At 41.9% G+C, this 144,179-nt stretch overlaps 4 protein-coding genes across 4 annotated transcripts; 2 read left to right on the forward strand and 2 right to left on the reverse strand.

The window, feature by feature from the left end:
* Positions 1–10,202: 10,202 nt before the first annotated feature.
* stk32c (serine/threonine kinase 32C) lies at positions 10,203–108,913 on the forward strand (the record flags this gene model as incomplete). Its single annotated transcript, XM_080507807.1, has 12 exons — positions 10,203–10,284; positions 40,364–40,419; positions 68,983–69,134; positions 81,066–81,239; positions 88,210–88,247; positions 88,710–88,799; positions 89,952–90,055; positions 90,180–90,296; positions 94,725–94,850; positions 96,471–96,599; positions 100,376–100,443; positions 104,127–108,913. The coding sequence occupies 12 exons, from the start codon at positions 10,203–10,205 to the stop codon at positions 104,332–104,334; spliced, it is 1,344 nt and encodes a 447-aa protein (XP_080363933.1). The 3' UTR covers positions 104,335–108,913.
* Positions 108,914–109,273: 360 nt separating this feature from the next.
* LOC308138149 (placenta-specific protein 9-like) lies at positions 109,274–117,757 on the reverse strand. Its single transcript, XM_080507136.1, has 3 exons — positions 117,485–117,757; positions 109,910–110,001; positions 109,274–109,524 (listed from the first exon to the last, which is right to left on the reverse strand). Exons 1-3 carry the CDS (start codon positions 117,552–117,554, stop codon positions 109,378–109,380), a joined length of 309 nt encoding a protein of 102 aa, XP_080363262.1. The 5' UTR covers positions 117,555–117,757; the 3' UTR covers positions 109,274–109,377.
* Positions 117,758–126,078: 8,321 nt separating this feature from the next.
* Positions 126,079–134,679, forward strand: LOC308138813 (L-threonine ammonia-lyase; the record flags this gene model as incomplete). The annotated part of the gene is made up of 11 exons (XM_080508070.1): positions 126,079–126,194; positions 129,045–129,372; positions 129,700–129,816; positions 129,950–130,191; positions 131,226–131,391; positions 131,965–132,064; positions 132,177–132,252; positions 132,909–133,034; positions 133,131–133,298; positions 133,407–133,464; positions 134,516–134,679. 11 exons carry the CDS (start codon positions 126,079–126,081, stop codon positions 134,612–134,614), a joined length of 1,596 nt encoding a protein of 531 aa, XP_080364196.1. The 3' UTR covers positions 134,615–134,679.
* An 882-nt stretch (positions 134,680–135,561) lies between these two features.
* tmem254 (transmembrane protein 254) lies at positions 135,562–140,310 on the reverse strand. The gene is made up of 4 exons (XM_080507785.1): positions 140,198–140,310; positions 138,754–138,857; positions 136,550–136,609; positions 135,562–136,450 (listed from the first exon to the last, which is right to left on the reverse strand). The coding sequence occupies exons 1-4, from the start codon at positions 140,282–140,284 to the stop codon at positions 136,330–136,332; spliced, it is 372 nt and encodes a 123-aa protein (XP_080363911.1). The 5' UTR covers positions 140,285–140,310; the 3' UTR covers positions 135,562–136,329.
* Between the last annotated feature and the right edge of the window lie 3,869 nt (positions 140,311–144,179).

Consider the following 144,179-nt stretch of genomic DNA (forward strand, 5'->3'; position numbering starts at 1 on the left):
AAAATCACCATTATTACAATATCAAATGATTAAAAGTCCCCCTGGAGATTTTCATTGACCCCCTGAGAAGAGCCCAAGAACCTCAAAGAGTCAACGCAACATCGTTTTACTGGTTTTATCTACTTTTTACAAACAGGCAATTTAGCACCACTGTGAGCCTTTCCAACCTGAAGGGAAAGAGCAACAACACACAAAAAAAGACCACATTAGGCATGAGAAGACAAAAAGTGTACAGTAAGAGGAAGAACTACATGTGACGATCAAAAGAGAAAGTTAAATGCCCAGTGTGGGAAAGACTCGTGGCCTTATGGGTGAAGATCAAATTGCAGAGAGTACAATGAAGAGATTGTACTTGTTGCATCAGGAGCAAACGTTTGATGAGGACAACAATGTTCAGACCAACTTCCCGATTTGTTAATTTGTTCAAAGGTAGCTGACATTTTCTTTTTAAACCCCTTTCACATTTTTCTATTAGATATTGAGAAAAATGTTTAGTGTAGTTCAGAAGTCTGCAACCTTGATGACCTCAAAGAGTCGTTTTCCACCAAATCAAATTTAACTGGAGAAAACTCAATTTAAAGGTTAAAATGAGGCATCACTTTTAAAGTTTCATGTAAATAGTTTTCATATATGTATAAAAACTGTATCTTATGTTGCATTTATTTCATTTATGTCGATTTTTTTGTGGCCATTTTTAGCCAAAAGTCCTTTGTAAAATAATTTCCAGAATATCTATTTGATGTATAGTCTTGAGAAAGCTTCAGGGAGGTGAAACAGAAGGGCTGATGAACCACAGGTTGCAGACGCCCGGTGGAGCACAAACTTTGACCAGGCCACGCGAAGCCAACAACAGAACACTGCTGTTTCCGTCTTGTCATCAAAGACAACTTGTCTTTATATAGAGCATAAAGTGTGACTGTCTCTAGGCAAAGCCCAGCGACAGTAAAGACTGCAGGAAGTCACTCTTCCCAGCCAAGAGATAATACAGAATAAATAAGCAAGGCAGAATTAATTAGTTAGCTTTAGACATTTCACGCCCCCCCCCCCCCCCCCCCTCCCCCCTCCTCCCTATTTCCTGTCTTATTGCACAGTTAATCTGTCTCTTGGCTGCTCACATTTGAGATTAATTTCCTCCCGTAGCTCCTTAGAAAAATCGGACTCAATCGGAAGCCTTTCAACGTCTCACCTTGTGCACACAGAAAGTGTTTGTGGCCTAGATTTGCCATTGCCTTGTGTGGCCGAGCCCGGCTCAGTTCCCTCCAGCAGGATCAGCCTCTCCTTCAGCTCCCTGAACTTCCGCAGGTCGTCCTCGTCCGCCGAGTCCTCCTTCTCGTCCCCGCCGGGCCCCGTCAGCTCAGACAGCTGGAGCTTCTCCAACGCTGGAAACTCTGCAACAGTGATCAGGGCAATACCCACATCTGTATGTGGCGCACGGAGGCCCGGTGATTCCTGGATGACTGGTGGGAATCACTGATAAGAGTAAAGACCTGTTTTGAAAGCACGGCCCAGATTTATCGTGACTTTGAAGGTAGTTTTAGTGCTCACATTTGATAAGATTCTTATTTTAATGATTTATGTGGACTGCAGAGAAGAATATGTGATCAGCGAGATTTTATTGAATTAGGAGAATTAATGTCTTGGTAGAACTTTTACCCACTGTGGGATAATTAGACTCGCACAGGCCAAATATTCCATTTTTATCAGCGGCTGGAAAAGGTTGATGACAGTGCGTTATGTAAATGAACGCCACATATTCTATCCGATCTCCTCGACTTCCACTCCAATTAAATGAAAGGAGATTTCCCTTCTGAGGACCGGAGCCCTGTCTTTGTTAATAACCTTGTAGGCAGGCAGATAAATGGCTTGATTGAGGGGGTCTGGCTGTGCTCGCCCTGCCGTGGCGGCCTCGCCTCTCTTTGGCTCCCCCAGACAATGTTTAGCAACAGACAGCTCCTGTTTAGAGCTCACAGGTTATCGATCATCTCCGTCAACCGGCTAAAAAATATTACAGAGCTGGAGGTGGGCAGGAGTGAGGAGAGGGTTTTAAAAGAAAGTCATCCGCGTGGCACGCCCCGCCTCCGAGGGAACAGCAGTCACACCAGTGAAGCGATCGCGGGGCCGGGAGCTATTTTTGTGTCCGGCCGTCCTATCTCTGACAAAAGGAGCAGATGGCTGCGATGCACGTGCTCATACTGCACTTGGCTGATGTGTGTGGGTTTTTTTTTTTTTTTTTTTCCTTCTTCATTTTCAAAGTTAAGGTGCCTTTCACTCACCTGGAGAGGTTTTGCTGGTGACGACTGGTCGCTGAGCCAGAGCAGTCCTCAGGTACTGGAGCATGACCTGCAGGCCCTGCTGCAGGATGTGTTGTGGGGGGAAACAGATGGGGCAATCCCTCAGGTTCAGCCCACTCAGGGAAATCACATTTCCTGAAAAAAAACAACCCAAAAAACAAAGTATGGTTGTTTATTACAGCTGAGCCTGTTATCCCGATTAAATTAAAGTGAAAAGAAAAGGCTCGGCTTTTGGGAGCACTGATACCAAATGGTGGGAGTATTTGTTTCATAGTGTTCTCTGTGATGTTGATGTGGATACATGAAGTCTGCTGGGCGAAATGGTAAATGGGTTTCTGTTGAAGTGTTTTTCCACTTCAAAAGCATTTTACACTGTTAATCACGTTCACACGTCGCCATGCAAGATGCTCAAGCCATCCGTTGGGAGTGATTTGGGGTTCAGTGTCTTGATCAATGACACTTCGACACGTGGACAGATACAGACTCAAACCTGCAACTTTCCGATCGAGAGATGACTTGCTCTACCGACCGAGTCACAGCCGCTACGTGAAGTGATGTTGGTTTATTTTCGCTCCCTGACACCTCAAGGCCTGGACTCCACAGGACCTGTGTGGGTGTGGATGAGCACAAACACTCACTTGCTTCCTCCACTTTTCACTGAGCGTGTCCTCATGCAAGCCAGTCAGAGATTTTCCCTTTGTGATGTCATGCGGGGAAATAACCACTCCCTCTGGTAGTGGATGAACTCTGACCTCTAAAATTACCAACGGGTGTCAATATTTTCTCCTTGCAATCGCAAACAGCTCGTAAGTATTTAAAGGTACAGCGACAGAAGCAGCTGGTTCTCAGTAGCGCTCACTAGAGGGACTTTTACGGCACGTTCACATTTCCCTCCTTGATCTGGACCAGAGATCTCTTCAGTGAGTTTCTGGGAAAAAAACGTTTCATTTGGTTTTCTTTGAACACTCCCCTAAACTCTGAACTGAATCTAAAGCGTGAACACTTGAAAACATGAGCTTAGGATTTGGGGATATGAGCAACAATGATGCTCACAAAACAGAATGGGCCCAGGTCAGGCCAGAGAGTCACGTGAAATCATGGGAAACTGTGTGGTTTTAAGTGGAAATAAATGTATGGCTTTGAGTCAAAACAATAGCAAAAGAAAATAAGAACAACATCTTCTTTACTGCTGCCATTGCTAATTCTGCAACTTCTTTTGTTTGCACTGTGTGGAGGCTCTGTTGAAACACTCCACGGATTTTATTTGGCTTTTTTGTGTTTAAATAGCACAGAGACTCGTGGAGAAGCTGGATTTTGCCTCTGTGGACAGTACGTGTTTAAAATTAAAAATTGCAACAAGTCATAACCGGTGTTATGTGGGAATTCTGCCTTAAAAAAGCCTCAAAATTGGAAACACATGGAAATATTAGTTGAAAAATCGAGACAACAAAACAAATAGAATGTCTTTCTCAAAGATATGAGAAACATTTACATTAAAAGAAATCCGAGATTTACAGATATAAATGTAATTTTCCTTTCATGCAGCTCTACTTTTTCTCATGAATTTCATTTCATCTCATAAGAAACCATTATCTCATTTTATTATATTTTATTAAATTTTCCAGACATGAAAACTAGATACCAGGATTAAGTTTTAAAACCTTCAATAAGAAAACAATTCATAAAATACAATTCATTCATTTGTCTTGGAAGAATAGAAAACGTGCTTTTTAAAAATGTCGAAAACACGCTTCTTTTTTTTAAACAAAGTGTTTTACTCAACGAGAGAAGAATCTAAAGACTGATCGCCACAGAATAGTAGCATTCCTTAGATTGTGTGTTCAGTGAATGGAGAGGAATCTGAGAAACCGACATCTTCACATGCTCTTTATTATTTAAATCTACACGTATAGAAACTGCCCTGACAGTGATGTCTCGTCGTCCGTACACAACTCACCCAGCTCCGGCGGAAGTTCTGAGATCGGGTTCCCTTCCAGAAGAAGTGTTTTCAGACATCTGCAGGAATAAAATCACCGCTGTGAAATCAGAATTTTTGATAATGGCCGAAAGAGCTCAAATAAACACGTGTAAGAGGTCCAAAGGTTTCCTGCATAAAATCCCCAAAACGCCTGACATTAAAGGGAATCTGAAAGGAAGCCTACGGTTCTTTTGACAGGCGCCAACACAGCAAGTGTTTGCAACTTGCACTGGAGACGAGTTTTTCTTCCATTCTGTCAGATGACCTTCTGGCCACAATTGGGATTTTAAACCCAGATTACATACAACTGAAGGTCAAGACTTAAACCGAAGCGCCACCCGAGGGGACATCACAGAGTCTGGACAACTGGACGTAACCACGCATCTGCTGTGTGAAAGACACCTGAGCTTCCAAGGAAATGCTTCAATCTAGTCTATTAAGTCAATTTAAGCCAGGCTGCCACTTCACTGGAACCTCTGATAGAAACTCTGCTGTACATCAACCACTGGACAATGCACCACATGCAAGTTTACTTTGTCTTTTGGGCAAGCGTGTGGTCCATGGGCCAACAATGGCCGACGAGATGATCAAATTTAAGCAATGGGATAACATTACAAAGCGTAACGACTCTAATCAAAGCATCGCCTTATACTTTTCAATTATAGCATGTGAAACTAAACAGTCGGAGGAAACGAGACGAAAGCGAAGCGACATTAGCATCTGTAAGAGAGAGACTGGAAATCAAGGGAGTCAAACACATTTTAATTCAGGGGCCAAATACAGTCCAATTTCACGACACTGGAATAGGAAGCAGCTGAATAGAAACATAGATTTTCTTTTTTCCAAATGTTCAAGAGAATATTTAGAAAATGGCTGATTCTTGCACTGAAAGAAGTCTCAACCTTAAGCTCCCAAAAACAGTTTGGAAATGGTGGATATTTCCTTTACGTACCTGTGTGAACCGATTTCAGCCGGGAGCGATGTGATCTGGTTTTGTCTCAGGTCCAGCCACAGCAGGTTGGGCAGGCTGCTGAACATGGACGGCGGGACGCTGGATATGTGGTTCCCTTCAAGACACAAATACTGACGACAAAACAACACGCTGGTAAGAATTGAATGCAATACAAGAGAAGGATTTATGTCTTTAATTACTATTCCAGAGGCCTGCAACCTCCAACTCTAAAGCCAGTTGAAGAGGATCATTGTGACATTTCGATTAAAGAATATTTAAATAGTACGCAAACTGAATAACGCGCCACATCCCAAATTAATCTCAGGAAAAAATAGGTTTACTGGTACCTTTGATTATGTGGGCGAAAACAACGGAATATTAGTATGGAAGCCGGAAAACAGCTAAAATGGCTCAAATGTGTAAAAACACATCATTGCTATTAAAGAAAGGGCGGGGCTCAAGTGAGCCTTAAAATGAAGACTAACCAATAATTAAAAAGTACTTCAAATAAACAGCTAAGATATTTGTAAATGGCTTAAAAACAATCACTTAAAAACATCCATTTAAATATATTAAAAGATATTTAAATATTTTAAAAGATTTAAAGAGCTTTTACAAATAGAAATGGCCAATTGTGACTGATTTTGATCACTTTAATGCTGGACAACAGAATATAGCCTGTATATCAGAATCAGAATCACTTTATTATTCCCTGGGGGGAAATTCTTTATATGTGCATATAGTTACACTATCCTGGCGATCTGAGATTGGAATTACATCCAAGTACAGAGTATTTTGGCAGGTGCCCTGTGAAGTGTTCATATCTTATTGTAGCAGTTGAATGCATTCCTGCATATTGCATGTTCACCTGATACTGTACAACAGTATCTCTTCTTTATTTGTCCTATGGCGGCCTGGAGCTCTGTCCAGGCGGTACATGGATGGATTAATGGATGTGTTGCAGCTCTGGCTCAATTTCATCCAGTGGGACGTGACACAAAAAGGTATTTTTGTTCCATAAACGTTGTAGCCTCTGAATTCGTTTGCTGCATCGGGACGATCTGCAGCTGATTGAAGAGAAGAGAAAAGTGAAACTGACCGTCAGTGACGAGTTCCTGAAAACACTGTCCGGGATCCGTTTGAGCCGAGCTCTCCTGAGACTGACGGTCTCTGCTGAGTGGAGCTGTGGCGGTGGGAGGGGGGCCTGCCGGGTGACAGCACTGGCCCCAAACACGCAGCTCCCCGCGGGGAGCCCCTCCTCGCTGTCCCGGGAGCTCATGGCAGCGGTGGCAACGGCAAACGGAAAAGTTTGTTTGGTGGTTACACGAGCCGCAGCAACTTTGAATCACCGCGTCACCGCCTGCTTAGCGGCTTTTTCACCAAACGCGCGCACAAAAACCTCTGAAGGAGACAAAACGCGAGAGGCAAAAACGTGTCACGCTGCGCTCCAACGCCGGACATTGTTACCATGGCGACGTGAGCCAAACGGACTACGTCACAGTCCACGTGTCAGCAAGAAATGTATGTTTACTATCACACACATTTTGTATTATCAATAAACATACTATATATATATAAATAAAACAAATGTATACTCGAAATTTAAAACAAATGAACCTTTTCTGACAGTGAAAAGGAATTAGTCATTTTTTTACTGTTCTTATTCAACTACTCTATCGACTACAATTGAGAATTATATACTGTGTAAAACTAAAAATCATGTTCAAATTGATTGTAAGAGTGTAACTGCATATAATTATTTTACAAAAATGTTTTACAAAAATAAAGACATCGAATTTATCGTTAATTTGGTAATTCGAATTGGAAGATTTCACATTCACAAATGCAAATGAGCAAAGGTAAACACAAATTTGGTTAAGTTTGATATTGAATTTAAAGAACACATGAAAAAGGTAACATAAACACAAACAAACCCAATAAAACTGTCGAGATGTTTAAAGAACTATTCCAAAAAAGACTCCCAACTTTTCAATTCAACTTTATTTATAGAGCACCAAATACAACACAGTCATTTCTAAGTGCTTATAACAGAGAGGAATCAAAATCCACATGTGACTGTGGAAAGGAACAACCCCCTCAAACAAGAACAAACCTTTGCAGAAACTAGACTCAGAGGTTGTTGCTTTCTGTATTGTCAACCAAGGTCATAGTGATCGATTCCTAAACTTTCTGCACGTCCCGATGTGCTTATACTCTCTGTGCCGCACAAGAATAAAATGAAATGGGATAGCAATCTTTGCGCCTTGCCACTAAAGCAGGCACAAAAATATAAGTCAGTTTTTTCATGATCTGACTTACTATGCCATTTTAACTTTGACTTACCTACTTGAACTTTATTCTTTATGAAAACTATTTATTTATTTATTTTACTTCTTTTCATCCTGATGTGTATCTGATTCTGTAAATTTAACCAAAACCACCAACTCCAACACCGTGAAACCTGCCGCTTGATTCCGTTCAGAGCAGCACAGGAAGCTAAATGTGCATATTGTGGACAAAGTGTTAATCCCTCAGTGATCCGGCTCCACCCAGCCATCATCTGATGAGATTAGGGAATAATTCAAGGTTCATTTGGGCTCAGATGAAGGTGTGTGTGTGTGTGTGTGTGTGTGTGTGTGTGTGTGTGTGTGTGTGTGTGTGTGTGTGTGTGTGTGTGTGTGTGTGTGTGTGTGTGTGTGTGTTACTGGAGAGGAACTGTCACACTCCTCTCACACACACCTGTCCAGCCTCTCATGACACTGCAAGAGAACTTCCTGTTTCTCCTTTCAAAATAAAATCCTTGTTTTCAAACATGAAAGTAAAAGTGAAGATATTTTAAATGATTATTTTTCCCCCCAATAATTTTTTTTTTTCAAACTCATCAGGCTATTATAGGCGAAGCATCAGTGGTACATTCAGTGCCAAGAAAGAAAATATATTTATGAAATTGTAATTCTGTGTGGAGTCTGTATGTTTTCACTGTGTATGTGTGTGTGTGTGTGTGTGTGTGTGTGTGTGTGTGTGTGTGTGTGTGTGTGTGTGTGTGTGTGTGTGTGTGAGTGTGTGTGTGTGTTTTCTCCAGGCAGACCGCTTTTCTTCTATAGTCCAAAACCATGAATGTGAGATGACTCTGAATGTGTGTGTTATGTTATCTGTCTCTGTGTTTGTCTTATGATGAACTGGTGGGGAAAAAAGTAGGATTAGTTAGTTAGTGTATCTTGCCTTCACCCATATATTAACTTGGGTTTGCTCCAGTGAAGTGGATAAAGCAATATTGTTGGCTGGCATGATTAGTTAAAAGTGGAAATGTTGTGCTTCAGACCATTTTGGCAAGTCATTACATTGATGTCGATAGTTTAATAAATTGTTTATATTTAGTGTTTTGCAAAAATATATTTTATTAAATATTTATACAATGACAATCTGGCCTGGCTTTTCATTGTGGAGCTTGCATGTTGTCCCTATTCATGGAAGGGTTTTCTGTGGCAACGTCAGTGTCCTCCCTCAGTCCAAAAGCACCCGTGTGACATGAATACAAGTCTCTGAATTGTCTGTTGGTAGGAATGTGTGTGTGATTGTCCTGTGATGGACTGGAGATCTGTCCAGATAGAGTGATACAGAAGATAGGTGGCTGGTTGAACGGATGGAAAGCAGGGTATCTGAAGAGTGAAACACAATGGGCTGCTGAAATATGATAAGAATGAAGATTACAACTGATGCCTCCTTTTAATATTTTCCCAACAAAGTCGAAGTATGAGTTTATGTTTATATCATATTGGGGGGAGGGGGAAAGTCTGCCGACCTATTACCATTTCAACGTATGGAGTTGGACAGGTGCAGGGGAGCGAGGACAGGATACGCCCTGGACAGATCGCCAGTCCATCACAGGAAAAACACAGAAATAGACAACAGCACACACTGACAGTCACACCTAAGGCCATTTCAGGGTAATCAATTAACCTCACATACATGTTTTTGGACTGTGAGAGGAAACTAGAGTACCTGGAGGACATCCATGCACACAAGGGGAGAACATGCAAACTCCACACAGAAAGGCCTGCACAGTGTTTGAACCCATGACCTTCTTGCTAACCACCCAAACAGTTGAAATATTGCAAGAGAAGATCTATTTCACTGTTATTACACAGCGACAGTGTGAAAAACACTCACAAATATCCTCCAAATACGACCATTCTCCATTATCGTCAGTAGTTTTACACTACCAAGAGGCAACTTTACAGAATGACTGATATAGCTAACAACCAATGACAATAGAGGCGTGGCATGGCTTGGCCAATTAGATCACACCCGTTGCATGTCGACCCCGCCCCTTTTTGTGTTTCTGTATTCACACTTAAAAAAAAAAATTAACTGCTTTAAATGTGTTTGTAATATTTACAATACTTGATGGAAAAACTTACAAAACAAGCTTTTGCAGTTAATCTCTCGCTCTGATTCGTTAGATGATTTTTTTTTTCCAAGATAAATCGCGAGCTCCTTGCCGCCGCTCTTATTTCTCTGCGGCCGCCTTCTCTGACGTCCCGTTTGGTTTCATCCGAGCGCGTCCGGCTTGACGCAGCTCTGACTCGCAGCCCCGGACTAAACATAAGTCTGTCGGCGTGGCTGCGGAAGACGACTTGATAGAGGAAGACGCCGACCGATCGGATCGTTAACTTCACCGAGCCGCGTCTCGCGTGCACGGCCAGCCGCCGTGCGTCCGTCCCTCACGCGCACCCGACGCGCTCCCCGTCCGCAACACACTTCCAAGACGCGCCGCTTGCATTCACGGTGATCGGTCCAGTTTTGGAAAAAAGAAAAAAGAAATAACCGGGCTCGGGTTTTTTTTTTTTTTTTTTTTTTTTTTGTCGGGAAGAGAAAGGAACGGTGTTTTTTTTATTATTATTTTTTTTTTATTGAGGATGGTGCCAAACGCAGAGCTGTAGTTTCTCTTCCAGAGGCGAGGAATGCGAGCTGAGCATCAATGTTTCACTGGGGCAAGTGGAAGAAGAGGATGGGAGCCAATAGTTCATCAAAGAGACCAGTTTTCGACGAAAAAGAAGATGGTAAGTTGTGAACAACAACAACAACAAAAATTAACTTTGGAAGTCCCCCCCCCCCCCCCCACGGTTTGACAGCTTGTCAAAGTTTCTGTGACAAATGTCATGAGCAGCTGAGAAGATGGAGCATGCTGCCAACGTTGTTGTGGGGATATTGCCCGCTACACTATCACCCAGAGGCCACAATGAAAGAAGCAGGGCAACATTGCATCTTAACTTTGCCCACATCTGAATGCATTGCTTCCGGCACAGAAAGTTTCCACACAGATTGAGTGAATATCTTTCTCACCAGAGTAAAGCAGTCAGGCACAGTGGGGGATTTGTATATATATATACTGTATATATACATATCTGTGCTCATGCTGTGAGAATATACTCCAATGAACTCCTTTTGAAATGTGGATTGGAGCCTGTTAATTGTGTGCTTGGGATCAGGTTATTTGTAAGGGATGGTAATTCACAGAAGCCGTGTAAAGTAGGGGATGGCAAATTCAACTGTCTTTGCAGAGTTTTCATGAAAAATGCCCTGGCCAAGTTGCAGGGAAAAAGAAATTGACTAAATTAGGTCATTTCACTGCAGGGACTTGGTCATATGAGCTCTGCTTATGTGTGTGTGTGTGTGTGTGTGTTTAGTACACCTTTCTCCATACAGGGGTAACCCAATTAAGTCTCCTGCTTTTTGCCCTCAGGGAAAGTGTTCAGCTTGAGTTTAAAAAAACAACAACCAGAGAGCAATAAGAAGAAATTTGGAGCAAAACCATCATGGTCATCAGTGTTTACACAGTGTCACTACAATGTAATGCACACAGATATGTGACTTTCTAAATTTTTGTGCATCAATTTAGTTCTTATGTGATAAAAACGTTCTTATCATAACAAAATAATAAAACAAACTGTGTATAAAGGTAAAATCTAGTCAAATTTCAATGTTCTTTTGGAAAGCCTTTGTTTGCTCTAGTGGCCAATTGGCCGAGAAATCCTACCTCCTGTTTCTTGTTTCTTTTTTTCTTATATTATACTTAGAAATATTTGATGCTTCCCCACTAGAGCTGAGTATTGTCAGAGAACTCACGATACGATGCGTATCTCGATACACAAGAACTTATCGTCCCATAAAAAGCCTCCAAAATTGAACTAACAATCAGCAGGTAAATCTCATGATATTGGTAGAAGAGTTGAATGTACATTTGATTCATTCGGATGTTCCAGTTTCTAGGAAAGAAACTGTCAATGTAATTTGTATGTTAGTGTTCATATACATACAAGGTTAATGTCAAAACATGACGCAGACGAACACGCAAGTTAGCCTTGTTTCCTGAGTACCATATGTATTCATGACTCCCCTTTTTTGGTTTGAAACCATGCGACCACCCATTTCACTTCCTGCTTGAAAATTAAAACTCACACGACACAGACGTCTACAGACGCATGGACATTTACTGCCAGAGTAGTATCGATATTCGGGGCAGGACCATTGATATTGTATATATTGTTTAGTGTTTAAAAGTATCGATGCTTAAGTAGTCAGCCCTATTCTCCATCAATTCTCACACAGGAAGTTTATCCAGGTCAATTTTCCATCCTTTACCAAAGACATAGCTTCTTTGTAGAAAATCATTAAAACAGTCACTATAGTGCAAAAAAAAAAAGTCTTCATGGTTACATTTCACATTGAGCTCTGTTAAAAATCTCTACTCAGAACCCTGCAGCCTTTCCCAGTTTAAACATCCGACTTAAAAAAACAAAAAACTTTTAAAAGTTATAGCCATGTTATAGATTTCTGCCCTGAAACATCCATCGACTCATCCGTTGTCAAGTTCCAGGATGACGTACCTTCCACTTAAACATTTTCTTCCTCCCACAGTCCATGAACATGTATGTGAGTCTAATCGGTGACACTAAGGGCCCGTTTACACGGCAACGATTTCAATGGAAAATCGCCAGACTTTTGTTGCGGTTTTGTGTCTCTGTTTACATGACAACGGTGCCCAGAGCCACTGAAGACAGAGGTATTGACAACAGGCTGCAGTAAAGAGGTCTTCATGGACAATAACAACAATGACGGCCTCCATGGTGTCATGACTCCCAGGCTGTCGTCTCCTTCGACTGTTGATCTTTGTTCGCTTCTTTCGGCTCCACAAACCTCGTTTTGGAAAAAGCGGTATAGAAGATGGAGGAAATATTGACACTGTTTCCTGTTCAGTCGGATTGTTGAAAGTTACTCCACCAGAATCTACACGGGGAAAAATGAAAGATTTAGGAGCCAGTTTTAGTTTGTTATGTTCAATTTCGTCATTCCACTCATATAAACAGGTATCTCACAGCATTTAAATTTCGCGGAGTGTCTCCGGGTACCTTGAAATCTTGCGGTCACAGAAATGCCCGAAAGATTCCCCGAGGCATTTTGTCACAAGATTTGTACAATCGATATCGCGAGATCGCTATTTGAACTGGAAAAACAATCAACTATCTACTTCAAAACATTTAAGACAAATTCTTGGAAATTCGTGGAAATGTGTGGTAATGGTGTTGTTTTCCTGTATTGGTTAGTTCTCCGTGCAGAAATGATTCGTTTTATGGGAAGTATGTTCTGAAGATTATTTCTGGTAGCGTAATGTTGAATCTGTGTTAAAATTGCTGTATATGCACTGTGATTACTCGAGCTTCCCAATAGAATACAGAGACTTTGCTGGCCCCCCATTGTCTAATTACTTTCTGCACAAGCATCTTTACAGGTTCAGTCACTGCAAATGATCAGTGCCTTGAAATTTGAATCGATATTTTTGCTCTGATAATCCTGTGGAAACAGGGTTAGTTGATGGAAAGGACTGGAGCGGGTTCTCTCCGAGCTTTATGAGCGGTCTGCTTTCCTCCTTTAATCAAAACCTCGTCACGAGTCTTTGTGCTCCGGCTTTCCAGCGACGTCCTCGGCCAGGCCACGCAGATTTCAGCTGCTTTTGCTGCTCTTCGCGATTGAAGGAGGAACCTTGAGGCTCAGGGCTGAACCTTTCAAGGTTGAGGTCCTGTACTTCTCGTTTTGTCCGCGGTCAATGTGGAAAGCATTACAGAGGGAGAGAGAGAGAGAGAGAGAGAGAAAGAGAGCGATCACAGTTTTCATTATAAGAAAGAATCCTGCTGCCTGTATCTTCTGATCACTGCTGGCCCTGCGCCACTTACATTTGACCCACGAAACTCTCATAACATCTGCTTTAATTTCAATTTCCGCTGTGGCAGGAGCCGGCGCGGTTGCATCATCAGCATCATCGCCGCCCTGATCGCCACCTTTGTCATAACTGTCATTGTGTGCATGGATGCATAGATTGAGGTTGTTCTCTGGGGCAACAGAGGGGAAAAAAAAAAAAAAAAAGGTGCATTTGATGTGATTACACAGGGGTGTTGCTGCACTGAAAGCTTTGGAAAAAAAACCAACCCTCCTCTGCTTAACACAACAGTTTGCTTGGAGCAACGTGGGCACAGTACAAGACAGCTGTTAATGTAAAGACTGATCACCTTGAACACTTGTGAAGCGCTTCAGTTGTGTGTCTGAGTCCCACTTCCTCTCTTCTTGCTGTGTTCGTGGTGTGACAGTCCTTTGGTAACCGTGGGCTGGAGGTACTCGGTGTTGTGGACACTGACTCGGGCTCTGGACGTCTCCTCCCGCTGGCTGTCATGTCTCTTGGAAACCATTACCCCCCCCCCCCCCTCCCCGGCTTCTTGGAAAACGGCATACGGCCGACATTAGGCAGTAATGTTAGAGTTGCTTGGCTGGAGGGACAGCAAGCATAATCAGGCGGTCAGGTTGATGTCCAAGCGTGGTTGCCAGGGTAGAGGGGCTTTTCTTTTCTTTTTTTCTTTTTTTTTTCTTTGTTGGCAGATAGTTTGATGAGCAGAGGAAGGCTGTGGAATTGATCGAGGCGCACATCCTGCTGTTTCACCGACTCTTTGACGACAGCATTCAAGGTGGGGAAGAGGTAAAGTCGATGGTTAGAGAGATCGTGATTTAACTTGTCTGGTCCGTCACTCGCTTAATAAAGTGTTTTATCACTGTGGGAGCGATGTCTTTTTCTCAGTCATCACTGGAGATAACTTGTTAGATTTCAAAAGCTGCCACATCCTGGATCGCTGATCCACAGCCTGCCTGTGAAGTTTGTGGATTCCTAATCGTACAGCTTGTGAAGCCCAAACTCTTCGTTTTCTGTTTCCATTTGTACCGATTACGTGTTGTTGAGGCTTTCGTCATGACATAAAGTGTTCAATCTTGCATCAGATGAATTAATCTTAACAATTCCATGTTGAAGGATTTATAATTTATAATAATGGTAGTTAATCTCCAGCTGAAGTTGGATTGGGTTGGTTTTTATTTTACTTACTGACAAAAAGTCTTTTTTTTTTTTTAAAGGACTTTTAACTCTTGGTGAGAAAGGGCTTATAAAATAGACAACTATAATGTCTAAAATTGAGAAACATTGCTAAAAATACAAGAAATGGGGAGAAAAAAAACAACATAAAATGGTGAATGCCAAAATGGTTAAAGCAAAATATATAGGAATGTATGTTTTGATAAATTAATCAACATTTTTAACTCCATTTGTTTCTTTTTTTAGGGTAATTCCCTCTAAAACCATTAAACCTGAACACCCCCATGTAGGCCTGCAGAAAAATCCTTTACTTAATGGTGATTTTTTTCTTCTTTAACTGAACATTAAAGTAGATCAAATAAAAATAGAAAATACAGAAAACGAACTATTTGGCAGCAAATAATATTGAAAAGAGGAAAAACGGAGCGAGGCAGTAAAGCACCTTGCAATAAACCCTTCTGAGTGAATTAAAGCAGTTGGTATTAATTTCTCGTTCCAGTTTTAAGAGACTCGCGGTCAGAATTCAGTTAAATTAAAAACAAATTAAACTAGGTTTTGAACAATTTGCCTCACGGATATAAAAATGTTCAAAGCTGGATGAAAAGGTGAAGAGTGGAGTACAATCTGAAGTGTGGCCTTTCATAATAAGCATATTTTTTTTCTAAAATGCTTGAAGCCTTGCATCCCAGCTCTTTCCAAATAGAACACACGCACCACAGTCTTGCCAAGCAAGATGGGTGACTCCACCGACAACAGTCGCCCCAAAGAACATTGCTTATCGATTTCAGCAAATCTTCCAGTCTGAATAGAGGTGCGATGGATGGTATGTGATGTTATTAGGTGGAATTCTTTTAATTGTGACTCCACGGACATTCATCTGGACCAGGGGTCTGCAACCTGTGGTTCCAAAGCCACATGTGGCTCATCAGGCCCCCTGTAGCGGCTCGCTGAAGCTCTCATGTAATTATACATCCAACATTTGATAATATTTTTTATTTTATTTACACAACTGAGCCATTTTTTCTATTACATCAGGGCTAAAAAGGCTAAATGACTACAAAAATGACATGCAAAAATGCTTAAAAGGAGCCAAAAATGTTAAAATAGCTAAGTCTCAAAAATGCAAAAACAAAAAAAAATAGGGTCAGAACTTTAAAATTGACTGATTGTGTCTCATCTTAAATCCTGACAGTGGAAATAGAACCATCCTCTTGGTTCTGAACCCGGCTGGTAAAATCTGTTCCACTGAAGCTCTGAAGTGTAAAAGTGACAATTTGTGGTTTGGTGCTGGACTCGAACATGTAACCTCTCGTGTCATTTTTTTTTTTTTTTTTTACACTCTTGTTTTGGTTGGGATGAAACAAACATGAGTAAATGGGCCAATTAGTCAGAATCCAACAGCTACGATTATAATTAGTCACAGAGCAGACATGTAAAGCGACTGCTCCAACGTCTTCAATGGAAGACTGTCTGTTCACTATCAGTGAGCACGAGACAATATCACAATCTACACAAACCTCTGGCAGGTATTATCTTTTTCTTTTTTTACATTTTATGAGCCAAATCATTAAGAATGTCGCTGGCAGAAAGAATGAATGAATTAGTGGAAAACATTGACTGATTGCCTCAATGGGTTATTGACACAGCCGGTGCAGAGTTGAACTGTTCGCTGTGCTTCAGACAAAGAGAGCACTTTGCTCTCTCCCAGTCCTCGTGTGAACTTTAGATCAGCACGAGCGTGTGGGTTTCCTTTTTTTTTTTTGTTTTGTTGGGAACGTTGTGACAAATGCCTCCTTCATCAAAGCATGGGCACAGATTTTAATGAACCCATTAGCTTGTCTCCTCCAAAAGTCCTGCAAAAGTATATATATATATAAAAAGAGCAGGCAATCGTGAAGATGGTGTTAATTGCGTTGTCTGTTTACAGCGTTAGTTTATTCGCTCTCTTTGATCATCCTTGTCCAGCCAAAGGCGGATTTCGACTTCTGTGGACAATCCACTTCTGTTTCTCCGTGTGTGTGTGTGTGTGTGTGTGTGTGTGTGTGTGTGTGTGTGTGTGTGTGTGTGTGTGTGTGTGTGTGTGTGTGTGTGTGTGTGTGTGTGTGTGAGAGAGAATGTCTGTGTGTGCGCATGCCTGCTCTTCCCATCAAGGATAAATGTACGAGGCAGGGAAAGCAGATTTGGTGGAGGATAAAGATAGATGCAGCGCGAGCGAGATGGCTGATTACTCGCGCTGAATACCGAGCCACTCGCCTTCTTTCATCTCCGTTACAGACTCTCGATTTCTCTCACTCGCGTTATTCAAACTCAACTTCACGGCTGCCTGCAGCGACTGGCCTCTCGTCATAGTGGCAGTCGGACTGTAATTGGCCTTAGCGGTGACTCGAGAGGTGGGAAGGCTGCCCTGCCTGTATCTCCATGTGGCCTCGTCTCAGTGTAGCACTTCAGCATGATCCTTCTGATTGGCCATAATCACAGATTTACCAAGAGTTGGGGAAAAAAAAAAAAAATGACACGTGCCGTTTTTAATTTGTGCTAATTTTCTTCCATTCACTTATACAAGATCACATGGAATTAGGAAAATACTTGATTTGATGTGCTTACAAGTTGAGCTGAAAGTAGTATTTAGAATCCAATTACTGAAAGATGTTGAATTGGCAGCTGAGGTGTAAGTACTGAACTGAGAGAAGAACGTCACTAAAACGACTCTTTAGCCCTCTTAGTATGGAAAAGAGCTGAGGCCGATGTCTCAGTCTGGAGATTATCATTGACTTCTTAGCAGGACAGTATGTTGATTTTAAAATGTATTGGGTTGGAAGTCGTGGTACTCAATGAGTGTAGGCTAGGGGTGTCAAACATAAGGCCCGGGGACCAAAACAGGCCCACAACAGGCTTCAATCCGGCGAAATTGGAAAAAGATTCAAAGAAAAAATGGACTTTTTAAACACATTTCTTAAACACGGCTGACACGAGTCTAGCATCAGCCTTGAAGCTATTTTGTAAGCGTGAGTTGGTATAAACACCCAAAATGCTCCAGCGAGAAGAAGTTATTTAGGAGAATTTCACAAGTAATTATTTGGTTTTGCAAAAATAATAGACTTTTTCCATCACATATGCTCTGTGCTACAACAAATAAAAACATAACAATGTATATCTAAATAGTATTATGGCACTTTTCAACTGGTCCAACCCATTCAAGGTGAGATTGATCCATATATGGTCCCTGAACTAAAATGTGTTTGACACCCCTGGTGGAGAACTTTCTGGGTTTTCAAGTATCAAAGTTTCCTCCCAATTTGATTTTGAGTCGGCGGTGCCAGTAAAATGACAGGATAAGAAGCTAAGAACAACCAAAAGTCGTTTTGACTCAAAATAAGAACAAATGCATGAACATTTTATTAAATTTTTTTTTTAAACTTAAAAAAGTAAAAAGAAACAATGGTAAGAAAAATAAGTCCAATTTCAACATAATACCGATTTTAATGATGCCTCCTAGTTCAAAATACTGAAAACAGTCCAAAAACTGTGTTGTAGATTCGTGGCATGTATCTTCTCAAGTTTTGTTGTAACAAAAATGTTTTAATATTTTGTCCTTTTTGAGATGTACAGATCTGCAAAAAAATTTCTGTCACTCTCTTTGCATAATTTTTGTGCAAATCTTTACAGATTCACCCTCACTGTTCTAATGCAACTTAAAAGAAGGATTAACCCTGTTATTGCTCTTCAACTTTTAAAAATGACATTTCCTCAAACATCATTCCACAGTAACTAAACCAGAAATAGCAGTTACTTATATCAACATTTTAAGATAAGTTTTCCTTGTAATCTTCATACTTTGCGAGGCCATTGGGCCGTATTGAACACTCTGGCCTGGTTATGTATATGTATATGTGAGGCTTTTCATTAAGCTCTATGAAGAACACACACAGAAGACGTTAACCGAAGTTGACAAGTTAACAGCCTCGCCTTGTGTAATACCACTCTTACCACAAGATGGTGTATTGAGTTTGTTCTCGGTTCATTCACAGGAACAAACTCTCCCGGCTGCTGGCATCTTGCAATGTAATGACCGCCCGGAGATAAAACTGCACAGTGATATACGGTGACCACCTCCACCTTCTCGTGGGAAGAAATCATTTAAATAACAGAAATAAAACAAGATGGAGCAGCTGCGGCTCAAATGGAACCTCTTTACTTTTTTATGAACTTGGTCTCCGAGGAAAAAGACATAACTTAAGCTGCTTAATGTGAAGCGAAAATACTTGAGGTTTACTACCTCTGGTGGGTGTAATTGGACTGTAGTGTGCTGTGAAAGTCATCTCATTTATCTTTTATGTAATGAGAAACACTTAAGTTTGTGGAGAGGTGTTCAATTCACTAATTGGTGCATACATTAAAAACCCTACTATGTGGACTCAACACTGCCACCCAACGCACCAAGTGGCATCGCAAGATGGGACCCGATTGCGAAAAAATCTCAAGAGAAGGCAGTAAAAGTTTCAATTAGGGCAATAGTTGGAGCTCAGGCTGATGCTTTTACCCCCAGCACGACTTCCGTATATTTTTTTGAGGAGAAATTATTATAAAATTTTCATCCCAGCTTGACTTGGAAACTCCCAATTACCAGGCGACGAGCTGGGACGGCTCACAGCCTCGATGACGGATTGCATGGAAGTCTCATTTAACCACGTTTTTACATCTGGCTGACTGTCGCTGCTGCTGCTCTTGACAGTGACGCATCAGCCGGCCGTCACAGCCGACAGTTTGACTCGTCTTTGTGGGGAAATCACAGGTGTTACTACTTGCATCAACAAATGGCTCTGTTCTATTTAGATGCGTAAGTGAGCCGTGACAGCGTGCGCAGCGAGCCGGCATGAACAATACCAGCAGCTAAATGGAATTCTGCCGTCACTCATTGTATTATTTACACCTCGTGCTCCTCCTGCCGTCGGAACTTCGCCCGCGATCATTCATATTGTAAAGGGCAGATATCACTTTTTCCCAGTTGGCCGCTTTTTCATTATGGATTAAACCTCGAGCTCCACGGTGGATGTAGTGTCTCATAAAAAATCCCCCATGTGTACATTTTGTCCATCTCAGCGGTCTTGTGTAATCTTGTTTGCCGCAGGTGATGTGTAGGTGATGACAGTTGCCGCAGATCTGGAGCCGTCAAAGAGATGAGCTCAGCTTGGCGTTGAGGTGACAACAGAGGGAAGAAAGGTCGCGCTCGCTCGCCGAGGTGTGTGCGTCTGAGTCTGTGTCGGAGCAGGGAGGAAGCACCGGGACAAGGGGGGGGAATGGATATGATGTCGGCTTTGTGGGGTGGAGGACTTGTCGGCATGGTTCTTCTTGCTCCTGGCAATTATTTCGTCTTCCCTTCCTTGACCGTCACAGAGGGGAAAGTGTCCACGGGGCTTAAGCGTTGGCCAAACTGTACATCCACTTGTCTTTGGCACTGAACCAACGCACATTGATGATGCCCGCTACACACTGTGTGACTTTAACAATCTCATAAGTTCACAGCTGGCCACACTGTACGACATGAATCTAATACGTTTTGGGCACGACGTGAAGTTTTCCATGTGCAGATTGTACGGTGAAAAAACGCAAGCTGAATCGCAGCCTACGATGTACGAGAGTTGACGTGATTGCGCAAGAATAAATCGTCATAAGCCTGCTCCATCCATTTACGAAAAAGAAACTAGCGAAACATGAACCGAGCCTTCGCCCCTGTAGCATTTATGTGATTGAAGAGAAATCCCCCAAAAAGCTTTTGTTTACATCCCGCACACTTTTATATACTGTCAATGGCCATCTTTGAACCCGTCTCACAGTGTGACGTAGAACCACCGATTCAGACCCAAGACCAAAAATATCGCTACGATTCTCCCCCGATTATTATCTCTCATTTGGGATGGTTCAAAATCACAGCATGTTGCGGGTATAAGAGCCACGTCTAATAAAGTCAAACACGAGCGTTACCTCTGGGCACCCTTGCAGTGTCGTCTTGTAGTGTTGCTCAATACTTGGCTTTGTTCGCACTCGCCTTTCATGGAGAAATGTAGTTCTGTCTGCATTCAGCTCCGTTCCCTCCGTTTCAATTGCTGAACTAGATTCATGGCTCAGAGTAGAGAAGCAGCTCCCGTCTCGCAAACTCCTGCGGGAAACCTGAATTAAACTGTAAGTACATCTTCGCTGGGTTCGTGCTCGGGCAGCCTGGCAGCAAATGAGAAGGATCGGAGACGATAGAGACGTGAATCACAAATCGGAAAGTCAACAGGAGTTGGTTGACAGGCCGCATGATGCGAACCCTCAGCAGTTTGTAATCCCATTCATTACCGAGGCGGCGCATGTCAGTGCATCCACGTGCACTATCTGAGCTGTGTGCACCGTCGTGAGACCAACTCCAGGCTCCAGTGTTTCATTTAGCAGCAGGCTCAGACATTGTTGCCCAAGGAAACCAATTAAATCCAGTTTTCAGATGATCTCGGTATGATTGCATAGTTTCGTCAGATACTGTATATGGTCACTTTTTTTTTTTTTTTTTGGTATCCTGACTCTTCAAGCACCAAACTGTCTTGTCTTCTCCTTATTGGTTTGGCACGTGACGTTGCTTTGTATTAAAGCACACAATCTGAATACAATAATATCTATCCATCGTATTTTTGAAGAATACATTTGTGATTTCTTCAGATAGATACTCTTCCTTTTTTAATCCTCGTTTAATCTAATTCTGTCTAAGAGAAGATGAATTATGACAATGTTATGAATTAAAATATGTGGTCTTGTGTTGTACAGTGAGACAGTTTGGCAAAGTAGAAGTAGACTAGTAGATGCTCACAGGTTGCACTCTGGAGGCAAAGATCGTTGTCATTGTCCATCTACTCGTTCATGTGCAGAATAGTTCTTTACAATGGCCGTCATGCGCAGTTGCTTCATTTCAGAAAAGTTGTGTTTTCTCTCGTGTACACAGGAATGGAGTTGGAGCTTTTTTGAAAAGTTGAGGTTTTAGTGGCTCCGGGCACCGTTATCCTGTAAACAGGCAGGCAAAACATGACAGAAGTTCTCTGTTTTCACTTGAAAATGTTGTGTAAGTGGGGCTTACACTTTGCCAGGTCATTTGAAAGGACAAAATATTCATCAAATACAAAATATTGCAAATACATTACATGGAAGGCTATCACAGTCTATGTAATTAATGGGAAACGCCACACTGAGAGCTAGTTTATTTATTTTTCCCAGATACTTAAGTGACCATTTTGTCTCTCTGCTGTTACGAGGTTTCAAAGCTTATTTTGTTCCTGCGGTTTAGTTGTACACAAACATAACTTCCTGGAGACGGGGGTTGGTATTTCGGCCCCGCTGCGATTGGATTTTGTTTTTCAGGAGGCTGTTTGTAACCGAGAGAATGAGGTCAGAGGAAGGTGACTCTGTTCTCCGTACCTTCGCATCGGGACAGGACGGCACGACCGACCTTCCTTCCAGCCTCTGATGTCAGAAAACCACACCGCCCACCTTCTCTGTACTTCCTTGTTTGGCACTTTGAGCTCACTCATTGCCAGAGGGGTTTGTCACCCTTGCTGTGTTTACACACACACACACGCACACGCACACGCACACGCACACAAGAAATGCAGCGAACAGGAGAAAGACAGGAAACCAGAGGACATGTTTGAGTGTGTAAACGCTAAGGTTTACATGGAGTTCAGCAGTAATCAGATTCCCACTCCTGCTCGCAAGCCTTGTTTTTAACCAAGGGCTTTGGATTTAATTATTTTGGACACTTGGATGCTCCACTACACATAATAATCTTCACTTTCATCCAGCTGCACAAAGCAATGCTTCCCCTGTCTTAAGTCCGTCACGCTAAGTGCTCCGGTGAAAGCTTGTGCCAAGAAACCCAGTTATTTACATGATGTTTAAGAAAGCCGATTACACTGGGGTTATCGTATGCACATGCACTGACCTACTCGCGAGACACACACACACACACACACACACACACACACACACACACACACACACACACACACACACACACACACACACACACACACACACACACACACACACACACACACACACACACACACACACACACACACACACACACCTACCTATCTATATTCTCATTCTTGAAATACTCTGAATGGGCACTGAGATGTGACACTATTAAATGTGACAGGCTCCTCCCTTCCAGCTGCCCGTGAGCATCCCCCCCCCCCCACCCCAAGGGGAGTATGTAAGCAAACAAACCTGCTTCGCTCCCTAAATCACGGCTCTATAAAAACAGAACAGGCTTGCTGCTGCTTACAGGTGTTCAAAGAAACGCGCCTCGGTCAGGATAAGAGGCTTAACGCTGTTAGGGGTTTTGGAAATTGGGTTTAGGTTGTTGCATTGCGAGTGCACACCTGACTGAACTGAACACAAAGCTCTGTCCCACATACCTGTGGGCACTGAGAAGTCAGGCGTATCTGGGGCAGGACACGATGCGTCCTGCCCCCACCTCAAATCAGAGAGGTGAAAGGGTAAAAAGAAGTAGGGCACATTGTTCGTCTACTCTCACCTTAAGTGAAGCATCTTGTTGTGAATGTTCAGCATTTTCTATAGTATTTGGCATGTAACTGAGGTGGTCCAGAAGAATAAGCAAAACAAAGAAAGTCATGATGAAAATATAAAATCAACAACAGGAATGTAAACGCCATCAGACCGATGACAGCAGCAAAATTGATGCAAAAGCCACAGCACCGATTCAAAATCTGCAGCACCAACGCAAAAGCTGCAGCACTGATGGAAAAGCTGCAACACTGATACGAAAGCCGTAAGTACGATGAGAAAGCTGCAACGCTGATGGAAAAGATGCAACACTGATGACACAGCAACAACAATAATGCAAACACCGATGGAACACCAAATATTGATGTAAAGGCAAAATGTGGCAACATCAATGCTGAAACCACTACATTCATTACACTACTGTTTTTTTTTTCGCATTGTGGTGACCCATCATATGTATGATCTTTAATTCATAATTATACTTCAAGAATTAAGACACTTTTTTTAAATGCCATTTTTGACTGATGCACATTTATATTTAGTGTTAATCGAGCTGCGTATGAAACAGCTCCTGTAATCAACACCCTCCCACAGAAGCACATGTGTTCATGTGAAGACAGCTGGTATCGGAGCAAAGATACATTATTCAGTCCTGCGTTGTTTTCACCTTTGTGGGGCTGAAATGTTGCTTTGCTTTTTCCTATCTCTCTACCTAAAGAGACACAGGACATTATATGACTATTTCCAATATACCATCACAATTGTTCTGTTCTCTTCGAGGCTCTTTGTGACTGCCGTTCCTCTTCCATCCCTGTGCCGCATTCCCTCCCACCACCTCCCACCACGCTCTAAATAGATCCCTAATGTTTCCGTCTGTGAACAGTTGAAAGGTTCGAATGGCTTTTTAACCCCGGAGCGTGGGCCATTTCTTCACCACAGTGTGTCCCGGCCCAGCGGTGTGCGAAACCGGTTGCTTTTCAAAAAGGCACAAGGACATTGGACAGCGGTTGTGTGGCTGTTGGTAGCCGGCGGTGGCTGTTTGCATGCAGCTCCTAATTGGAAGAACGGGTTTTGAAATATACAGGAAGCATGAAGCAGGGACTCACTGAGCAGCTGTCAACAAAGCTGATTATGGAGGAGGTGGCATCTGTGTGCACTACTGAGAATATAAGGATACTGTGGCCGCTCTCTGAAAGTGTTGTCAAACATGACCATTATCCTGTTGCATTGTGTGACAAAGTTTCAGAAGCTGTAAAGCTGCTATGTCCAATCCATTTGAAACTGATCATGCAGCAGGTCAATAAGACATTATTCTTGGTCTACTGGATCAATAAAACACTTACTTACCAGTTGTGTTTGTGGATCAGTGGAGTCAATTGGGTGCAGCTCCGTTCTAAATTTGGCCGTTAGTTTCTAATTTGGTGGACTAACGACCCATATATCCCAGCATCTGACCGGCTGGTTCAGCTGGAAACTCCTACATGAGATCGAGCAAGTCGACGCGTTCTGTGTTCAAAAGCGGTTTTTTTTTTTTTTATTCATGCCACGGTGCATTCAGGCCTAACCTCTCCTGACTAACCTCTCCTTGTATAGATACAGACTGCTAGGCTTGCTAAATTATACCTACACCATTATAGAAACTGCTCATTCAGCTTAGGTGCGTTTCTTTCTTGGCCTGGAGAATGTGCAGTAATTAGTAGGTTCCTGGTGTTAGATGCTGAAGTCTACTTATATTGAGTCACAGGTAGCCTTAATAATACAGATTATGTCCGTATCATCACGCCTGTCAGCAGGCCTGAGAACATATTGTCCCTGAAGTGTTTCAACCAGTGGAAAACTGGAGGCTATGTCGCCATACCTTATGGCCGTGAAACCAATTTCTAAACCCGAATGAATAAAGTAACTTAATTCATTGTTGGTTTCACCAGTAGTGGTAGGATGTTGGTCATTTGAGGCACATGTCAACCAGAAACCATTTGAAATTATTTTAAGTCACTCTATTACTGAACTTAAAATATCAACTGCATTCATGATGATTTGAAATGGAGACAAATCTAGTTCTATTAACCATTGTGGTGGATCTGCTCAGTGGCAATTTGTAATGAGGAATGTAACTTTTGTCGCCAACTGAATGATCAAGGAAGCCCATTCCTCTGGTGAAAGTGAAAATGAGTATCAGAGAATCTTCAAAACTGCAGCTCTGGTGTGATGTTTCCGGTGTGGAGTGGTCAAAGTCTATTGAAAGTCGTGTAAAGAGGATAAAACTCAGACGAATGATTGGTTGATTGGCAGCCAGGGCTTATTGATGCAGGTTGGGGGTTGATGGTGGGCTCATTTACTCTGATCCTAGAGGAGAGATCCTTGACTGCCATAATATGAAAGCTCAGACTGATACATTGATGCCAATGCTAAGCTAAGTGGCCTTAACTCATCCACGTAAAATCTGGCACAACTTCGGAACAATATATTTTAGGTGAAAAGCTTGTAGTCGACTTCCAAAAGCCGATTTCTGAAAAAACTGTGGTTTAGCAAACCCTTTATTAAACATATGTAGGCATCTAAGCAAGCAAAACTGAGGCCAGTTAGCAGTGTCAATATTATAGTGAGGATTTTCCTGATTGATTTATCTTTTTGTCTGTTTAGTAGTTCAAAAAGCACAGAAGTGATTTAAGATCTTACAGAAAATATGACACGTACAGGGATTTAATGAGATGCTCTGATGTTTGCGTGTCACTCAATGAATTGCCTTTGTTGTCTCTGACAGTCGTCTAATTGTTTCAGCTTTGTAAGAGCAGTAATGGCGGAGCAGCTCCCTCGGTCCATTCACTTTTGCCAATGGCTTGTGGAGCAAGGCGGCGTGGGCCAATAAATCCATTGCTTTTTCACAGCAGAAACCTGAAACCACACTGCAGGAGAACCCTACACCAACGCTGACTGTTTGTAGACGATCTATACCTTCTGTCTCACCCCTAATATGGCTGCGGGTCGGACCCCGTCGGCCCGCTGCAGCGACTTCAACATGTTTTACTGGCAAAATTGTGATGGCAGGACGTGTTGAACGTGGCCCAGGACTCGTGAACCACAGGGAATTAATTATCCCAATGAGGGGACTGGGTGATGTGGCGGCGCTGTGGCGTAACGCACAAAGAGAAGCACACGCCAAACACTGTTGCACACACAGACAGAGGGATGCATCGCCATGGCAACCTCCGAAGTTTTCACGCGGTCCAGATGATGTTTCTTTGTGACAGTGCTGTGTATGCGAGAGTCCCCGTGCTGCAGAGCAGAATTATCCTCTGAAGTGCTCTCGTCTTGCTCCCTGTTGGTCTTGACGGGCTTTAGATGTACGACGCAGCCTCAAGTAGTGATTTCTCAGCGCAGGGGCCCAGTTTCACATCTCGTGTCTTCACTCTCCACTTGTTTGTCGGGGTCTGCTTGGCGTCTGTACAGCTGTTATATATCTCATTCAACTTTATCTGCAGTATGAGTAACAGGCAGTATTCTGAGCTGGGAAGTTTACAGCTGGAGAGTTGGAATTAACTCAACTATTGGCTTGCCACTGTGGATGTTTGACCAGGAATGCACGGAACAAGCTGGCCAAAGAGTAACACGTCCTCCTTTTCACTAATAGGTATTGGATTAGTGCTTTATCTACATACAAGATGACGCTATACTGTTGTGCACCCGCCCGCTACTAATGGGTCTTAGTGTGCCGTCAGACAGCAAGAGATTGCAATGATAATCATTCCACTGGAGACATGCAGAATCACATCAACCCAAGTATTTGCATAATAATCTGCCCCGAATGATGGCTGCTGCTGCTGCCGCTACCACTGCTAGCTACACTCATTTTGAAATCCTTATCCTGCCAGATCTGAGATGATATCTCCACTAATCATGACGATCAGCTCACTGAGTACATTTCTACTTGACGTAGATCCTGTTTACCACAATGTTTCACGTAAAAATGCATTGTTGTCGCGTTTTCATTTCAGAAGACTTGCGTTCACCTAGATACATCGGAAATGCTGAAAAAGATGTTTTTTTTTCCCCATGTTGAGCCACTGTTAGGTGCTGTTGTTTTCAGTAATAAAACTACACATACATGCATGCAGAGAGCAATACTCTCCAAACATTAACAATGGTGACGACGCGGACATTTGTGGACAGTTGATGAAGTTGGATTGTTATTACAGGTGACCCTCAACTGTATAAAACTACCAAGTCCCAGGAGAACATGGACTGGGAGTCATGACACGCTGGAGGCCTCCATTGTTGTTATTGTCCATCTACTCATGCATGTGCAGAAGAAGTATTTACTATGGCAATGGTGTTCTTCGCAGTGCCAACTCATGGCCTGGCATGCTAAATACAGAGTTTTCCATGTTTCTACAATTGAAATGTTGTGTAAACTGGCCCTAAAAGCCCAAGCCAAAAGCACATTTTTTTTACAGTTGAAGTTTGATTTTTACATGCTAATGAGTGGGTACTGGGCTCACATGACCTTCGCTCATAACTGTACCTGGACACCTGTTTTCTGCGTATTTAACTAAGCAATGCAGTTAGACAACAAATTGTGCTTTAATTTAACAGGTGAGTTCTGCTTGAATTTTAGGTTTCACTCCAGCCAGTGAGATTGTCTCCGGTTCGGATTATTAACCCTTGTGATCCTAATTGAGTAAAATGTGTATAAAAGATGGATGTACAATATGAATGAATGGATTGATGCAAATTGGTCTAAAAAGCTTCAGGATCTGAACATGTTGATTTATTTACGTGTTTGTTTAATAGTCTTGAGCTTAGATTTGTCACCCTGTGTTTGGTAAGACCCCAAAGCATTGGGGATATTAGATTATCAAAGGGAATTCAGAAAGCATTAACGTTAACACAAACAATGCAGCCGACAAACCAGTGGACAAAAAAAAGATATAGATAAATAAATAAAAATCTACTGTTCAGTCATCGCTGGTGTAAATTGGGGCAAGAGAAAGAGCACCATTATTTGCAAAATCTCAATGAATAAAGACATCGGTATCATCTGCGAACTGTTTTTTTAAAATACATTTTCTTTTAATCACAAATCACATCATTGTCAAAATACTCAACCACATGTGCTTATTGTATGTTCACCTGATGCTGTACAGCAGTACTCCGGGGTCCATATCAACGAGGGGCAGAGGTGTGAGTGGTGGATGCATGGAGAAGGAGAAAAACATCCTGCGTCGGTTTCCCCGATCAAACTTTGGCAGTTGATGCAAGCGTTTCCAATCAGTGTCCTCTATTGATTTTTTTCTTTTTTTCCCCTTCAGTCATCAGCCTGCCGATCAGGCTCATTTTAATTTGATGAGTAACCTTAGCAACAAGGTACAGTGTATAAATCTCACGCCCCGCTGCTTGTTTTTCGAAAGGAGCCTCATCACATTAGCGAGGCTCACAAACGCGGCCGGAGGGGCGGGTGGGGTGTGGTGCGGTGGGGTGGGCGGCTTAATGGCTGTTTTCATTTTCCAGCAGTATGAGTCTTTTGTGTTGTTGTAAAAGCTGTCCAGCAGATGATTAAAGGAAAAAAGAAAGAGTAAAAGTCTTCAGGAAATGAATGCACATTGTGAGGAGACTCATGGATCGCACGGCGTTCCACCCGCAGGGGAGTTTCGACCTTCCGCTGGAATTCATCCTGGCGTTGCACCGGCACACCCTCTGTATGAAGCCCCCTCTCCTCGTCCAATTACCAGACGAGATCCAGAGCTGGAATTGTCACGGATGCAAAGACAATGATCTCTGTAGTGCTGGTGAATATTTATGAGGTGCTCTGTTTCGAGAGCCTCCAATTAGACTGTATTAGCATTCAAGTGTACAAGGAGAAAATGATGATGATGGCTGCTCGGTGATGATAGTGATTTAGGTAAACAGATTCATGAAACGTGGCCTTTGGCGTGCCAGAAAGGAACTCTCCTACCGTGACAGAGAGAGATTTCGCACCACAATTTTAATTTGTGAACTTGCGACACCACAAAAGATGCATTCAGTTGTAATTTTATCCATTGCTTCCCTGAAGTCCCTTGAAGTTTTTCTTTTTGACGGATTCCCACTTTTCAGCCTGACACGTCTCTATTTCTTCCCCCTCAATATGCCCATGCCCTTGCTGATAAAGGTGTTTTGATGAACATTGAAACATGCTTGTTTGTTTCACTCCGCTGTTTTGAATAAACCCTTCTAGGAACTGTTTGAGTGTAACTTGGCTTCACCCAAATGAATAAAGATGGATCCCCATTAGTTGAAACAAGCGTTTCTACTATTCTCCTCGGGCTCCAGTAAGACCATATGTCCAAAACACAAACTATATTGATGCAATGTTGAATAAAATCAAGACATGCACATTAAGAATAAAAGATGACATTGCCTGTGAAAAAAGCCCCTAATACAATAAACAGGTATTAATCCATGAACTACAAGTCACTACAGAAATGTCACTCTCCAGTCTGTTTAAAAAATGTGTTTGATGTATTGACTAATTCAATAGTTGGTAACACATTGTTGAAAATAGTCATTTTCTTACTGTTTGGAGAAAAGACAAAGTGATGAAGCAGAAGATCTGAGGGTCTGTGCAGGCTCATAAAATATAAAGAACTCAGTGGCCTTGCCATGAATACAGAAACTAACAGGTAGCGGGTGTAAAAAAGAAAAGAAAAAAAAAAGACTTGTGATTCACGCTGACGGCAGCTGATAAATTGTGAATGTCGTGTGTGTGTGTGTGTAGAATGTTATCGTAGTTATTCCAGCAGCCAGGTTTCTTCCTGTACTGCCACATGCAGCCGCCCCTGTGCTGCATGATCAAAAGAACATGAGCCTCTTCAGCCCGCTGTCATAATGAGAGCGCCGTCAATACAGATCAAAGAAGATCAGCGCAAGGTCAAGATCAGGATGGCCTGTAACCAGAAGATACCAGCCAAATGGGCTGAATTGTACAGCGTCTCTTCCTGCCGCTGCCTCTCGACGCATTCAATTGGATGTTCGCTATCAAAGACTTCAGCGTGTCCCAGTAGCATCTCGACTACTACAGCCCATGAAATATGGCTTACTACTGCCATAAAATATTCAGCAATCACGTGGGAGGAGATGCAGCTGTAAAGCAAACACTCTTTTTTTTTTTTCTTTCCCCGAGCAGGTCTCGCTGTAAAGCGAGTTGCACTCTGTAGTGACGCACACACCGCCACTCTGATCCTCCTGCCAGCGTCTGCGCCGAGATGCTAAACTGCCGCCGTGAGAACTTGAGCGAAGCACACGGCTGTAAAGCACAACTCTGCAAAGCCGCGCGACGCCGGCGCAGTCGCACGCGCCGCAATATCCAAATCGAAGCTTGTCAGCAAAAATAAGAGGGGTGATCTCAGAGGTGCGCCAATAACACGGCGTGGAGGGAGCCAGCATGGGATTGGATTAGAAGCAGAGGCGTATTTTCCAAAGACAGAACAGGAAAGGATCGATGCTAGGAGGTTTTTTGATCCCGGTCCAATGGCCTCAAACATTCACTCAGTGCGATTTGATGGCTGGGGTGGATTGTAAATGTGCTCTGCATTAACATTTCAGAGTTCACTCTCTGTGCTCAGTGTCAAACTACTTTACATTTTAAAGGGATGAAGCCTCACGGTAATATTTGTTCATTACACTTGACTGGTATTCTGATGGTCATTCTGCCATCATTAGGCTGAATGATGAGTGTAGCGTTAGCCGTATGGTTCGGATGATTACTGGAAGCGGTTTCTATTAGTGAATCGTGCACATTGCTGATGCAGCGATACATGAAGGTCAGAATTTACGGACCTCCGGTTTGAGAATCCAAATTTAAATACGTAATATCATCAATATCTTTACATTTTTACTCTACAGAACATTTTCCTGCTCGTGGACCACAACTTTGGAAATGCTTTTTATCAAGGATACACGGAGTAAGAGTCCATGTAGTGTTAAGCCTGATACCCGATACTGGTGTTGATGCATCCCTGCTTTTTGTTGAAAGTTTAATGTTTATTGATGTGTTTGAGGAGGTACTGAGGAGAAAGTCTGGACACTGTCATCAACCTGTGTGACATCACCTACACTGGCATTCCAGGTTTCAGTCGAGACTTGTGCTCAGTACTGCTCCTGCATGGGCTGCCCGACATCTATTCTTGATTTGGTTGAAACATATCCGAGAGTAGAGGAAAGATGGGATCAATCACCATTCATACCATGTCAATAACTCTTAGTGATTTTTCCCTTTATTCACATTTTTTCGAGGTGTGAAGCTTCCATGCTTCCACGTTTAAGGCAGTTTTGTCAAACTTTGAGCTACGGCTGACTGAGCCTCCACTGACAAAGTGGTACAGAAAATGAATGGATGCTATGTTTGTGAAATCTTGTAAAACAGGGAAAACATGCAAACTCTCAACATATTTGTATTTCACTGCCATCACATTCAAAATTATCTAATGTTTGTCATGAAAATGTAAAATTTTAATTTTGAATAGGGAGGCATCGATCCCAGTATTGGGTCTGATAGAACACAGACTCATACTTGGATAAAGACCCCCAGTACAGCCCGGCGAGTGTTATGTGACGCAGAAGAGTGTGAGGGATACATAGAGTAGTGTGTAGATAGATGCTATGCACGGCTCTGTGTGTACGTAGGTTGTAAGGTTGTAGGAAGTGGATGTAGCGTCGACGCAGAAGCTGTGCGGTGGTAGTTCACGGCAACGCAGAGTCTTTGGATATTGTTTGCATATGGAGTATAAATAAGACTTTATAGCATTTACAAAGGACTCATGTCAGTACTTGATATCGGCAAGTGGCTAAAGGTTAGTACTTTAAACATCTTTAAGCATCTAATATCACAGTGAATTTCAGGGTTGAAATTAAGAAACCAAATATAGAATAAATGTTTTAAATAACATAATGTCATTTAGGTCAAAAGAGCCTCTCTTGAGGCAGGCTATTGTGCCATGGAAGCAAAACAATGTGATTCGTTCAAGTAATGGTGCTGTAAGTCAGTGCATCTTAGTTTTAATTTACGTATTGATCAAACTTTCTTTGGCATGTGTTTCTAATTACTGTTTAGGAGCAAGACTGTAATCGTCCAAGCAGGCCATCAATAACCCAAACGAGGAGCACCTCTGTGCAGCCGGGGTCGTTCTGCAGCTTCATCACAAGCTTTTTTGATGGAAGCACATTTTGAGCGCGGCAGTAAATAAGAGGAGTCACTGGACAAAGTGGAATCCACTGTCTGTGTGTAATTAAAGAACCGCGGTAAATCAAAGCCTCGATGAGGCCTATTGACATTTGTAGCTATAGCAAAAAATAGAAATCCAGCTTTGGAACAGAGCTTTTCTCAGCAGTGGGTCTAATGGAACATTTCCCATCAGCAGAGATGAGAATGGAGTTCAAGTGTTTACTCTTCGAGAGTTTAAGAATCTGTACTTGACTATTTATAGTTTTAAAGCGTCATGTTGTTGAATGGGCTCCGAGAACAGAAAAACAGCTACAAGAAAGGTCAAAACCTTCATTTTGTTCGAGTAAACTGGAGAGCCTGGAGTTTGAGTTTAATTTGCATCTCTTCATCTAAAGCAAAAATGTTTCCTTTCCTTTCAGAGATGTTTGTGGGTAGCTGTTTTCACAAGGTATTCGCAAAAGTATACTATCGAGAATACCTTGTAAAAATAGCTAAAACTTCTCAGACGAGAAAAACAACCAGACAAAACACAACATGGGATTTTATTTGTATTTGTGAGCTCACCACTGTTGTGGATAAGCTGTCTTAAGGCAATGCCCCTGCTTTGAGCAGTAACCTGTGATGAACCGAATAATTTTATGAAACTCATTGCACAGAAACAATTACAGAAGTTTCAGTGGTCTTGTTGTCTTTGTCACTTATGATGATAAGCATTCATGCCAATATCGTTACCTACGATTTGAGAGCATTGTGCAGTTGGACTTGCTGTGGTGCAGTTTATGAAGTCCAGTGTGGCAGCTAATAAACTCCATACCATCTTCAGCATTTTCAGGAGCGTTGTTACCATTTATGAGGTAAATGCCTCATTTGTCAGCCACCGACGTCATCGTCCTGATTAAAATGAGTAACATTATTCAAACCGAGATTGGATTTTCTTTGTACCTAGGGCGGCACAATATTAGGTTAACATACAATAATGTTGTTAGCAATTGCGAGGACATTATTAATTCCTAATCTGGCCTTTTTTTTTGCTCAATCCCACCAGCAGCATTTGTCATTTTTACTAGATTTTTGTGCTTCGGCTGAAGTATTGTGACCATCATCAATGAATCGATTGAGGGCTGTCAATCCATTAAAATATTTGTTGATGGCTTTTTAAATATGACGTACATATATATTACTTTTTTTTTTTGTTTGTTGCACTTGTCTTACATCTAGTCTGTACATTAGAAGTTTCCCTATTTCTGTTATTATAAAGAATCAGTTTCTTTTAAGAAGCTCCGGCATATAGAGCACCGTCCTCCCAATTACAGGTGTAACTTCATCTGCAGACACTCAAATGGAGGGATTTACTTTCCCAATCGGTTACTTTTCATCTGTAGCAACTATTAATCCTTTCGTGTTTGACAAAGTGACTGTAATCAGTGACTCTGATATTTTACAGGAGGTTGCGTAACGCTGTGGATCACGTTTCTAAAACGACTGATTTTGCTGCTTCCAGCGATAAGCTGTGTGAAAACCAACGCTCTTGCTCTCCCCCCTTGACAGATGACACCACGGTGTGACACCACGTGATGCAGAGCAGCAGAAACTGTCAGTAACGGAAATCAACCAAGTGAGAGATGCCAGCGAACGGCGGCGTGACAGAAAGCCTCTTGCTGAAAGCTTATAGAGGGAAAACCCCCTGAGGGCAAACTTCTGTGTACCAACCCCAGTCTGCTATACCTTTGCGGCGTTAACGTAGCAGCTCATTTTTGGAGACCCTATGTAGTGTAAATCAGTCGGAGAGCGTGGACACCCGACCACAAAGGGATCCCGACCTAGCGTGCGTGTGCGTGAAATTCATTGGACACGCGTGTTGGCAGGACTTCACCCTCGGCACAACACTGTGAGGCTCGAGCAACGCCGATCCACAGAGCCGCCACGTGAAACGGCATTTCATAGATCAATGTGTCGAAGCGCTCCTGACATCAAAGGTATGAGGTTCCCTCCCCATTAGGACGGTGCTCTGCCTCTTCCACTGCCATTGGTTGGTGTTCTTGCTCTGGATCCATTTCAGGCGACAGCATCATCGGTTCGGTTTATTGATCCTGCAGCAGTCACATACACCCTCTTCGGTTGAACCCACAGTGAAATTGGATGCCATCCAGTAGAAAGAGAGGTGTTGTGGATGGTGTTTTGATTCATTGAGGACTGTATCAGTGCTTCATCGTCCTCCCTCTCAGTGGTTTTACATTTAATCCAAATGAAGGTTGGCCGTTTTCCCAAACGGATAATCACTCTTGTTGCACTTGTGGGAAAATGGAAGAATTGTTTGAAAATTGCACTACATAATTCCCGCTCAGGCATTTGCCTCTGGTTTTTCCCCCCATTAAAAATAATAATAAAAAAAAAAAACCCTGAATAAAACTCCACATAAATGAGCCAGCTGGGATTTGCATTTCTGTCGATGACGCTGCGGCCACGATAACGGGCTGACATTTCCGAAGCAGTTGACGTCGCATAAATAACATCAACTCACAGTGTTTACTGCCAAGCATCTGCTTGTAGGGAATCACAGCATAATTCTCCAAGCTGTAGGTATGGATGTACAACTCCAACACATAATTCATGGCTGTTGATCGATTGCCACCCCTCCTCTTTGTGCCGGGAGCAGTGACTGCGAGGTTGAACGTCTCATGAAATATATATTGTGCCAGGATTCATAATTAATGCCAAAATAAGATGATGGACACTCACAATAAATCAATCTTATTATAATAATCTTATTGTTTGTAGACTTGGCGTTAAAAACAGGGCTCATAAAATGTACCCAGTTGAAAATAAACAGCTTTGAAAGGTTGTTCTTTAAGACCCCAGAACTCTTTATCCAGTATTTCCCAGGGTATAATTGGCAAGGTCAATGATCTCGTTGTATAATTTTTTTTGTTTTGTGGTCTTGAAGGTGTCCTCCACATGTTCACCTCATCTGGCCCTCCCTGGATTTCCCTTTAATCTTCCCCTCAATTGATTCTATTACCTGCGATTGTTATTGAAACAAGCTCAGCTTTTGGTGGATCTGTGTGAAGATCAGTTGTAAAGCACCAAGGTTGTTGAACAGAAGTTGTTTCGCACAATGCTGATTTCCATCAGTTCACTAATTATTGTGCTGGGAAGTTCATAAAAACCCTTCAAGAGGAGCATTCACATTTGATTTGCAATAAGACAAACGTCTTTTGTCTTTCTTCTATAACCAATATATGCTCCATTCATACAATAATGTTTTCAGGTGAAAATGGCAAATGGTGCTTGGAGCCACTGGGGGGGAAACTTTTTGAAAATGGCTTCCAAGCTAGAACCTCTCGAAAATGCTCCTCTGACTCCGTCTCCATGCAGACGATTGAAAATGCAACCTTTCTGAAACTACTGTGCATGTGCACCGTGGCCGTAGTTCACAGTTGTTCTGCACATGCTCAAGCAGCTGGACAGTAACAACAATGGCGGCCTCCAGAGTGTCAGGACTCCCGCTTCATATTCTCCTGGGACTTGGTATAGTTGTAGTTGACAGTCACTTGTAATATCAATCCTGTCCATGTGAATGACTGTGTACTGTGTACCGTTAATTTTTGTGTGTGTGTATTGTTCTCTGCTTGCGTGTGTGTGGTTTCATTACATAAACAACAGCACTCTGTCGTGGCCCAACAAGAGAATTATAAACGTATAACAAGTATGAACGTAAAACATTTCTGAAATGAAAATGCAAGGAACCATGAAATTTCATCTGAAACTTTGTGTAAACGGGACCCGAGTAGGAAAAATGTGAATCGTTGCATTTCCCCTGTTTCCATGGAGACGATTAGTCGCAAAGTCCCACTTTGGGTTGCCATTTTTTTAAATGTTGCAAATTCACTGACTCCGAGCATGGCCAAAACGCAACAGAAGTTTTGCGTTTTCTCTTGAAAACATTGTCGCGTAACATGTAATGCCTTAACCTTTCCATTCTGAGGTGACGAGCTGTCCTGAACCATTTTGACCTCTTGGATTAAGATGAAAACGAAGTCATTAGCAACTTTATAAAGAAAAGAAACAGTCATTACGGACAGCTGATGGTACCGTTTGTGCACAATAAAAGCGTATGGGTGAGATACATCCATTAACTGAGGTTAAACGTACATCAGCTGCGGCACGTAGTGGCGGGTGAAAGTTTATGTTGTGAGAACAAAAATTAAAGTGAAATAATCGGCAGCTTGAATCAATTCACTCTGGTATTCTGGGCAAGTGTGGGATGAATTAATTAAATATGACCTTGCGTTATACTCTCAGCTGCAACACAGAAGTATTTACTACATCTGGCTTCCAAAGCAATAGCGAGAACTTTTCAGAAACATAAAATTGATGTAAAAATTGTGTCTGCTTTATGTATCCCAGTCAAATTGTTTAGGAGACATCTGTTTCTCTTCTAAAGCATCACAGTAGATGCCACTGGAAGGAAAATGTCAATGGCAGCACAGGACTGGTCAGACTATTTGTTATTCCCACCTTGCAGACCTGTCTTTTCTAATACTATGTCTTCCAGTGAGATTAGTTTGTTCATGTACCTGAAAAGACAGTAACCCACTCTTGGAATATCTGAAACTTTTCCATGGCCCCTTGACATGGGCTTCCTGCCAAGGCCAGCCGCTCCACAGGAGCCAAACACCCATTGAAGACCCCCCCCCCCCCGTGGAGCAGGCTTGGCATTATTATCCTGGTGTGTCAGCAGCTCGCTGCCCCTACGGAGGAAGACATGTTGTCATTCTCCCACTTCCTTCATTCTCAAGCCAATTCACTCGCTTCGAACTACCGTTGCCTGCAGCATTCGGATGTTGTCATTTGTGCAGCATCCAGTGAAACCTGAGATACCTGCTACCTCCACATAATGTCTATTCTGACATGGTCCTGTTCATCGGACTGGTTGTTTAGGCGCACGAATGGACACAAGAGCAATAAGAAACATACTTTTTGTCATAACAAGTGCAAATTAAGGTAATTGACACCTTTCTTACTGTGCATGGATGTAGCGTGAAGTATTTCCTTTGCTCTGTAAAGAATCGATGCCCTATGTGTCCTTTCATCATCTGGTTCAGCACCTGCTGGAGAGGCCGAATCTAGCACTTGAAGCCAAGATAGGAAAGCTGAAACGTCTGCAGGAAATTATTCTTTGAAACGCGTCTGAGTAGACGGTTGTACGGGATTTGTTAAGTGTTTGTCGCTACCTGTCAAAGACATTAAGCTCAGATGAAGTTTGTCAAGGCCGCAATTGTACAATGGAGCATTTGAACCCGGCTATTGAGTGAAGTGTGAACACTTCACCTCTGGTGTTTGATTCCACCGCTCAGCTGGCACGGAGACAGTCCATGCTTTGTTGGGATTTTAAGTCGGTGTCGAGCCTGTCTGGCATAAAAGACCTGCACTGCCTCCCACATAAATAATTCTCGCTCCTAGCATGTGGATGCCAGTGTGGTGCATGGAGGACTGCTTACAGGAAACCATATGTTTGCACTAATCATCCCCCGAGCACGGAACAAGGCCTGAATCTGTGTTGAGGAGCGGCTCCTTTCACCACTCTGGTTCAAAGAGCTGTATCAAGAGCTGTGATTTTCAAAGTGTGCAGTGGGTCTTCCTTGGGGGCGCCAGAGAGCTACAGAGTGAACAGAGAATTGCGAGAGGGTCAGGGGAATGCCGTTTTCCCACTACAGAAAAAGCACATTGGACAGTGTTTTTTGGGAATGTGATGTCAAATGCGGCATAGCGAGAGCAGCAATTGTCAAGTTGTGCGTCACTGGTTTTTCTCCCGAGAACAATCAATTTAGGCCCCGTTTAGTTTTTAAGTGAAAATGCTAAATGTTTATTCCACCTGTTCGTGCACAGGACAATGATGTTCGGAGCCACTGAAAAGACAAGGTTTTGAATACACTCCTAGTCCGTCTCCATGGAAACTGGGAATAACTAAACATTTTGAAAATACTGCTATGGTGGCCTTCAGAGTGACATGACTTCCAGCCCATATTTTTCTGTGACTTCGTAGTCTTATAGTGACTGTCATCTATAATAGCTGTCCACTTTTGTTGTCCATCTGTACGAATGTCTGTTTATTTGTCATTATTCATGTTTATAGTGTATTGCCGTCTCCCCACGTGTTTTATTTTTGTTTTTGTTTTTTTACAAAATGGCAACTACGAGTGGTTTTACATGAAAACTACACCACTTTCAAATCTTTGTCATGTAAAAGCGAAACATTTCTGAAACAAAAACTTTCACATAAAACCTTATATGTTAATGAGGCCTTTGATTGTCTTTGATTGCATTTTAGCCCCATTAGAATCTGATGCTGGAAACCTGTTTGAAAGGGACTAGAACAACCTGACAACCATCATTCTCATCTATCTTAAAATAGATCACTTGAACTTTAGGAGGCACCACACTGTATTTTTTCCATGGTTTCATTTTATCCCTTCTAATACCACTTGAAAAGTTGTGTTGGTGGCACAGTGCATCAAGACGGCGGTGCAGTCGGAGCCTTGCCATATGAGGGGATTAGCCGTGTACAGAAGCCTGAGACGGGAGAATCCTGGCTGGATTAGGTTACCGTCGTCCAGACCAAACACAGAAAGCGCACCTTTCCTTTGTCTGGGAGCAGATATCATTGTGAGCTTTTTACTTCCTCCTGCCAGTGGGTCGGCTGTCTGCTTTCGTTCTTCTCTCCTGATTGCTCCTTTCGCTTCTACACTGATGAGGGGTGGGGGGGGGGGGTGTTGCGGGTCAGGATGTGAGCTTCAGAAGCTGACTGACTTTTTAAAGGAGGAGCTGCATGAGTTACCATCATGCCTGCTGTGCCCACATCTGCCTGGGGCATTGCTACACACACACACACACACACACACACACACACACACACACACACACACACACACACACACACACACACACACACACACACACACACACACACACACACACACACACACACACACACACACACACACACACCCAGATGACCAGCGTGAGGTCAATCAGAGGAAGTCTTCAACAGCCCACATTTCCCACGTCGTCGTACGTGCCGCACATAGTAATGACATGTTGAAATCAATAAGACCTGTAGGCCCAAAGCTTTCACATCCGTCAGCTGAAAACAATAGTAAACCGACCTGAATGTTTGTATTTTAACCTAATTAAGCAGCTTTGAGCTGGAGCAAGTCAAGGTTACCTGTTGGTTTTACAGGCTGTACAATCTTGTGTAGCTAAAGCTAATTACTGTGATTTATGGAAGTTGCTTTTTGGTTAATAGGCTCTCTGAATAATATACATCATCTCAAGGAGAAACAACCCGTCTAGATGTTATTTGTTTTAAAATATAACATTTAATCAATGTCTTATTCTTGTTTGGGAGACGTCAAGAGTAGCGGCAGTGCCAGTAAACAGATGTAGCTAATTAACTTTATAGTACTATTCATCACATGCAGACGAAGAGCACAGTGGTTAGAATCTCCCATTTTCAACCTTCACGAAGTTTATATTATGCCTCATAACTTTTACTTCAAACTTGCGACGTGTTATTTGTGTTAGCTTCGCCACCTGTTGTTGGCAAACGATTCAGACGTCAACCTATTTGAATAGCCGTTACAATATCAGCTATAGGATTGCTCATATGTTATATAATATTTATATTTCAGAGTTATTATGCAACAATTTTACTGATCTAGCTCTCTTCAGAACAACTGTGGTCCCTGATCTAAAATGACTTGAGGGTAAGAGAAGTGAGGTCTTGAGCCATTTTAGTAGTGTAACTCTCGCTGCCGTCGGTAGCCAAATAAAAGCTCATAGTCAGAATGAATTCTTAAAGACCATTACAGAAGTGTCTGTTGAAACATTTGATTCAGACTAAAACAATGCCTTAATTACATCATGTTCGATTTTCATTGTTTACTCACTCTGTTTTTCTTTTCCTTCACAGTAAACTTTGACCACTTCCAGATATTGCGTGCCATTGGGAAAGGGAGCTTTGGAAAGGTAAGGCGGCTTCCATTTTGATAGTTTGGATATAGTTGCTAAAACATAATGAAAACAGATGACCAATTATGTAAATAGGATCAAAATGTGTGATGGCTACAAGATGGGATCAAAGTATCCGCAAAACTGAAGCTCTTGTGGGCTATTCCTGGTCTCCAGTGGTCAGTGGTCTATCAGAGGTAGTCCTATAAAGTAGAAAGGAGTGAACTGAAGACATAGTCATGGGTGGACAGTGCTCATTGATTCACATGAGGAAGGACGGTCTTTGAATAGGTCTGACTCAAATAGCAACTGAAGCTCAAACCCCTGGAGAACCAAATGCTGTGTCTTTTTGAGCCGTGTCAGAACACATAATTGTTGTGAATGGTGTGGTCAGGATTTCCACACCAAGAGAACTCATAACGAAGACATTGGAAGACCTGGTCTGATGAATCTATTGAAGAACACAACAACCAGTTGGAGGTGTTGCCTTGGCCTCCAAAGTCATCAGATCTGTGGGATGTACTTAATAAACAAGTCCAATCCATGAAGGCCCAACATCAACATTTCCAGCACTTCAAGAAAGGATGTCAAATATTCAAAAGATGGTTCTATCTATATGGTTTTATCAGTGTTAAATGTTCATTACCTGACATACTGTGCATTGTGGATTTCCACAGAGATGATGTCCACATTATTAGAATAATAAATAAAGCTTCCTACAGAGAAAATACTAATAAACTATTTACAGCCTCTTGCACATTAAAATTTAAAGATATAGTATATTTAAAAACATTAGAAATACTATTTCGAATAAAGAATAAAAGTCTTCCCACAGCTATTCAAAAATGTTTTTAATTAAGAGAAAACAACTACAACTTAAGAGGACTGTGTATGTTTGAAAAAGGTGGTGCGAGAACCAACGTGGAATACAGATGTGTTTCTATTCTGGGAGTATGTTTATGGAATGGTCTCAGTGACAACTTAAAACTGTGCAAATCACTGTTCTGCTTCAAAAAAACAGTAAAAAGAAAAATAATTAATGGTTACAATGAACAATAATTTCTGTTACTTCTTTTTGTTTGGTTGGGTTTTTCTCATGTACTACTTCTGTTATGTTCCATATACATTTTTTCTCCCGTATTACAACTGCTATGTTTATTTATTTTTCTTTTTTTTCTTTCTCCAGTTGCTTTTTAAAAAATTGATTATATTTTTTGCATCACTGGTGTCTGGGGTAACCGCACAGGTTTTTAAGGGAGAGGCTAAAATAAGCCTTGGCTTCAGCCTATACCCATTTCGGTTACAAGTATATTGTGGAAACAGTGAAAAATCACAGGTGTGTGAACTTGTACCACGAACTGCACAAAAATTCATCAACTGCACTTATACTGAAACTGTAACCGAAATAAACCATTCATTCATTCATTCATTCACATATTGACTGCATCATTTATCACACCCACAAGACTGAACAGTACACAATATTCAACAGTCTCAGATCTGCCATCATGGATCTACTATCACAAAGTTTCAGGAATGAAAGGAATAAGAGGAGCTGGAGCTGGGTTTTAATTTGTGCATTCATAAGAAAAAAAACACTGCTGGTTGTAGTTAGGGGTTTTCATGTTGAAAGAAAATGTGAAACAACTGCAATGAGACAATGTCAAAATGTGGATGTTGTTTTGATATATTGTTAAAGTTCACATATGTACAAATAAATTATAATATTTTGTGCATTTATTACCACATAAATACACATAGAAATACAGAATATTGGTATCACCGTTGGGTGCTGGTGCCAGGTGTCGGTATCGGTTCAAATCTTAAAGGTACCCATATTGAGTTGGATAACATTTTCAAAATGCCTGAAAGGATCTATTTCTGACATCTTGGAGCCATACTCAAAGTTCATGTGTGGTCACAATGCTGTGGTTTCCAAGGGTATGTGTTCCCCACCCGGGATATAATTTGTGAAAGAATCGCTGAGCGTGAGGTTGTACGGTCCAGGAGAAATTACCATCCGGCATCTCATATGATGTGTTCACGAGCTATTTTCCTCATTTAGTAGCTGTCATAGACACAGGTTATGTAATTCTTTGCATGAAGTCACATCGGGGAGAGCCAATTTACTTCTCGCGGAATGCCAGCTGACCTGTTGGGAGTTTCAGACCCCCACGTCTCCACTTGACAATGCTGCGCCTGCCTTTGTCATCACGCTCACTGGCTCGGACGCAACGGGGAGGGACGGCAAAAGTTGGCATGTTGCACTGCGAGCCTCCATATTGCCAAGCCAAATTACCGCAGTTCTTTTCAGCCATGTCTCAGGTGCCAATATCACCATTGTTGATAAAACAGACATTTTGGATTAACTTGTAGGCTGTTTGTTTCCGAGCGAGTTCCTTTGTGCTCGCGTTGAATGCCTGGATGAGACTTCCAAGTAATGAATTCTGAGCGTTTGTGTGTGTTTTTGTCAACACACACGCAAATGAGACTCGAGAGATCGGAAGAGTTTATCTTCCCTTTGAATCCCAGATATCGCCACTAATATTTGTTCATTACTCTGCACGCCTCTGCAAGTTCTCTCTGCTCTGCTATTCTCAAAACAAGTTTTTTTTTTGTGTTAAAAACATGTCCCTCTGTTACAGGAAAGTCATTGCCCAATGCTGAATACATTACCATGTGAATTTATGTAAATTTTTACTTATTGCTTTGTTCCCTCAAGCTGCTGTCACTTCCCTTATGATACTGACGGGAATCTGCAGAGAGCGAAGACGCAGGGTAACCCGTGCATTCTGAATCGTCTAAATGAGCATCCATTCATGATTTTTGGGTGTGAGTTTCATATACAAACTGGGTTTTTGGCACAGACAGACGCCTGAAGAAGAAAATTACATGGGTCTGACACAAATGGTGTCTCTTCTTTTGGCTGAGGAGTCAGAGAAAAATGAGCCAACTGCTCCATCCAGGAGGCCGGGAACACAAACGGGGGGCCTCGTCTGCGAGCTGGCTTCTGGATGTGTTATATCTCTGCTCAGTCATGTTCACAGCCATTTCCTGTGGACAGACACGCACACATACACACCAAGCAGTCAGACAGATGTTCACACAGAAATCCAGATAAAGTTTGTCCTTGTCTGAGGTCGGCTGATTTATTTACTTATTTATATATTTTGTTTTTTGGCCTCAATCCATTTTCCTGCTGCTTCTGAACACTTAACAGTGCCAGTCTTTAGCCTCCCAGAGAGCATGCTGAAACTACGGGAGATGTAGTTGGGAATAAATGAGGCGTCTGGAGCGTGACAACTACTCAGTATTCATTACAAGACAAAGCCTACTCCAATGTTGAAAATTGTATCCTAAGACTTCCTTCAATTCCTGTATGCAATCACATTGCAAAAACGTGATTTGTAAAAGTCAGTGTCTTAATGTATGAAAGGTACCATTTTTAATATGCTTCGCTTTAAAATAATCAGTATAATTTGAGAAAACCAGGGCGAGAATGAGTTCTCCTTGTTTATCAGCAGGCGTTGGCAAACTGACAAAGTAGCCCTGCTTGTAATACCACGTTCTACCACATGGTGGTACAATGAGTCCTTCTCACGTCCAGGTAAAAGCAGCAGGAGGGCTTTTAGATTCACTACTTTATTCATTCATACATTATCTGCAGTTACTGCTTCTAATCAGCCGGATGTTTAGTGACAAAGTGACACACAAAACAGGAGTTACTGCTGCTGCTCATTCAATGTTTCATGACACCAGAACGGTCAAAAATGTGCACTCATCAGCCACACAGTTGCTGCAGATTTGTCAGCAACACATCTGTGATGCAATTGTCCTCTTTGCTACTGACAAACATGGTCTTCTGCATACCTTGTGTGTAACAAGTGCTTACAGTTGCCTTCCTATAACACGTTATCAGGGCATCGAGTGTGATTGTCTGATTATCGCTGTTTGTCTTCATTGGAGCATGTGTGAAAACACATCAGTACTCGGTTCACTTGGAGATGAACTCTGCTGTGGTTTGTGTACAGTACGAACCGTGTAACGCGTCGCGGTCCCTCGCTCTCAGACGTCTTTTTTGTGACTGCAGCAATACTTTGTTGTACAGGTTAGATGGCTCACAGCCTCACCTGCTGCTTGTGCTGGGAGGCTCTGTTTGAATTCAAAAGTAACAACAGCAACCTCAGACAACATATTTTTCTTTGTTGCTGCCTTGTTTTGTCATTTTGAACGGGATGGTTTTCCATTTTTGAATCCGGGCCGATAGACGAGCTGGGTTTTCTGCCTCCATTTGCATCTGTACTTCCTCGTTGGTGTTTGTTTGGTGGAAAAGCAGCCCAGATGAGCAGCTCCTGTAACTGCTTGATCTTGTTTCAGCAGTTTGGTTCACTTTCAAACGTGCTGTGTGAACATGACCCAAACCAAAGGAAGGTGTGAACATTTTTGCTAGCCTCGGCTCAATCAGACCAAGACATTAGACTATCCTGATGTGAAAACACCCTGATTTCAACTGTTTCAGACTCTGAGCTGCTCAACTGTGTGGCTCACATTCTACTGACGATACCTACATTTCTTCATTCATGTTTCGTGATTTCATCGATGCAGATAATAATAATAATAATAATATCAATAATATTCATTGTTTTTGGATATCGTTTTATCCTTTCATCACTATGGTGTCTATAAAGCCTCCATGAGCGTGTTGTAAAGAACAAAAGTCTAAAGTGTAAATTTATCGGGATTAGTATTGTTATGAAATATGCGTATGTTGCAGCTCGCGTAGGAGAAAGTGAGTTCATTGGCATGCAGTAGTGTCAATGCTGTATGTGTGCGTGTGTGTTGCAGGGCTTGCTGTTGTTCAGCGGGGAGCCATGAGGTGGGCTGGAGCTGGGGGTGAGGGTGGCGGGGGGGGGGGTGTAAGCTTGAGCTGAGGAAAACCACCTCCGAAAGTCATATGCAAATACGACTTGGACTTCGCACTTCATCTCAGTGTTCTTCGTCCTCCCTGGGGTCTGCAATGTGAGGATCCTCCAGCACCATCTCCTCGGTCTCCCGGCTTCAACACAGGAGCTTCTATTTGTCGTTTCTTCCTTCCGCTTTTATGCTTGTGGAGCAAAAAATTTTTTTTAACAATCTCACGTTTTGTAGACTGCTCACAGTACAAACTGTTTTCTGATATTTTGAAAGCTGAGCAACGTGCAAAACCATTTATCACGCTGCGCGAGTTAAGCTGCACCGGATTGACACTCGACAGTTGCATTAGAGACTTGGTGAAACCTTAAGTCGTTCGTTTGAACGACATTTCCAGACATGTCCCCTGGCAGCCAATTAAGAGAATTGGCAGCCAAGGCCTCTGCGTCAAAAACTCTACTAATGTAACTGCAGCTGCACCTGCTGCTTCCTAATGTAGACTGATGCTCCAGCGGCTGCCACAATGACTCTGCAGGCTGGACCTGTGGAAACTGTACACCAGAAGGCTAATTTCTGCCTCCGTCTATCGGGAGTCCAGCTCTTGTGTATCCTAACAAAGAAACACGCGGTGTAAAGTGGGCACTTTGTTTAAAATGCGGTTATCAAGTTCCCCAAAAAGGTTCTAATGTGTTGTGAAATATCTTTTGTTTCGATGCTAATTTGCAGGCTAATCCAAGCACACTCACAGTTTAACCGTCCAACATCCATCGATTTAGAGGCAACGTTGCCTTGGTGTACTCAGAAATTCTTTAAAACTGTGAGCTGGATTAGACTTACTTTCCTTTTCTATTTTTTCCTTCCTTCTTCTTGTTCTCCTTTACAGTTATATAGATTAGAGTAGTTATCCAGCCTTGAGAAAACAATGCAAAATTCTCCTTCTTCTTCTTCTCCCCTGTGTAGTTTAAATCCATTGCTGCACAGGTTCGAAATGAATCACTTCTAAACTCATTAACTCAGAGCTTACATTTCATCCTTAGATATGTATCATCAGTCACTGGGTGTGTGTTAATGATTTAATGAAATCTATCAAAAGAATAGTCGGTTATCTTGGTAGTTCAAGAGCATTTACATGAGTTCAAAAGGAAATTATAAAATGCAGTGAATGCCATTGACAAATTTGCACACTACTTATTTTCATGACTCATTCTTCTTATCTCATTTGTCGGTTTTACTCTATGTTGAGATGTAGTATGATCTATGAGCACTTCAGAATGCAAATGGCCCATAGTCCTGAGCGAGATGAGTGAAAACAATTTCAACACAATTTTTCAATTATTAAAAAAAAACAAAACAACATATTTTTCACCCACAGAGGCTGCCGTAGGGGTCGGGTGCAGTGTGGATTGGGTGGCAGTCGACGGCAGGGGCCTCGACGACCCGATCCCCGGACACAGACTCTGGCTTTTGGGACATGGGGGGGGGTAACTTTCTTTATATTTCATTTACAGGATGATTCATTTCCACCCCCCATTGATACTTTTGATCGGTACATGTACCTTTCTCCCTGCCACTTGCTGACATAATAGGCCTACTTTTTGCCTCAGCCTTTCGTCGCTCTGCTCACAGTTTGATTCAAGAGTGTTTCAGGGGCGTACCAGTGAGGAATCAGTACAGCATTATTAAAGATAAAATATGGCATTAATATTGTGTGAATTCCCACCTCAAACACTGTCTGTCTTCACCTCTGCCTCTGATGTTTTGGAGCATCTGTCCTCCAGCAGATGGGGATGGGAGTGAATGGAGCTGGTGTGATTATTTCCACAGCGGTGGAGGATATAGCTCATTTGTAACATGGCTGCTACAGTGCTTGGAAGGCCACACACAACCTCAGAGTGAGGATAATTGCCTTCTTCCTCGTTTCTTTCCTCTCTTACCTTCCCCTCACCAGCCCATTCTCTTTGTCACTCCGTCTTCTGCAGAGGAAACCGCTGTTTCCACCACAGGGCTCATTAAAGCTTGATCCTGGAGGGAGATGGGGGGGTTACATGACAGCCATTGGCACCGGCAGCACTTTAGTGACAGCTCCCCTACCGCCAGCAGTCACACGGACAGGTAAAACCTCCAAATAAAGAGAGCGGAGGTGGTGAAGAGGGGGACGGGAGGGGTTAAAGGTAGCCGGCGTGCTCAGCTGGTGGTCTCGACATCTTCATTCCCTTACACGCTCCCCCGGGGATAAACTCTCATTAGGACAGGTGAGCGAAGATGAGAGAGAACCCGAGACAGGCACTGGAAATAAAGAGGGTGTGGAGTAGAAATGAGTTGGAAAAGGACACTTGGAGAGTGAGAGCTCATCACATCGAGAGAAAGATTGCGTGGAAGGTCAGGAGAAGATGAAGCCATTGCTGGCTGTTTTCTCTGCAGGTCATCCGGGCAGAACTCACAGTGCTCATCGCACTCAAAAGAAAAGCTTGGAGTCACTTATTAGTGCTTTCTTTGTCTTTCACCGTGGAGCTGCAGGTGGGGAGCTGGTTTTGCCGAGCGCCGCGCTGCAGCCTGAGCCTCGCTGCAGCACAGCCCACGGCAACCTATTAGCCTAGAAATGTGTGCCCTTCCATTACTCCGCACCTCTATAGGTTTCAAGGAACAAAGCGCCACTGCAGAGATGCTAAAAAGCAGCACAAGCCACGTGGTTAAAATAGCTTCAGGATCCTGAAAACCATTACCCGAAAAGCATGTTTTCGCTCTCATCATGTACTTGTTTTAATGTTTTACCTCACATTTCTTTAACGGATAAAATCTCGGGGAACATTTTGAATTCTGCTGTGAAACCTTGGTCATGCAGAGAAGGTAATACGTAACATTCTTGAGCTGGAAAGCGGTCAGATATGTTTTGTGGGTTTTCACAAACATACACGTTAATGAGCTATGCATCCTGGGCATTGTAATGTTCCCATTAATAACAGGGCTAAATTCTTGCTTGTATTCATTACCATTCCAACCGTTCGTCCCCTGAGAGTACCACAAATATCAGCATTCACATGTACGCCATCATTATTCAGCTTTGCCGCCTGCGTGTGCCAGAAACGGGAGGGAAAGTTTTGCTCCACCTCCACATTGTTTGATTTCTGTACAGCTCCATGGAGAATGAATTGCAGAGACTGTGACAGTAGCTGGCATTTTTGTTCGGATAAGGTTACTTTTTCTGATTAAAATCAGATGCGTCTTTGTGATAAATTGACTCTCATTTGGCTTTAAAAGTTCAGATAAGAATTCAATCAACCCACAAGTCGGTGTCCTTTAATCATCAGTAATGTTGCCCGAGGCTGGACTTCAGGATAGATGAAAGACTTTGAGATATATTTATATCTTTATAGCCTTTGAAGATACTATAAATTGACATTATTTTAGGTGCGCGGTCCTGCGATCGGCAGGGACTGAAAGGCATTTTGACAATAGCACAGCGTGTTGGTGGGAAGCAGGGTGTGTGTTGCATATCTGAGGAGTTAATAGTAGAGTTACACAACAGTGTTTTGCAGTAGTCAAATTGGTAGAACTTGTTGTTTTTCAATTGCAATGTTTCCGGTACGATCCTCCATCTTGAAAGTGTCTTTGAGCGAGACGTTGTATGGTAGCCGTCACCAATGGTGTATCTTTAAATGGGTGATTGCCACTAATAATCTTCAAGAAGTTAAAAGTGCTAAAGTGCAATTTGTTGAGCTGAATTATTGATTTGCTGCACCATCTTTTCACAGGTTAAGTGCATGTCCCTTGATACCGTCCATGCAACTTTCCTATGACAAGAAACCGATATCGGCTCCAAAATTCTACAGGTAAATGATCAATTTCATGGTCATTGACAAGAGACATTGATGAAATGGTCATCAGCAACTCCCCAAAAATATTGATACATCGCCATTTTGATTTAATTTGGATTGTATTCAAGAATGGACTGATTAGATCACCGATGTCAAATTTATTTAAGTTCAAGGTCCACAAACAGACCAGTCTTATCCCAACAGGACTGGAGCACAAAGAATAAATCATGTTGACCTATAAATAATGAGATCAATTTGGTTAGATTATATTTAAAGATGTACGAGTAGTTCTTTTTCCCCCAAAATCAGTTTTTCTCCAGACTGTTGGCCGTGTTCAGTTGTGGGTCTCACTGAACACATAAGGAAGAACAATTACTTTTCATGAAAACATTATAGTCAGTAGGTTCTTGGGCATCTGCTGTACGTTGATTAATAAGCAGACTCATGAAATCACAATTTAACGGACAACAATTTCCAGGTGAAATTGCGAAAATTTGTTGTGTTTTGAGGCTTGTTTCCATGACGGTGCTCGGAGCCACTGAAAATGGTCCCCAAAGGCAAATTTGTAATAACATCCCATCGTCTTTGTTTGTCCGTGTACTGGCCAATGATAATGTTTATAGTGTATTGTTCTCTGCAAGCATGCCTCTGTGGTTTCATTATAAAATCAATTGATGGCACCCCCCCGTGGCCCGACATGCCAATTACATCATTTTCAGCATTTCTGTCATTGTAAATGCTAAACCTTTCTGCAATGGAAATGCAAAAACGATGCATTTTGACTTGAAGTGTTGTGTAAATGTAGCATAGAGGCATATTGCAACTTTGAAGCAAAAGCTCAGCACAGGGTACACAATACAACAATCATGTCAGCCTGCATCATGTCATCCGCAAGTACTTGATATAAACACACACAAAACAGTGTTTCAAACACCTGTAAGAACCTGAGGCAGAAAGTCCTTGTGACCTCCTCTTTGTAAACTGCATTTGTACAGAATGGCAGCAGGACTCAAACAAACTATTCGATCAACTGTGTGAAAGCTAAAGTGCTGGCCCATCAGCGCCGTTTCTAGTCCCTCAAGGCCGGTAACGGTGGATTGAGTGACGTTCCCTTTAACAGCGAGCTCTATAAACCAAGGCCTCGAGCTGTGTGCCGCCTGACACGTGCGTTGACAGACGGTGTCACATTGTTGTAGCGAACGAGACGAGGCTCAGGGTAACAAGCGAGGCGTCGATCCGCGCAGCGGCCGGTGCACCTCCTCGCCGACAGACGGGCTTCAATTTGGATAGAGGTGAATCCACATTTGAAGCGTTGAGATCTCATTCAACATCTCTTTCTGTCACGACGCAAGAGCAAATTGCATCGTGTTGCTGAATATGGATGACGTGTTGGATTCTTAACGGAACTCTGTGCGACACCTCAAGTGCCTTCAGTGATCCTAAAGAGAATATACTCCAGATGAGCCTCCGAGGCCGTCGCATGCGTCTCCAGCTTCCTTTGCATTCTTTGATGCATGTAATCCTCATTATGCCGTGCGTATATTTTCCCCCACCTTCACACACGAGTGGCTTCAAAGTCGTTCTGTGTATTAAGTATAAATTGTAGGTAAGTACAGACTCCAGGCAGGCTTGTTTGTACATTTGCGCTTTGAGAGCAATTTTCTGCCATTTGGTGGCTTTTCCCAGGAGGTGTTTTGGGATGTTTCTTTTTTTTCTATTTCATGCGAGTTAAATCATGTTTATTTAAAGTTTTGCTTCAGTTCTACGCATGCAGCACAGGAGGCTTTTGTTTTACCTCTTTACTGTTTTGTTTCTTAGTCCCTCACCATTTCTGATGCCAGATTGGACCACATAAATGGTTTGGGGAAACAACCATGGCTGTTTGTCAGCACTTCTCTTTTTCCAATTCTACCTTTTATCAGTCTCTTCTTTTAAGCTGTAGCAACCCACTGATTTATTTAGACAATTAGTCTGTTTGGAAAACTCATTTGACGGTCTCCCAAGAATCTACACTTGTAAAAGTAAATGTGTTAATATTATTTTCTATTGTGAAAGGTGAAACGATAAACCGAGCAAGACAGAAGCCCATAAAAGTTGGAAAACTAGCTCGTAATAAAATGATAAAAAAACAATGATAAAAAAAAAAAGACGTGCATGTTGTGAGAGAAATGCCGATTTGATTAATTGACTCTTAAATTGCTTTTTAATCGGCCCCAGCAGAGTCCGCAGGTCATAAATCAAGGAGAGTGTTCCACTGTATAAGAGCCACTGTTTTAAAGGCAGGAGTAAACCCTGCTCAGAAATACGTGCTGGGTTTTTTAATCATGAAGTACTTGCAGACTACACTGGAGCTTGTTTTTTGGGGGGTTTTTTTAGAAATGGAAAGTACAACTGAATGATGAAGTGGATGTGAAGTATAACATGTACTCCTGGTCACAGTGGCCTCTCCGGGTATTTTTCTTTGTCGATATCCAAGGTTGACTGTGTGGCCTCTCATGTGTTCTCACAAAAACCAGTAAATATTTCCGCTTTCACTGACTAGGAAAGTGTATCTCCTGCATCATTTCAGCTTTCTGCTGACAAAAAGTTAACTTTGGATAAATTCAAACCAAAAATCTGTGATGCAGCTGTACTCACCGTAGTCTTTGGCGTCATTTGACCATAAACAGCTTTGATGAGATCCACCTTGGAACATTTAGAGATTTTATGTGAGAGGAAACAGAACATTGGAATCAAATCATCGCCGGCAGATGCAGATAGCATCTCAAATATTATGAAGAGAGAAGAGACATTGATTCACCATTTACACACCTTGTTTTTAAAAAGATTTTATTATGAACTAGGAACAACGGCTTAAACTGTTTTAACTTGTCCCCTCATGATGAAAAATCCCAGTAGAACTTCCAGTGAATGCAGTTTGCAGTTGAATGAATGTTTCTCTATGAAGGTGTCCTTTAGGGCCTGACTCCCTCATGCTGCTCGTCTAAACTGAAATAATGTTACTTTATGTGTTTATCTGTAGATGAGATTATGACCTGAAAGCACCAGCTTACTTCCTTTTGCACCACGAGCCCTTCTTTTGCCGAGCTCAGTTTCAGACGTCCAACCCATGACCGTGCTTATTAACGGCCCTGCCTACTGTAATAGTGCATCCTGGAGCTCAGCAAATGGATGGCCCAGCTCAGTAAACACTTTCATTTCCTGCAGGCTGACAGCAGCCGCTGTGGAGCGGGGAGACATCCAGCGGAATGAACCAAATGAAAGTGCAAATTATTCCTCCTTCTCCCTGGATGACATGTTTATCAGACCCTGAAAGTGTGTTTGCCTCCCTCGCCTCTCTCAAAGCGACTCTTTTCTGAAATGAAGAGAGAGCGGTGTGTGTGTGTAGGAGCGTGTCATGTGTTCACGTGTGTTGAGGTTACCCAGCGCCCCTACGACACTTCATCAACTGGGACTCGCTAAGGACGAGTGCTAAGGAAGTTAACCTGAGGGGACTGATGGATGTCATCGCTTAATGTACAGTATATTTCTGGTGAACCTAAGTGGACAGACATAAGGGGCACTCTTTCTCACCCCCCAGGCTGTGGTCTTGTATCCGTGCTTGTTTTCCCTGTATGTGCCTCTGTTAGAGGCTTCTGGGTGAGTTGGCACTTACCTGACCTAGAAAAACAGAAAATGTGCTGCTTCCTGACTGCGTCCACTGAATTTACCAACTAACCTTTTTTCTCCTTGCTGGAAGCCCAGCCGTCCCTGGAGCTTTAGACCTTCTGACAACAACTGATAGGACAACAAACTGTAACACAAACACTGAATTTGAATGAGGAGAAGGGATGTGGGTGGGGTTATATATAGCAGCCGTCCTCTGGAATCACTGAATAAAAGCGGTTAGTTTTTCAAGAAACATTCACATTAAGACCAAGTAGAGGAAGATCTATGTGGTCAGAAAAGAGTTGGAGGTTGAATTTAAACATATAAAAGTTTCAAAGTTACGAAAAGTGAAATAACTTATTTCTCGAGGTTGAGATTCCTGCCTGAAGGTTGGGAAGACAAGGACACAGACAGTAGTTATAGGTCAGTTTGCTCTGAAACCTTATCGGACCACGACTCCCAAAGATAACTTTCTACCTGATACTTTGTGAAGGTTGAACATTGGTAATAGAGTCTGCCCCGAGACTTTGACCTTTTAGCTGCTTAATCAGCATTTAAACCGATTTTCTCTGGGCATTGTGCGTGAGAGAAACTCTTGAGTTGTTCCTAGAACAAGTGACACCCCGTGTTTGATGCCTGTTGATATTTCAATACAGTCGATCGATTCAGAAAAGCATGTAGGTGGGAGTAACGAATTTAGAGAAGCATGTCAAATAAATCTCCAGATACATAAAATCCACAAATCTATATTCACTCATCATCTCGACTATTGAACTGCTGAACCCGAATCAAAGGTTTTGCACTGAATGACCCAAAACAGAATAGCATGGTCAAAGTTCACTTTCATTCATTAGTCAAACAGAAGATTTTGTTTGAGACAAATTCCACCAGTGTTGACAAAGAGAAGTGAAGATGTAATGAAGAAACCTGACTTCCACTGCATCATTTGGACGACAACATCCAATACTGTTCCCTGAACAAAGCACCTCTTGAAAACAGTTGTTGGGACTTCCTCAACTCCATGGTAACCAAAGCTCACCATGTATTTCTATAGAGGATATGTTTCTCAGGTCTATATTTAGTTTGTTTCTCAGCTCAATTCTTTATCCTCCAGCATTGCTCACTGCTGTGGTTTGCATCATTATCCCATTATCCAGTGTGTGAAGTCACACTCAGACTCTTGTTGTGACCTCAGGAAGATGAAAGAAGAAGTTAGTAATATATATCGTCGGAAGAACAGGAGGTAATATTCATGTTGATTGAGAACGAAGCCCCTTATGAGGCATCGTCTATATTGCTCTCTTCTAATCTCAACACTGCCCTCAAGACAACCAGTGGTACTGATCCTTGGACGCCATCTATAAACCTCCTTCAGAATCACATACAACTATATACTAAAAAAGCTTCACCCCAAAGCATTCTGCCAAGTGCAAACAAATCCCTAAACTCAGAAAATTCTCCTGGTTTCACACTTGTGCAATAGAAAGGTCATCGTCATGAGCACTCAATCAGAGAGTGTACTGACATTCTGCCAGATTTATGTAGATGAATCCTTGTTCCAACTGAAGGAAAGTGGCTCTGATGAAGGTTTAGATGAACTGGAGCTGTGGGTTATCGTCATCGTACTGAAGGAGCCAACATGGTAACGTGACGTTGATGACTAGTCAGAGTGGCTCAAACATCTCCACACTGATCAAACTGAGATGAGGTTTGAACCGGTAAAAGCACTTCATGGTGTCTTTGCTGATTTCTATAGATCCAGCAGAGCTTCATCAGATCTGAAATGTACTGGAAGCTCCTTTAGAACACACTTATTCCTGACCTGACAGAGACCATCTAATATAATTCTTAAAGGGTCGAGGTGTTGTTCATTCGAGAACAGTTTTTTCAACTTGTGCGCGTCCTCGTTTCATTAATCGTTTTAGGGTTATTGCAATATTATTTGAACATAGAGACACTGACTCCCCAGGATGATGCAACCGCTTTGAATTCCAGGATTATTTGTTTCATCTTTGCGTCGGGGGAAAATGTACCCTTTAAAAAAATATTATTTTACCATTTTTTACAAGTCAGAAGATATTGTGTGTAATTCAGCTGGTGACGTACGTGGAGTTTTAAGATCACAGGACGGATTCTGAAAAGTTGCCATTGGTCTGTTTTACCTTCGCTGAAACCTTGTACATCAAATTGCAGTACAAATACCAGAGACATCAATGATGCAAACTGTAGTCAATAGCAGCATGACTCAAGTTGCATGGTGGGAAGTGTTGGAGCCAATGCTTCAGAAACTGAAGTTTTGAGTGTGTGCATGTGGTGTCTGGTGGTTTGTACAGTAACTTTACAGCAAGAATGTTCCAGTTTGTAACCTTGAGGCAGAATGGAGGAGTTTTGTTTTGTTTTTTTAATGTTTTTTCTTCCACAATCCAAAGATATGCTGATTACCTGAATTGACAACTGGCGATTTAATGAAGTCCTAGTATCACCTTTTGTTCACTGGCATAAGTGACCGATCTTATAGATGGAGATTCTATGTGCACCTTCTTATAATTTTTCTATAACTAAATATTTTAAGTCTTGTGTGAGTGATTCGCCAAGCTATGTGGACGATAGACCGATGACGTTGATTTGCCTCTTGCCTCACCCAACTTTATGGACGTGCATGACTATAAATGTTCTTTTTTTGGAAACACATCTCTACATTTCTGTGTTGGATAGTTTCTAGCAATAAGTCTTTTTATTGATTGTATTTGCACCCTGAGTATCTCTCAGTTTACTGTACATAGGTTCACACACACACACACACACACACACACACACACACACACACACACACACACACACACACACACACACACACACACACACACACACAGTTATATTATAATGGCAGAGAGCCAGAAAGCAAAAACTAAATCTGCTAAGTGATATTCAGCCATCATTCTGCGTATACAAATACTATTATTTACTTTGTTGCTCGCCTTCCATTCGTTCTGACTACATTTCTCTATATTCTCTCAACACTAATGAGGACACTGTCCTTTGAATTTTCAACTGAGTTTAGTGCAGATTCTTCGCACATTGTTAATTTTTACTTCTCACTGAGGGAGACGACAAAAATAGCATTTTGCTGTGTCATCTATACCATCAGCTTTAAAAAGCGCTGAACAAAATTACTTCTCTACACTTTGTTTTGAAGTCCATGAGTCTGTTATATTTACACAATGTATGTATAGAATGGAGAAAATAATCACCAGTGCTAAGATGATACGGGAAATCTCCGATTACTCACCATGGTGAACCTTGGAGCTGCCGGTCCGGGTGTCACTCTTGTCAGGTAAGAAGAGGAAGCTGAAGCTTTACTTCTCACAAGCTCATCAAAACAGAACAATAGAAGACTGGAAAAACATTGTTTTATCTGACGGGTCTCTATGTCTGCTATCACATTCAGGACCTGATGACACCCCAACGTACCAAGTACAAATGCATCGTTTTTGTTTCAGAAAGGTTTTGCGTCCACACCGTCAGTTTCCATGGAAATGGCAGAAATGCTGAAGTTGATGGTGCTGTTGGTTGTTTTTGTCATGAAATGTAAACTGACAACCAAAACTCAATGAAAGTCTTTTTCCACTTGAAAACCTCAGACTGTAGGGTGAGAATCTGGATGAAACCACAGATCTATGTGGTTGAGATTTTCTTAAAAAACACTGCAGACTAATTAAGTCTTTTGACGGATACTTCCAGCACATGAACACACCGTGTGAGAAAGCTCAATCGTCCCTGACATCTCTTGTATAGCATGGTGAAGAGTTCACTGGACTCAAAAAGCTTCCATAGTCTCTGGATACCAGTCCGGGAGGACACCTGTGGTGTGTTGTAAGAGAAAAGATTCACATCATGGATGATCAACTGAATAATCTACACTAAATGTGCAATGCTGGCATGTCAATATGGACTCTCTGTGGAGAGTTGTTGCTCCATTTCTTTTCTTCCATACTCAGAGTGCTGGATGGAGAAGCGTGATCGGTCACTCGGCTCCAAAGTCCTGTGGCGGCATGTTTCACGCCACTGCGTCCTGCTCCGGGAATTAAGATATTAGCTTTGCATGCAGCTGCTCAGCCATGTGAGCTCACGTCATGAAGCTTGACGTGAAGCTCCCAGCTCAAACTTTAAGTGTTTACATAAACGCAAGAGTAGGTTTCGAACGGCATTTATTGAGTCAGTTGAGCATTGGGAGCTTTTACCTCAGCGCTGGGTGACCTCGCTCGGGCGCTTTGTGTTGCTCTGGCTTCAAAACGCTTTCACTTGTGAACATGTAGGAGGAAAGAAATGATTTTGTGCATCTTGTTGCTGACCTATGGTGGATTTCAATGAGCTCTTCACACTAATGTTTGTGTCGGCAGCCTGCACAGGGAGCAGTTTGACCTCATTCTGATGGAATGAAACACCTGATTTCCATGATTAACAGCTGAAGACCGACAGTTAAGTTGATATAGGGTGTCTCATAGTGACAACCCACAACCGTTACATAGTCTATTGTAATATAATATAATCTTACATAGTCTCGCTGTGTTATTACGTGCCATTAATCAATTGTTAATGCCTTTGAAAACAATCTCCTTCACTCCGGCGGGTGCTGGTGCCAAGGTTTACTAGCACTGCCATTAGATTCAATTGCTACTCTACCTCAGGTGTCCTTCAGAGGGACTCGGCGCTCTGACCCGCTGGTTTCTCACACAAAGCACTGCCTTACTGGTTTCATGAATGTCTGAGGCATATGCTATTAAGGGCCTGACGAAGAGAGTGTTAGTCAGTAGGGCGTGATCTCTCCTCAGTGACGGCTGAAGCACAATGTTAAAGGGTAGTAATGAACTCTCCGTTGCCTATTTTGAGCGTAGTTCCAGGCTCTCGCCTACAGGCCTGTCAGCCTTACCCTGCTCCACTATTTTCTCCCCACAGGTGAATTTAGAACTGTGGATTCAGGTAAAAGGTTCCAACCTCAAAGCGCTGTTCATCTTGAAGTTGCCTCGCATGGAGCTTATTATTGTGTTCTGACCCCTGGGCACCCCGAGTCCGGGTGAAGTTTTAATGAAACTGAAACAGGAAGCGCCCCCTTGGGTTTAATTAAACCGAGCAAAAAGAATTACCTGCATGAAAATACAGACGCTGGACACGTGCTGGTGACATTCAGAAACATTTTCATCTCTCCCCACCTAAATCGAATGCTTTCTGGTTGCGATGCATTTTTTTCTTTTCTTTTATTTCTTTTCAATCTTCTAATTGCGAATTCTCCAGTGCCCCGTGAAATCATTATCCAGTGACCCTCTGAATTAACATCCTTCACTCATGCAGCGATGACTGGGTAGAAAAGGTAGGAGTTAGAGCCGCCTGCATCATCTCAGTGGAATATCTAATTATTCTCTGCAGTGGAGGGGTCGCACAAGCACACGGGTCACGCCGAGTTTCAGGGGATTGTTTTTGTCTTGTTGCTTCATGGTTTCACGAAGGAGTCGGGGCTGTACACTGTTTTCATGTTCCCCCTTGATAGTTCATCACAAAGCAGATGCAGAAAGAGACAGACAAGCACCAATGGAGTGTCAACAATTAACCTCCAAGAACACATTTTTTTATTTACTGTTTTGGGGGAGAAAACATACTCAGGAACCACATTTATCTTAAAATACCGCCCTCGAAACAGCGAGCGCGAACCGCCATCATGTCGGTCAACGACAAGCGAAAATATTCGTCTGCAACCATCCAAAATGTTTACACATTCAGAAATGTGAATTTGTGGGACAAAAGATAAATGTTTGGGATTTATTTTGCAAAGAAGCGAATGGAAAAGAGCTGAAACTCCAGAATGAGTGGATCCAAACATATTAAAGCATGTCCACCATTGTTTTTGTGTAAATATATCAATTACAATCCATATATTAAAATGACTGCTCCTTTACTATGTGCTTCAGTTGGTAAGTCTGTAAGTCTGTGTGTGAATCATCTCTTTATGGATTTTCGAGCGTCCTCTGGTGACTTGATCCACGAATGCAACTTGGAGTCTGGCGCCAATTAAGTGGCATTTAAGCCATAATGTACATTTATGGCAAGCATATAGATAATTGGGTTTACTAGAGGGAATGTAAAGGTTGAAAAATGTTCCTTTATGTTGTATTCTTGAAAGTACCCATACAAAATCTAAAATTCACATGTAATGTGCAGTTTACGGTCATTGGTTTTCCTCATCGGGAAACTAACTTCAAGGGGGGGGGGGCACAATTTATGTTGCATACAGACCGAGATAAGTATTTTTAAAATAATGTTTCAATGAAATATGTTTTGGTAGATGATTTCTTAGTTATTTCAAACTCAATTACAAAAAAGAGAGGTTTTTGTGTGTCTCTCCCACAGCCCACTTTTCGTCCATTCGGGGCCCAACAGTGCGCCGCAGCCCACACTTTGGAAATCACTTCACTACACAAGCCCATAATGAAGAAGAAATTAAATGAACTCTTGAGTGAACAGAACAAATTTGCTTTCATTGTCTCGCATGTCTGTGTGAAATCTGACCAGTTTTCATCGCCTGCGCCTGATGATCCGATGAGTACAAATCATTGAATTATTAATCAGTCGCTGTTGAGTTATTGCTAGTTTTACCGTCCCGATCATTGTCACCATGTAATTGCTGCCTGTATTGTCTCTTCAGGGAGACTTAAAAAAAAGTTTTGAGATGATTTCAGGGAGCAACTGAAGACTGCTTTAGAGTAACGTGTGTGTCAATGTGTTGTTCAATGGTGGATTGTGTCTGTATGGCTGCCCGGCTCCTGGTCGAACTATAGAGGTGGTTCCCTCCAGGAAACAACAAACTCATAAGCTCCTCTCCTTTTTTAACACAGATAAAAGATTTTATTAGATTCATTTTTCATATTAACAATGACTGTGCCACAATCATTTGAGTGCCAATCTGTATCCTAAATGAATGAATATGTCCATTAATCCACTAGTCTGGACTCAGGCTCGTCCCTTTAAAGTATTGGTCTTGTCTTGGTCTAGAATCTCCTTGTCTTGGTCTTGAATCGGCCTTGGCTCCTTAAAGTCTCGCTCTTGCCTATGTCTTGACTCGGTCCCTTAAAGTCTTGGTCTTATCTTGGTTTAGGAATTTCCTCGTCTTGGTATTGATTCAGTCTCTGCCCCTTAACGTCTTGGTATTGATTTGGTCTTGGGATCTCTTTGTCTTGGTCTTGTGATGCTCTCGTCCTGTTAGGTCATCTTGACTAAACACACATTTACCCAACTGTTATAATCTATAATTTTTGTTGATTATACTTTCATGATGTCATAAACAGCCAATGATATTGGCAGGTTACTTTGTCTACAATGGGCAATATTAATTCAACATTGGCCGTTCACGCATAAATAGTTTCCACAGCGAGTTTTCATCAATGAGGTGAGGTGGTCTTTAAGACGCCACTATGTCGACAGGTGCTCTCATCTGTAGCTTCAGGTGCCTTCGTCTTTGCCTTTAAACACATCTGTACTGCTCACACTGCCTCCCCAACTTCATGTTTAATGTGCACGTGTGTCTGACCACCAAAGAAAAGCTCTCTTCTGGAGAGATAAACAGGTGCAGCGCGCAGCTGGTGGCCAGAGATTACAGCCAAACGCCGTGACAGCATCTCGCCCCCGAGCCAAGCGCTGTCGTCCGGAGACGTGCGATCCAGAGCGGAGCGTCAACTCTGGACCCGGCTCTGTCCCCCCCCTCCGATTGTGTTTGCTCATTAACCGCAATGCCATTCAAGTTCTGTGGTGCATGAGAAAAGAGCCGGCCGTTAGCCGCAGCGCTGAATTCATTGCCACCTGGACTGGAACAGCCAGCATCACTCACACACTGTATGTAAATACAGAGGCTGGAAAACACAGCGGCACACTCAGAGCTGTGCTGAAACAAGTTTCTTTAAAGTCCCAGATCTCCGATATGAAAGAAATCTGCGGAAATGAAGGGAAATGCTGGAACATCTACAAATTAAAAGTGATGCTTTCATATAATATCCCACATGAAAAGTATCTTCAGAATATTGCGACTGCCTGGCATTCAAAGTATGGCATAATGAAAATTGTGTTTTCTAACTCATAGTGTCCAGTGCCACCTGAAGCTATTCTAACAGTTAACATGGATTTATAAAAGGATTCAAACAGTCCAGTCCATATTGAAGGAAAAAAATAATAAATGAAACAAAAAAAAAAGTCTTACTAATCAAAATCAAATAAAGAATCAAATACACCACAGTTTAATTTAAAAAATGGGCTTGAACAGTAAAAACGCATCGTAATTACCTTGAAAAATACTTGTTTTGTTGAAAATTTCCGTGATTGTTCTATTGTTACCGGAAATTTTAAAAGAAAAAGCAAATGTTTTGCCAAAGTGAGTCTCTTCAGACTTCCCGTATAAAAATAAATACATAAAATTAAAGAAATAATAATATATAGCACATTTTTCTCAAGTGTTACAAAGTGTTACTAACAGAAAAGACAATTATAAATATATTATAAAAATATTTCAGGAGCACGAGCTGCTTTTAATGGGCATTGGGTTTTTTTTTGTTTTTATTCCTACATTTTCAAAGCTCATCCTTCGGCATGGATTAAATTGTGAAGAAATGTTAATTCATTTCTATACAACTTCAAGAAAACTTTAAACTGTCAGCAGCATTTTCACTATAAGCTCTTCAGGTGGAAACTCGTCATTATTGCATTTTAATGTCAGAAAAGATTCACATTTACACGGCAGCGTTTTGGAAACGACGCCCATTTACACGGAAATGGCAGAAACACTGAAAACAATGTCGGGCCATGAGTTGCCGCTGTTACGTTATTAACATGAACATTTACTGTGATTGAAGACCATACAAAGTACTTCAAATGAATATGAGTTCAGAGTAAAGCAGAGCTGCCACCTCATACACCCATATGGTCAATAACTATAGTGGAGATTATGAGGCTTTTTCTGAGGTTGGGACTTGTTTATTAATCAGTATCTTCTTTTTTTTTTTTCTTTTCTGCTCATCCTGCTGGATGAGTCATGCTGAGTGTGATCTGGTCAGCGTGCCAGTGCATCAGCCAGCTCTTTCTCCAGATGCACAGACCGTCAGCTGGACCGGCGACTTGGCACCGTCATCAGACTCTCCTTTCAGCTCCCACCCTGCCAGTTAGAAAACAAAATGACCTTTATCTCTGACAAATATCCAAAGACGATCTGAATAGCAGGTGTTCCGAAATTAGATTTTAACAGCAAAAGCCTTGCACGCGCACACGCGCGTGTGTGTGTGTGTGTGTGTGGGGACTGGGCTGGCTCGGGCTGACCATTAGCATTTTAGAGATAATGTTACAGAATTAATTAGTGACACTTTAGCGTGCATTACAGCTCTCAGAGAAACGTTCTCCGAAGGTATCGCTTTCTGCGTGCGTCTGCAGCGTGGCCGAAATCTTCCATCTCCGCCGATTTCAATCTGGGTGAAAACGTCTCCATTCACATTCAAATAGCTCACAAAACGTTCAGCCTAACACCTCTCGCCTCAAAATTGTTACTCCCCACCCCACCCTGTGCTAAACTGCTCTAATGCATTGAATTGCTAATATAATCTATGAATAAATGAATAAATCCTTTCGTCATAATTTGACTGCGGAGACGGGCTCCCGAGGATTCCAGATAAAGTCGGGGCTAAAGGGGAAGACGGCGGACAACGTGAGATCTGATTGTCTGGGAGATGCAGTGTTTCACGTTCCCCGCGCCGGCCATGCCATCAATAACAGGGAGAATATGGAATACCTGTTTACGTTGCTGCAAAAAGTCAGAGCAGTATTGACAGGTGGAAGTGAATCAATAGAAAACGAGTTTCACCATGTGCATTTATTTCATATGGGGGAAATGGCCACTTCTTACACAGCACACTTGTCTGATATTGTACATTTTTGTGACTTTTGTTGGTTTTCCTCTTCATGATGCATTCTTATAGAGTAATGTATGTTCTGGTGAACACAATACCGGAGTATTCGATGTCAATGTGTTTTGTGCTTGGGATACATGCCGCCAAATAAAAAGGTTCACGAGCATTCAAGCAACATTTCCCAACATTTTTTTTTTTAGGCATTTTGACTTCTACTCCTGACCATCAGGTTTGACATAAAGTACTGAAGAGAAATATGATCCTACTGATGGCGCAAGAAGTTTTGATTTAAGTGTAAATAAAATATCAAACAACAATCTGACTACCTTGTACGGAAGCAAAGCCCTGAAACCCCCCCCCCCCCCCCCGACTTGGCTGCCTTCAGTTTTTACAGGTTTACTGTCTAATTGTCGGTTCAGTCTACTAATGTGTGTAGATTACACACAACAACAGATTACAAAAATTTTTGGTGTTCCCACTGATATTAGTCTGCTGTAAATACGTTTGTATATGTATGTTGTATAAATGTTGTTGTTATTCTGTTTGACTGCGTCTCAATTTGCAGGTCTTGACTTTAATGTGTCATGTAATGACTTTAATCAGCTTTGTCTCATGGCTGTGTTGGAACTTGGTTTTATCAAACTGAAAATAATGAAAATTGAATTTTTTCTTGCCAAGCGGTAGTGAAAGTTACAGCTGTAAGTGACGAATGGGGACTAAATAGCGTGAATCCTGCTTTTAATCCAAAGGATCATCCACTTCAGTGAACATTTTGAATTTGATATAAAAGTCATTATAGTCTCATGGTGATGGAGGTGAGTGCAGGAACCGTTTCTCTCAAACACTCCCGTCGGTGGCGCTTTCAGCGGAGCAGGTCACTTCTCCTGGTAAATTGTGTTTGGTGCCATTGATACAAAACAAATGCAAATCGTATTTCACCACCGGGAAATTCCACTCATCGGGATACGATGCTGGTCTTCATCTGTCGCTCATTAATTTGGAATTGACGCTCGATTCCCGTGTGAATGGAGAGCGTGGCGGCTTTAAGCTTTCTGGGTGGATTTACTCTACTTTTATACACCATCCGTCCGTCTTCTATGCAGCTCGAACTCCTTATCTGGCTATTTGATAACTGCCTGATATATGTGTTTAGTATTTCATTGAGAATCACCTAAAGTTTAAGAGTCCTCTTAAAGCTCTGGCGCCGGTCCCAGCTGACTGTGGGTGACGACAGCGTCCTCCCAACCGTTCCTCCACATCTCTGCAAAGAGAGCTGAATGCTACCCTTTCTAAAATCAAACCTCTTTTCCCAGTTTTATTTTTTTTTTTTATTTAAAAAGATGAGAACCATTTGTCTTAATAGCAGAAGAATTGTTTGGAAAAGTCTCTTTGTAGGGTGTATTTACCTTCCAGCGCTGTGCAGATGGCACAGGCTGGCCTGGCTGAGAGAATCTGGGTCTGTTCGGAGCTCAGTGCGGGCGATGGAAAAAGGGAGGGCCTGGAGCTGCACGGTAGCCTGCCCAAGGCTCATAAAAAGGGGCTGAAAGGGAGATATGAGGTTTGTTTGAAGTGATAGTGAGACTTGAAATACGATAACAGGACGTGTGGATCTAACCTGGTAAAAGGCAATATATATGTTTTTTTTTTTCTCTGTCTGAAATTCTGCCTTTTTTTTTCTTCTATTTATTTTCAATGTTTGTATTGAACATCTAGTTTGGGTTTTATCTCCTCAACGGTGTCATAGTGGGCTTTTTTTTTTATTCTGTGGCCTGAATACCAATAGACGGCAGTGAGTGATGGCGACAAGGATGTGGAGAATATCGTGCACAGCCGGGCTGCACAGTTATACACAAAAACATAATCCTGATCATTTTAAGTAGCGTTGACATAACAACCATGAGGCATACATTAACTTCATTGAACATTATTTATCCTCTTCTTGTGAAGCAAGAAGCTGCAAACATTAGCAGGGTGACATACATTTTCACCCTGTTTAAACTCGCCATTGCTAATGTTTGTTGTGGCGTAAACGACGCCTAAACTTGATCTCTACTTTGATTTAATTTCAGTTTCCAAGGCTTCATCGTTTCACCGTCCTCTCACTTCATATCTAATCTTCAGTATCAGACATGAGTTCAGCCATTCTCAATAGCTGTATGGAATAAATTGTTAAATTGTCTTGTCTGGTGAGAAATGGGGGCCGTAAAACTCACAATTATGCAGCATTATTATTACTTTTTTTCTTGTGATAATCTTGTGGAGTATGATGACAATTATATCATTCGCAATCGATCCAAACACTTGCGTAGATAATGCGACACACTTTGTGATTTCAGACAGTCACTGCTATCTCGTCCTCGCAGTAAGGCTGCATCTGATTGGCCAGATATGTCGAGATGTGGAGAATGGATGTGCAGTGAATGGAATTATAATTTTTTGGTGGAATAGGTGACTTTTTGAGTCGCCCGCTGTAAAATCCACAATGCGAAGAATATCTAAAGCTTCGTTTTGATGCTTTTTTTAACATTTCATTATCGAGTCGTCAAATGTGCCAACTCCTGTTGTCAAGTCCACCAGCAATCAGTTTGAAGACGATCAGTTAACACCATGTGCAGCTTTGAAAACCCTAAAGCTGGTGAGAAAAGGTCAGCGGTGCTGGGAGGACAGTCGGTGTGGGCGGCCTCGGCCTCCGCCAGTATCGTCTGACACTCGGCGAGGCAGAAGGAGCCGGTCTGATGAGCTTCACTTGTGACGAGCCGATGGAAGCGACAGAAGCAGGAGGAATCTGAACTTGGAGTAGATCCAGGCGGAAGAAGTAAGAGAAGCAGGCGAGTCACTGCTGGCAGACATCGCGGCTCTGTGCTGGAGGGGAAACCATGAGCACAATGAAGTCGCTGGTGTTTTACACAGTAATGGCTTTCTTCCTGTCACCACTCACGTCACGTCTATTTTAACACCTCATTTGACTTGCTGTTTCTTCAAACCCATCTTTTTTTTCCCCTTTCCTTTAAATCAAGTGTGAGGGGGGGAGAAAAGATAACTTGCTGTAAAGAAATCCGCCAGAGAATGTCTTCCATCCTTATTTGTAATATAAGCCTTCGTTTCAGAGGCTCATTTTGTTGAAAAACGTCAAAGCTTGCATCTGCACAGCTGCACAAACATCCATCTGGAGGGATGTGATGGAGAAACACTTCCTATTGGCAATTTTGTAGAAATTAAAGAGTCGACAAATGAGAAAATGACGATTGGAGAGGGTTGTTTTGTTTTTTTGCTTTTTGCTTTTTGCTGTGCACTGGAGTGCTGCGTAAACCAGCCATCTGTCTAGTTGTAATGACCAAACCTGTAAGGAGAGCTTCTGTGTGGATGCTTCAATTTAGCAAAAACCAACATGCAATTTGTAAAAAAAAAAAAATTGTACACAAAGGTCTTCCCCCAACACTGAAGGTGGAATATATAGTATTTTCTCTTGTGTATTAAAGCTGGCAGTATCAATGTTGGTTCATTAGGCTCTATTGTCGAGTGTCTCAAAATGATCAATTGTTTATATGCTATTATATTTATAATCTATATTTGTAGTGTCTCATGTGGGGTCTTTTATATCCCAGGGGGCTGTGAGAGATGGCATTGTTTTCTCTGCTGCTGCCAAAATTACTCATTTCAAAGAAAACTCAGCTGATGTGACTTGTAATTGTAGAGTTTTATTTACAGGTAAGAATCACTTTACAGCCTATGAAATGTTCAAGAGTCAGAACAGCAGCAGGAATTCTTCCATTGTGCAGGACATGGTGCTTCTTCAGTCTGGTTTATTTTTTTTTTTTTGTGTGTTGCCTTCAAATTTCAAACAAGCTGCACCAAAGTTCTTCTACAAATGGACAGAGGATGTTTTCTTCCATCTGTTTAGTTTGCGCTCTAGTGAGTTTGGAAGCTATTTTGGTATGTTATTCAGTAACTATGTAATGAGCAACCAGTCCGTCCATCCATCTTCTGCACAGCTTCTGTACAGGCGCCGGACTCCAACCGGCAACCCTCTTGCATCGAGTCAAGAATACTAACCAGGACACATCCGTGCAGCCCGCAGCATTAATGTTCACCAATGACAACTTCAGACCCACTTTACAGACTAACAAGTGTCTGTTTAGAAATGAGAGCCAGCATATGAGAGCCAATGTTCATATTTTCAGTTTTCCACTGCCGTCCTCGACGTTTGCGGCTCCAATGCCGAACTTACTTCAGCCTACGAGCCTCATGCAGCCCAACATAAACACTCTACGACAAACACACGTCATTATTTCCTTCAGGGTTCATTCATGAGATATCTTTGCTGAAAATATTCAAAAGTTGAAAAATAAGTCCAGTGTCAGGTGCGTTGGTGCAAAACACACACACACACACGCACGCACGCACGCACGACGAGGCTTTGATGTTAAGGTTCCTCTGTCAGGTCGTTTGCTTTCGCCTCTGCATCGCTGAACCATCAGTCCGTGTTTTGTTTCGTCTCCGACGCCGTCATTTCCAGTAAAAGAAATCACAGACACATAATGTTTCTCTCTTTCCACTTGGATCCTCTGATGTTTTGATGCCGTTCTCCATGACAACTGCAGGCGTTCAGCCTGCTGCAGTACAACCAACTCCAACTTCTAACAAGCAGACGGGGCCGGAGTCATAAGCACGGCTTTTAGCCCCAATGCAGCTCGACATTGAGTGATCGCGCAATTTCTGTCTTCTGGTGAGGGTTTCAGAGCAGTTATGTTTACACGCACTCTGGAAGTTGGGTTATTGGGGGGTGGGAAATTAAATTAAGGTGAAAAAAAAAAGCAGCGCACGCTTGTAAATGCAGGTGGTCTGTAATCAGATTCCACCCTGACCCCCCCACCGGAGCTCCCAACCACAGCAGGCGTTTTTTAAATGTATTACAAGGATGAGTAATGATGTTCCTGCTGGCCCGGCACTATACTTCCTGTCTAAAAAAGAAAATCAACACAAACTTCCAGCAGACAAACAAAGCAGCAAACCATGAGAAATCCAGACGAGGCTCCACGTTTCGCTTAATCCGAGAATTCTAAAGCCAGGCTTGTCGTTTACATGAAATATTGTGGTGCAGTATATGCTCCTCAGTCCTGCAGACGAAACCTCGCCATCTTCCAGAGTCTGTGATGACTTGTTAAAGCAGAGATTAAAGGCTATTTTAAAAATGCACGTGCCATGTGTGGTATTGATTGCCACGTCTATTTCCTGCTTGTGCAAAGGCCCTGAAGCGATTCCAGTTATGGGGAGATTTATAGTGAGATATGGTGGCGATGGTTTCAATGCAGTAGAATATCATTAAATGAATGAATGAATGTACCACGCTGAAAGACAGTTATAAACTAAACAGGTTGACGCTGATCAGTCATAACATTAGAAACGTTTCTTAAAACTTTTCATTTCGCATGTTACAAATGTCCATGCCCATGAATCTGATCTGTGATCAGATGGTTTCTCTGCAGAAGTACTGTGATAATATGAGGTAGATGCCAATGACAAACTCAAGACTCTATTTCTTCTGATTTCTGGTAGTTTTTGAAACACACACACACACAGAATATCCAGACTTTCCCAAAGAAAGGTTTTCAAAACCAATTGGGAATATTCTCGCTGTGACATGAGAGAGAAAAACACAAAAATATCTGACCTTTTAGAGACTGTCTTGGATTTTTGCCCGGAAATTAAGCACATATTCTTATTTCGGCTGCTTAGTCAACCTAATGACTGCAAACAGCAATGTTGCTGTGATGACTGTGTCCTCCCAGGCTCCTGACCTTTCTCAGCCACTTCCTGGCCAGAAAAGAAAAAAGAAAAAAAAAACTAAACCCACAAACTGTGTTACTCAATAAATAATGAGGTGATTTGCTCGCCACAAACTTCTGTGTTGGAGACCAAAGTTCATTAGCGCTGCAGGGTGCGTCAGCACTTTACGCGTCGGTAAAGGCGATCCGTCCCGGCGGCGGCATTAAATCAACAGCTGAGAGATGCCGAGGGCTATTTTGAAAACATGTTTCTTTATTCGCTCTCCAGCGTGGCCGCGTTTCTGAAGCCTGAAACTTGGCTCGGACGCCTGAGCAGTGATGCAACGCTCCGTCCCTCGCCTCCATGTAGCCCCGTTTATTTTCTGACAAATTCACGTCCAAATCGGATGTGCAAAGTGTCCAAATATGTATTTTTTTTTTCTTGTACTAATGTGTTTACTCTGTCCCCTCCCCTCCCTTTCTCTGTTCTGTAATTGTTTCCTGCAGGTATGCATCGTGCAAAAGAGGGACACAGAGAAGATGTACGCCATGAAGTACATGAACAAACAGCAGTGCATCGAGAGAGATGAGGTCCGAAACGTCTTTAGAGAGCTTGAGATCCTTCAGGAAATTGAACATATTTTTTTAGTAAATCTCTGGTGACTATCCGATGTTTTTACACTTTCTGTGTGGTCTGGTGTGTGTCGTCCTGCTTTATGTGTGTGTGCGTGTGTGTGTGTGTATATGCGTACGTTCATCTTTTAGGAAATCCCTGATAGACGGGTGCATGCTTCTCTGCTTGGTATAAATATCCTGCTTGTTGTTGTGCATGCGCTTCATTCATCATGTGCAATACAAAGAGATTAAAAAAAACAAAACAACAACTTTAAGGGCTGCACATTATATTGCAAACTTACAGTTATTGCTATATCAACATCCGTATCGCCAACAAACTGACAGGATTACGTTAAATTGTGTTTCCACAAACTGCATTCATGCTCTGCAAAAGAGCAAAAAGTATTTTCAACAAGAAGAAACGTGTTAATAATGTCAATTCATTGACTTAACATTGTGCAACTACCTCATTGTTAAACGTAGTCATTGATTGATTAAATAATTTTATGCCTTTTCAGAAATCAAGTTCAAGTTCAGTCGGGAGGTAAAGAGGCGCGCTGCGAAAGGTGTACGACTATTAGGCTCAGTTTTAAGAATTACAAGCTTTATCAAAGAGAAATGTTTGTAATGACTTCAATATTACAGGTTTTTTTTGTTTGTCCCTATTGTATGATATTAAGGAAATATTGTAAGAGAAGCAGTTTTAGTTGGCACACCTTGTATTCAGAGAGGATTTTAAAACAAAAAAATAGTGAGTGTTGATCCCAATTAGACTCCCTCCCTGTAGGGGAATGAATATACAAAGGTTTGAGACGATTTTGAATCAAACCTTTATGGGAGAAATTTGTAGGAGTGCATGTGTGGATTGTTGTTTGCGCTGTTAACTCGAGAAATAAGAAGTTTGAGTCCAGATTAAGTTTGTATGTCGAGTTTGCATGTTCTCCTGATATTGAAGTACTTAACTTTCCTCCCAAAGTGTTAAACCATGCATTTGTGCAAAATTAGTCAATTAATTTACTATATATATCGATGTGACTATGCGTGATGGACAGGATAAAACTATAAGAGGATAAAAAAAAGGTTTTAAACTACAGTACCATTTTTTTTTATTCAGGTCTGTATTATGAAGTGTTGCAGAGATTGGACAAATGATTATTGCCTGTTTACACAACATTTCAAGTGAAATGTCATCCCTTTTGCATTTTTGTTTCACATTCAAACTGCAACATTTTAAAAACAAGTTTGATTCCTATTTCTTTGAAGGAATGAATGAATGAATCACACTCTGGAGGCCACTGTTGTTGCTACTGTCCATCGATTCACACATATGCAGAAAGCCTATTCACCACAGCCGCAGCAGCGTTTCACAAAAGTCACGTTTTCCCTTGAGTAAAACCCGAGGGACCAATTAATGAAAACTTCTGTCCCTGATTCTTGTTATTTGACACCGTAGCAGACTTTTCTGAAAAGTAATTTGCAAAGCTATCAAAAACTGTCTCACATAAATATGCCAGAGTGACTCACTGCTGCCGTCTGTTGCACAAAAGCAGTACTGCATCAATTTATAATAGCGTGCCTTTCACACTTGAAACAAATTCCCCTCCAGAAAGAAACCGCTATTACCTTAAGAAACAATTTATACAGGAGAGCTATTTCTGGATATTAATTTAGACTGGGAGCCCGTGAAGCACACATTTGATAATTACTGCGTTTTGAAATGACCTGAGTCCTCCCTCGAGTCTGATATGTAGAAATGGAGGCTGCGTTCATTATTCAACACTCATCTCCAGGCGGGACACATTTCTAAATGTAATTGGGGACCTGGCATGCCATTCACGGCATATTACACAAAGCACTTTACCCCCCCCTTCCTGTAATTGGTGGAAGGATCGCGCCTGTGCCTATCTGCTCGGAGCGATCATCGCCAGAATTTAGTTATTCGCACTTTCTGTGGCGAATTGATTAAGTGTGGAGGGCGGGCAGATGAGCCGAGACAAAGTCGGGTCCCAGGGTTCCTGAATGGTTTCGGTTCAGTCTGCAGGATGTTTCCTCCTCGTGGAGAGAACACTGCGCTAGAACAAACTGAGGGCTTTTTAATGAGCGTACAGTAGTAGCTGTGTGTATTTTTTATAATTCCCCGCAGGAGCACAGCGCTGCCAAAGCCTTCTGTGTTCTAGTTTTCCATGTGGTGTGCCGCTCCGATCTCTTCCTCTCACGCTCTGGATCTTTTTTTTTCTTCTTTTTTTCCGATGCCCATTAGTGACAAATGCGCTCATTGGCGGCTACGTGGGAACCAGACTTTTCACACCTCCTCTTTTTGTTTTAAGAAGCTCCAGAAAGTGCTTGTCGATCTCACTGCGGGAACATAGCAACTGTATACCCAACCAGCTTTCTACTATTTAAGACGCTAGTCCCACACACTGCATTTTGTATTGACTTTTTCATAGCTTCATGCTTGCAGACGGTCGTGATCTCAATGGTAAACAATTCACCTGTACTGATTCACCTTCGTCAAGTAGTTTTGGTGAGTTTTGCTCTCAGGACGGGTTCACAGGTGCCATCAAAAGGTATTTTTCTGTGATCACAGCTAGACTTTCTTCATTTCTGTCGATGGAACTGTTTCCCTGAAAAGTACATTTAATCGTGGAAAACATTTTGTTAACAAACCTTTCCACAATGTGCAATAAAGATCTCTGCAACTGTCTCAGTTGGCGGATTGTAGTCTTCTGCGAAAAAAAATCCAAAACATGGTTGCTGATGCCCGAATAGGTTTTGCACCCAGTATCAGTTTATAAAGCTCAATTGAAAGCTTCGGAGTCACATTGTGAGCAGCACGTTTTGCAGAACAATCACGGTGTGTCTGTATGAGATTCGTTCATAGACAGAATAGCTGACCAATGTATAGGAAATGTTTAAGCAGGGATGTCAAACTCACATTAGTTCAGGGGCCCAAATTGATCTGATCTCAAGCGGGATTCATTATATTACTACCAACACATGAACACGTTGATATTTCTAAACATTGGGGGTCATTGTCTTTGGAATGAATTCGGTAGCAATCTGACACTCTCTCTTCACGTTAGTTTCTGCTTGTGGGCGTTTAAGCCGTGCAAACAAATGTGTTGATTAAACCTCCACCTAAAAACTCAGAACACTGCAGCTTTATTCAGCAGTGCTCTTGGCTGGCGGATTGCTTCATTCTGAATTGCGTGGGGTGCTTGGACCTGCTTTCCTTCTTGTACATCTTGTTTTCTGTGACTGGGAATGAACTGGACCTTTAAGAACACAAATATATGTGTCTGCTTTACATCAGTAGAGCTAATAGAAAATCTGACTTGCCTAAGTGCTTTAGCGGTAGTGAATCCTAACCAGACCTCGGGGCTTTGTAGTTTCTATACAAGCTATCGTAGCAGGAATCGGGTATCGTCGCTTTTGGAAACAGCAGTGTCTCATTCAGATCTCTCCCGCTTCTGGCTGGGAAGCTTTCTTAAAAAGTACAGGCTGATAGCTGTCAAATCTTTAGAAAAACTAAAGCCTCACAGTGAGGGAAGCAGGAGGCGTTATCAACAGGCTGTTGCTGCCTGCCGCTAAGCTGTGTGACAAGTGTGATATGCCAGGTAAAACCAGCTGTGTTATCAGGGCCGGATGCAGCTGCGGTGGTGTGAGAGCTTGAACTCAGGTGTGTGTGTGTGTGTGTGTCCACCAGAGACAGGTTACCAAAAACTCACAAATAGACTCTTTTTCATCTCTTGCTTCTTGTTATTTTGGCATTTAAATATTTTATCTCTACAGAGATAAAAGCGAAGCACAACACAGAAAGGTCACGAGTTGATCATGACCTAAACCCAAATGTTCAAACGCACCAAAAGCTCACATTTATTGAGTTAGCACATTTTCCAAAAAGCATTTCTCTGACCTGTGTGAAAAATACCAAGTAAATCCATGTCAGGTATCACCGGTACTTTATCGAAAAGCTTGAGGTGTGAGTTTAACCCTTAAATTGAAGCATATGTTTCATAAGGAGCATAGACAGTGTTGTGTCTTGTTGAGCTCAGCTCTAAACTGTGTACATGGTCAGCCTTCATCTGATGATCTCAGCCCCTGATGTGATCATCCTGAGCGCTCCACCATGTGTGATGTATTTATACCGCCATGTCGGCATCACGAGGAAACGATGCATTTGAGACCCTCATCAAAATCAAACAGTTCAATAAAAAGCTTAACTATCAGAGAAATAGCTTGTGCAGTGGCTTTTTGTCCGATAGGAAAATAGTTGGAACGAGAACCAAAGCGGCTGATTAATGACTCTGTGAAGGTTCATTTATATCACAATTGGGGGAAGAAAATGTGCCACAAATTCATGATGTTCTGCACACTTTGTTGTTGAGTGAATATCATCTGCGAGTAGAATATATAAACTATTCATCTTGAGTTTTAGTCAAGCGTGGATATTTCAGTGATTCAGTGGATGCCTGTATAGGAGGCTGAGCTGTGTGGAGTTTGCATGTTCTCTCTGTGCTGGCAGGGGTTTTCAGCAGGTCATCCCTCTTCCTCCAAAACCTTTCTCCTTGAAGAAGTGGTGATTATATTTAGTGTCGCTATGTGTGTAAATACCTTATGTACGTGTGTGTCTGTGTGTGTGTTCTGTGTTAGTCCTCTAAATTGTCTGATGACCTCGTCCTAATGCACCCTGCTTAATCCAAGAAAACCTAACCAGGTGAAACAGAAGGCTGGACGCCTCAGTAATTGTCCCATATTTGGCTAATTTCACTGCATTTCCACAGTTAGTGGACACAAATGAAGCTTTACTTGAATTCGTCCTCCATACATGGAGGTCATGCGTTGAGGCGAACCACCTCTGCTTGACACGCACCTCCTAAATGGTCTAAATATGTTTGACGATGTTACGACGAGGAGGTAGTGAGTGTAGGAAGAAACGGTAACCTGATGCATGTAGGTGAAGTGAGGGTTTTATTAGTAATTGTAGGATTTGTAATACTAATACAGAAACCTAAAGCAAGAACAACAAAGCAGGGCCAAACAGATACTGCCAAACAAAAAGGGAAAACAAGGGGGCAGTACTAAATGGCTAACTATACAAAGACTGATTACATAAAACACACGGGCAGCTTCTTCTCTAGAGGGCCATTAACTATGGTTTTGAACAAAACAGGTTTGCTAAACAGCAACACAAACAAAAATGCCTAAGTGACTCAAAAACAAAGCAGCTGGTACCTTCACTAAGCTGCGTGACCAAGTTGAAGTTATCAAAGACTTAACCAGAAATCAAAACACAAAGACCAGAGTTCAAGAGATCAAGTAAACTGATCTAAACAAACACTTAAGCTTCCTGAGGCAGACTGAACTGACACATCCCACAACAGCCTCACTGAGGAGTCTGCTGGAGCACTTTAAATGGCATCAGCTGGTGGGCGGGGCCAAGGCAATCAGCCGACGTCCTCCAATCTGAACGCTCCACATCAGGGCAGAAGGAGCAGGACGTCTGTGAGGGCACCTCCTGTCTGTTCTTCACAACAAAAGCAACACATTAACACAGAGGTGGAGGTGAGACAGTACAGCCTGCGGGCTGTAACAGGAGACCATGAGGGCTGCGATTTGATTGATCCACTCTATGTCATTGGGGCGTGTGGTCCAGGTGACTTTATTAGAGAAGCACTGGTTATTTCAAGAGTGAACATCACATATGGTCCAGGGGCAGGGCAGAAAACGTTGGCTGCAGTGCCCTCCAGAACACTTTGCACACCTCCGATAATATGAACGACACCGAAAACAAACACTGCCAACAAGTTACATGCAGTTTTACAACCGAACCTTCGTCAGATCAGTGACGCCTCCCTAGTCTTCACTTCACTGGTACCCTCACGTTGAAGTAGATTTGCTGTCATACCTACTTATTCACCATGTTTGTAAACAGTTTCACTTGCGATTACGAACCAAAGTGCCAGAAGGTACAGCTGCACTCAAGTGGGTAGACTCGCCAATAAAACAAGGACCAACATATGTTTGCAAGAATACAGTATTTTTCCTCAATAAAGCAGATGTGCTGTCAGAATATGACCAGATATACAGTGTAAATTACTTGCATGTTCATTAAAGTAAGCTCTGGGTATCGTCTCCCGGGACTGAAGTCTGGCTGTGATGAGTGTGCTCTCTGTACAAAAAAAAAAGATGCTTGAGAAGGAAAGATTTCTTTCCTCCTTTTTAAAGCTGGAGAGAGTAGAACACTGAGACATAAAGAAAATTGATTTCTTGCTGAAATCTATAGTAAGTTCTCGTATTTCTGCCCCAGTTTCTGAAATGCTGTGCGAGCATCTGTGCGTGACAGCAGCAGCGTAGGTTATTTGTTGCCCATACCTGTGTGCATCTCATAAGCCGCATGCTTCATTTATCGGCTCCTTGAGACATCTCAGCCGGGCCGCTAATGAGATGGGACTGATGAGAACGCTTGCTTCATCTTGCCTTTGCAGCTCGTACCGTATAACCACTCAGAAAATAATTGGTTCACTGCATTGGGAACGATGTTTAACCAGTACACCCCCAGATCCCACAGTTGTGATTTCCAGCACTTGGCCTTTGACTACTTTGGGTACGTTATTAATGGATGTGGAGTGGACCAAATGGGATTGTTGGGAACTACCTATTTTCAGACACAAATGAAAAAAGAAGAAAGAAAAAAAAAAAAACTACCCATGAGACCATAGCGGCTTTGATGAAGCTTCACAGGAGTGATTTTATTGATATAGTGCCAGAAAGAAGCTGAAAGCGAGGCAGCCGCAGATGAGAGAGAAGGCAGGAGAATCCACCAAATAGCTGTCAAAGGAAGTAATGATTCCCACTATCGCACGGAGAGAGGAGGATCCATCCAGTCGAGAGGAGGGGTGCACAAGACGGCACGAAGAAAGTATTTGGCATTGATTTATTTTGTCAAGAAAGAGATATGCAGACTAAGAGGATTTGTAAGGCTTCCTTCAGTTTGTACCTACACACGTCTAAGCGGAGAGGTGGGGTGGGGGGGGCTTTCATTGAGAGACATGTCGAGTTCCTGCACTGATTTGAAACAGCTCCCTCTGCGTTGTGCGAAAAATTTCATTAGACGCCCCACACCGTAAAAGCCCACACCGAATCCCATCGGCTCGGGAGGAAAAAAAAAAAAAAAAACTGTATTAAGCTGGGCGGATGTCAAGCTTGCAGCCCACGATGGTAAATTTGCTGCGACCATTTCCTTGCCTCGCAAGTGATGTGTACAAGTGGAGGGTTGACTGAATGGATTACCCCAAGATGAAGGAAAAATTAACTATCATCTGCAGTGCACACCAAATCCACATAAATCCTCGTAAGGATTTGTGACACACGAGAAGACACAGACTTCTTTTTTCCTCTCTGGATGTTTGAAACCCCTCAAGCACAGGGGTCACCTCGGCCCACCCAGCCAGCCGGGCATAGCGGCGAATCTGATCTCTTGCTCTGTAGAGTATGTTACATCATTACGAGAACATGTTTTGGCCTTAAGCGTTACATCACAACAGATCACGCTCAAAGAGCATCAGTCGTTCTCCCCAAGGGCCCAGAGACGCACCAGTAAATCACCACCAAACGGACGCTGCCGCAGCGCTGTTGAACAATGGCAGCAGTGGCCTGAGTGGTTGTTGTTGTTTCAACTGTCATCAATGACTTACAGCCTTCCCAGTGCCCCTCGGGATCATCTTAAAGGATTTTAAAGGTTGCAAAACCAAAACGGGTGAGTCATCTGGAAGAAGAACATAGTGCCTGTATAGTGTGGCCCGTTCTTTCATCACAAAGCGAGCCAGTAGAGTGGCGAGGATGGATGTGCCCCATCCTGTTCTGCCTCCATTAGGGATATTGATTTTGGGCCTGAATGGAACAACGCCTTGGGAGACCGTGGAACAAATTAGCCTCCATACCCCCAGTCAGCAGTTATAACAAGCTCCGCGAGGAGGGCTTGCCCTTAAATCATCCTCATAAAAGGTGAAATATGGAATTATTAACGGAGCAGGAGTCAGTTTCTCCAGTAAATAATTGAGCTTCTTCGGATCGTTTTACCTTCGACTTGCAACCTTGAAGGACTTTCAGTAAACTGACCCACAAACTACTTTTAAAGAAGAACTTTTTTGTTTTATGGGACATGGCTTCCAGAGTGTAACTTGTGAAAGCAGGCCAGTGGAGGTGTTTTAAAGGGAGTGGTTGGATGCCGCCGAGAGGAGAGGCAGTGCTCACTCACACGGTTGTTGTTGGAATCCTCGGAGGAGGAGCACGCGACTTTTTGTCTTGTGATTGAGTCACGCAGCCGACTCCAGCCAGTCATCCACTTTATATAGGCCAATGAAACTTTGCAGACCGGCTCAGGCCAACACCACCACAAGCTCCTCTTCTCTTTTCTTTTTTTCCTCTCACACTGTCCCTCTATTTCCTTCTTTCCTCCCGGCCTCCCCGCGCTCATTTGTCACTGTGGCCCGATTATTTCAGCCCCACACCTTGTTCTCCTTTACAGCCTGCTCACCTTCCTTTTTCTCAGCCTCTGTGCCTGCTGCAGAGTGGTCCTGTCCTGGACATCTCCATGTGCCCTCCTCATGGTTTCTGACAGTACCGACTCTCACTTCACCTTAAAAAAAAACGCCAGGCATTTTTCTGACTCATACCATCTGTTTCGTTGTGCTCATTATTTATCTCAAAGTGTAGCTGAGGTGTTGAAATGGAGCCTTGACCCTTTTTATTGAAACCATTCAACTTCCATTTTCTTTCATAAGTTCACGATCTGTAAGGCTTTCACCAGCTAAGTACCACAAAAGAACATGTGGACCTTTGGATTTGTTTGATAGTTGATGACACATTATTATTGTCTAACCTAGGTGCTAAACTGGTGCATAACTAACAATGGCTGTACCTTCATGCACTTTCATCAAAAGGCTAAATGATCCACCAAATGCAGTTTAAAATTAACAAAATTGTCTTTTGGACGGTGGACTGCATTCATTTCCAGACATATTTCTAATGTCTTAGTGTTGCTTTTTTTCATTGTTCTTACCAAGTGCTGACAAAAAAAAAAAATTAAATATCAGCTTTTCAATATAGATCACAAACTGAAAAGTTTCGTCTGTCTTGCTCTAAACCCACCCCCTGTGTGAATCCTGTCCCTCCCAAAGCAGCACTGCCCTTGAATACTAGCTACAGTATGTTTGTGGATGTTGTTGAAAATTCTCAGCCACAAAGTCATCCAGAAAGACAGTTTGGGGGAAGTATTCTAGGCAGCCAGGATGAGACTCAAGGGAAGACCCAATGCATGCTGGATAAACTGTACATAGTTGAGGTAAGGAATACCTGGGGGTGTTCGAGGAAAACACTTAAGAAAATGGCCAGAAGGTGGAATTGGGCCTGTACTTCTTTACTTGAAACTAAAAATGTGTATGACCTGTTTTTTGAGCACGCAGTAAAAGGGTCTTTTTTTTTTTAGATAGAAGGGTGAAACGTAGTCCAGATACAGGACTGGCTATGGATATCTCACATATGAGAAATACAGTCATTTTCGTGAAGAGGAAAGAAAACGGATCTCGAGGGGAACTTCTGTACCACAGTAAACTCATAAAGTGGAATTTTGCTTTTGGAAAAGCTGCAATCACAGTCGTTATTTGGCTGACACACTCTGCCTCCATGACCTGCTGCTACTGTACTTGAGACTGAAGCAAGAGCCAGAAAACAAATGGAGGGCTGAATGTCTTCAAATCATATTTCTGTACAAGTACCCTTCAACAAATAGGCCTGGCTTGTTTCTCCACACTCCCTCCAACAGTATCCCTTCCCCCTCCTGGAAAGTGAAAATATTTTATATGATGTTTTGGACTGTCAAACCTGTGGTCTTCACATTTCGATGATTTGGTACAAAGTGTCCCCGAAAATAAAAGGAATAAAGTAGTTTGTGTTCCTCCCCAATACTGCACTTTGGCAAGAGTCTCAAAGGTGACGTGCCTTGTCAGCACTGAAGCTCTCATATGCTGCAGTTGTCGACCCGTATCTGACATCTCCTCGTCACCTCGGTGAAAGCGGGAAAGGAAGTGACAACCGGACCGAGCCGCTGCCTCTCTCTCTCTCTCGCTGTCTTGCCTCCTTTTCTTTAAGCACTCAAACTGGGGAGACCGTTTTGTGGAACGCTGAGATAGCCAGGGCGGCCTCAGAGGAAGCTCATCTGTCAGCGAGATAGCAGGTATCAGACTGTGACAATGAGGTGATAAAAAGGTGGCTGTGTGGAATCCCTGCCAAAGGCAGACAGCGTCCCGCGGCTGGCCATCTGCTGAGGCCGCCCTCTTATAATAGCGAGGCGGATCTTTAACGGGTCGTGGCAGGTTAGTTTGCAGTCTGATGAAGGTGGACTTTGTTGTCACTTTCTATTGAGTGCAAGCAGCACGGTGAGGGAAGAGCCAATGATTCAAGATTCGGCTCATTTCTTTAGAATCAGGGCAACAGCTTGTGTGATATTTAATGTATAATTAAAGGCTTTTATTGCTTCTGATGTCTATGGTATGAATTCCATCTGTCTGTAAGACAATGCTGCTCTTGTTAACTCAAGATTCTCCAAATGGTTTGTAGAAGTTTCTTCAAATTTTGCTCAAATAATCACTGTTGTTTAACTGTTAATATCCATATCTAATATGAGGTAGACCTTGGGTTAAGCTTTTCAGATATTCAATGCAGATACCTAATAAGCCAACCACTCAGTGCATTTAGACATGGAGACTTGGACAAGATGATCAATTGCATTTTTTGAAAAAGCTTTGTTATTTTTTTGTGTTGACTGAATGACGATGTGCTTCCCCACCCAGTATCTCTCCTGTCACCTGGAAGGCCAGGCCTTTTCATCAATTAATCTATGCTCGGTTTCAGAAGAACAAAAGTCCTCAACACTACAGTAAACATGTTCTTCTTCTTCTCAGGCAGCGGCTCCATTCTGTGGATGAGATGTGAATGATTTTCACTTCGTGGAAAACACAGGGGTCCCTGTTCTCACTTATAGAGTGGCAGGAAATTACACCTGAATGACACCAGTCAGAAACTTCAGTGTTCATGGCCAAGCTTGGAGACACAGAAGACACCTGTTGCTATAAAAACAAGTAATACCAGGACAGTATCGGGGACAGTAATAATAGCAGCAAGCCGGGTTTAATAGAAGATATCGCCAAGGCCTTGTTTGTTTTCCCTGCTTTGCAGCGACTTGACATGTGGGGGGCTATTAAGATATCATTCTGCCTTTATTTCTCTTCAATGATAAAGTGTGTATGCTCTTACAAAAAACTGGTTGTTCATTTGTGCAGCTTCTTGTGTTTTTGCTCAGCGTCTGGGACAAAATTGTGGAGTGTTATAATCTCCACCCCGATCACCGAGAGGCTATGTTTAAATTTGATGTGCATGATTAGTAAGCCTGATTGACAAAAATGCTTAATGGACCACAATCAGCCTTCAATTAGGTCACATCAATCAAAGAGGAGCTGTTGGTGGGCCTCAATTTGGCAATCTTGTCTTCTCTTTTTGCATCCCTTCAAAAAAACATGCATGCCATTGGTTAATAGTGCATGTTTCTCTGAAATGTGCACATTCATACACAAGCCCGCTCAAGCATGCGTTGACATGGATAGATATGCATTATGCATCAATAGTAACTAAACCATGTGTTTGTTTTGCTAAGAGGCTTGGAAAAAAAACGCCTTCTCGGGATTCTGCACAGATATTACTTACTACCCTTTTTGTCCTTGTATGGCTTCTTCTACACGTGCATGCATTAGTTAAACTTCTGCATCGCACCATGTGTGTGCATGCAAGTGCATGTTCTGTGTGTGTTCGCTACTCGTGTGCAGAGTCTTTGCATTTGTTGTTGCAGCGTGTGTTTGCTCCCTGTCCTGCGCCTCGATTGAGCATCTTTGTGTCGCCCCCCCCCCCGCTGGCCCCAGGTACTCCTTCCAGGACGAGGAGGACATGTTCATGGTGGTGGACCTCCTGCTGGGAGGAGACCTGCGCTACCACCTGCAGCAGAACGTCCAGTTCAGCGAGGACGCTGTCAAACTCTACCTCTGTGAGATGACACTGGCGCTGGACTACCTGCGGAGCCAGCACATCATTCACAGGTATGGCTTTTTTCAGTTCAGGGGACGCTGCTAATTAAACAGAGAAAAATCTATTTCTATTCTAAGTTTTACTATTTTGGTATCAGATATTTTCCAAAAATGTCTTTCCACCAATATACCATTAGAAGCTAGAGCTCCAGTACCGCTGGTTGGACACAAAGCACCGTTTGAAAAATCATTACAGCAGATGGCATAACAGAATTCTTTACAGAAATTTTAAAAAGCTACAAGACTGCAGCAACAATTTAGAAGTGACAAACTATCCAAGTACCAATCTGAGGAACATGTCTGATGATTTCTCTGCCATCCCCCCTCCATGTTTTCACTGCTTACATGAGTCGTCTTGGAGGCCTTCCTGATTTCCTCTCAAACATCCCTTGTTTAATCTAACCTCTATCTCTCTTCAGCACAAGTCCAAAACATCTCATCCTGGATTCTAAACTGCTCAATCTCAACTTCCTCTCTCATCTTGTCCTTTATGTTCATGAAGCATCTTCATCTCAGCCTCCTCTGTTTTAGACACTTCCACCGTCTCCAAGCCAAACATCACAGCTCGTCTCGCAACTGTCTTGTAAATCTTCCCTTTCACTCTTGTTCGTATCAGTCTGTCACACATCAATGTTGACACTTCTTTCCACCTACCCCAATAAGACCACCACCTCTCCAGGTTTGTTTGTAGAGTACAGTGTCGTCGGCAAACATGGTAATCCAACTGCCTTGCCTCACCTGTTATCTGGTCTATACTTATTGCATATATATATCTGGTATATACTTATTAATGTAAAGCTACAAAATGTTGCAGAATAGGATCAGGTGTTCTCCTTTGTGTGTTCATAGATTCCTATTGTATTTATCACAGAGATACATCGTGCAGCAGAGACAGCAAATTCTCAAATAGATCCATTAAAAAGGTTATCTTCCTCAGTACTCATGAAATACACCAGTGTCGTCCCATTGCATCATTTAGTTAAATCAGAAACTCTGAGCTCCACTTCAAAGCCTACGTTTTTTTTGTTAATAGAAAAAGAATACGGGAAGATCAGCTCAAGGTCTTCAACTTTTTCCAAAAAGTTGTGCTTTTCTCTGCTCTGTCTCTCCAATTCTCTAATTCTCTTTGGTTGTTTGTGAACGCTATGATAACCACTTCGAGGTACAATTCCCCTGCCAGGGTGACTTTAAGTGTTTCCTTACTTCCAGATTGTTTTGTGTGAGCACTCTTTTCAAATCACAAAGTCACTATATCTTTCTAACTGGAGATACATGCAGTTCTCCAGGTGTCTGAGTTTGGCCTTTTTCTTCTGCCCCCACTTCCATCATGTCCTGTTGACTAATCTCACCTGCTTCCGCTTTGACCTCTGGGTTTAGTCCTGTCAGCTGACACCACATTATTATTTCAGAGGGGCACATTGTGTCCTACGGGTCCCTGGAGAAGACAGTAGCAATAGTTTTACTGAAGTGTAGAATCTGCTCTTTACGCAAATCAACCATAACATTAATACCAGATATTGTGTTGTTGACAACAACAGGTTGGCAGCAGATATTCAACTTTCAAGTCTTTACTACCATCAACAGTTCATATTCTTTCTGCCTCATGCCTCCCACCCACATACAGGTGCCATGAAAAAGAAATAATCAGTGCTATTTAGTTCACCTGTCAGTGTTCATGTGTCAAAACTTTCCAGTTATTGACAAATCTGGATGTTACACAAGTCAAGTTTGGTACATGAACCCTTCTTGGAATTGGCCTGCAGATATAAACAAGAAGCATAGTCTGAATAGACGCACATATTACCTCAAAGCTAGTATTTTTCAGTATGAACGTATCTTTCGCAGACATACGAGTCACTAATGCTAGACACACGCAGCATGCTGGGTTTTGAAATTCCATATGAAAACAAGCTGCATGATCCCTCTTCCTTTCAGATAATTCATGCATCAATTCCCCAAAAATGTTCTAATTTCATTTTATCGGACTGCGAGAACATTTTTTTTAAAAATTTAATCTATTTCAAATGTGTCTCTTTGTTTTTCTTTTAAAAACAAAGAAGACATCTTGTTGAGAAGGAATGTTGCTGTACTATTTGCAGTGCACACTACAAATAATATAGCAATACAGAGTGCAGTGCTGAACTATACTCAGACAATGGTGAAGTCCTGGTTTAATCAAAGCAGTGCTGCATGTGGACCTTTCAAGGTTACAAGTCAAGATTGTTCTTTTTGTTGTTGTTGTTTTTTTTTTTGTACCTTGCTTTCCAAGGTCTCTCCATAGATATTCTCTTATCGTGATATTCTGCAGGCACCGTGACAATTCTATTGTATTAAATCATTGCTTCATTTCACAAAATATCAAACGCAGATGATTGGTTTTGCCAATCGCCACATAATCTAACGCTGTTGCTGTTGTTTATCAAGATCTCAACGTCACATTGATGTTCCTGTAGTGTCTCCGGGGACCTCAGACAATTCCTTCACACAAACAATTTCACAGCCTTGTTTTCATTGACAATTACTTTACATATCTAATACAGCACACACACACACACACACACACACACACACACACACACACACACACACACACACACACACACACACACACACACACACACACACACACACACACACACACACACACACACACACACACACACACACACACACACACACACACACACACACACACACACAGAGGTTTTTTTTCCATTATTGTTCCCATCCATCATCTTGTAGCAGGGTGGACTCTCTGTCCGTGGCTCTTTGTCCAAATCTGCTGAGCGCAGCAGGAAGTGTGTGTGCAGTCCAGAGTAAAGTGGAAGAGCTGGGTCTCCGCAGACTGCAGATTTAGTGCCACAGATGGCTTAAAAAACTGTTTGAACCTTGTTCAAAAACCTTATTTGGGTTACCTTCCAGCCTTCAAACAGCAGTTTGTGTTTGCGTTTGTTTTGTGTATCTTGCGAGGACCATACCGTACTTTGCCGACAGCCTGTGAGCACCTACGAGGAAAACAGGTCATCACTGTAGAAAAGTTTACATTTTAATACAGATATTTGGATAAGGCCAGGGTGATGTGCTATGGAATGGTTCTGATGTGGTAGAAACACAATAGTCTTCCATGTGTCCTGTCTTGGGACACTGATAGAAAATCACTTGTGTATGATAAACATGTGGCCCCATCCATGTTTTCTATTTCCCCGAAATAATTAATGAATAGTTTCACACATAATGGCAGAATGAAGGTTTTTCACGTATATCTGAATAAGCCATCAGTTAAAGTGACTCCCAATTAATGCATATCCGCATTTGAGATAGAACTATCTATTGATTGGAAGTCAGCAAATATACGAGACATTAAATTACTAAACATTTTGAAGTTGTGCAGCATGCATATGTATGAGAGCACAAATACTCCTGTAAAGTATTTCACATTATGGAGATAGAATTGCAGTTATGGACTCATAAACTTTATATATTGGTCTAAAACAGTTTATCTTGACAAGTAGTGGGCAATGGATCTTGATTATGAGGACTGTTTTTAGTCTGCATTGGTCAATCCCTTATATTTCTTTGTATGTTTCACAAAGGTCGTTACAATTGTAATCTTCTGAATGGCATACTGGAGCAACCACAATTCCATCCACTATACCCGATTTTGATAAGCAAACTGCACAAAACCTGCAATAAAGTATTAGCTTTGAAAAATATGAAGTAATAGATATTAATTATTATAATATTGGCTGCATTTATGCCATTTTGAAATGATTCTTTTTAAATGTAATATCTAATTAGATAAGAATATTATTAAGACAATGGCTCAACTATCAAATTCCCCCATTGGTAACTTTATTACATTTGAAATGGCAAAAGTTATTACACTACATGTTACACTGAAACAATAAAGCTGCAAGGTTGTAGCTTTCATGCTTTTATGCATTAATGTTCACACTTTTTTTCGGATTGTGATGCCCTAATTTCAATACAAAATGTGTCCTGAATTGTAGAAGGTAGGCATAAATTATGACTTTAGATGAGTCACTGCCATTCAAATCTCATAACAGCCAAACAAAGTCTGTCTCTCACCACCTTCCAGTGGAGCTGATCTGTTCAGACTGCAGGTAATACACTCTACAAATAAGAACCTCATGTTGAAGGAGCAGTCTGACCCTTTCAGAAATATGCTGACTTGCATTTTTACCAGGACTTAAACATCCACGCTCATGTTGGCGCATCGAATCAAATGAAGCCCAGCCTGGAGTTTGGATAAGGTAACTTTTGCACAGGGAATCAGTCACTCTGGCTCCCTCTCAAGCTTAAACCTTCACCTTGCCGGCACCTCCATCCTTGAAACACCCTAATCTTCTCAAAACCATGGGATTAAAAACATGCACGAGTAGCATTTTTGCAGCCTGCTTTTCTTCTTAGCTGCACAGAGATGGCATGAAAGACTGGAAGACGATGACCGCGGCCATACTGATGTGTATCGGTTGCTCCATTCAGGTGCACAGACATTGGTATATGTTGGTAATCTGCATACAAGCGCCTCAAAGTGGAGCCTGACAGTAACAACTCTTCGAGCCCTAAACTTAAAAAAAAATTAAGCATCTTACACATTTCCATGGGGAAAAAAATGCTTCGATTCAAGATATATGCACACAGATGCACACAGATGGACGCTCAATTGCTGGTGTTGCTCTGCAGATTTACAGATTCTCCTGACGGGAGATGTCAACGTGTCACTCCTTCGTTTTACAACACGACAGGAAGCTTTTTTTCCTCCCCTCCTCCAGATGACAGAGATGTCCATATTTCCAAACCACTGTTAGAAACAGGTGCCAGATGCCCCCCTCCTCTTGACTCTGGGTGGTTTTGGTTTTTGCTTTTTTTTCCCCCTCTGACGTGCGTGTCTGCTCCCGGAGCCGGAATCCAATCCCCGGGTATCCACGGCCTCCCCCCCAATTTTTTCCCCCCCTACCCTATAAGTTTTTGACAGGAGAATACTATACAATTATTTTGTTGCACCAACTGAAGGAAGAAGGGTCTCCGGTCTCCTAGCAACAGTCAGCTGCCACCGTGCCCGAGGAGGTAAAATTAGTCCTGTGAGGAGGAGAAGACGAAGAAGGAGAAGTATAACCAAAGAGTCGCTTTATTTCCCCTTTTTTCTTTCCTCTCCCTTCTCCTTTTCTCCTCCTCTCACCACGCCGCTTCATTTATCTTCTTGCGTGAAAGACTCTGCTTGTCGGATCACCCCACGCCACAAAGCAGGCTTGCTCCTGTGCAGAATAAGACTCCATGTTACATGCAGTTTTCATGTCGGACTGCTGGTTCTGCGCTTCCCGCAAAACAAATTAAGTGAATTCTACCCTTCAAACGACGTCGCTGCGAGGCGGCCAGATTCTCCTCCGGTGAACATCCACGTGTGCTTTGTACTCCTGGATAAATCCCCACCACCACCTCCTCCTCCTCCTCCTCCTCCTCCTCCTCCTTCCTCCCTCCTCCACGACCAACCAACAGTTTTTGGCAGATGATATTAGCGTCAACTTAACGTTGCGTAGCGTAGCCGCAGCGAGCTCACGCGTCCTTTGGGGCGTGTAGACGCTCTCTGCGGGCCGCGTGTATTCTCCACGCCAGTGTGATGTGCAGCATAATTAAATAAGCTGTGTGAGCTCTGTTAATTGCCTGTGGAGCGCTGGAAGAGCCGGGAACTGTTAGTGTGTGTGTGTGTGTGTGTGTGTGTGTGTGTGTGTGTGTGTGTGTGTGTGTGTGTGATGAGCGTGTGCAGACAAAACCCTTCTGGTGGACTTTAGGGACGAACCTGCAGAAGCCCCCTGGGGAGGCCGCTGATGGCTGGGCTCTGGAACAGCTTTTGAAATGCAGTGGAGAGGGGAGGAATCTCCCTCTTCTTCTCTCCAACACACACACACACACACACACACACACACACACACACACACACACACACACACACACACACACACACACACACACACACACACCAGCATTCAAACACCACCACCTACAGGTTTGCACATTTACACAGTGTATTCACCGTACTGCCGGATTTACCCCATTTGACCACAATAGATTCAACCAGAAATGACTTGAGCAATTTAGTTATAATAAGTTATGTTTTTATTAATCCCCTTTTATGTTTTACAGTTTGAGTTCGACCTTGTTCATAATACCTCCTGGGAAACAGTTGAAAAAACATGCTGATCTGCTTTGAATGCAACATGGCGTGAAACGAGACATTTTTGTCTGCGGAGACAAAGACCATGCAGAGAAAATCGTTACATCAATGTGTGAAGCTTTCAAAAGTGTAGGGGGATGAGTCAGAACCACATTTGTCCTGCCATCTCTTACTCTCTGTCTCGTGGAAGGTAGCGATGTTTGGTTGAATGTCAGGGTAATGGATGTTTTCATTCACTTTGCATCTGTCTTGATAATATTTTTTTATTTATTTGACACCATAAAAATGTGTTTTAATGTAGTAATTATCTGTTTTCATGCTGGGAAAAGCCATCGCCCTGACCTCCAGATATTTCCTACTGCTGCCACTTTGCCCAGCAGTAGTGCTTTAATTACACAGACTTGGATGTGGAGGTGTGTTTAGCATTGTCACCTCACATCAAGGAGTCCAGGGTTCAATTCTTATGTCTTTCTTATTGGGTTCTCTCAGGGTTCTGAAACACTTCCTCATCCATCACACTGGTTAGAGTAACTGGTGACTCTAAATTTGTTCGTAGAAGTGTGTGCAATTCTAATCATCTGTATGTTTGTCCTGTGGTGGACGGGTGACTTTATGCTTATGTTTATACTTCCAATCACTCATAGAGAGAAGGGATATGCTACTTTGTGTTTCAACAGACAACCAATCAAAAAAAACAAAAACTGAAAATGCACCAAATGTTGATTTTGAGATCAAGTATGAGACCCTTTTTTGTGATTGTCTTTTTTGTTTGTGTCTTTTTCTCAGAGACGTTAAGCCTGACAATATCTTATTGGATGAACAAGGTGAGGAGATGAAGCAGTGACTCCTTGTATATCTGAATGCACAGTCATGAATGACATGAAATGACCCAGCAAAGCTTTGCATGTCTTCTCCTTTTTGTTCAGTCAAACTAATCATCTTAATGTAGAAATGATTTCACGCTGGAGCGGTAATGAGGCTGATTTCACAGACTCGGAACTAATACGATAAAACTGTGTGAAAAGTGAGAATGACACAGTGGCTGAAGCCTTACAAACAAAGTCAACATTGTGACAAGTGTAACGCACAGAAATGACCCTTTGGGGCGACTAATGAGTCACAGCAGGAGCAAGGTCAGTGGACTCAGGAATGTTTGACTGACACATGAAGTAATGAGAGCACATTGATTCAGTGTACCGAAACACCTCCTCTCAAGTCAACCAGAGACACGCGTTTGAAACGTTTGATGGATTTCCTTGTCTGAAAGTTCATTTTGTGTTTCTTAGGTCACGCTCACCTGACAGACTTCAACATAGCAACAATAATAAAGGACGAGGAACGAGCCACAGCCTTGGCTGGAACCAAGCCCTACATGGGTATCCTTGATTTGACTTCATTTGAAACTATGCTGAAAACCGGAGATTTGTAATATTTTGTGTTGATTTCATTGTGTAGCTGAAACACTGGTACCCAAGAAATTGCCAAAGAAATTCACATGGAGCTCTTCCAAATAAGTCCAATTTATTCCCAAATGGTTTACTACCATGTACCATGGTATATAGGGGGCCAAATTCTATTCAAATTAATGTTGGTGAAAACTAATTTATGAGTCAAATCATCTAATGATTGTCATTTATTTGTCCTTGGTCATCCATGATCCAGCTGAGACAAAGGCTAGTTTCCTAAAATGCATTTCATGTCGTCACTGGATTTCGTGCTCTTTGTTGGATTACAATAATTAATAGGCTAAAAATTTCCTTTTGTGACTCGAATGAGATTAAAACCAATGAGTCCAGTTCACTCTGGATTTGGATCGTTTTCTTCCACAGACCAAACATTTCCATTGAGTTGAATCAAACACTTCCCTGACATCTACTGAATTTTAAGTTATATGACATTTATCAAGTCAAATACCTTTTTTTTTTTAAGTATTATTGAAAGCAAAAACTAATTGTAAACCCTCCACCAAATTCTAAAAAGAAACAAGCTTGTATGTTTTCTCTCATCCAGCTGACAAACAACATACTCTTCAGTCTGACGATTAAGAATCTAAATCCTTTGGCTGTTTGCTTTGTTATCATAAATGTTTAAATGTGCTCGAGCAGAGACAGTTTAGTTGATTTGAGCGAGTGGTTTCAGGCATTGTTGTAGAAAACAACCTCAACAAGATGTAACAAAGCGCCCAGAATTAATTGTAAGCTTGTGAAAACCTTCAAGTAGGGAAGCGATCCAAATTAGATGCTAAAGGTGCCAGACTCGGATATGCGCTCGTTTCCGACTACACTTGTGAGAATTAAATCGTGGAAATGACAGATGTTATGTTTATTTGTGAAAATGTGAGGCGAATGTCACTTTGTATTTTGTGATTAGGAAGTGAAAACGAGCATTTTTTTTTTTTTGCTGACATTTGGCAAAGGACGGCTTTTTTTGGTTGTTTTTTTTGCCTCTCTCACTCAGCATCCAGAAGCGGTAGTTAGAAAAGCTTTTTACGCTCCACAAAGTGAGTGTGTGTCTTGCTGTGCTTTCAGCCCCAGAGATCTTCCAGTCTTTTGTAAGTGGAGGGACGGGCTACGCCTTTGAGGTGGACTGGTGGTCACTTGGGGTGACGGTCTTCGAAGTGCTGCGCGGATGGGTGAGGCAGGATGGGAGGTTTCTCTTCTTTAATTCATTCTCGTCTTTCTCTCATTCAAATGATGCTGCTCTTTTTCTTCTTCTTCTTCTTCTTCTTTTTTTTTGTCGCACCGTCTCCACTCCAGAGGCCCTATGACATCCATGCCAGTAACTCAGTAGAGTCCTTGATTCAACTCTTCAGTACGGTCAGCGTCCAGTACAGCCCCGCCTGGCCCAAGGACCTGGTCTCCCTCATGAGGAAGGTGAGCGAGACACAACGGCACCTTTTCGCCTCCAGCTCAATCTCATTGAAACATTTTGATGCGAGTCCACAGAATATACGTTTTGATCATTTATTCATGTTGAGATATCAACACGTGTAATATGCATATTGCAAAAGGTTGCAACCATTTATGTGTGAATGCACTTTGCATTCATGCATGTCGGCGTATGTGGACGGAGCCTGACCGCACGAGACGCCTGGGACGTTGTGAGTGTCTGAGGCAAAAGGGGACAGAGACAAGTGACGTGCACATTACAGGCGAAGGCGTCAACATCTTCCTGTTCGTCGCCGACCATGAAGTTATAGCAATACTTAACAACAACATAAACAAAATTGTATTTTTTTTTACTTCATATCACCAGCAGTCTTCCAATTAAAAATGTAAACATATATAAATTAATTAATAAATGACATACATTAAAGACAAAAATCAAAAGTCTTACATTTCGATAACTACCGACATTGAAAAACATCAATAAAAAGAGGCTCTTGAATTATTTTAAATGGGTCTTTCATGGACATTCCTTCGACTGGATTACCTTGACAGAATCAGACATTTAATAAATTACTCCAATTCTTCCAAACGTTGCACAAAAAGTTCTGTACTGGAGCTGAACAGAGAAAGTAATTTTTTTTGTTCATTCTCACATGCATCCAATCACTTACAGGGAATGTAGTTTGAGTGATCCATCTTTTTGTCAACGTTTTATTACTCCTTCCAGTAATATAGCCATATGTATATATACCTTTCAATTCTGGAGAAATAATCCCCAATGCACTAAAGGTATTAATCTGTTGGAATGGAGTTTTTGTGCTTTCTCTATTTCCTCTCAATCATTTTATGCACTTGGGCATTCAGCCTCATTCAGCGTTTCACTTCCAGTGTCTCTTTTTGTTATGATTCATCACATCTCTTTGGTTTGTACAATGTTTGCAAGATGGCCAAATAGGCTGAAATAAAATTGAAATCCTGTACTTCTTAAGTGCAAATGATAAGCTTTTTTTGTTGCTTACATATGGACAGAAAACTTTGATTTTCATATGTCTCAAACTAAATTGAATTAAAAGGAAAAAAATCATGTACTGAGCAGGCCCTGGAAAACTTCTACTTTTGTATCTTGGTAAAGGTGGGCGTAAAAGTAGATGTGTAAATCTGCATTTTGCTTCTCTTTAATATTTTAATGAATGGGGGCTTGGAGAGGACTTCTGAGCCTTTCTTGGAGGTGCTTAGAGAAAAGAGGCTGGAAACACATTATGCAGTAATGCAGTAATGCAGTAATGTCTATTATTGCGATAGTTGTATAATGCCGTGATTCCCAAGGACACGGTTGTGTTGAATGTGAACAGCCTGTCTCCAATATGCACAAAAGTAAGCTTGCAAAGTCTGGGAGAAAAAAAAATAACATAGTGTCAGGCTAACGAGAAAGATCAATCCATCAAAAAAAAAAAAAAAAAGAGTGTGACATAGTTTAAGGCTTTATAGCTGCAATGGACAAAATTATAGCTGAATACATCTTCAGAATGAAAGTTTATGAATGCAAACTGAAGAGGGACCAGTCTCCTAAATACCTGGAGACAGAGTGTAAACCCAGAGTTTATCCTCAGACAAAAAGAACTCATCGTTACATAATATAACGAAGAAACTATTTGTCACATGTAGTGTGTGATGAGGCTCCTGACACCTTTCCTTTATAATTGTACAGAGTGTGGTGGGGGAGGAGTTACCTGCGTTTACAACAGTAAATATTTGAGTCTCTCATAAATACACTGGGAACCAGCGGTATAATGTACGATAAAGATCAACACTTTATATAGACGATGTTGATGTCTTTGTGTTTTTTATATTATTGCGTATGCAGTTCCCCTCAGCAGCAGCAGAATTAGAGCAGTTTGTTGACTTTGTTCCTTTTGCTTGGTCCTGAGCTGAAACCAAGGGAAAGATTAATATTGTCTCAAATCAATTAATCGAATCTGACCATGAATGACTCTGATTCGCCAAAGCTCCATCTGAGGAGACTTTGAACTTCGTTATGAGTTCTTTATTATCCAGATTTTCCTGCTTGTCTCTGTTATCATTAAAACGCTCACTGAGCTCTATCTATGCACCTTGTGACCTTAAACATTAATATCTGCCTCAGGGCTGGCCGAAAGGGGGTTCCATAAGTTCATTGGTTCAGTATGCTGACTGTCTCACAATTATGTTTTTGTTGGGGAATTATTTAATTTGTGTTCATTTAGAATTTTGGCTTGACGTTTATTAAACTCGACTCCGCTGCCTGGGTGCAGATGATCTTTCAGGCGCAGTCAATCTCAAGATCTGTTCTGAGCTAAAGAGCAAGTTCAGCTGCAGAATCATGTGGCTTAAGGGAGGGATGGTGGCTTCAGACCCTCGGGCACAGGGAGGAGAACACATGACAGATGGGAATCGGAGGGATGGGAGCACAGAAGCAGAGCAAGTGGGTGAGAGCAGAGAGGTTTTGTAGGTTTGTGTCTGTTGGTGCTTATAATCACCTTCACAAGTCATTTAAACTACTGTGGAGACATGAAATACTTTTTTTTTTCTTTCTTCCAAGTGAAAATGTTGCCAGGTGGATGAGACAATTAACCGTCAAATAGAAAATAAATCTACAGGGAATTTTTCTTGAATCAGGTTCGTTTCGCCTGCAATAACAACACTGTGCCATCGCGGCGTCGTCAGAACAAGTCAAACTGTGCTGGAAACAAGTCATCTCGTCCCCACTGGCAGTATTTCTTCAGTCACTGGCAGACGAGCGTTTCCAGTGAGCGCAAAGGAAAACAGAAGCTGCAGCTCGTTCGGCAGGATATTTTTGAGGGGGTGGGGGGGACAGACTGGAAGTCTGAGCGCGAGTGCGTGCATGTGCTCAGTGTCTGAGTGACTGAGCGCTCTGGACGCGGCGATGGTCTCTTCCGCTCCGCTGCTGATCGATTACCGTGTCTGGACTCCGCCGAGGCAGACCTCGCCAGCCCTGCAGGAGAAAACTGAATCAGCCTGTTACGGAGATACGAAAAAGAAAAATCGCAGGAAGAGAGCGAACATGGCGACAAAGGCCACATCCTGATATCCGCTCTAACGTTAAGTGAAAAATGGAGCAGATTGGAATCCATTAAAACTGTCAGAACCAGCATTCATATATCTTCCTCTGAAATAAATGACACTTTTGAATCAACTTTCCTCAGTGACCAGTTTGATTAAGAGCGCCCCCTGTTGGGCACTGTACTAGAAACAGCTTCAGACCTTCTTCACCCTTACTTTTGAAAGTGACCCTTTTAATAAGGAGCAGGGTCATTTATATAGGGGTGGGACTAAATAACTTTTTTGTACTCACTACTCCTTTTCAATCATGCAAATGTAGATTGTATTGTTTCATTCATCTAAATGTTTCATTTTTCTTTTTTCCCATGTGTATGTTCAAAATATACATACATACATACATACATAATAGTTAAAAACAGTTGGGACCGATTTATATGCAGACCTCAGTTTTAGTAATATTTCCTCCATATTATTTCAAATTAAAAGCATCAATCAGGTGTTAGCAAAGGCATGAAGTGATGATTCATTAAAGTGAGTACCTCTACATATTCACGTATTCCTTCGCTAACATCAAGTCACAACTGAAATTTTGGAAGAAACGTCAAAGCTACCAAACTAATTAAGAACGAATTAAAAGGCTCTTACTTTTTCCTCTTTTTTTCTGTTACTCTGCATTACAAGTGAGAGCATCTCTCACTGCCTGCTTACACACCAACGCTTCAAGTGAAAACGCATTATTTCACGGAAACGGCAGAAAATGAGGGTGCTGTTATTTGTTTTTGTAATGAAACCACACACACATGGGCACAGTCCTAATCTGCCTTCTGCAGAACTTGTTTACAACCCATCCATGTGATACCTGTGAGTTCATTTTAATTATTTTGTGAATTCAATCATTGGTTGGAGTCGTTTATTCTACACAAAAGATTTCAAATGTGAGAGTTTGATAGTAGGATTGATGCATTTTAAACCACAACTTGAATTTAGCCTGGCTACACACACAATGGTCAGGCATTACTCATTGTTGAGCAATTACTTAAAATTGAAGAGTGGAACGGAAAGAAGCTGTCACATCGAATTTTACTTTTCCACCTACAATTTGTCGAGTTTACTTCACCTCCCAAGGAGCGGAGAGAGGAGAGTGCAGCACTGGGCTGTGAGTGACGAGTTGTGAAGGTGATGTCGTGTGTGTGTGTGTGTGTGTGTGTGTGTGTGTGTGTGTGTGTGTGTGTGTGTGTGTGTGTGTGTGTGTGTGTGTGTGTGTGTGTGTGTGTGTGTGTGTGTGTGTGTGTGTGTGTGTGTGTGTGTGTGTGTGTGTGTGTGTGTGTGCGTGCATGCCCGCCTTCCTTCCAGCTACTGACAGTGAATCCAGAGCACCGATTCTCCGGCCTGTCTGACATGCAGACATCTCCCTACCTCGCTGATGTCAACTGGGACGCCGTGTATGAAAAGAAGACCGAGGCTGGATTTGTTCCTAATGTAAGTATGACACACACACACACACACACACACACACGCACACACACACACGCACACACACACACACACACACACACACACACACACACACACACACACACACACACACGATAGTGTCAGTGGGTGTCAGGAGATGATGGATCAAACAAGCTGTTTTCTTGGTTCCATAGATTCTGGCTATATGGCATTAATTTACATTAATTTCCTGCAGATCTATTGACCTTGCTCTTCATTCATCATTTCAGATGACTTTACAATGATTTACATTAAAACCTTAACCGTACCAAAACCATCCCATTTTTGGATGGATGCATGTTGTAAGGATTAGAATAGGTTGAAGTTGAGGCCCAGTTTACTTGACAGCATTTCAATTGAAAATGCATCGTTTTTGCATTTTTGTTACAGGAAAGTGTAAGTGCAACATTTTGAAAAATGTCTGTTTGCAGAAAAATGGAAGAAGAGTTAGCAAGCCAGTTCACGAGTTGGAGCTGTTTTTGTGATGAACACACGCACACACACACACACACACACACACACACGTGTGCGCAGAGAACGCTACACTATAAACATTAACAATGGCGAGTGCACAGATATTCATAAGGACAAAGGGGAGGATTGCTATTACAGGTGACTCTCAATGAGAAAACTCCCAAGTCCCAGGACAATATGGACTGGGAGTGTCCATCGAGTGTCCATCGACTCGCATATGTGCCAGAAAACAATTTAATATGGTCATCGTGCATATGTGCAGTGGTAGCATTTCAAAAAGTAATATTTTCCCCTGTGTACACACAGATCATTTTCAAAATCCTCCACATTGGGAGATTGCAGTTTCAGTGGCTTCAAGCCCAAGTATCATGCAAAATGACAAAATGTGTGTCTTTTGACTTTGTCGTTGTAAACAGCTTATGAGACACGTCCTCTGGATGTGCTATAACTGATTATGGTCCTCACATAGTACACAATATCAACACGCCCACACATTTAATGACACAAGAACAAAAGGCCCCACAATGTCAAAGTGTGTCAACAGACATCGATCCGCTCAATGTAGGTAAAAAAAAATGTTTTATGGTTTCATGGATTCTGGGTATATTGCATTAACATCCTGCTGATGTATTCTACTGACTACTACTAAGATCTCACATTCATTTCCTGATTACTGTAGTTACTGTGTTATCTTATTGTAAACAGTTTATAGTCTGTTTAACCAAACTGGTGATGATTTTCCACATTTTGTCTTGATTTCTGTCCCCATTTCTGAAACTAGGATGTGTTTGAACTGATTGAGAGCCTCACAAAGTATATGAAATGCACCCACATTTAACACATCTATGCACATGCAATAAACGTTTAAAAGCACACACAAGCTGTCCCCCATGTTTGCAGATCGTAATGAACATGTGTGGCTACCTAATCAACTGAATACAGCTGCTTTCCTTCACCTCACTGCAGTGTGTGTGTGTGTGTGTGTGTGTGTGTGTGTGTGTGTGTGTGTGTGTGTGTGTGTGTGTGTGTGTGTGTGTGTGTGTGTGTGTGTGTGTGTGTGTGTGTGTGTGTGTGTGTGTGTGTGTGTGTGTGTGTGCTACTAATTATGTCAGACGTTTCTTCCTCCTGCAGAAAGGTCGGCTCCACTGCGACCCCACCTTTGAGCTGGAGGAGATGATCCTGGAGTCACGTCCTCTCCACAAGAAGAAGAAGAGGCTGGCCAAGAACCGCTCTCGAGACAACAGCAAGGATTCACAGTCGGTGAGCGACTTCGACGAGTCCAATATCTCCTCCCTCTCACATACGAGCACTGTAGACCCAGCTTTTGTAGCCGTCAGCCATCAGAAGCCGGTTTTGATTACTGTTTGAGTATGAGCTACATTCCACAAGTCTAAAATGCTAGAGACTCCTCTCACATCAATGATCTTAACACTCCTGAGACCCTAATATTCTCAAATGCTATGTGTCCCGACATTCATACTCCCATACATCTCTTACACTGATGCCGCTGTTAAGCCGTTAATCCAGTGCATTTTAAGATATCGTTATATAGAAGAACGGTCCTACCATCTGTTTACTGTAGCTTCTTTTTATTCACGCACACATTCACACAGCCTTGAGAAGATCTGACATTTCTTTTGTCGAGCCAGTCTAGTTCCAGACCGTCCATCTTGTTATCAGAGTTTTGTAACGTTGTGCGCATTATTTAAGTCCTAAGGTCTGTCCAGATTGTTTTGAGAATATCACTCGACCTCAAGACCGAACTCATGTCACTGGCTCATTCTGTTGAGAAAGGAAATACAGAAAGTGTTCCGCATGGCCCGAATGTTGCATACAGGCACATTTCTAATATAATCTCTGAGAAAATGGCGCCACCCCGAAGCACGGTGACAGCCGTGGTTCCGGATGACGACATGAGTGAAGTAGAATGTCTGCTGACATGCAGATATTCATCTTGACTTAGCAGGAACATTCATATAACTTGATTGAAAACCCTTGTTCATGGTAGATTAATGTCTTGTGACTGCAATAATCCCTCTGGGGATCCGGACATAATAAATGCATTACATGCATGTATTATGTTTAGAGAGCCACTGGTATGTCGCTCACATACAGGAATGCTAATTTTCCACTATGCACTGGCTTCTCTTGATTCAGTAGAGTTGCAGTGAAAAACTGTGTGCCCACTCTGGAGGCTTCTTCCAGCCCACAGCCTGTTGTGATGCATCTGACCACTGAATTATCAAGACCGACTGCAAAAACATGAAGGAACTGAAAACAAAAAGATGAGCTTCCACCCCTCTTACAAACTAATGAATGCCTCTCCTGTCATATTTCCATATGATAAGATAAAGGGCCTCATCTCCTCAGCATTAAAAGTTTGGGTATGAAGGTGCAATTCAAGATGCATCTGTGAAAAAGCCTTTTTTTTTTTGTTCACTTTAATGCATTGAACAACCCAACTAAGAGCTTTTTCTCCCCCACATGATGAAATGCTTCAGCTACAAAAAATTATCCATCAGATTAGTGTGAATCTCAATATGAATGCGCTAAAAGCAGGAGTGATGGTGTGGATAGTAAAGAGCTGTGGCTGGTGGGGGGATAACAATGCAGCTCAGGTTTACCTTGGTCTCTGCTCTGTCAGCTCCTGTCAAAACTGCATATTTTTAGATTGGTTTGGAGCCAAATCCCACAATCCCTATTTTCTTTTCTCCTCCTCTCCCCTCAGCTGTTGAGAATTGCCTCTATTCTCGGCTCAAATAACTCTGTGGTCTGCTGCTGACAAAAATCAGACTCTTACTGTACAAGCGTGCTTGCTGCAGGCATCTTGCATATAATTTGCTTCCTTTATGTTTTGGTTTGGGGTTTTTTTTCATTAAAAATGTCCTAATAGGCAATAATCGCTCCCTCAGTGGAGTGTATCACATATTCTGCAACTGCTCAGCACAACTGGCTGTTACTGCCTAAACCGCTTTCCATTGGTTAACAAGTACCAAGTACTAAGAGGAAACAAAAGTATGGATTAAAAAGTTTACAGTCGCACATATTAATGCCAAGCAATGCATCTTTAAGTGTCATTAGGTTATATTTGTCAAAGTGGATTTATCCAGAGACGTGTTCGAACCAGCAGCTAACAGTATAGCTGCACAACTGTCAGCTGTGATCTGAGATTGTGATTAACACTTATGTGGATGATGGTATTGTTTTTCTTCCTTTTCTTCCAATAACAGCACGCTCTGTCTCCATCAATAATCAGTTCCACTCTTCTTTCATATTAAAAATTTGAAATTCCCAGAGCATAAGCACTCTGAAATTCATTGTTACCATCCTATACGAAAGAGTGACAAACGTATTGAGCAGTTGTGCCTCATAGCGAATTCATGACTGGGAAGTTGAAATGTTCCGACTTTAGACTAGGTTTTATACGCCTTAACACACACATGCAGGTTATTTTTGTGAAATTTCGGAGAAATCGGAGCACGAGTGACTCAACAGCGTTTGCAAACACTCGTCTGCAGCAGTAACCACAAACTTGCTTTCATTTGCTGCGATAGTTTGCTCACTACGGAAAAATATGGTGGATTGCAATGTTGCTTGTAATTATTCTGGAGCTTATTCGGAAGCAGAACACGGAGCTGGTTAATCTGGTAAAGCAAGTGGGACTTTACCAACTGGTCCTATTCAAGAAGCTCTTAAAACACTGGTTTCCCATTATTGAGCGTTAGGTTGACTTACTGTTTCCATTGTTGTTCCTAAGCTGAGTTAAATATCATAAGCCGATATAGGAGGGATAACTACTTTATATTATTATCAAAAAGTCAAAAAAAATGTAATGGTGTAAAAAGGTAACAGTTCAAAACTTCCTCTGTATCTTCCTGTTCGTTGAGGTTGATACCCGATGACATTATCATCCACTGCAAACTACAACCTCACAACCTTTAGACTGAACACGCGTACCCCAATAAGTAACCGGAGGGAGTGTGCAAGTGTGCAAATTAGGCTCTAAGAAGGATTAGCGGCGGCTGGTTGAGAAGATTACTCGCCAGTTTTTGCCTCATAAATCTGTGTTCACGATCCTCATTAGGATTTTTAGGAAGTGGATGGGCTATTTGTCTCAAGGATTAATTGTTTAATCAAGATAATAATTAACAGATTAGGCAATTATTAGAAAATCAGTGCTGATAATTTTGTTTCAGTGAGAAGAATTGATTATGATATCATTATTGTTGGCTTAGTGCAGATCAAATGATTACGGTAAAACAAGGGTTTAGGAGGAGCGGATGAGTAGCAACATGAAATATCCCCCTTCGTTTGATAATGTAATTAATGTACGATGAAGCTTGAGCTCCTGATCCGTTCGAGACGGCATCAGCCTGTCTGCAGGAGTGGAGTCTCTTTGTCTCATCTGCCTCGGCCTCACGTTTGATTGAGACATTATTTACCGCAGACGGGAGATTTCCTCTCTGATGGGAACAGGCCGGCCCTCATAAATACAGACAGTCAAAATGACATCAGTGTTATTAACGTCAGCCGGTGTCTGTGCGCCTGTCACGTGTCGCCGCGGCTGATCAGCGCGTGCAAAACGCCACACACACCCCCCCAACAGTATCCAGGTTTGACACGTTAGTGTGTGTGTGTGTGTGTGTGTGTGTGTGTGTGTGTGTGTGTGTGTGTGTGTGTGTGTGTGTGTGTGTGTGTGTGTGTGTGCTCATACTGCGTTATTACAGAGATTATTAAATTATGAAGCCTCCAGTGCTGTTGTCATGCCCCCGAGTGCTTTCGGAAATATGAGCTTCTATTTTTGTCTCGGGCCAAACATCCAATTTGAGGAGGGCTCACAAACAATTCATGACTTGTTTAAAAAGAGCAACGAAGAGGAAGGGAGAAAAAGAAACAGACGTTTCCACCTCGAAGGTCAGGGGCTGACTGACTGAAGCTGACGTTATGTATTTTCTCAGATTCCTGATGATGATAACGAGGCTGATGTGTAGCATGGTGATGATGATGACGATGTTTTGTGTGCTGATTGCCCGCAGGAGAATGACTACCTACAGGAGTGCCTTGAAGTGGTGCAGCAAGAGTTCATGATCTTCAACCGGGAGAGGTAAGACGGCACGGGAGCAGCAGACCAGCTATAACGCGAGCTAAAAGCAGAGTTTCCTCTTCTCTCATCCTGGAGCTGCTCTGCAACGCAGCCGGGAACCCTCATCCCTTTGAGCACAAAAATAATCATTTCACCTCATTTAACCTGAAAGAAATAGACTCTGTTTAACTTCTTAACGTCTCTTTTCATTGAGCCGGCTCAGGCGCCAGTCACACTGCAGTCAAAAGTGGCTCAAATCAACTTTTTATTTTAATGAAGAAAAAAATCTAAATACAACACAGATCACTGTCAGATGTGATCTTAAGACAAACATATACCTGATATATTTTACAATTTAGCCTCAGTTGGATAAAATGTGCCATTAATTTTCAAACACAGCGACCTCGTTATCAAACGAGCCTCAAAGCCGTGCTGTCAGTGTTTGTTTGTAAAAACATAGTGCAGCAGTTCTTTGGACATTTCACTGTATTTTGCACCAGAAGATTTAATTAAAATTGGCTTTATGTGAAGATTGTTGTAGTAATGTTTTGGTTCTGTGAAAGAAAATAGACATTTCCATCACAGATACTCTGCGCCATGACAAAGAAAAACTTTAAAGTTCAGATTGAAAATGTATAATGGTGTTATTTTAACGATGCAGCCTACTCAAGATGAACTTGGGTTGTATGTGGCTTTTGAAATGAAATGTGTTAGACACCCCTGTGTTAAACGCATACATAGACGGATATAAATAGAAAAGCCATCCATGCATCTTCTTTCCTCATATGAGTATGTGTAGATTTCAAGCAGAACCTTAAAAAAGGTGTTTTCAAAGGGTCAGAGGTTGTGAAGCTGTTATGTTACTCGGAATTAGTGGGAAGCATGAATCTGGAGAATTTAGATGCAGTGGCATTTGGTTTAATCACCAATTAAGTACTATTTGTCTTGGTTTCCTTTTTGGAAAAAGCGTTGACTTCCCCGTGGGGGTTGGTTTGAAACCCGTCTGATCACCTGCCTCTGCCCGTTACCCTCACTGTCACGCATCATCGCCGAGCTCTCGCTGTTTTTCTCCCAGCTGTCGAAAACGAACTGGGAACTCCTTTTTATCCCCGCAAGCACAAGACTTGATGAGACCGTGGCACGAAAACACATCTTCGTCTCTTTTAGAAAAAACAAAACGCACTTCAAAGGCTGCTTGAAGAAAGCCCTCGCTGTCACCTGAGCTTAAGCCGTGAAGCCGACGCCGGAAATACCCCCGGAGCGCCAGCGCCGCCGCCGAGCTACGAGAGCTGAGGGAACACCGTCAGGAGATGAGCGAAGCTAAAAAACTCTCCGGGTGAAGAGGCAACAGCAAATACTAATGTCAGCCCGCTGTAATACAGAAGCAGAGAGTGTGCAGTGTATTTCCGCTGATGGAGGAAAGCATCAGACTAACAGCTCTTTCTATCACTGCATTTTTCTAACCTGTGACAGTCGGGCCTCCTCAATGAAATGGCTTGTTTATGCAAATAAGACATGACAGAAGGCTTTTTAAGACCCTACAGAGCCCCGGCTAAATGAGATGCATCTAATCTTTTGCGTATGTCAGTGGAATATGCACGGCTCATCACAAGTATATGGCTATAAAGCTGTAAATCAGAGCGGGTCTTCTCTGCAATGCAAAGGGAGGGACATCGGCTCAGTGCTGCTCTAAATTATTGCCTCATTTATTATTGACCAGGTCCTGCCACTGCAGTGTTACTGAAATCCTTCTCCATGGCAAATGTCTTATTATGTCCCATTGCTTTAATTAATGACAATCGTCTTCTATTTATAAAGGACATGATGTGTGGAGTTATGCACAGTGGGGGACAAACGCTGTTTAATACAGTGAAAGTCACACTCTACGTTCAAATACTGGTGTCAGAATGCTGCATGGAGGTTGACTTTTATTTTATTAGAGTTTAGATGGCCAAATGTGCTCACAAAGATGGAAAAAGCGATTGAAACTGGCACTGTGTCCACAAGGAGCTCGAATTGTCAGCCATGTTTGAAAATGGTCGGGACACTGAGTAAAATTCATAGGAGATAAGGCTATGATTTTCATATTGTGTATGCCTTGTTCTTATTTCGTATTTGTTAAGAAATGTAGCATTGATTAGTCTTCTGTAACCACTTTAAAGAGCTGCAACCGATCAACAGAGTACAAACATGAACTTTTTGTTAAATGTGGCTTCAGAGATTTTGGACAAAATTTCAGGGTCTATAATAGAGAAAGCGCTGATTTACTTCATCAGAATTGTGGATAAGATGCAGACCGAACACCTCAACTCTGTAGTCAACATCGTCAACAAAAGAAGGTGATAATTGTTGCCATCTTCCTTCGTGAATTTGGACTGGGATGTACACATTGAAAAACAAGAGTCTTCACATTGATGTGAATGAGAACTCACACATACAGACCAATACTTGCTTTTTTAAGTTTATGTTGCAGCCGTTGCAACATAAACTGGGAGTTATGACAAACATAGAGCTGATAACATAGAGCTGGTGACTCGCAGACATCTGAAGGAAGCACTAAAAACTTCCCGGTTCCCCAGCGGGATTTGAAGAGAACAGCGCACTGCAGAAAGAGAAACAACACGGCGGGTGAGGAGGGACGTGAAAACAAATGTAACAACATGGTAATTACCTATGGGCCGGGTGGATCTCGTCGGATCTTTAACAAACATCACATCTTGATGTCTTTCGACTCCTGTAACACCCACAGACAGAATATGGCTCATCTGCACACGCTAATAAACGTCATATCATGAGCTTTATATCATCTGGCTTTTCAGATCTCAAAGAACATTTTCCCCTTTGAAGACATCAATGTTCACATTTTGGACAAAATCAGATGGTTTGAGAGAGACACAAAAGAAGTCACATCCTCTTGAACACAGGAGCAAGTTTACGCCACAATCTCTCCCCCCATGTACAACAGTGGAATCATTTCTTTGACAGAGAAGAAGGAACACTGTTCCACTTCGAAGGGTCACAGTCGACCACAGCTGATCTCCTTTGAATCCCACGTGACTCATTTGGTTCCACTGAAAATGGTTAAATCACAATAGAATCTCAGCGGGCGAAATCAACATAGAAACACCAGGTCATTAGCTTGTGAAACCTTGCGTGACGAAACCCTAAGACTTTGAATATCCGGACTCCCTACCACTCAGACAAGCCAGCTTAGCCAAGGGAACATCATGAGCTGATGATGGCGCTTGGAGAAGGAACGGAATGTCTTTCGAGACATACGACCAAGTCCAGTCGATCCGATAGAGCTGCTTTGAGATCCATCGTACCTGCAGGGATGAGAATATGAATAGTGAGCATCATGATTTTAATCTGATTATGACTGGAGTTTTCTTTTGTATCTCACTCCAAAGCTAGAATCATCCAGACATCATAAAGAAGACAAATTGGTTAAATGATGAGAGGAGAAAGGTGAATGAAAGGCTGGGAAGTCACGATCAGGAGTTAAATCACTCTGCTAGTAAATGAAAGAAATTATGGAATGAAGAAACAGTGTGTACTTTCATTTAATAGTAATGTATTTGTGTTGAGCTGCAATCCCTGCAACATCCCAACTTTTCTGAAACAGGAAATCGTAGATGTGACAAAGTGCATTAATAGTCAAACACTGTATCTGTGTTGTAAGGATGCTTGTCCATCTGTCCCAGGTTGAAAAGGCGTCAGGACGAGGGTCAGTCCGAGGCCGGGGGCGACGACGCCAGTGGAGACGGAGACGGAGACGGAGACGGCGAAACGGAAACGGGGGCCACCGACGAAGAAGCGACTGTGCCGGCACCAGAACCGGAACCAGAGCCAGAGCCCTCCTCCAAACTAAGCATGTGCGGATCGGTCTGCTCCTCCCCCGGAAGCTGCTAGCGACACCATCGCCCTCACAGTGACGATGGCAGGTCTCTCTCTCTCGCCCTCTCCCTCTCTCTCTCTCTCTCTCTCTCCCCCTCCGACCCGCTGCAGTGTTTGTGCCATGCCAATAAGATACATTCACACCTCCGTCCTTTGTGGTCGCCTGCAGCGGAGGAAACGCACAGCGGAGCGACTTAAGACGCACAGCACGACCCAAAAACAGCTCTCACCAACCCCCGCCTCGTTTTTTTTTTCTTCCCTCGTTTCCTGTAGCATCCTTCTGGTAAGGCATGAATGGAGCAGAGAGTCCCTGCCTACTGTACCCCTCTACCCTAGAGTAAGCTCTAACTTCTATGCAATGTTACAGTATAGCATGAAATTTAAGGTATCCCTGACTAGGAATCGCCGTTGGTACGCAGGAGAAAATTAAAAAAAAAAAGCTCCACGAGCATGATGACATCCCCGGTAATAGCAGTACACAGTGTTGCGGGGGATAGTGGGCTTTTTGGCGGAGGCGCCTCCCTTTTTCTCCCTCGTTTCCAAATCTGACGGGGGACAGCTGAATTATTCAACGTGCTGCGAAGGCACTCAGTTTGTGTTATTGCCTGTATCTTCAGTTCACTCTTCCGTTCAGCCCCTCTCATCTACCGCGTGCCCCATTTCAGAACAATAGCTCTTCATCCTGCTCCAACACCTTTCCTGAGCATATTTCACAGTCAGCGTTGAGGTTTTCCCGCTTCGGACCGGCCATGATCGGTTTCGTATCCGCGTTAAAAGACGTGCCTGTCAATGGTAATCAGTATTCGTCAATCACAGAGTTGCCATGGATGCATTATAGGTCTCAACATCGGTATTTAAATGTTTACCCAGCCTTTTTCTTTTTTTTTTTTTTTTCCTCTTTGGGGATGATAAGGTACTCTAATTTATGGAGAATCACTACGGCAATCAGAGAGAAAGGTTACGCTCGTCACTGTGGGTAATGGCGACAAGGACGCAGTGTTTTAGCTCCGACTCAAAGAGCAATCCCAACCTGAGCTGTGGGGGATTAATACCAATCATATTTAAGAATCTATTAGAGAGCTCTATTTGTTTCATCATCTGGATAAGTGCTTGTTTAGTACGAAGGCCATCCCTCCCGTAGAGCTCGGTTGGAGGGGGGGACTGTGCATTAATGTGACTGTGGCAGTGATCGCGGAACACTCGAGGTGAGGTGGCACCATGAACTCTCAGCCCTGAACTCCCGGGAATATGTAGCAAAAGACCACCTTTAAGAAAACAAACCCTAAGGCCTAACACAAGGACAAACAGTGTAAATAACATACGGTGTAGGTAATTAAACTCACCACAGTTTTATGTGGAACTGCGAAGTCGACGCGTAAACTTCAGGAAGAGCCGCGTGAAGCCGCCCGCCGCTTCATTCGCCTCTTCTTCCCAAGTGTGCGGGCACAACTTGTAGGCAAAATATGCCAAAGCTTTTCTACCATTTGCATAACCATTTCTAAGAAACTTGTGAGTGTATGAATGTATGTCTCTTTTTTCCTGTATAAAATAGTCAAGCCCCCCCCTGCCAATGTAATTTGTACAACCATTATTTGATTATGTAAATCTATTTCAGGTAATGGGGGAACCCCAAAGTAAGCAACATCTTGGGAAATACACCTACTTGCTGTTTTAGGAAGAGTCAAACAAAAACTGCTGTGCTAAAGCTAGAAGGTGATTAGCAATAGCAATGAAGCTAAGCCAACGTTGTCGAAAACTCAATATAAGCCAGTTGTGTTCAGGTTGATTGTCAATAAAGATTTGCTGTAAAACCGCTTCAGTTATTATTAGATATATTTAGTGGCTTTGCTAGGTTACTGTATGTCGCCCTGCAGTTAATATAACAAACATGCTTGTAGTCTGAATGCTCATCGGAGCTTCTGTCCTCAAACAGCCCACTGCTATGATGAGGCCGCAGAAAGCGTTCAATCATTTGACCAACTGAAGTTCTTTCAGAGGTTTGAAAATCTTTTCTCTCAGTCTCACAAAAGGCACAAAACCTGTTTAAAAGACGCTATTGTGAGTATAATTGGTGTTTATATAAAATAAGTGGTTTTTGTGTGCCAACATACAGAAGATGCACCTCATCATACTTCATTATTTATGTTTTCTCCCACAATGAAGACAGCATCCGTCAGTATTATATGTATTATATGATATATTATTGACACTGTTTACACAGGCTCCGTCTTGATTCGATCTTCTTTCTCGAAGGAGATTAATGAAGCCACAGGTGCCAAAAGGTTTTCTCCAAGTTTTCGAGGAAAACTGTCTGTTACAAGGCAACCTTCAGAGTTCAGATGGAGACTAATCGCTCTCAGAGGCGATGATGGAAATGAGTTACTGCGTGATGAAAAGGGTGTTGCTTTCAGGAAATCATCCAGAAAATACACAAAAGATGAAATTCTCCTCCTGCGCTGTCATAACGATTTGACTTTGGGCTTCGTGGTGGTCACTATCCGTTTTGACGGCTCAGCTGGTAGATTACTATTTCGCTGGGCACATAACCTGATGGTGCAGTGAGGCTGCGTTGTACAGCAAGCTGGTTTTACATCCTAATAACTTCATCCAATTAAGTCAAAATGATGGTTTCAGAACAACTTCATTATTCTTCCGACTGCAAATGAGATCACGTTTTCCAGTCGGCTGTGTGAAGATAGTCATTACAGCCATCATTTTGCCCAGTCGCAGCTGTAACTGAGGACATCTGAAAGTATCGTTGACTTGGCAGGATGTCAGGAGTTATTAGACATATCTTCTACTTTCTGATGTTACTGATGAGATCTCAAGCCAAGCCAGAAGAATTACAGAGCAGCTTATTTTATTGTAAAAATATTGAACATCTGTTGGACATTTGCAGCCGTGCTATTTTATTTTTATTTTTTTTAATGAGTCAGCTTGATGGGAGTTTTTAGAAAAAATAAATTTTTCCAGTTGATGTCGTAGGTATTGTAATAAAGATATAAACAGACAGCAAGTTATTATGGAAGCTGTGTAATTATGTCAACAAGGCCTTTTTCAGTGTTCGCTGCTCTTCGTTGGGTTGCAAGCATTCAGGAATGTCAGAGCCACGGCAATTTAATGGCGCTCATGAAGCTTTTTTAATGTTCATATTTAAGAATCCTACACAAGCTTTACCTTCAGTAGGGTTTTGAGTTATCTTGTTGTTTGACACCAGCCTCTACCAAGTGAAACCTTTTCTATTGACTTGTAGCAATTTCCTAAATATGTGGTTCATCTTATTTTATTAAAATTCCAAATATTAGATTTAAAACTTCAGTATTTAAAGTTAGTGAAGTTTTTGAACTGTTAAAATAATGCCTGTCTGCTCTACCTGCAGATTTACTGCTTTCATCTCTTCCTAAAAAAAAAAAAGCAAATATATGTATTTCCCACAAAGTGTAACTATTTCTTTGAACTGTATACATGATTAGATTAAGAAGCTTAAGTTAAATCCAAATCTGCCAACATATCCAATGAATTTCTAGTCTTTTGTTTTTATTTCCTGCATGTACATTTCCAGTATAAGCCTGTTTTTTTTGCCAAAGCCTGGAGCTTGAGCCTTACCGGCTGATTCGTGCATGCACAAGCTTTCCGGTGATTGCATACCTCGACTCTCACCTGACGATCCACGCAGTCCAAAGTCAGGGTACGATCGGCCTGCGCGACTCTTCCCGGACAGTTTTTATTTTGTGAACTTTGAAATTGTACAAACGGTATAATCCCAATGTTAAATGGACGGCATGGCATCTATTTTTTTTGGTGATATGCAGTACCTTCTCGGCATCCTGTAGGTTGTCTTAAAAACGCTTCGTTCTCAGTGTAACAGGCTCGTACCGTGGTGAATGAGTGGATTAAGTCTTGCATTATTGTTAAGGCAGCAGAGGAAGGATATTTGGATCTGGGGCAAGTTCTGTCCTTAATGCTGTGTTATTTAAAAAAAAAAAAAAAGTATGATTATTAGCAATGATACAATAAAATTTAATGTGTTTGTGAAAAAGAAAGCATTGGTTACTTCTCAACCTCATTGAAGCAGTTGTCACAGCATCGGAGGAGTGTGTAATTACATGTTAATCACTTGTAATTGGATGATAATTGAGTTAGTTTAAGTGTAGCTTCTCTTACAGTGCTAATCTGTGACTTTGGTGATCATTCCTGATTGGACCGTGCTTGCACAACCTTCCTGACATGTTTCTCTATGTGTTTTAATGTTCTGGATGCTGTTAGATGTTTATGGGGGAAAAAAAACAAAACAAAAAGCTATAAAGAAAAAAACAAAAAAGGGATTGTGCTTGTGCTTGACCAACAACCAGCATGTCTTTTACTCGGCCGTTTTCTGAGCAACGCTCTTCGTTATTCTCCTTGGAAAACAAACGATCCATCGCCACTTTGTTTTTGATCCTTCCTCGTGATCCTACTTCTCTCATGCTGCCGGATTTTTACAGGGAATCGGTGGAAAAAAAAGCCTCGTTACTGTACCAACTGGAAAACGCTCTGTGTGTTGAAAAGAAAAAGAAACAAACATGCTGCTTTGACTGCTTTGATAAAGAAATAAATCTCCTTCCAGTAAATCTCTCATCTGCGTGTGTCTTTTTTCAGTGGAGAGCAGTCTTCCCGTTTCCTCCAACCTAACTGCGGTAATAATAATGACATTGCCAAAATAAAACGTTATGTGAAACCTTACGATGGTAGTTTGTTTTTAGGATGTTTATTCTTCTATCTCATTCATCTCTTCTGTCATACCTAAGTTTTTTTTATTATTATTATTTTTAAACAACACATTTTATAAGGTAGTAGCACTTAAAACAGTGTAAACATGAGCTGCTGACTGCAGGGAGAATCTAAGACTGAGTCTTAGACTGGAAACAAGACAAAGCCTCCACAGGCTCAGTTTGAGTAAATAATGCAGAGATGCTTTGCTCTGTGCAAAAAGCTGCCTCTCCTTTTATTATAAACACGTTTTGATATAGCAAATATTTCCTATAAAAGATTTGAAGGTTTGACTGGGGCAATGCAGGATCAGAGGCCGCTCTTCTCTGGATCCTCCAGGATGTCCACGGTTGGCTTTCCCACTCCCTCCAACAGGGGGCGCCACTCTGGAGACTCCATGGCATTCAGAAGAGAAGCGAGCTCAATCTCCAACTTCTCCACTGTGTCCTCCACTTTCTGCAGGAGACACAAGGCATGTGTGCACGGTTGACATATGAATAATACATTAATAAGTTGTTGTATGAATAATGGAATCATCACTCATGAATTATACAATTGTATGAATAAAACAGCTGCCCAAAACTGCTCGTGAGGTAAGGTCAGAGTTAGTCTGTCAAAGGAGGGGACGGTTCAAGTTTTGGACACTTATTGGGAAAATATACTTTGTTTTCATACTACATGGATGTGAGACAGCGAGAATCAACAACATTGTCCATTGCTTCTCCTTAAAGTGACATTTGAATGATTTTTTTTGGGGGGCAGCCTGAGATGGAGAAGCCTTTAATAATGGAGTTAACTGCAGAGGAACGGCTGACTGCGAGAGAGGGTTCGGAGTCATTACCTTCTCTACTACATCCAGGCGCTCATGAAGATTTGTGTGCTCTTGACAGGAGCTTGAATGCACCGCCCGAGGCTGCAGGTCAGGCTCCGGTCCTGAAAACACCGTTTTTATTACTGGAAATAATGAATATGAGCTTCTTACAAAAGGTATTTAAAATGTTTCTATATCACAAGCTTGACAATTAAACAATATGTGACAGCAATAGTGTCTTATTGACAGCAGGAGTAACCAAAGTTGATCTACACTTAAATAAAAGATGACTGAATGAGTTAACGATGTAAGAACAAGTCTACAGGAACTAAGAACTGAAACAAACGGCACCGAAATGCTAAAGAACAAAACAGCAAAATTATGACAAAGAGGAGATAGATAGATAGATAGATAGATAGATAGATAATAAATTAAGTAAAATTATAAATAACGGGATTACGTTACATGTGAAAATGCATCATATTTGTCTTTCTTTCAGCAAAGTTTTGCGTTGATGTCCGTTGAAAATATTAACAATGTCGAGTACGAGGACATCCGTATGGACAGACAACTAAGTTGGACTGTCACGACAGGTACGTCGTCAGCTATGAAACCACGTCCCAGGAGAACATGGGCTGGAGGTCACGTCACCCTGGAGGCAAACTAATTGTGTTCAGAAAGTTGTGTTTTCAGTGGCTCCGAGCGCCGTTGTTGTGTAAACAGATCCACCAAAAACAAAAAGGAAAGTTTTTCCTTCTCACTTGAAGACGTTGTTGTGTGAACGGGTCTCGAGTGTGCAGCTCAGATGCTTCCTGTTAGAAGTCGGTTGTGTTGAAATCGTTTGGTTCCTCTTCGCCACACTTCATAAACTATCCTCAGACGACCGCGCTGAGTCGATGCTATACTAATGAAGCTAAATTGGATGGAGATTACATGACTTTTCTCGCTACAGCAACAGTAGAGAGCTCTTCCTCTCTCATGTAAGCTCTGAAATGGGTATAAACCCATTCGACGCCGGTGTAAATCCGCGGGAGGGCTGCGTGCATTGTTCCTGCCGCTTCCTCCTCAAACTCATGCTTCCAATTATCCGTTTCTCTTTGAAGCCTGCAGATTTGAGAGGAAGCCCGCCGCTTACTGGCGGGGCCCGGCTCCCATTTTCTAACACCTTCTTAGTGGCGGCGGGCCATACTCCTCCTGACGGTACTTATACTTTATAAATGAGCGATCGTCTCATCCATTGACTGACTGCTGGCAGCGGCTGGAGCGTTCGGGGAGCTCGAGGACGAGCTTCGGCAGGACTGAAGTATTGTTGGGTTGGCGCTCTGGAGAGACAGCAGTGTCAGGATCGTTCCTCGGGGCATCTTGCCAGGGACCAAACAAGGATAGACTTCGGGGTTTATTCCTTGGGGAAAATGCTTTGGCACTCATTTGAAGTTTTATAGCCAGCATAAGCTGGTAACTTCCCATTGCTTTCTAACATGTTTTGTATTGTGCAACAATTCTAGTTTTTTTTTTTTACAACCATTCCCTCAATCGCACACCTGCCCACATTACAGTTTCTTATCCTCTCCGAGACGTTTTTCTGTGCATGTTGGGAGAAAAAAAGGACGAGCTGGTGGAAACGATTCACCTGAGAACAAAAGGCCTGTGACTCCCAGTCCACAGCTGCTCTTTTCACCAGATGCACAGGAAAAAGGTGTGGAAATATATTCTGTTATTCCCCTTTTATTTTCCAAAAATAGGGATTTGTGTTTATGGATACTTTTCCCCTAACCTGGTAATCATTTTCTAACTTTCAAAATGGATTGTAGAGTTTTTGCATTTGTGTAGAAATCATGTAAAAACTGAATTAATGGAGCATAAAACTTTGAATGACTGATTTCATTGCAAGTATAGTGGAGACAAGATGAAATTCTAAAATAAGCTGGATAAGCAAAAACCATGAGTGCAATTGTTGTGGCATTATCAGACTAAATATAAAGACTTAACAGTTATTTTGAGTGGCATCAGGAGGGTGATGCTTCCTGTTGTCTATATGGTTCTCCCGAATACAATTTCTGCTGTAGGGAAATTCCCCATTTGATTATTAATATATAAAAGACCTTTGCGAATAGATGTATGCAAATGAAGTCCAGTAAACACAACAATGTACTCAATATCAAGTTCAAAGAGTTCAGGTTTCAGTCTAACTCATTCTTATTCTGCAATTTAAATATACCGTATATGATTGAAAGGCTGTTGGGTTGGTAGTCTGGGTTTATTAAAAAATTTGAGAAAACCATTTCAGTTTGATCATGGTGCATTTGTCTCGCGTCCTACAGGAAACGATGCATCAGGAGGCGATTCGATTGCGATGCGAGGATGCATGAAAGGCAATTTCCATGCACTGATTATGCAGATAACTAAAGACACTATGCAAGTCCACTAATGATGCGATGATTAATTGCTCTAATGGGGCTGCAGTAACATATAGCGAGCCAAAAGTAAGGTCACTCCACTTTGTGATTGCACCGTCAGTGTGTGCCTACGGAGAGAAGTCAAAATAGAGGCTGGGCGCTGCAAACAGTGTCCATGCTAACAAGTCACTTTGCGCCTCACCAACAAACCTTGACGCTGCGCCAGCGGGAATAATGTTCACATCTCATTCTGCACACTGTCCTCCCGTGCCTCGGCATCGAACCGCCTTCATTTTACCACAATATCCTTTTGGAAACGGTTCAAGGAGTCCATTATGGTGGCCCGGAGGAGCGCCGGGTTCAGGACAAGGAGGAAGAACAGGCCAGGAGAGAGGAAGATCGTACGGATCGATGGATGGAAGGTACACACATCAGACTTTCAATGTGGACGAAGATCCGTCACAAAGACAGAGTTTGATACACAAAATAGAAAATATCTTTTAGTAAAGTCGACAAGTACAAGTGAGGAAAAGCCTCCCATCATAATAACTGATGCCACACCAGTTTAGACAACATATGAACAACATGAATGTTTTCACACACGATAAATTACATTGTGTGTTACACATTAATTGGTTAATATAAAGTCCTCCCAGTGTTTGTCACAATCTGGGAAACCGGGCCAATATCCATCAACCCATAAGCTCTAAACTGAACATAGATTTTTATTTTGAGCATCTCTCCGACTCAATTCTCAGTAGATCAGCTTTCAATACCAAGATTGTGCCCATTTTTATACGTTTGAACCTCCAGAGGCTCACAGTCGGCTTTCCGCAGCATTTTGCAGCCTTCAGCATGCATATTTTTACAAACCAACCTTCACAGTGCGTCTCTGATGGTGCCGCTGATACTTCACAATTACTGGGGGATCTTTTCACTGCTGCACCGCTGATCTCTCAGCTGGAGTCTCACTGCTGTGCTACTTCCACTTCTTGCATTAAAACACCAAAATCCTTGCTTCATAAATTAGTAACGGCAGTTAAATTTAATGAAACTTCTCGTGAGTATGTTTCTTTATTGGGGTTTTTTCTTACACTTTTACAAACTCATCCTGTGGGTTGGATTGGACCCTGTGGAGGACAGTTTTGGCCCCAAGCCCATATATTCAACACCTTCATTCTAAGAGGAGTGTACAGATATTTCCTGCATCACTTGTTGAGTTTACTCAGGTTTGGAAAACCTGCCGAGACTTGACATTAATAGATGAATTGTCAGAAGTCTGCGAAAAGCATGAAGATTTCCCCAAACGTCAGGTCTCAAACCCCAGAATTGAATGTGGATTTATAAGAGAGGCCTGCACCACCCCCACCGCCTTAATTGCCACATTTCACAACAACACTCAGAGGGATCAGGGAAGAGAGGGGAGGAGGTTGCTTCCAGAAAGCCGACGGTCGAATGTGCCAGAGCGAAGCCATGTCTGAGGGGTTTGCAACAAGCAGGATTAATGATGCAAAGTCACCAACTGGCTGTGGATGTTTGATCATGGTGGACTGATTAAGCCAGGAGGCCTTTGTTCTTGTTTGTGGGCTTTTTGTGGCACGCCGGTCCGAGAGCTTCACGAATCAGAATCGCATCATCAAGCCTCCAACCAAAAAGTGAAACACACCATGGGATCAAGCAAGCACAGATCCGATGAGTCAGCTGACCTCTTCCACCCGGGGACGGAGGTGAACGACCGGGCGTGAGCGTGCGTGCAGTTTACACAATCTCTGCCTCTGGAAATGAGAGCGGGAGTCAGTGCGGGTCAGAGCGTCAGTGCACAACAGCATGGTTGATACGGACCGAGCTCTGGCAAGCCGACAGGATCAGTGTGATCGGTGCACAGCAAGCACATCCTGGCACTCAGCTCGGTCTCCTGCCAATAAGATTGGCAACGTGCATGTTTGCACACCGGAGAACGAAAGACTGCGACTGTTTAGAGGCTGGAAACATGTTGACGACACCGCTGCGCCTCCATGTCATCACAACAACTATCGGGCTGCATGAAATATTACCAATCAATTGCCGTAGCAACATGTGCATTATGCATATTGCCTCCATGGAAACGGGGGGAAATTGAACTTTTTTGAAACACTACTACTGCCTCTGCAGGAGCAGATCGACAACAACAACAATGGCGTGACTCCCAGTTCTATAGTTTCAGTGTTGATTCACAATCCAACTTCTTCCTCTGTCAATACGAATGTCCTAGCCAACGAGTGGCTCGACGTGCCGACTACAATATTTTTGTGTAAACCAACATCATTTATTCAAAACGCTGCTCTGGAAACAGGAAACCATTCTGAAAAGAAAAAAAACAAGAAAAAAAAAAACATTTTCACTTGAAACATTGTTGTGTAAACGAAGCCCAATTGTTTGTATTTGTTATTATACAAGCTAATGTTACAGGAAACAGTGTGACAGAATCGGCGGTAGTAATTATGTTTATTCAATTATTACAGTTTACCCAGTTAGACACTGGGTAATGTCATGGTGTTGCATTGGTCCCTCTCATGGACCGGTTTTCTCCTGCAAGCTGACAACCAAGGATTTTCCCATTCAATAAAATAAAGTTTCAATGAAGCTTATACAAATTTCTCATTAATCTGTGGCTTTTTGATAAATCATTCACAATCAATCCAGTCCTAAATTAATAGATACATTTGCATATGTTAACACCAAAGGAATTATGTTTATTTATTGATATGAAGAATGATTAAATACTCATGTTATTTTTAACAAGCCATTTTTTTCCTATAATACATTATTCAGTTGACGTGTTAAAGTCTCAACTCTCAAGCTGAGAGTTTCTTCTCACAGATCTTTGGTACAAAATCCTGACAAAGTATCATACATAGTTTAGATTACTCTGTAATTTGAATGTAGCCGATTCTTACTCATAATGGTCTTTTTTGTTTTTTAATCTAACCAAGCTCTGAACAGTGGTCCAAGGTTTTCTTAAGTTTACCATCAGATTGTGACCAGCTCAGTGTTAATATCTTGTTTATTGGCTACAAAGACAATTAAAGTTGAGAAATGTACTTTCAGTATCAAGATTTTTGTTTGCATTACCTCAAACTTGCATGTATAGTTTTGCTATAAATAAAAACCACATAGCACATGATTAATTCATGATATTTCAAAAGAATAATTTAGAATTATAATAAAATGAATCATTTTTAGCTTACTGAGAAGTGCATTCAACATTTATCATCGGGCAACATTTCGTTATCGACGTGTCATTTTGGGAAAACATCAACCCATCAAACAAACTCAACCAGTGGCTCATATGTTTTTTTGACGATTGTTCTCTCACTTTAAACTTTTCAGCTTCATGCTTCCCAGCATGCACAGACATCTGCAGACATCTGGGTTCCAGCTGATCTGCTTTCAATCAAGTAACTCCCTAAAGCCAACATAGATTTTTTTTTTTTTTTTTTTTTAAATCAAGGGACACCTCACTTATATTCAATGCATCTACATCAATTGGCTTTTTTTTTTGTACTTCTGTTACAGGAACTTCAACTGCTTCCAATAACTTTCTGTACATCTCTGGCGGACTGCTGATTTCAACTGACGTCTTTAGTTTTCAAGAAAACACTTCAGCCACTTTCAAAGGATTCCTTAAAAAAAAAAAAAAAAACACTTCTGAAGACAAATTGTCTTTGGTGAAAATGCACCAGCTCCCTTTCAAAGCTGTTAATCATGGACTCCACTACTTCAAAAATGACCCTTCTGAAATGAGTTCAGTTCACCTCGACTTCTCATGCCTTTCATTTCTGTATCGTCTCATCTTTAACTGTTTCAGTGCGGATGTTGGATTACCTGCATTCACTTTTGTCAGTCTCATTGAATTCTTCTCGAATGACAGATTAACCACTGAATAAAGCCATCAGACCAGGAATATCATGCTTTGCACTGTGATATTTAATGTTTGTGAGGTTGGAACATGAATCCACATCCAGCTTCACCCGTCACTATCAGAAATGGATTTGTCAACAAGGTCGATCAAGCTTGTTGGGTTCTTTTGGAAACTAAAACACCAAAGAGTTCTTCTCCTCCTTCACATGCTGAAATGGTAATGTCGTCCGATTGTGCTGCCTTGGCCATTTTCTCCCTGCTGCCTTGTCTGAGGCGAAGCAACCCTACGTACTGTATCATTAACATGCACTCCGAGCAGGAGTTCACCACCTCTCCTGACCCAATCTCATCCTACTGAAGTTTACGTGGCACGATTAATGAACGACTTTACCACAAACGAAACTGAACCAATATTTTTCCGACACTCAGTCCATCCATGGATCAAATAAACTGCACTCCCTTCAACTATTTCCTCTTCACCAACAAAAACAACAAAAAAAATCTAACCGTTTGCACATTTCCCTTGATTTTATTTCCTGCTGTTAAACTTGTTTGTACAAAGGACAATTACATTTCCTTCAAGCCAAAACTCACTTCTTTTTTTTGTTGTCATTTTGGACTTTTACAATCTTTTTTATCTTGTGAATCTTTATGAAGGTTTTTTTTTTTTTTTTTAAAGCGAGAACATCAACGCAACAAGAACATTCTGCTCTTTACTGGGTAAAACAAGCTGTTCAGTGTGTGTGTGTGTGTTGAGTCAGTCGACATCATTCTTGTAGTATGAAGTCAGTGTAATTCACACTCGAGGGACGAGTCTGGGGGCCTGGGCCATGTTTTGTGTGAGTTTTCCGCTGGATTTGGAGCGGCGCTGGTAAACACGGCTGAAAACATTGGTTTGTGGAAGCGGGCGGACGAAGACGACGGATGAGGTGGTTGTTTGAAACTGTGCTGACAGTGCATTAGATTAAGTGTAGCCAGAGCTGCAGTCAAATTAGTAACAGATGTGCTGGCAAGACGCTACACACACACACACACACACACACACACACACACACACACACACACACACACACACACACACACACACACACACACACACACACACACACACACACACACACACACACACACACACACACACACACCCTTCTATTGTTTCAAACACATCCCTTAAATATCGGATACACCATGTAAAGTGTGATAATGGACATTGTCTTATAGTTCTACTTGCTTTATCTCCTCCAGTCTGATCCTGTGTATCCACCCTCTCTTCCTCTCTGACCTCTGACCTCCCATCTTCATCCATTACCTGCAGCAGTGTAGCCAATCAAAAGAAGGAGGAGTCCAACTGAGGATGAGGAGGAGGAGGGTCGGATCATGGCGAGACCTGGTGAGAGGCTGGCAGCTGAAGAATGAAGTGCGCACACACACACGCTCGAAAGGGAAAAGGATCTGGAAGATTTATGGCTTCCAAAGATTCTTCTTTAATCCAAAACAAGACGAAGAAGCCGAGAAGAATCTCTGCCTCCCGTTTCTTGCTCGCTCTCTTGCTCTCTAATCCGTCCCTCCCTGACTTGGTTGCGTCCAGTTTCCCAATGAAAACATTAGATGCGGGACCAAAAGCTGGGTATCTGGGAGGAGGAGGAGGTGGGAGGGATGGAACTGGGGAGGGGACTCATTTCTTGGCTCGAGTCAACCACACACACACACATAAAAAAAAAAAAAAAACCCAACATTCCAGGCTTCGGCCCTTTGAGTCCCTGAACTGGATAAAACAAGAAAGTAAAAAGCAAGAAATTACAATATATTTTGGACTATAAATGACATCAGTTTATAAAATTCAGTCTAAATAGTTGAAAACTACATGATAATCTGTAAATGACTTCCTCCAGTTCTGACTGTCCCGCCTTCAGCCCACGATTCTTTGTTTTCTTCATCGCAGTAAGTTTCTCTGCTTTTCTTCCATCCCTCATTCATCTCTGACACCTTGAACTCTTTGTGGTCCTCTGTTGCCTTGTTCTGCTGCATATTTTATATTTTTCACTTTAAAATCTGCTGTGTAGCAACATTTTTCTTGTTGTGTGATAATGGAGGTTTTTCTTTGTAGCAGCTTTCTGTTGTCATACAGTGACATCTAGTGGTCCCAGATAGGATAGACCAGTGTATTTTGATATGCTAGTTGCTTCTAAATATAAGCCAAGCTACTGAAAGTGTGATTAATTGTCTGGAAAAATACAGTAAATTAAGTTCTGTTCATGCCAGGTAGCTGCCGAGTCCTTTTTTTCTTGATATTTTATTATTGCTTGAACAAGTCGTCCCTCTTTTTTTTTTTTTTTGTATGGATTACGGATTTTGTAGGAGTTTTTCCTTCATGAAAACATATTTAAGTGTTTATTGTGGCTCCGTCTTGAGTCAGTCATAAGTTGTGATGGTTGTTGCACAAAGAAGCATACACAGGCTTTGGTTCTCTGTATAGACCTTTACAGTTCTCCCAGATATAGCTTCGACCAGTGTTTTTCAACCACTGTGCCGCGGCACACTGGTGTTCCGCGAGATATAGTCAGGTGTGCCGTTGGAAATTATCCCATTTCGCATTTTTTCTAAAAAAAACATTTGCTCTCACAGCCGACAACGGTTGTGAGAGCAGTGTGCAGAGTAATTGTGTATAAATGCTCTTCACCAATAGATGGCAGCACAGAACGTTGCCGGTGAAATCGAAACTGAACAGACGTCGGTCTGGTTAATCTCCACCACCTGCGGCTGCTCCCATGTTGTATCAAAGTACTGTGTCAGTGACAGTGATGGAGAAGTTTTTGAAAAGGGAGAATCTAACCAGGATATCAGCTCTGTGTTCCTCCATCAGGCCCAGGTTTCACACAGTAAAAATTAAAAAAAGAAATTGGGAAATACTTTTTTCTGTATTTATTTGATTCCTGTTGATAAAGCATTGATTAGAATGACTTTATATTGTTAATATAGGCTACAGAGTTTCACATTTTAACATTTTCGGGTGGTGGTGTGCCTCGAGATTTTTCCAAAGAAAAAAAGTGTGCCTTGGCTCAAAAAAGGTTGAAAAACACTGGCTTAGACCAGAGGTCTAACCTTCATGACCGAAACAGCAGTTTCCATGATTGTCTCTTGTTACACTGCTGTTTTTTGTCAGACTTTATGATTTCAATTTTTGACCCACAACAATTTCAGCCAGAGCAATATATGTTTTAATGACATTATTGGTCCTATAAACCTAAAAATGTGTTTTTAAATGTGATTTATTCAGATAAGTGAGGCTCTCTGGCGCCCCCAGCTGGTGACCCGCCCCACTCATTTAAGCTGCTCCATGTTGCTCATTGTCTACAGTGTACAATATGTCATATATAGTCTTATGTGTTTGTGAAAGATGGATTTAATAGTTGCATCGATACCTGCTTTTGTTGCTGTGTTTCCTTCTCTTGCATCACTTCAGACACACAGCTTCTTTCTGTCTGCGCCTGGAGTGAGATTAAAGTCGATATATTTGCTTCAGCTCCATCAAGCTTTATTTTCTGATAAAGATCCTCGGCTTATCAGGAGAAGCCGAGGCTGCCGTGTTCTTTCTGGGAAAATCAGCTTGTATTTTGTGTGTGTCTGTGTGTGTGTGGAGCAGGAAGTCTGAGAAAAATCAAAAATCAATTCAGGCGCAGAGAATGCCCTTTATAATGGCATTGATTGGTTCCTGTTATTCCTGCTGGATTGACTCCTTCGGCTGTCTCTGCTCTGCCTGTGTGACTCACACACCTTCCCACACAAACGGCCTTGATGGTTACGTATAGTAAAAATGTGGTCATCTTCATTAAGCCTGGCTGTCTTCCTCCCTCCCTCCTGCTGCTGCTGCTGCTGCTTGCTCGTCTGGCCTTCTTAAGCAGATCTACAGGTTAAGCAGCAGAAAAACAAAAGTGAGTGAGGCTCATCAGCTCAGTACAGGGAAGAGATATCTCTGTGTTATGTTAGAGAAACATGCATGGGTTAAGGGCATGAGTAGAAAGCCAGTTAAATGTCATGTTTTTCTCTGGAGCAGCTTTAAATCAGAATTAATAAAAAAAAAAATCAGAAAAGCTCACTCATCCTTAAATTAAAAAAAAACACAACAATAATAATTTCACACTGTCTGAATGAATTTGGCACGCTAAACATCACAGAGGGGAGAAATTTAAAGTTTTTACATTTAATGAAAGACTTTCATTTATTCCCTCGACATGAAATTGCATCTGGATGTGAAAAAACTTCTATAAAGTTAAATTCTTAAGCAGTAGAAATTACATTTAATGATTGTGGCCATGATCATTTTTGAAAAAAAAAAAAAGCAAAATGTGTTGGAGTTGGAGGAGGGGGCGGGTGGATATATGGGTCACACATTGGACTGTCACTGAACTCCAGTTACCACGCTTGTGATACTGTTCCTAGGAATGAAACATTTTAGCTTTCACAGAGGTTTTTTTCAGTCATTAATTCTAATTCATCAATTGTCTGTACCAATATATTTCTCAATGGGTGAAAAATGTTGGAATCTCATGGTCAGGCCACTGCCGGGTTCACCCAGTGAGACACGGGGTCACAGCTCCAGTTAGCCACTTTTTAATCAAACAAAAACACACACACACACACACACACACACACACACACACACACACACACACACACACACACACACACACACACACACACACACACACACACACACACACACACACACACACACACACACACACACACACACACACACACACACACACACACACACACACACACACACACACACACACTCAACTCTCACACAGACACTGTCTGTGTCTCCCGCCTGTCGCTGGGCGGCTCCTTTATAGGCAGAGAGGTGATTAAGCACCTGATGGGAATCAGGTGTGCCGCCTCACATTGATGCTGTGTTTTTCAAATACAGCCACACAGAAAACTGTCTTAACTCTGTCGACTCAACCCAGTATCTGTATTGTGTTAATGCATTTGCACCTATGAAGATGATGGTGTAGTTAAATGTAAACTCAAAGGGCTGATATGAATTGTTTGGTTTTTTTCCTCCATCAAATTTAATTTGTTTGGAGCCACAAAACCTCTTTTTGTGAGTACAAAAAAAGAGTGTGTGCATTCATAAAGTGTCACAGGTACAATTTAGATAAATGTTATATTTTTTAGGTTTTTTTGTCATGAATTTTCCCACTGTCGTCATTTTATGGATCTTGGCTATTTTAGGCTCTTTGGCTACTTTATTTGTTCACAGCCGCTCTGCGTTTCCTAATTGTTATAGCAGTTTTAACTGTATGAGCACTTTTTACTTTTTTCCTTTCCTTTCCATTCCTTTTTTCATCATTTTTTCTTTTCCTCTAAAAAAGTAGCTCCACTAGCAATGTTTTTTTTGTCCTTGTAGCTGGACCATTTTTCCCATATAAATTTTTTTGGGGGGGAGTGTAATTTTTAACTATTTTGTCAGTTTTTAGCTATTCCACCTCTTCTGAGTGGCTTAGCTATTTTACCTTATTTATTATTATATTTATTATAACTTACCTGTTTTTAGCCTAGAGATTAGACACTTTTTGAAAATTAATGTGGAGTGCAAGTTAAATAAAATTGAGAGCAAAATGTACATTTTCATTACTTATTCTGAAAGCTTCAGCGGACCGCTGAGCCACATGTGGCTCTAGAGCCTCAGGTTGCAGAGCCGTGGAGTCGACAGATGGATCTTGTATCATGTATATGTCACTTTGCTTTAGTACTGCATGATGATGTGCTGCGACGTAAGACATGTGCATAAATAATAATTCCTGTAAATGCTGCTCAAAAGCTGCACATATGAATGTACTGTCATCATCTGCAAAAAGAAGTGTATGTACGGGTTCTTGAAATTAAATAAAAATGGTAAGGCGTGTATGTAGAGAGTCTTTTTTTGCTCTGTCATTAAATCTTCAAAGGAGCGTACACATGTGGAATATGTGTCAAGGTTCATGGCGTAGGTTCAGGTGTGCAGGTCCAGCCAGCTGACGCATGGTGAAGGAGCGAGCGTCTTCGCTGAGACACAGCCAGGGGATCATGGCGGCGTCCAGTCGCCAGGCGTCACGCTGATCCTCGCTGTGACAGACTGCCGGGAGCGGGGTCACCTTCTCGCGGTCTATTTCTGTCCCCGCCGTCCATACGTCTCTGTGTTTGTTCGCTCGGCGTGGCGCCTCGTGCCACCGGTTATGAAGAGTGGACGTCACCACTGAAGTGACCCTCGATCGGCGGTCGTCTCATCCACTCACCACCAGATAACGCCGCCTCAGCGTGGACCTCATTAAATCCTTGTTGTTGCCAAGATCTGAGCTCAGCTCGCGGTGCCCGCCTGGCCCCTGGCATCCACTGCCTTCCTGCCACTTTTTAAAGAAGCTAAATCTAATCTGAATGAGATGTGCGCTGGCGAGTGTGAAGTCTGCTTTGGAGACGAGTCATTAATTGACCTCTGGTTTCCCTTGACTGTCTGCTAATCCTATTGTGAGGTAGATGTACTTACACCATCGACACAACCTGACGGAGAGGAAATCAAACAAAAGAAGGACGTGTTAGGTGCTCTCATGGGTCAGTGTTTTGTCTGTGTTACTTGTTCAGGTTCTTAAACCTTATCAGGTCACAAAATTGAAAGTCTTTCAATGGTTATTCATCTTTACAAGTCACAACACGTAAAAACGTTACGTTCACATTCCCCTCTGCCCATTTAAGCCACGGTGATATCTGGCCCTGGTGCGTGATGTGCTTCTATTTTCTTGGACTTGTAGTCGACCAGCTAAATTTAATGAAGAAGATATACTTATGCAGTTCAACCAAAGCTTCTTTGTCTTTGGATTTACCCCCATCATCCGGATGTTGGGATGTCAGGTGGGGTTTAGCGGTCCTGATCTGCAAAAAGCTGATAACCGATTGTTCATTGTGCTCTCTGGTTGTTTTTACACTCAGCGAGGTTCAGTTGGCAATTTTTTTCCCCTCTCTTGTTCAGCTTATCAGAGGAATGACCGTCAGTGGATTTATAAGATACATTATCGTATGGGTCACTTCGGTAAAGGACAGAACAAGTTTCTCTGATGTGCACTGTGAGCACATTTTAAATCCATCCATTAAAGGCTCAAAAAGGGGCACGGGAAAATATTTCTAAGAGTAAAAATACTAAAATAGTTGAAAAAAAATTTAAATAAATAAAAACTGGTGTTAGAATTTAAAACAAATAAAGCACAAGGCCAAGCACTGCTTTCACTGTATCCATTTTCATCAATATGTTCAAACGGTCACCACAGGTCGCACACAGATGAAGCCATGATGCTTTCGTCGCATATTGTGTCATAAATGTCAGTGTTTTGTGTTTTGTCAGTGTGAGTTTGTTAAAGCACGCATACTGCAACAGCTCTATGTTTTTTTGGAAATGTCACTCTATTTTACACCAGAAGGTTTCATTAAAATTGGCTCAAAGTTTTAATTTGAAGGTTATTATGGCACTAGTTTGCCAGTCCAGCCCACCCAAGGCTGTATGTGGCCCCTTAACTCAACTGCATCTGACACAGACACTATAAGGCGACACTGCTGACTGACACAATAAGACTGGAAATGGTGTTTATAAAAGTTCAGAAAGGCCTCGATTGAAATTGTCATGAAAGGTATCCGTAGAAAATAGATGATCCTGCGTGTTGAATCTTTGTTGCACTCTGTTGGGCATCATGTAAGTGTGTGTCAAGAATGATAAAGGGGCCCTGAGACACATTTGTCTCCCACACAGCTGAGAAGAGGGTGTGAACATCAGATCATCGCTTCTGTTTTTGGACAGCGATGAAATAGAGGTTAATGTAAAATCCCAACAAAGCCTTTTGGAGATGTGTGGTTATAGTGTGTATAAGCTGACTAATGTAAAGGGTGAGCTGGGGCTGCTTCCTATTTGGCAAATGTATTGTTGTTGCTATAGCAACATTCACAGCGTACTGACTAAACTGTATTAAACTCCATGCTGTGTATTCATGTTCCACATGTAAATATATTTACCCAATCAAATGGAGCCCCAGGTAAAAACATTGTGTTGACTAAGAATTTCAGTTCTGTTTTTCCAGTCCAGAAACACAAAAGCACAAATATCAAGTAAGAATAACCAACTGTAAAGTCAACAAACTGCTCCGCTTCTGAAAAGCTGCTGGTGGGAACTGCAGATGTGATAAAAAATTAAAAAAAAATTAAAAAAAAGAAGCAAGTTAAACAAACAAAAGAAAAACCAAAAAACAGAGCTTTCGCATATGGTTAAGATTGTATGTCAGCGCTATTATATAAACGTACAAGCACAGAGAAAATCAATATGAAATGCTTCAGTGCTTGTTCATTGATTGGATATCATATTGTGATCACAATACTCAACACCATTATCCCAGAGAGAATATAGAGATGACAGTTTGTTTATCAAAAAAGGGAAAATACCAAGTAGGGAAATGAGAATAATACATTTAACGGAGCAGCTGAGACTCATAATGGAGGATTAGAAGATCGGTTTGTGGAAAAGAGGCTAAAAGCTTGGGTATCCACCCATCTTTTAAACCAATTTGTCCAATTCAGGGTCCCTGGAGTCAACTGCATGTGACTGTGGAATCAAGCAGGGTAAAACCTGGACAGGCCACCAATCCATCACTGATACACACACAACCATAGACATTTAGTTTTAGGGTCATCAACTAACCTGAAACAGATTTTTTTAGTGTGGAAACCAACTGTCTCGCTGATGGAATGATCTGAAAGAAGCATGTTAGAGAATATGGTTAATTTTGAATGGATTAAGAAAAAAAAACAACTTAACAGAAACATTTGGAGTTTCTGTTAACCTTTTGGTTTTTGAGTGTGTCAGAAAGAGACAATGAACTTAAGACATCATGTCGCAAGAAAATCAAGTTCCTTTTCTAAAAAAGTGTCACACTTTTCCTCCTTGTACTGAGGTAGTTTTGTAGCTCCGCCTCTTTTTCACTCCATTCACTACACTCACAGCTACCAGCCAATACTGTTTGACCCATGTCTGCTAAAAGGATAATCTCTGATTATACGTTCCCGTAGTGATGTGGGTTGAGACATACTCATTACCTTGAAGAAGCCTGTCTACCGAACGCTGGAATTACTGTCACTCTTTAGCCCAGATTTGAGGGACACATTGGACACCTGATCAGAGCTGAACAGGACGTGGAGCCCTTGCTGGGTGCTGGCAGCAGCCAGTTCACCCCTTCTCCTCTCGCTCACATGTTTCTGTCTACTGCACATACTGTTGTTGTGTGGCGAACAACTATCCAGGGAGGCCTCTCTATCCATTTTCCTATTGACATAACCGCTCATGTGTGCATCACTTAGAGGTACTTACTACTTTAACACCATAGGATCTTAAAAACAAGGTCAAATGTGGCACTATTGACTCCTTTTTGAGTCATCATGGCATGGTCTCAAGATAAATCCTGTTCGTTTCCATTTCAGTGCTCACTCTTGCTGTAGAACCCTTCATTTTCAAGCCTCCTGATCGCCGCTTCCCCCGTTAAACCCTAAGTCTGCATCTATCTCCTTAGACCGTCTGATTAGCCCTACGTCACAGAAAGGGGGAGTAATCCCGGTCTGGGCCCAGAAATAGAGCCCCCAGGGAGGGGAGGGGCCGGGCCAGCAGAGAGGGAGCCAGCGTACATGTGTCCACAGGTAATCCCTTCTAAAATAGCACCTGGACATCAATAGAGGGGGTGGGAGGCGGGGCCAGGGATGTTACACCACAGTAGCAGCAGCAGTCAGTGTCCTCTTGTCCGTCGGACACTCCACAGCGGCCGGAGCAGGAGAGAGGTTCGGAGACAGGCACTCATTGGAGTATCGGGGGTGAAAAGCATTTCAACAACGATGAACTTTGCCGCTCAGTTATTCTACACAAGCTACTTGAGCGAGCGACTTGAGCGTTTGTACTCACCAAGGCCTGCACTCAAAGACGGCGAGGAGAATGACCCCTTTTGGCAGAGGTGGGGAAACTGCAACGCCTACCCTCCCCCTGACGATCCTCACCTCTCCCCTACCCCGCTGCTAGATCCCACTTCTCCTTCACTCCCTTCATACGTGAGGCTACCACCCTGACAACCACACCCTCTCCAAACTCCTCGTCTTTTAAAGTCTGGCGATTCCTGAACAAATCAGATCTTTGACTCACAAATAGTTTGTCTTTCATGGCCTTCAATAGAAAGTTCCTTGAGTCCCCAGCTCACCCTGCTCTTCTCCAGACCCTGTAGAAGATGGCTAGCTCGAAGCTAAATCTTATTTCTTTTTGGACAATGCTGACCAGAATAGATTTGTACGAATAGATTTCAAAAGGGACCAATCACCTTCAGAAGTTAATTGCCTCTCCTAGGTACAATCTTTAGATATTACTTCATAATGGCTTGAGCTCACAAGAAACATTGAGAACCAGAGACTGCACAAGCCAGCAAAGTACCTTGTCAGGTGTATTCAAACCTTTTGGTAACTTTCCTGCTCTTCCAAAGAGAAAAAAAAAAATAAAGCAAACATGCTGAAGGATGCAAGAAAAGTTGCTAAATCTGGAATTGAGGGGATGCAGAGCAAAATTACAACTATGTCAGCGATCAGGTTCACAAAGTGCTCAAAGACATAATCTTTCCCCAAATGAACATGTTTCCTTTTGGAAAAAGAAGCAGCAGCGGCCACTTCGGGCATTCGGGTTTCAAAAGGACATTAAAGCGATGATATAGAGCAATGATGAAAGCCTTGTGGGACGTAATATTACTTTTTTTTCCCCTTCTCTTTTCATTTTTTTGGACTATTTGGAAGCAATTTTTCCAGTTTCATCCCTTCAGCTCCCCTTTTGATGAAGCTGTTTGAGGTTGACATGTTGCTCTTTTCACCCCCACCTTTGATGTTGTTTTTCTGAACTCTGCCTTTGAGCCGACGCACCTTAATCACAGGTGCGGACTTCGTCACGGTGCTATGAGCCCACCATGGGCTTGTACGGTGGGACGTAAAGTCAAGGACGAGTAGGACAGCGAGCAGTAATATACCTAGGACAAGGTGAAAGGTCAGAGTCTTTATGACAGCTCATTGTGATATAAATAGAGCTAAACATTGTCTGCAGGGTGCAGGCACAACCTCCAGAAGTTCACACTGTTGATGAGGACAACGGCGCCCCCTGGTGGGGGTTAGATTCCTTCTCAATCCTTTTTAGTTTTTGTGTGGATGATTCAGAAAACCTGTCTTAATGCTAATTTACACACAAACACTATCATCAGGTCCATTGTCTGCAAAGGACATTGACTGTGATAGCAAAGAACCACAAACCGAGTCTGTCGTTGTTCGGCTCAGTCATTCGAGAAATTAAAGTACATTGGAAAAGACTGGCTGATACCTCATCCGTGGTATGTTACAAATCAAACTCTCCTGCTTTTAGCCCTAAATTACTACTTCGATCGTTCAACATCTCCGAAAGGTACGAACCAATAAATCATAACTTCACTTATGGATGCCATCCGTCAAAAAGAGGAAGCTGGTTGGACATGAAAGGTGAAGTGATTCATCTTAAACTGAGGAATGAGTTTGGGAGGGCTGTGGTCACATCCCTTCAGATCAGATCAGTCTTCTTCTTTTTTCTTTTTTTTTTTTTTTTACAAATTAACAATAATGCCAGAAGCTTTAGGAAGATGTTTGATGTGGAGCATCAAGGTTGGTGTCGGTAGTAAACTTAATATGTTTAAAATGTCATAAATCTGTGGCCTGGTGTGTGCATGACAAGGTTGTAATTTAACCAATAATGTATTGAGAATATTGCTCTCTACAAACAAAAGAAAAAATCAGTTTCTTAGGGATTGTATTTACTCGTACTGTGTGCCAGCTGCTGCTCTAAGACAATGTCAATAATCCTTTAAATGAATCAACCAATTTAAACTCCCTCACTTGCACTCCCTAAAATCTTCTCTCATCTATACTGGACTCTTACCAACATTATTATCGAAATTATGGAAATGAACCTAAACATTTTACAAAGCCAACTCTGGATTTCTTGTAATTACATCTTAGGAGGACTTTGCATATGAATGTGTGAGTTTCATGAATTTTTCCATCATTTTCACAGAATTATGATCAGTATTTATTGTCACATCGTTGTGATGGATTATTGATATTTGGCATCCATAGTTTGGTTTTAAAGAGTTTGCCTTCAATTTATTTACCTTTTGCAAAAGGTTATTCCACTTCCCTCTTATACATCTGAATTGCTTCACAACACATTTGACATATTTTACATAAATTCAACCTGGTATATAAATATCACTTCATAACCTTCACTGTAACTGAAAAATATATAGAAATATATAAAAATGTGTTAACCCTGTCTGCTTCACCTCCAGCACTATAGTTAATATAAATGCTAATGTTAGATTCAAGCTTTTTCCACAAAGGACTATGATTTGTTACGATGCTTAATTTTTAGCATTCAACATGTTAAGGCATATTCCTCTATCAATAAAGTTTCGGCTTGAATTTAAGTGATAAGATTTTAGTGGTGTTGTTGGTCTGTTTGTGCCATTTGCTTTTCTTTTCTTGCGTTGTTTTAGCCTTTACTCTTTACATTGTTTTATTTGTTTGACCTGTTGAGCTCGATTAGAAACAGTGTGGAAGATGAGTCGCAGTAATGGATTTCACTCAGCGTCACAAAATCATGGCGTTACAATGAACAATCGAGATAAGCAGGAGACTTGATTACACCCAACACAGTGATGACATCATGTTATCTCTTCCAGAAAGAGTTATCAAACCCCCGGGTCCGTGTTTACTTTTGACCATACCTTCCATCTCGGTTTCCTTTCCAGAGAGGAGTTGCGTCTGGGGCCCGGTCAGCCCAGCTGCCCTTACAAACCTGGCCCCGTCAGCAATGGCGCCGCGGGCCGCAGGCCCACCCTCATCGAGCCCGAGCGTCTGAAGGACTTTGGCGAGGAGGATCTTCTCAATGGGGACGTGAAAGTCTACGAAACCAAAGTGGTGGGCGGTCCAGAGATTGTGCTCATGGAACCCCCGAAAACCCGGCGGGTCAGCGAGTTCCGAATCATCTCCAGGCCTCCTGTGCAGTACCTGCGCTTCGAAGACATTAGCGCCGCCGCCTTCAGGATCCAAGCAGGGATCCAGAAGACGCCGTGCACGGTACGCAAGCAGCAGACAGGGTTTTCCTCTGATCTCTGACCTGAAAAATGATTCACACTGTGAAGCTGTAAAATACCAACGCTTATTTTTTTTTTTTTTAACTGTTGAGAAAAATAATTAAGTTGTCCAACCAGAGAAACCTAAACCCCAACTTTATATTCACCATGAATATAAAGTGTGTTTTTGATATTTTGCTTATTTGCAACATTCTTATCGAGGGTGTGTGTGTGTGTGTGTGTGTGTGTGTGTGTGTGTGTGTGTGTGTGTGTGTGTGTGTGTGTGTGTGTGTGTGTGTGTGTGTGTGTGTGTGTGTGTGTGTGTGTGCAGTACTCCAGACTGTCCAAGCAGTATGGGATGGAGATCTACCTGAAGAAGGAGCAGCTGCACTACACAGGCTCTGTGAAGGAGAGAGGAGTGCTGTACCTGCTCACCTCGCTCACACAGGTGAGTCGCTCCTGCTCACGTCACCTCCAGGCCTCAGTCTGATGTTTTTGCATCTGCGTTTTGTGCTTGTTATTGTCCAAACCTGAAACTCGCCGTTACGTAAGCGGTAACGATCTGATGTGTGTCCCTGCAGGAGCAGCAGAGGAAGGGTGTGATCGTGGCCTCCGACTGTAACTTCTCCATGGCCGTGGCGCACCACGCCGTGGAGCTGAAGGTCCCGGTGTTCGTCATCATGCCGTCGTGCTGCGCCTCGCCCCGCCTCAGGATCTACAGAGACTACGGCGCCATGGTCATCTCCTACGGCAGCACCAGCCACGACTCCCAGAACCACGCCCGCCACCTGGCTAAAGAGAACGGATACCTCTACCTGGAAGAGTCAGTGTCACACTCACACACGCCAAGAATGAGACTCAGTGAGGGAAACTGTGATCTGGTGAGGATATGGACAAATGGTGCAGTGGTTTGGTCAGTTACCGGTGGTTTTCGTCCAGAAGTCGTCACTTTGAGGCAGTTTGGTTTGTTACTGAAGCTACAAATACATTTAAAATCAATAATAGTAGGTTTTTGATGAAGGGCTCAGCAGTCTTACCCTCAGAACTAAAAGAATGGCCTCAGGTTCCTTTCTTTGTGGAGATTGCATGTTCTCCCTGTGTGTGTGAATGTTGTTACGGGCTCAGCTCCACCACCAAACAACGTTAAAGCTCCATTTGTAAAACATTTTGAGGTGGAAACCTTCGTATTTTTCAGTCACTAAAAATGCCACTTTTTTGAAAACTGTCAGACTCTGTGGAAAATGTGCAACTTCTCGTAATGCTGCCACGGCGCACGAGTGGCCAGAGAAAGCAGTCGTGTTCTCGCCATTGCTAGTGTTGAGAGTTTATTGTTCTCTGCATGTGTATGTTTGTGGTTTTCTTGAGAGAGAAACAGCGCCCACTGGTGGCCTGGCAGGCAAACTGTTTTCTGTGTTTCTGCCGTTTGCGTGTGAACGAACATTGTTTTCTGAAACGAAAGCTACACATTTTCAGTTGAAAGGTTGTCGTGTAAACAGGGCTGAGTTTGATGGACGGGTAAACAGTTGGTCATCATAACAAATAATTCAACATTGGTTGACTCGAGAAGCATTATGTCCACTAAATAACTTGATGTCGGTCATAAGGAGGGAGTCCTGGGGGGAACAGTGGGTAGATCTTTCTGATTTTACTTCCAGGTTGGAGCTTTTGTGTTTCTAAAACTTCTTTATAAAAAAAAAAATAGACAGCGTTCTCATGGTTTCCTATATGCTTCATTTACCTTCTCATTTTTTCTGTGAGAAACACTACATTTCCTCTTGGTCACTTTTAACAAAGAAGAGCGCTTGTCGTTTAAACTCTTCATTTTTAAATCTTCTTTCTCCTCCTGCTGCTGCTCAGGGATGAAAGCCCAGCGTACCTGGCAGGACTGGGCACGGTGGGCATGGAGATCTACGAACAAGTGCCCAAACTGGATGCAGTGGTTGTTCCGGCGGCGGGGCAGTACGGCCTGCTGGCGGGAACGGCTGCAGCCATCAAACACCTCAACTCCCAGATTCTGGTCATAGTAAGCTCAGTCGGTGCAGATACATGTGTATGCTGTGTGACACTTTTTTTAGAAAAGGAACTAGATTTTCTTGTGACACGATGTCTTAAGTTCATTGTCTCTTTCTGGCACACTCAAAAACCAAAAGGTTAACAGAAAAAAAATACAGGAGCTGTTAAGTTTCCTGCTGTTAGTGTGTTACTCTGTGACATAGTTTTGTTACTCTAAAGTCTGTTGAGAGTCCAATGTAGTAAAGTACTAAATATATTCCAAACACATCTTTTAAATCTGAGGATTCTATGAGGTTAAAATGGTTTTCTGACAATGCAGTCCACATTAAAATATTTCTCATTTTTACAAATCAGACAAATGTTCAGGCGGTAGCCTGCAATCATAATCAATGATTACATTTAATAATTAAAACTGTCACCAGAAAAAATAACTAATTACACCAACTACAATGAGATCAGCTTGTTAGCATTTAGCTCACCCATTGCACAAAGCTGTGAACACAACTCTCATTTTATTAAACGTAATGATGAAGTGTGATTGCAAACCCTGTTTAATGATAACCGAATGGACTTTCCTCCACAGGGAATCGAACCGGACGGCTTCCCTCTGCTCTTACAGTCTCTGAAAACAGACGGCCCGGTCAAAGACATGCACAGCAACCCCAACAAGAAACTCTACGGAGGTGAGGCGCTCTGCAGACGTCCTTCGTGCGTGAATGTCGAATGAAGCTTCTCCTCGTGTGCACATTTGCTTCTGTCCTGCAGTGAACATGTGACGCTTTTCTGTGTTGCCAGATCTGATGGAGCGCTCGCTCGGGGCCAACACTTTCCAGCTGGCCAAGAAACTGGTAGATAAAGTCATCTCTGTCAGGTACAGCACTGGCTATGAGCAGCACTTTCACTACACGACGAAAATAGAGATTATTGAGGAAAATGTGGCCATTTCTTCTCGTCATGGCAGCAAGATGATGAGGCTGGTGTCAAATTACAAGCCTTTACAGCCTACATGTGGTCTGATATCATTATAGCTCATAAACAACAAACTATACCAAACTCCTTTTAGAGGTATGAGTAACTTAAGAGAAACCTCAACAAGTTAAAATGTATATATTATAAAAAATTTTAACAATTGTGACTCTTCACAATCCTGCGGCCTGGAATGTATTTTCAGACGTCACGATTTCAGTCCGCATGTTTGATTTGATACAACTGTTTTAGTTGTTGGCACCATAATCTTTCACTCTACTGCACTGTATTGCAGGCTTTAATCTACTCGTACAAAAATAAAACATAAGTACACATTTGCTGAAGCCGAAGCTGACCTTGTTTTAAATGGATCGTCTTTTCAAGAGACATATTGATTCAGTGAATAGAGTGGTTTTTGAATAGATCGCACTATTTATTAAGAAGTAAGGGGCCAGAATTGGAGAAATCAATGATTTTTGTAATTGAGTTATTAAAGTGATATTTCAGGTTATGGTAGCCGAGCCTCACTGCACATTCACAGTTTTCTCTCCCTGCATACAGTGAGGAAGACTCTTTGGTGGCGATGCTGCGGTTTCAGGAGTTTGAACGTTCCACCGTGGACACTGAGGGAGCCATGGGACTGGCGGCCATCTTGGCCGGGCAATTACCAGAACTGAGAGGCAAGAAGTAGGTTGAATAAAAACGCAAAACACCAAAAGTTGGTTGTGGTTTTAAAAGTGTAAAAAAACAAACAAACAAACAAAAAAAAAAAACGTGCTGCAGGGTCGCTGTGGTGGTGAGCAGCGCCAACATGGAGCTGGAGCTGGTGAGGCAGTGTGTGGACCGAGCTCTGGTGCTGGACGAGCGGGTCAGCAAGTTCTCCGTGCAGCTCGGGGAGTGGCCCGGAGACATGGCCAGGCTGCTGGACGTCCTGTCCAGAGAGGACGTCAGGTAGAACTGCCACATGTCTGCTATGCAATGAATGCTTTTTTTTTTTTTTTTTTTTTTTAATTCAGATTTGAAAGGTACCTTTAATTCTCCCCCCTCTCCGTGGTTCAGGTTACTGGATGTCTGCCATCGGAGACACAGCGACAAGGCCGACCTCTTCAATGCAAAGGTAGGAGACTGATCTCACCTCTTCGCCAAGACAATCCAACCAACTAGTGGCCTGACATGCTAACGACATGGTTTTCAGCGTTTCTGCCGTTTCCGTGTAAAAGGACATCGTTTTCAAAAGTTTATAATGTGTCCTTCTTATTGAACATAATTGATCCATTTCTGTTTATGCCCTTAAAATAATCTATTTTAGTTTTTACATTATCTTTTAACTACAATACCTGCAGTGAGAATCTGATGTGAGCTGAAAATTCTATCATGTAGAAAAACCTCCAGTTATTATTCAAGTTCATTTTTTTCATTCTTTTTTTTTTTTCCCTACTATTCTGATTGCAAATGATAATTTATGATTGCATTTCAATTTAATAATTGAACTTGATATGTTAAGTGTTTTTACACGAGGAAGTGTATTAACTGCTGGAGATTGAAGGTTGGAAAACCAGTCTGTTCAGAGACGTTTTGATTGTATTTCATGATTTATTTGCTCCTGCTTTACTTATTGTCAGCTTTTTCTGTCTCGGGTTTCAACCATGTCAAAGATGTTTACTACTCATCCTAACACAAAGCTATTTCATATCAACAACAGCTTCATATTTACTTTTATTTATCATCACCATTATTTATTACACTACAGTGGTATAATATTTGATATATTGTTGCCAAAATGTTATTTTACATTATAACTTGGGTCTGAAGATGATCATTTTTTAAATTATCTGTACTTTTTTAAATTTTTATAATGAATCCGGTTTATTTGCTGTTAGTTTATGATGAACTTCATTATAGTACCTGCGTCACATCAATCAATTTGTGACATTTCAACCATTTTAACTGAAGGAATATTGGGTGTGGTTCAGAAGTCAGACGTGGATGAATGAATGAGACACACAATGAACGATGCGTCATCATTACTACCTTATAAAGTCCAATTAAACTGGAAAACAAGTTTAGATGGTTCATTAACCTTTCGCTGGGGTCAGAAGGTGAGAGACGTTGCAGAGTGATTTCCTCGCTGGCCTGGTTCCACAATGTGTGTGTGTGTGTGTGTGCAGGTGGAGTGTGTGGTGGAGACCAGGGATAAGGCACAGAGCTCTCAGCTGCGGAAGACGCTGAGCGAGCGCTACCCGTCTTTATGCTGGCTGGATCGATGATCGCAAGAAACGCGACTGCAGACACAAAATGTGGTTCGACTGCGGTAATGAAATGTGAGAGGACCCGCAAACCTGCACGACACGCTGGCGCAAAAACACTCCGACCCGTCAAGCTGAAGGCGACGCTTCTTCATCAGTGTGACACTCTAGAGCAAAAATATTCAAATCTTCCATAAGATTTCCTTCTCTTTACTGTTGCTGCTATTCTTTCCCGCTCATCTCTTATCTCGTAGACGCAGGCTTACTTCCTCTCCCTACGACACAAACGTAACCTCCATTTTTCATTCCGAGTTATTTTTGAAATGCTGTGTGTATATATAAACAATTATTTCTGTATATTTATACCGTCTCCTGTGGTAGAATGACTCCTCAGTAAAATGAATAAAACGCACCGACCGGAGTGGATTTGTGTTTTATCTCCGAGAGTAAAAGTGACTCTGAAGGAGCGTCCAGCTCCGGTCAACGTCTGGAGGCGGCTGCGGTGGAGAGCCGCCCGTTTAAGACGAGCTAATGCTCTTAAGATGGTAAGCAGAGGACATGGTGACCCGAGGACTACCCGGCTCCCCCTCCTCCCCACGTCCACTCGCACTCAAATTCACTCAAGTCGTCTCAAGGCTTCCTGTTTAGAAAAGCAGAGTTTCACATAGTTGTCGTTCATCTTGGGATAAATGTAGGTATAGAAGAAATAGTTTCAGAATTCTAAAGGGAAATTCTTGTAGCAGAGCAAAAGCTTCACACGTTTTCCCGGGGTTTGACAAACTTCCATTATTTTTTATGTTTTACAGCCTTTAGACGAGTTTAGAATTGGAAAAACGTTCAGCATCATCGTTAATATGAGTAAATTCTAATGATCTTATAGGCAGAGGGTGAAGTGGATGGATGCTGTTGGCTGATTGAAATGTATGAAACCAGGTGGATTCTTAACCTTAGTCAGAAAACAAAACGACTTCACTTTATAAACCACACTTTATTAAAATTCTGTTTGTATTAACATTAAGCCTCCCAGCATGATTCTTAAAACAGCTTCATTTGATCCATCCAGAGCAGAAAACTTCCAACAAATCAAGCCCTCCATTCAATTCATTCTTACTATCAATAAACTCTGTTTTAAACAAAATGTACAATTTCACTTCAACTGTAAGTACAGAAAAAAAAAAAAATTCGGAATGACGGCATCAGAGGAAGAACAATTGTAGTGTCTGGTTGAGAACGCATCGCTTTCATTTCACAGTAACATCTGAAGGAATAAGGCTTGAAATGTGATCCTCCACTTCAGTTCACACTGAGGCGGCAAAAAGGCAAACGTGGTGCTAAAATACCAACAAAGACTTCTGTGTGTTTCGATGATTCAGCTTTATATGTGTAGAATTGATTCTGTGGCTCTAAATGCCCCCGGTAGATGTCAAACACACCCAGGGTTTTATTTGCCCTCGGTCTAAACTTGCAGGCTCACGATCGTTACAGCGACACGGCTCGTCTTAATGCTCAGTTGTTCAGTTGTGTCGGACAGAATGTGTACCAATCTGCACACAGAGCGCACTCTAAAACATTGATGTGTATCTGATTTGGGACCACCTATGAAATACCACCAACGCCTCTCTTTGCGGGCAGGAGGGAAGCAAAGAAACCAGTTTCAAAGCACAGCCCTCCGTCTGTGGAGCTGATATAACCTGTGGGCCTCAGCGGCGTTGACCGTCGGGCTCCTCCGGGGGGCGTCAGTGCTGTTTGGGACGCTCGGGGTCGTACTTCAGGAGCAGGCCGAGGGAGGCGAAGCCGAACAGGAGGGTTTGGAGGAACCACAGGAGGCGAGAGGCGGTGCTGGTGATGCCTTTGTCGCTGTGGGGACGACATGCCAGAGGAGTCTCACAGGCGGCTGGAAGTGTACGAAGTGAAGCGACGGCACCACCTAGTGTGCATTAAGGGTGTCACACTCACCTGCACACCTTCAATGAAACCAAGGCCTCTAAGACATGAATGGCCAAGGCAGCCCACCACCTGCAACACGGGGGAAACACAAGATTCATGCATTCATCGATTAGAGACGTTTTCTGTAGGGATTGTTTTGTTTCACAAAAATATCAACATTTTCATCACATATACTCTGCGCCACAGCAAAAATACTTTAATGTTCCAGTGTAACGTTTATTATGACTCTATTTTAAGAGGAGGTTGGCCTGTATGTAGCTCCTGAACTAAAACGCGATTGGAAAGGAGACAATTTCACTACTGGAGGGGAAAAGAAGTTCCTCCACCAGGGGGCAAGAAAATTTGTGTTTTATTTTATTTTTTTAAATGGCTTCACTGGATCTTCAAAGATTTGATTTTATTGAATCGCCGCTGACCTTTTCTCTTCTCTGCTGGTTTGGTAAGCCCAGCACTGAGCAGTCATGAGGACCCGCAGGACGTGCACTCGATGACACTTTATCCATCTTGATTTTATAGCCGACGTTATAATACGTTTACAACTTTGTTTCTACAAGTATTCGATGTTTATTGATTTGTTTTTATTATTTTGATAATCCCAGAGGGAAACAGTTTCATGTAAAGCTAAAAGGACTTTATAAAAAAAGTCTTTGAATTTAAATATCGCTTCCGTGTTTTGAGTCAACATTAATTTGGAGGATTTCCCTGAATAAATATCCATTACAAGCTTCAGTCTGCAGGAGAAAAACAATGCGATTAATTGCAATTAATTATAGAAAATTGTGCAATTAATTATTATTATTATTTTTTTTTTTAATCGATTGACAGCACTTATCTATTTATGCATTTGCATTATTTATGTTTTACCGGTTGCTGCGACATAAACTGCCCTCTGGGGACTCAAATGAACTGAATGGAAGAATTTCATCACATGTTTTCACGGTGTGTGTGAAAAATGTGTAATTCCAGGACGAATCAGCAGATTTTACAGTTTCTACATTTGAGCGTGGCGGATTCACATACTACCTTCTGGGGAAACTGTGGGAAAAGCTTCAGATTACATGTTTTTAAAACAACTGAAAGAGAGAAATAGTAAAAACTGTGTTTCGATATCTCTACTATAAAGCTCCCAATGCGTGTTTCATCTTCACTCTGCATTATTCATTAGTTTTGCTTTGTTGCTTCACATTTTCAGAAAATCTCCTTCATACTCATAATATTTGATATCAGCTAAAACGGCATAAGACATCATAAGTGCTCTGAAGGTTTTATTTTGGTATATTTCCAGACAAAGACACCACAGTCTGGTCTTAAACCTTTGATCAGCTGATGAACGGCCCGTTTCAGATAAATTGTTTTCAATATAAAGTCTGCTCAGAATATTTGGTCTCCTGTTCCCATTTCCTCTTTTTGTTTATTGAAGCTTGACCTCGAACCTGTTTAAGATGCTGGACTTTCTAACTGGTCTTAAGAGGTTGAAGAGGAGTTTATTTCTCGAGCGCAGAATCCCAGCGGATCACCTGGTAAAAACACGTTTCTTTCAACACGGTGGCAAATTCCTACGTTATACAATTTCACGCAGTACATTTAAATATATTTAAGAGGAAATGAGAGTTTTCTTATGAAATACATTTTACTTTAAGAGTTTTGACAGTGCTGACAACATAATGTGGATAAATGATTGAATTCTGACTCTGAGGTGATGTGTTGTGCGTTTTAATTAACCGTCTTTATAAACTTTGTTAATTTTTCTCTGCTTCTTGTTCTTTGATCCAGATATATTTTTCATTCCGTTCATGTTTATTGACGGGGATCATTTCATAGAAGGCCGTGGGGCTTCTTCCCTCTTTTGGATTCATTTCTTGTCATTCTGTATTATATTCTTTTTTTTTTTTGTGCAAATATAAAATATAAATATATTTAAAATCACTCCTTTAAACACAAATGATACCGAGGCGGATTCGTCTCTTCAGACCACCTCCGGTCTGCCATCGGATCACAAACGGCGGACGCACTCGCTCTCGCCAACACAGGAAAGGTTTTCCTCAGATCTGCTCCACAAAATGTCCCGTTGTGGTTTCCTTTGACAGGCAAATGTGATTCAGAAGCACCGGCTCCCCCCCGGTGAGCCCTGCGACGATGTCTTCGGTGTGTACAACCTCATTATTGTGACAGGCCTCCTCCCGAGGAGCCTCGGTGGAGAAACCGTCACTCACCCCTTGAGCATTACGTCGGCGTAGTTCTCCACAAGGTGACTGCAGAAGGAACCGAACAGACCCAGGTACTGGAACGGGATCTTCTCTGGCGTGAACACGATCATCTGCAAAACACCACGGCAGCAGATGAGCTCATGGAGGCAGCCGCTGTTTTTGTAGACGTTCAATTATTTTCTTTTAAGTATCTTAAGCTGTGTAACCAGTAGCAAACACAGGCCTGCCGTGGAGTCAAAGGCCGTCCGTGCCTCGAACGGGTGCGGTTGGTCGTTCAAGGAAGAGTGAATAAGATGGAAAACCACCGATCTGCTCTCAGGCAGGATGGGGGAGGGGTGTGTCATGGTTTCACTTCGATACGACTGTAATCAGGTGTATGACTTTATATGAATCGCTCTTTCATTGGGGCAGACAGCATCACGATTTATCCCTCAGAGCAGCTTCGTTGTGAGCCTTTTAATCAAATTGCACATGGTCTCAGATCTCGGGCTTGTTGTGATCGCACTGGCGCACAAAAAGGTGAATCTGAATGTGTCAGTGTGCCCGACCATTGGCATGATCTGCTGGATCTGAGCTGAAATCGAATTTGTTCGTTCAGTTTCTCTATTGGGATGCAGGTTACTTTACAGTGGAAAAATTAGTTCAATTAAAAAAACAAAACAAAAAAAAAGCTATTTCAGAAGGTGGTTGAGGCCACAGCTCAGAGACCCTTTGGGTGAGCTGGAGGAAGTTTAAAACGATCATCACAATGTTTGCCCATCATTCCTCCGGATGGAAGATGAGTGCATGGAAAATGTTGGAAAATTCCCAACAGGAAAGTCCAAACACACGAGTGAAGCAGCGTCACGACACAGCCCACAGTGGGGGCTCGGGTCAGTGACCTACATCACTGCAGATAAAAGCCTTTTGTTGTTCGGGCCCCCCGCTGGGTTACGTGTTCAATACACCAGTAAATACTGTTAGTATGAAACATGGAACACGTGTCCAGCTGTTGTCTGCATATCACATGTCAGTCTAATCATGTTGACCTCCGTGATAATAAAACATTAATAGGCTTATTTGTCACCACTGGCACTCAAATTCTAAACTCGGGGGATTATGTATGCGATCAATGGCGCGTTTATTTTACAGATCTTCTGCGAAGTTCCTGACTGGACTATGTGAAGTTTGAACTTTGCTCAGACTGATAAGTGAAGGCCTTCATCTAAGATTAGCTATCAACACAACGCCATTATACGGGTGAAAGGCTATTCAATAGATACAAGAGGGAGAGAGAGAGAAGAATCGTTAAAATTAAACTAAAAAAGTCCAGAAGTTGGCCTGCGAGACGACACGGAGGACTTTAGACGCAACACAGACAGCAAATAAAATACAAAAAAATAAAAATAAAAATAGTAAAAAACGACGTATTTCGCTTGTCAGTCGGTTTCAGTGTTTTGAATAAACTCACGGTGAAATATCCAACCCCCAAAGTCACCGACACGATCCAGAAGAGGCTGGTTCTTCTGAAAAAGTCGCTTCCATCACTTTTAGCCATCGCTGCTGCTGCCACTGTTACTGTTCTGCTCGGTGTCGCAATCTAATGTGTCCGTGTAGCAACAGCAAGTACACAGAGGAGACAGCCCAGAGCTGGACACGTGGACAAAATAGAAATAATATCAAGCAAGTTTATGACTTCATCTGACTCCAAAATATTGGTCGATCATTTTTTGGAGGATAAATGCTTTATTGTGCTGATCTTTGTATGTGTTGTTTGTAATGTTGATAAAACTGCTGATGTGACTCGGGAAAACATTGCTGTGCTTCATGAAGTGTGTACATCAGTTCTGCAAAGACTGAAGACACACAAACAAACAAACAAACAAACAAACGCTAATCGTATTTTTCGAATCAATTAACTAAAGTTCAATAAATAAATTTGTTAAAGTAATCAGAATTGACCATCCTGTGTATTGGAAATGTAGTCTTTTTTTAAGCATTTTTTTGTTTGTTTTGTTTGTCATAAGGTTTAATGTACCTCACATGTAACAGGGTACAAAAACTGCATTTTGAATTGCACTACTACATTTTGAATTGCATTACTACTTCTCACTGCCCTCTAGAAATTCTAGAAATCCTCATTCTTGCTCCCATTTTAAGTTGTCCTGTTTTATTCTCAGTTGTTTTTATTCCCAATTTCTTCTTCATCTTTGTACTTTGGAGAAAGTTTCCTGCGTTTTAGCGTAATTTAACAAGGCGCTAATTCTGCTCTCTTGCTCTTACATAAATGCTCACTGTATAACCTTTGAATGTGTGAAATGTCAATCAAATATATGGTCATGATTTACTGTCTTTTACACAAACTGTCTCACAGAGCTCTGCTGCCCTCTTGAGTGGAGAGACGCTATTGGTGACTTCCTGCTGGAAGAGACTCAAACTGAATTAAACTAACACGATCATCATTCAAGACATAAAAAAGTACCTTGTTCATAAAAAAACAAGGAAGCTGAAATCTTTCAGAGAGAGGGAGAGAGAGAGACGGAGAGAGAGAGAGAGAGAGAGGGGGGGGGAGTACAGTGTAGTGAAAATTTTATACTCCAGTTATTAATCTGTGAAGTATGTGTGAAGCAAGTGTGTGGCCACTTTTTAATGAACAGAAGAGCAGACAACATATATTTTCTCTTTAAAGCTATTGTTATTGTTTATTATTATTATTATTATTATTGTTGTTGTTGTTGTTGTTGTTGTTGTTGTTGTCATTATCATTATTATCACTTTAGACTGTTTTAAAGCTCGTCTTAAAACCCACTTTTATTCTCAGGCTTTTAACGCGGCGTGAGTCGTGTGGTCCCCTGTGTCTTTTACTTATTGTTTTATTTATTGTTCTCATTTATTTTATTGCTTTTTAAGCGTCTTTGTTTTTCTATTTATTCTTTTGAATTGTTTTATTCTTATTTGTAGTTTCTTAATGTGTTTGTAGTTTTTCATCTGTTTTGATTTTTATTCTATGGTTTTATACTTATTTAGTGTTGGACTGTTTAGTTTTATGTGCAGTATGTGAAGCACTTTGTAAACGCTTCGTTTTTAAAATGTGCTATATAAATAAAGTGGATTGGATTGGATTGGATTATTGTTGTTGTTGTTGTTATGATGATCTTCATTGCGCTTACTGGAAGAGGTATTTTGTAACAGTTGGTAATCGAGGAGATCGTCTGTATTATTTCATATTTCTTCAGTAAAACTTTTGTTTAGTTGTTAGTATGCATCAGAAGACTTATTCCATACAGTTATATTTGTACTGTTGATAATCAAGAAAAGATAATAAGACACATAATAAATCATGGAAAACCTCTAAGACTGGTTTTCGGAAGACTTTTTTTGTTACATAACTGACTTTCCAATCCATAAACACACACATCTTGAATATATTGTTACTTTAGACCAGGGGTGTCAAACATGCGGCCCGGGGGCCAGAAGCGGCCCGCCAGAGGATCTAATCCGGCCCGCCATGTGATTTAAAAAAAAAAAAAATTTAAGTATAAATATGAAAACTGACAGAGGCTGATCTAAAAACACTAGATTGGCAAAAATGACATTCAAAACCACCCTTGGTCAGAATTAATTAATGCATCTGTGGAGGTCACATAACACAACACCTTTCACAATAAAGGTGTCCAATTTATGTGAAATGATACTTTAGACACGTAAACTCAAATAATGTCCAGATGATGACAAATTGTTTTAATCCTGAATAAAAATATGATATCCAGATACAGGTGACTGAGGGGTTTTTTTTTTTTTTTTTGCAAATATAATATCTGATTAACTTTAATATGTAAATTTCAGAATAGACTGGCAAATTCTTGCAGTTACAAAAGGATCAAAAGAAGGAAAGACTTTGACATTTGTCCATATCTGCAGTTTAATATGTTACGTTTGACTTGTTCGGCCCTCCAGAGGTCAGGTTAGTGTGGATGTGGCCCCTCAACTAAAATGAGTTTGACACCCCTGCTTTAGACACACTGTCACACACATAGTTTTAACACACTAAACCAAATTTCTAATTTGATAGGCTTTGCCTCATTGCAGTGATATGGTAGTGGGACTTTAATAAAAGTCTTTTAATTCTTTTCTATTCAACGTACTTGTATCCAATGTATGGATACAAGATACAAATATCTATCAATGATTAATCCATGATTAAAGTGAACTTTAAAATATGTGGATTGAAACACACTAATAATGCTTCTGATTTATAGAAAACTACAAAAACAGCTGACCCTTCTCAGATCATCAGAATAAATGACAAAGATAAATCCTTCCAAAATGTGAAATACCTCACAGTAATTGTCCAGCCTATGTTGGTTGGGGAAATTACAAAAAAAACAAAACAAAGTACTGTAGTTTGTGACGGAGCCTCTCAATGTAAATACATGCTTGAATGACAATGAAAACAAAAAGGAAAAATACGTATATTATTGTATTTTACTTCAGATTATAAATCCAATATGCTAAATCATAGCTGCTGAATATACTGTTTCCTCATTAACCTCTTTAAAACGTCTCCATTTTTATTTACCAAAAATAAACTTTCTATTTATTCAATAGTGTATTTTTGCCTGTTTTATTAGTATTTGATTTTAAGACTTTGCTCGTTCTCTGCATTCAGAGCAGCTCCGTGCAGGGGGCTCCTGCTCTCATCTCATCTCATCTCTGATGAAGAAATGACGTCAGCGGGACAAACCAACATACCCTGTTGACAAGATTACCTGGAACTGTGTTGGAGCCTTGGAGAGGGCAGGAGTCAGCAGATAACTTAACTCCCAGGCTCCAGAGCCATTGGATTGATAGCTGTGGTATATTTACCTAATTGCTGAAGGTAAATAGTGGTGAAGTGCACAGTGGGCATCTGATAAGACTGTTGAGTCTCAGAGCTGGTTGATGCACCTCTGAGTGATTAAAGCAAACAGCTGCATTCAGCAGATGTCGGACTGGAACTGTGATGTACGTCGAAAAATGTTCTCATCTGTTAAAGACAAACATGTGACAGGATATACAGAAGAATTTAATTCCCCTGTTTAGCTGAATTGTTTATTATTATTATTGTTATTGTTATTGTTATTGTTATTATTATTATTATTATTATTATTATTATTATTATTATTATTATTATTATTATTATTACAGAGTGGAATAACTGCATCAACAAATTACTTCAAATATTTATATTTTAATATCAGAGGAAAACAGTGCTATAAACCTTCCTGATTCATGCTTGAAAGCGCACAAATGATCTCACATAAGGAGCAGAACTTGGTTGATCAAACAGTGCTGTAAAATCCTGCTGGTTGGAGGTTTTTTTCCCCTTTGAAAGTAGAGGGAATAAGAAGCTGGCCGTTACATCAGAACGAGAGGAATCACAATAACCTTTGTCATCATTGTTAAAAACAATG

This window comes from Blennius ocellaris (genome assembly GCF_963422515.1).
Source record: "Blennius ocellaris genome assembly, chromosome: 13".
In the NCBI taxonomy this organism is placed as follows: domain Eukaryota; kingdom Metazoa; phylum Chordata; class Actinopteri; order Blenniiformes; family Blenniidae; genus Blennius; species Blennius ocellaris.

Excerpts from the sequence above, each read along its gene's own strand:
- tmem254 (XM_080507785.1), bottom strand. The coding sequence starts at position 140,284 with ATGGCTAAAAGTGATGGAAGCGACTTTTTCAGAAGAACCAGCCTCTTC. Across the intron at positions 136,610-138,753 it reads GCCGACGTAATGCTCAAGGG|GTGGTGGGCTGCCTTGGCCA; the intron begins GTGAGTGACGGT and ends CCCGTGTTGCAG. Across the intron at positions 136,451-136,549 it reads GTTTCATTGAAGGTGTGCAG|CGACAAAGGCATCACCAGCA; the intron begins GTGAGTGTGACA and ends TCGTCCCCACAG.
- LOC308138149 (XM_080507136.1), bottom strand. The coding sequence starts at position 117,554 with ATGATCCGACCCTCCTCCTCCTCATCCTCAGTTGGACTCCTCCTTCTT. Across the intron at positions 110,002-117,484 it reads GATTGGCTACACTGCTGCAG|GACCGGAGCCTGACCTGCAG; the intron begins GTAATGGATGAA and ends CGGTGTTTTCAG. Across the intron at positions 109,525-109,909 it reads GCCTGGATGTAGTAGAGAAG|AAAGTGGAGGACACAGTGGA; the intron begins GTAATGACTCCG and ends TGTCTCCTGCAG.